Here is a 144,179-nt window from a genome sequence, read left to right as displayed (position 1 = left end):
AGGGGAAAATTAACAGATATTAATAAAAAATATGTGAAATAGTTTGTAATAGAATAAGAACAGATACATAGGATGTGAATAATGCTATTGTTCTCAAATTCTTGATTATTTTTTATATTTTAAAAAGTTTCCACAAGTATGGTGTGCAAACTGAGTTTTGCATTTGCAGTTAAGAAATCGAAATAAGCTATGAAATTGTCAGTTTTACTGATTAACTTAAATCAGTACATAACTAAATATTAACCTAAATTGTACATACCTAGATATCTGATAATACATAGAATGATTAACATACTGGTTTGCAGTAATTTGGGTAAAGTCTCAGTCTTTAAAACAAAAGGCTCATTTCCATGGTTCTGTATCTCTGGACATTGCTGGGCCTAATGCTTAGACCCTCAGGACACATCAATATTACTAAGATTATTTACTGCAATTTGTATATGTTCTTATTTGTAAGAACTGTCTTTATAAAACACTCTGTGTTATTTGTATCTTGGTCTGTCTTTTAGGGCCGTATTATTCAAATGCGGTATCCACATCTGGAAGCTTGTCAGAATTGTAGAATCTCAGGCTCTACCCCTGACCTGCTGAAGTAGAATTGTAATTTAACAAGACTTTCATATGTTCTGCATGCACATTAGAATTTGAGCAGAAGTGCTTGAGGGAGTAAAAACCTAGTATGCTAGAAGGTTTAAAGGTCCCAGGTGGTATGGAAAGAAAATTCATTCCAAAGAAATACAGCTCAAATTATATTTGACTTTACTTTTTCACATCTTGAGTTTTCTTTAGAATCTGTAAATTATAAGTGGATCATTTAAGTAAGTCAGTTTAAATGAATGGGTATAATTCAGAATTGAGTAGAAATAAGATTTTATTTGCATAGTACTCTAACTTGGAAACTTTTTTTAAATAAAAAAGTATATCAAGTAATTATTAGTGATGTATTTTTTTGGTTAATTTCCTCATGATTTTAAATAATAACTTCAATAATACTTAATATGTCATTGAACTAAATATAAAAATCCTTAAATATTCAAGTGATTGAGTATTCTACTCACTTTCTTTGCATGACTTGAAAAGATTTCCAAACCTAAAGAAGCTACAATAGAGAAACTGCACACGAGTTGGTCCTATTTTGGCAGTTCATTGAATGTGTAGGCTGGAAGGTTTTCTCTCTTCACACTGAGTCCTCTACAAACATTTACTGAATGAATGAATCAGTGTTGAGTTAGAGACAAAGACTGTTCTTTCAAGAATCTGTTGTACCAGGAAAAGATATAGGGCAGTATCCAAAAGGAAGATACATTTAGTGTTTTTGTTTGATTATTTATAAAACCAGAAAGGCAATTTATTATTTAAAGATAAGAATTACATTATCAAGAGGAAAGGATACTCATGTTTGCTGATCAGCACTTTCTCTTTCTGGTACAACTATGTGTGGGAAGCAATATTATAATCAGACAGTTACTGTGAGTCAAAGACGTTTGATGGGTGATTATAAATGCTGTTGCCATCAGCCTGAAAAACTGATACATAGTTTTTTACCATTGTTGTTCAGTCACTAAGTCCTGTTTAACTTTGCAATCCCATGGAATGCAGCACACCAGACTCCTCCATCCTCCACCATATTAAACCCACAGAATGGATATATGATTTACTGGGTTCAGGGTAAATCTTAATCTGATTACAAGAAACATTTTATTACTATTTGCTCTACATATTCTTCCTTTTCTTTTTCTTTCTTTTGGAAAAATGCTTAGAATGGAAGAAAGAATGGATTGAGGGAAGCCAATCCAGTTAGGAGCCTATTGTTCTACTGAATGTGTGCTTATGTGTGTACATGTTTATCTGTGTCCCAGTTTAGCTGGAACAAGTCTCATTTACACCTGTTTAACATATTGTCACCCTACTTATTTAACTTATATGCAGAGTACATCATGCGAAATGCCAGGTTGGATGAAGCACAAGCCGGAATCAAGATTGCCGGAAAAATATCAATAACCTCACATATGCAGATGACATCACCCTTATGGCAGAAAGTGAAGAGGAACTAAAAAGCCTCTTGATGAAAGTGAAAGAGGAGAGTGAAACAGTTGGCTTAAAGCTTAACATTCAGAAAACTAAGATCATGGCATCTGGTCCCATCACTTCATGGGCAATAGATGGGGAAACAGTGGAAACAGTGACAGACTTACTTTTTGGGGCTTCAAAATCACTGCAGATGGTGACTGCAGCCATGAAATCAAAAGACGCTTGCTCCTAAGCAAAGCCGTAACCAACCTAGACAGCATATTAAAAAACAGAGACATTACTTTGCCAACAAAGGTCCATCTAGTCAAGGCTATGGTTTTTCAAGTAGTCATGTATGGATGTGAGAGCTGGACTATAAAGAAAGCTGAGTGCCAAAGGATTGATGCTTTTGAATTGTGGTGTTGGAGAAGACTCTTGAGAGTCCCTTGGACAGCAAGGAGATCCAATCAGTACAATGCTAAAGGAAATCAGTCCTGAATATTCATTGGAAGGACTGATTCTGAAGCTGAAACTCCAATACTTTGGCCACCTGATGCAAAGAGCTAACTTATTTGAAAAGACCTTGATGCTGGGAAAGACTGAGGTCAGGAGGAGAAGGGGACAACAGAGGATGAGATGGTTGGATGGCGTCACCGACTTGATGGACATGAGTTTGAGTAAACTCTGGGAGTTGGTGATGGACAGGGAGGCCTGGCATGCTGCCGTCCATGGGGTCACAAAGAGTTGTACACAACTAAGTGATTGAGCGGAACTGAAACTGAACATTTGTCCACGATGTTTTATTTTTATTAAAGAATCAGTATTTATATGGGCTTTGCAGGTGGCAGTAGTGATAAAGACCCTGCCTGCCAGTGCAGGAGACATAAGAAATGTGGGTTTGATCCCTGGGTCGGGAAGATCCACTGTAGGAGGGCATGGTAACCCACTCCAGTATTCTTGCCTGGAGAATCCCATGGACAGAGGAGGCTGGTTGGCTACAGTCCATAGGGTCACAAAGAGTCGGACACAACTGAAGCAACTTAGCATGCTGAGTTTGTTAGATCTACTCTTTGTATCTCCAGGTCTGTCATCATCTGTCAGGAACATGGTTGTATCTTTTAAAATAAACTTTAATAACCACTGACCTTTTCCTGGGGCTTCCCTGGTGACTAAGATGCTAAAGCATCTGCCTGCAATGCAGGAGACCTGGGTTCGATCCCTGGGTTGGGAAGATCCCTGGAGAGGGAAATGGCTACCCATTCCAATATTCTTGTCTGGAGAATTCCATGGACATAGAAGTCTGGTGGGCTACAGTCCATTCAGTCACAAAGAGTCAGACTTGACTGAGTGACTAACATTTTCATGTTCTGGGCCTCAATGAACTCAAAGTAATGAAAAGCCCATTCAATGAAAACTTTTGTATTAAACATCTACTTTTCAAACAAGTGGATATAATGTGAACTTGCACAGAAAGCTTATCAATGAATACCATTCATCACAGGAGTCAGAGGTAAATTAATACTAAGCAAGAAAACACATTCTCTGAAGAAACATTGTCTACTTGAAAAGTTAATACTTATTTTAAGAAGAATGTTCCCAAAGACAACAAGTAGTACATGCAGTTAATATACTTTGTTCTAAGAAGCCTGAGTTTTCGTTTAGATCAAATGAATGTCTTTCTAAATAACTGAATTTATTTTCAATCCCAATTTTTCTTGGGCCCATATGGAAAGTGAACCAGTATCTCTGGTGTCAGTTTTATATGTGTTGTTAGATGCTTTAAATAAGATTTCATTTGAATTAATTCCAGTAATGTTTCAGGTGTTTTTCTACCAGCTCAAGGAAGCAAAGTAAAATTTTGGAGGTGATAACAGCTGACATTTACAACATTACATAAAAGTTGTAAATTCAATTGAAAGGTTCAACATGTAAGATACAATTATTTTTACACTGATTAAAATGAATGCAAATTTTGATTGGGCAAGCTTTATGGTAGAAACAATGTTGTGGCTAATTTAAGAAAACTAGTTTATCAATTAGCTATTGTCACATTAATGCTGCTTAATAAATCATCCCAAAATCCAGTGGCTTAAAAAATTACTTGTGTGAATATATAATTGTGTCAATATATGATTAGTTGTCAGTAAGAAGGCCAGCAAATAGATGAATGCAATAATCAAGAGTGAGATGATGGTGGCTCAAGCTAGGATGATAGGAGTGAGGACTCAGGGAGAGGTAGAAGTGACTGAATTTAAGTATTATACATGGTCAGCTTTGCGTCAATGACTTGGGCTATGTTAGGCTGCTACTTTATTATACGTCTCTCTCATCTTTCCTGTGGACCCAGTAGAATAGACAAGGACCTGTTCTCATGGTTATGGCAAAGGCTCTGGAGAGCAAGCAGAAATGCTGCAGACTTCTTAAAGCCTAAGGTCAGAACGAGCACACTATCAAATCTATCCATATGCCGCTGGCCAAAATAAGCCAAGGGCTGGGGAAATAGATTCTGCTCAGGATGACAAGCATATGGATGAAAAGCTTTGGGCCCATCTTTCAATCTACAAAGCCTTTTTTTTTTTTTTAAACCATGCCCTGTGGCATGCAGAATCTTAGTTCCCCTCAAGGATTGAACCCATGTTCCTTGCTTTGGGAGCATGGAGTCTTAACCACCAGACTACCAGGGAAGTCCCTCCAAACCCTTTTGAAAGCAATAAACACTTAAACAAATAAATTTGGAATTGGCTGTGGTCATACATAATTGACTGCATCACATAAAGTACAGTGCTCCATAGTCAAAACAGAGGATGTAGATGTCAAAATTTATGCTTTTTAGTATGTTCACAGAGTAATTAAACTAAAAAATTTAGGGGGATAAAACAATGTTAAATAAACATACAGGCACTTCAGCATTGAAGTATGTGGTTTTCCTTTTTCTTTTTTCTTTTTTTTTCATTTATTTTTATTAGTTGGAGGCTAATTACTTTACGATATTGTAGTGGGTTTTGTCATACATTGACATGAATCAGCCATGGATTTACATGTAATCCCCATCCCGATCCCCCCTCCCACCTCCATCTCTACCCGATCCCTCTAGGTCTTCCCAGTGCACCAGGCCCGAGCACTTGTCTCATGCATCCAACCTGGGCTGGTGATCTGTTTCACTCTTGGTAATATACATGTTTCAATGCTGTTCTCTCGAAACATCCCACCCTCGCCTTCTCCCACAGAGTCCAAGAGTCTGTTCTGTACATCTGTGTCTCTATTTCTGTTTTGCATATAGGGTTATCATTACCATCTTACTAAATTCCATATATATGTGTTAGTATGCTGTAATGTTCTTTATCTTTCTGGCTTACTTCACTCTGTATAATGGGCTCCAGTTTCATCCATCTCATTAGAACAGATTCAAATGAATTCTTTTTAATGGCTGAGTAATATTCCATGGTGTATATGTACCACAGCTTCCTTATCCATTCGTCTGCTGATGGGCATCTAGGTTGCTTCCATGTCCTGGCTATTATAAACAGTGCTGCGATGAACATTGGGGTGCACGTGTCTCTTTCAGATCTGATTTCCTCAATGTGTATGCCCAGAAGTGGGATTGCTGGGTCATATGGCAGTTCTATTTCCAGTTTTTTAAGAAATCTCCACACTGTTCTCCATAGTGGCTGTACTAGTTTACATTCCCACCAACAGTGTAAGAGGGTTCCCTTTTCTCCACACCCTCTCCAGCATTTATTGCTTGTAGACTTTTGGATAGCAGCCATCCTGACTGGCGTGTAATGGTACCTCATTGTGGCTTTGATTTGCATTTCTCTGATAATGAGTGATATTGAGCACCTTTTCATGTGTTTGTTAGCCATCTGTATGTCTTCTTTGGAGAAATGTCTGTTTAGTTCTTTGGCCCATTTTTTGCTTGGGTCATTTATTTTTCTGGAATTGAGCTTCAGGAGTTGCTTGTATATTTTTGAGATTACCCCTTTGTCTGTTTCTTCATTATTTTCTCCCAATCTGAGGGCTGTCTTTTCACCTTGCTTATAGTTTCCTTTGTTGTGCAAAAGCTTTTAAGTTTCATTAGGTCCCATTTGTTTATTTTTGCTTTTATTTCCAATATTCTGGGAGGTGGGTCATAGAGGATCCTGCTGTGATTTATGTCAGAGAGTGTTTTGCCTATGTTCTCCTCTAGGAGTTTTATAGTTTCTGGTCTTACATTTAGATCTTTAATCCATTTTGAGTTTATTTTTGTGTATGGAGTTAGAAAGTGTTCTAGTTTCATTTTTTTACAAGTGGTTGACCAGTTTTCCCAGCACCACTAGTTAAAGAGGTTGTCTTTTTTCCATTGTATATCCTTGCCTCCTTTGTCGAAGATAAGGTGTCCATAGGTTCGTGGATTTATCTCTGGGCTTTCTATTCTGTTCCATTGATCTATATTTCTGTCTTTGTGCCAGTACCATACTGTCTTGATGACTGTGGCTTTGTAGTAGAGTCTGAAGTCAGGCAGGTTGATTCCTCCAGTTCCATTCTTCTTTCTCAAGATTACTTTGGCTATTCGAGGTTTTTTGTATTTCCATACAAATTGTGAAATTATTTGTTCTAGTTCTGTGAAAAATACCGTTGGTAGCTTAATAGGGATTGCATTGAATCTATAAATTGCTTTGGGTAGTATAGCCATTTTGAAAATATTGATTCTTCCAATCCATGAACACGGTATGTTTATCCATCTGTTTGTGTCCTCTTTGATTTCTTTCATCAGTGTGTTATAGTTTTCTATGTATAGGTCTTTTGTTTCTTTAGGTAGATATACTCCTAAGTATTTTATTCTTTTTGTTGCAATGGTGAATGGTACTGTTTCCTTAATTTCTCTTTCTGTTTTCTCATTGTTAGTGTATAGGAATGCAAGGGATTTCTGTGTGTTAATTTTGTATCCTGTAACTTTACTATATTCATTGATTAGCTCTAGTAATTTTCTGGTAGAGTCTTTAGGGTTTTCTATGTAGAGGATCATGTCATCTGCAAACAGCAAGAGTTTCACTTCTTCTTTTCCTATCTGGATTCCTTTTACTTCTTTTTCTGCTCTGATTGCTGTGACCAAAACTTCCAAAAGTATGTTGAATAGTAGTGGTGAGGGTGGGCACCCTTGTCTTGTTTTTCATTTCAGGGGAAATGCTTTCAATTTTTCAACATTGAGGGTAATGCTTGCTGTGGGTTTGTCATATATTGCTTTTATTATGTTGAGGTATGTTCCTTCTATTCCTGCTTTCTGGAGAGTTTTAATCATAAGTGGGTGTTGAATTTTGTCAAAGGCTTTCTCTGCATCTATTGAGATAATCATATGGTTTTTATCTTTCAATTTGTTAATGTGGTGTATTACATTGATTGATTTGCGGATATTAAAGAATCCTTGCATTCCTGGGATAAAACCCACTTGGTCATGGTGTATGATTTTTTTAATATGTTGTTGGATTCTGTTTGCTAGAATTTTGTTAAGGATTTTTGCATCTATGTTCATCAGTGATATTGGCCTGTAGTTTTCTTTTTTTGTGGCATCTTTGTCTGGTTTTGGAATTAGGGTGATGGTGGCCTCATAGAATGAGTTTGGAAGTTGACCTTCTGCAATTTTCTGGAAGAGTTTGAGTAAGATAGGTGTTAGCTCTTCTCTAAATTTTTGGTAGAATTCAGCTGTGAAGCCATCTGGTCCTGGGCTTTTGTTTGCTGGAAGATTTCTGATTACAGTTTTGATTTCCTTGCTTGTGATGGCTCTGTTAAGATCTTCTCTTTCTTTTGGTCTCCATTTGCATGAAATATTTTTTTCCAGCCCTTCACTTTTAGTCTGTATGTGTCCCTTGTTTTGAGGTGGGTCTCTTGTAGACAGTATATATAGGGGTTTTGTTTTAGTATCCATTCAGCCAGTCTTTGTCTTTTGGTTGGGGCATTCAACCCATTTACATTTAAGGTAATTATTGATAGGTATGGTCCCACTGCCATTGACTTTGTTGTTTTGGGTTCACGTTTATATGACCTTTCTGTTTCCTGTCTAGAGAAGATCCTTTAGCATTTGTTGAAGAGCTGGTTTGGTGGTGCTGAATTCTCTCAGCTTTTGCTTGTCTGTAAAGTTTTTGAATTCTCCTTCATATCTGAATGAGATCCTTGCTGGGTACAGTAATCTAGGTTGTAGGTTATTGTCTTTCATTACTTTAAGTATGTCCTGCCATTCCCTTCTGGCCTGGAGGGTTTCTATTGATAGATCAGCTGTTATCCTTATGGGAATCCCCTTGTGTGTTATTTGTTGTTTCTCCCTTGCTGCTTTTAATATTTGTTCTTTGTGTTTGATCTTTGTTAATTTGATTAATATGTGTCTTGGGGTGTCTCGCCTTGGGTTTATCCTGTTTGGGACTCTCTGGGTTTCTTGGACTTGGGTGGCTATTTCCTTCCCCATTTTAGGGAAGTTTTCAGCTATTATCTCCTCGAGTATTTTCTCATGGCCTTTCGTTCTGTCTTCCTCTTCTGGGACTCCTATGATTCGAATTTTGGGGCGTTTCACATTGTCCCAGAGGTCCCTGAGGTTGTCCTCATTTCTTTTGATTCTTTTTTCTTTTTTCCTCTCTGCTTCATTTACTTCCACCATTTTATCTTCTACCTCACTTATCCTATCTTCTGTCTCTGTTATTCTACTCTTGGTTCCCTCCAGAGTGTTTCTGATCTCATTCATTGCATTATTCATTTTTAATTGACTCTTTTATTTCTTCTAGGTCCTTATTAAACATTTCTTGCATCTTCTCAATCTTTGTCTCCAGGCTATTTATCTGTAACTCCATTTTGTTTTTAAGATTTTGGATCATTTTTATTATCATTATTCTAAATTCTTTTCCAAGTAGATTCCCTATCTCCCCCTCTTCTGTTTGACTTGGTGGGCATTTTTCATGTTCCTTTACATGTTGGGTATTTCTCTGCCTTTTCATCTTGTTTAGATTGCTGTGTCTGGAGTGGGTTTTCTGTATTCTGGAGGTCTGTGGTTCCTTTTTATTGTGGAGGTTTCACCCAGTGGGTGGGGTTGGACGATTTGCTTGTCAAGGTTTCCTGGTTAGGGAAGCTTGCGTCAGTGTTCTGGTGCGTGGAACTGGATTTCTCTCTGGAGTGCAACGGAGTGTCCATTAATGAGTTTTGAGATGGGTCTATGTGTTAGTTGTGACTTTGGGCAGCCTGTATGTTGACACTCAGGGCTATGTTCCTGCATTGCTGGAGAATTTGCATGGTATGTCTTGCGCTGAAACTTATTGGCTCTTGGGTGGTGGTTGGTTTCAATGTAGATATGGAGGCTTTTGGATGGTCTCTTATTAGTTAATGTTCCATGTAGTCAGGAGTTTTCTGGTGTTCTCAGGTTTTGGGCTTAAGTCTCCTCCCTCTGGATTTCAGTTTTATTCTTCCAGTAGTCTCAAGACTTCTCCAACTATACAGCACTGATAATAAAACTTCTAGGTTAAGGGTGAAAAGATTCTCCACTGTGAGGGACACCCAGAGAGGTTCACAGAGTTACATGAAGAAGAGGAGAGGGAGGAGGGAGATAGAGATGAGCAGGAGGAGAAGAACGGGGACTCAAGAGGAGAGAGACAGATCTATGCAGTTGTCTGTTCCCAAAGTGTTCCCCGTAGCCCAGACACCCACAGAGATTCACAGAATTGGATTGGGAAGAGAAGGGGAAAGGAGGAAATAGAGATGTTCTGAGGTAGAAAATGGAGAGTCAAAAGTGGGAGAGAGTAATCAACACACTCCTGAATAAAAATGGGAACTGAATATTGGATTCTTAAATGTCCAAAATTTATATCACATACTGAAAAACAAAGATTAAAAATCTAGAGTAGAGGTTAGACTCTTAAAAGTACAATATTAGAAACAAAAACACAAAAAAATTTAGAAATATGTATGAAGTTTGGTTTAAAAATAGGGCTTCTCTTTTTTTTTTTTTGCAAGGTTATAGTGAAATGAAAATGAAAATTCAGGAGTAGTAGAGGAGTAATAGAGGACTTTAAAAGAAAATAAGAGAAAAAGAAAATAAAAAAAAAAACAAGAAAAAAAATTTTTTTTCCTAATTAAAAAAATCATAAAAATATATGAAAATGAAAGTTAAGGGGTAATAGGGGAGTAATAGGGAATTTTAAAAGAAAATAAAAGAGAGAAGATAGAAAAGAAAAAAAAAATTTAATTAAAAAAAAGGTAAAAATATATCTAGGAATTTCTCTGAAGCTGTTGCAGTCAGTGTGGGTTCGGTTCAGTTTCAGATAGCTCCTCGTTCCAGCTTACACTTCTCGATATCTATAGGCCCCATCCAGTGTAGTCGGTGTTATCTACAGGGATTTTAATCTGTTCCACCGGTCCCTTCTGAAGCGGTTCCCTTTGTTTTTTTGGCTTCTGTTTGCCGGTCTCTTCAGTGTCGAATTTCCACCCTGACACAAGCAGGTGGAGGTGGTCTCTTGTTCAGGTTTGCTAGTTCCGTCACGCTGTGGGGAGTGGGGGCACTGTTTTCCCCGGCCACGCTGCTCAGGCTCCCGGCTGCTCTATACGAGCGGGCCCTGCGTTGCGTGCGGTTCCAGGTTTCGGGTTCTCCACAGAAGCGCGGACTCGGTTGCGCCTGCGTTTTGTGCCTTTCCCGGCCCAAGCAGCTCAGGCAGCCAGGAGCTTGATGGGCACACTCTCCCCGGGTGCGGCACGCCTTCTCCCCTCCGCGGCCCCAGCCTCAGTTTCCGCCAGCGCTGGTCGGGTGCATGCGCCCTGTGTTTAGCTGCGACCCTCCCGGCAGATGTCGACCATCCAGCATCTCAGGAAGTCTTTGGTTAGAAACTGGAGGCCTGTTTGCAGTGTGGTAGGTGATGCCGCCTCTGGGGCCGCGTTTGCCCCTTTCCCCTCCCCCCTGCCTCCTGCTTCCGGCGGGACTGGGCTGGTCCGCAGCCGGCTAGCTCCTCTGGACTTGCTCAGACCCTATGTTCTGCGAACGCCCGGCAGTGTGTTCGAGCAGGTTAATTTTCTCTCTCTCTTTTGCTATCCCACAGTTTAAGTTGCTTTTTCACAAAAGCTCCCTGCAATTGCCCTCAGGGCACTCAGGCCCAGTCCTTACCCTAAGCAATGCCGCCGGCTCCTCTCTGTTCTGCCCCCACTTGCTGGTGGCAGATGCGGGCCTCTGGGGTACTTTTCTGCTGGGAGTTGTTTTTAGGCACGTAATCTGTGGGTTTTATTTATTTTTCCTCCCAGTTATGTTGCCCTCCGAGATTCGAAAACTTCCCCCAGACCCGCCAGTGAGAGGGTTTCCTGGTGTTTGGAAACTTCCTCTATTAAGACTCCCTTCCAGGAATGGGTCTCCATCCCTAGCTCTTTTGTCTCTCTATCTTTTATATTTTGTCCTACCTCCTTTCGAAGACAATGGGCTGCTTTTCTGGGCCCTTGATGTCCTCAGCTAGCGATCAGAAGTTGTTTTGTGAAGTTTGCTCTGCGTTCAATTGTTCTTTTGATGAATTTGTAGGGGAGAAAGTGGTCTCCCCGTCCTATTCCTCCACCATCTTGGCTCCTCCCTCCATGATTTTTCTCTTTGCTGCTCATCATCAATTTGATTTTTAAAATATCTGAGACTTGGGAGACATAATTTTTAAAACAACCTAGAAGGCCTACAGTGGAATTGAACTTCTTTAAAAAAATTAAAAGTTTCTGAATTTGAGTTGCATTTTGTTCAAAATTAAAGTTGAAAATATTTAACCAAAATGCTCTGCAAACAAAACAATGGAAAACTTCCTTTTAGTAAAGAAAAAGTATTTAAAACAATCCTAAAATCCAGAATACATTAAAATATATTTGTTTAAAAGCAAAGGAGAAACTGAATAAATTAAGGTTGAGAACTCAAACAGAGTACACAATTTAATTTTTGAAGAGTAAGGTTGCACTTTGGAATATCTCAATTACAGATGAATCTTTTGACAGAGACCTTATTATTAATGAGTAAATTTATAAATTTCTATAAAAACTGAAAAAAAGACCTACACTATGTTGAAACATCAAAACAATAGTAGAAATAACTGACAAGTTTTTTCCTATAAAATGTACATTAAAGAAAGATTTTCTGAATGGAAACAAAAAGAAAACCTGTCAAAATGTTTAGGTTAAATATTTGCATATTTGAATGGAAAAAAGTAGAGAAGAAGAACTGACAATATCCTCCAGTTAGCAAAATTTATTCTGATCTTACCAGGCATCTTAATGTCTGTAGGAGATTATATGTTTAATTAAAAATATATGGTCCACAAAGAAATATTACTATAAATTACCAATAGTCTTAAGTTTAGTAAACATAGAATACAGCTTTCGAAAAATATTGTAGGTAACTGTATAAAAACAAAATAATTAAGACATTTTTTAAGAAAACCTGCTGAAAAAATATGTTCTTAAAAATACTAGTGACATTATGTAACAAACTTATTAAAGAACATGAATATGTGGCAAGATTAATTTTTAAACTTATAATTTTTAATGTTTATATAATCAATGTATATAATTGTTGAAATTTTTGCTTTAATGAACATGGATATACACTATATTTACTTTTGAAATCTTTGTATAGTTTCTGCATTATAACAAATAATTTTGGGAATAAAGAGATAAACATTTCAAAAAACTATGTAATTTTTATATCCTTAATTATATTCCTTTTTTAAAAACAATTTATTGAAGTATAGTTGATTTACAATGCTGCATTAGTTTCAGGTATAAAGCAAAGTAATTCAATTTTATACATACACATACACATACACACACACATATATATTCATTCTCTTTCAAATTCTTTCCCATATAGTGTACTAAGTAGAGATCCCTGTGCTATACAGTATGTCCTTGTTGGCTATATACTATATACTATATTACATATATACTATACTAAATATATACTACATATATTTTATATATAGTGGTGCGTTGTATGTTAATCCCAAACTCCTGTTTTATTACTCCCTGCCATGTTTCCCATTTGGTAACCATAAGTTTGTTTTTTATATCTGTGAGTCTGTTTCTATTTTGTAAATAAGTTCATTGGTATCATTTTAAAAAATTAGAATCCACATATGAGTGATATCATATGATATTTGTCTTTCTCTATCTGACTTACTTCACTTAGTATGATCATCTCTAGGTCCATCCATATTGCTGCAAAGGCATTATTTCATTCTTTTTAATGGCTGAGTAATATTCCATCGTATATATGTACCACATCTCCTTTATCCAGTCCTCTGTCAGTGGACATTTAGGTTGCTTCCTTATCCTGGCTGTTGTAAATTGTGCTGCTATAAACATTGGGGTGCATGTATTTTTTGGATTATGGTTTTCTCTGGATAAATGCTGAGAGCTGAGGTTGTTGGATTGTATGGTAGTTTTATTCTTAGTGTTTTAGGGGACATCCATACTGTTTTCCATAGTGACTATACCAGTTTACTTTACCCCCAGCAGTGTAGGAGGGTTCTCTTTTCTCCATACCCTCTCTTGCACTTATTGTTTGTACACTTTTTGATGATGGCCATTCTGTCCAGTGTGAGGTCATACCTCATTATAGTTTTGACTTGCATTTATCTGATAATTAAGGATGTTGAGCATCTTTTCATGTGCTTTTTGGCCATCTGCATGTCTTTGAAGAAATGTATTACCTTCTGCCCATTTTTTGGTTGGATTATTTGGTTTTTTGATATAGAGCTCTATGAGCTATTTATATATTTTGTAGATCAATCCTTTGTTAGTTGCTTCATTTGTAAATATTTTCCTCCATTCAGTGGTTGTCTTTTCATTTTATAACTGTGTAATTCAATTTGATTCTTTCATTCTCCAAATTGAGTTTAAATTATCCAAAACTGAAATTTAAAATAAATGGTCAAACCTAAATTTTAGTAGTATAGGCCTGACATGATAGTAGTCTGAACTGAGCAGATGCTAGTTGTCAGACAGAAATGTGAATAGAGTTTAATTATATTTAATTAAAATTAATTGGAAGTGAAGTAGATGTATCTAGATTTTATATTTTGATTAGTGGATCTAGTTAGTATAGTTAGTTGGTTAGTGGAAGTCACCTGTTAATAGTTGGTGCTGGCCTTCATGGTATTAAAAAAGACAAGACAGAGATACAGTTTGATAGGAAACTGTTTCCAAGGAGGAGGATCAAGAAAGAGTGGGTCTTGATGGTTGGCTGAGGCCTCAGAGATGAGGTTTTGATACATTGAAGGGACAACATCATTGCTAAGTGACCATATCAAAGTCATGTCTCCTAACAAATGTACTGAGTTTTGTTCATTTGAAGCCTTTGAATGTAATTATTTTATGGGTTTTGAAACAGTATTAGAATAAATAATACACTTTCTGTATTTATGTTGGTATGACAGACTACTAACATGTTAATACACAAGAAAAATAATACTGTTGTTATATATTAATTTTTTGTGAGACCTAGTCAAATCAGTTAAGAGTGCAGTAAGGTAATATAGGGAAAGGTAATTACATATTTTCATTTACCCAGTAAACATAATGCATAATTCAACTAAAAATAAATCAATTGGAATTCAGTGCACTAAGGAAATTAAAAATTAATATATTTGCATTCTCCATTGATTTATTTGATTACTCTTTAAAAAAAGTTTTGTTATATACAAGTGGACACACAATCATATACTGAAATCACAGCCCATATACTGTACTAGTTGATAATGTACAGGTACATTAAAAAAAAGATAAACAAAAAACATAAAAATATGGAGCAGTTTGGCATTTTAGAGGGTGAAAAAGACTTTTAAATTTTAATGTGGTTAATTTTTTTCATCTGATTTATTAAGACACCAGCTGTTGCTCTAGTATGCATTAGATTTTTTATTTTTGTAATCTTGTTATCAAAGTCCATGTTTTTGTGGTTTCTGTCCTTCAGGATCTCAGATTACTTTATAGCTTATCTTATTCACTTACTTGAATATTTTAAAAGAAATTTTCATGTGTATTCGTATGTATATATTTTAGAAAATCCTGTGGAAAATATGATGTAAAACCCTCCAATGTTATAAAATATGATGTAGAATCTTCCATTAATACCACAGTAAATGGTAGTTTTAAGACATTACATCTCAGGAACTCTATTTAAACACCACTTTATTGAAGACATTTAGTCTGGCCAGGTGTCAGCAAATGTAGATAATCAAGTGCTTCCCAGATCACTAAAAATGAAACAGAAACTAGGTGAATGAAATGAAAACAGAATCAATTAGATTCTAACAAAACAATAACAATAACAAATAATTCTAATAATAATAATAATAATAAATAATAAAATAATAATAACAAATAATTCTAAAAGTTTACATTCAGTTCAGTTCAGTCGCTCAGCAGTGTCCGACTCTTTGTGACCCCATGAACCACAGCACGCCAGGCCTCCCTGTCCCTAACCAACTCCCGGAGTCTACCCAAACCCATGTCCATTGAGTCGGTGACACCATCCAACCATCTCATCCTCTGTCATCCCCTTCTCCTCCTGCCCTCAATCTTTCCCAGCATCAGGGTCTTCTCAAATGAGTCAGCTCTTCGCATCAGGTGGCCAAAGTATTGGAATTTCAGCTTCAACATCAGTCCTTCCAATGAACACCCAGGACTGATCACAGGACCTTATTTTCCTGAACCTTTAAAAATATGTGAGTCATATTACTTGATACACTCATCCTCATGTCTTGAAAAGTAACCCATTCATTATGACATCAAAGCACAACAGATGTTGTGCATCTGTTGTGAAACATCCCCTCCTTCTCCTAGAGAGAATGCCACTCCCCAATGAGTTCCCTGTTCACCCCCAGTTAGTTCACTGTTGCTCATATCATCCATTCATGAGATACTTGCCTTCCCTCTCCCACAGTCTTTAACTCTCAGCTGAGGTACACTCCACCTTATTGCTCACTGAGAAAAGTTACTGCAGGGTGGCGCCCTCATATTCCCAGAAGATAATCTATTCATTTTCTCTGCACTCCTACTTGGAGTAGGAACGGAGTGTCCAATCAAGTCTATTCTTGTAGGCACTGGCCTCCTTCCCCTCTTGGCTTATCAAGGGCTTCAGTTCCTCAGCCGTGCCTCCTCCCTACCACCTCCTCAGTCTGTTCATCTATCATCAGTCTCTTCCTCTGTACTGGCATCATTCCATTAGCATACAGATATTCTCTACTAGTTCCTTAAAAATAAAAGGCTGCATCATGAGGTTTGTAGGATCTTAGTTCCCTGACCAGGGTTTGGATCCATGCCCTCAGCAGTGAAAGCATGGAGCCCTAACCACTGGAATGCCAGGGAATTCCCTGCTATTTCCATTTTTAAATCCCTTCCCTAACCTCATAATTTCCTCCAGTTACTGTCTTTTCTATTCCTCTTCCCAGAAAATGATATTTAGTAGTGGCTTTCTGTACTCTCTCCAACTTCATTTCTCCAATTCATCCATCAAACTACACGTATATGACTTTATTCTCCCTTCCACTGACTCTTCTTTTGAAGGTCACCAGCTACCTCAGAGTTGCCAATTCCAACAGAAATTTCTCTGTATTTAACCTACGTGGCCCCTTGACAGTATATTCAACGTGACAGAAATACTGTTCTTGTGGAAGCCTTTCCTCCTGGACTCCTTGAACTAATAGTTTCAGTTTTCTTCATACATCACTATCTCCTCAAGGTCTGTTTCTGATGTGGATCTTACTAAATGCCATCCTGGTGTGCCTCCTACTCTTTATTATCTGCATCTTCGTCTCAGGTTGTCTTTTTTTTTTTTCCTCATAGCTTTAGATCGTATTCCTGCTCTCCCACATTGCAGGTCTATTTCTCCATGTCAGATATGTCCTCTAGGTCTGACTCCTGGCTCATGAAGTCTAGACTCATGTATTCACCTGCCTGTCTGACATCTCCTAGATACCTAATTGGTAGGAAATGTTCAAAAGGTAGCTGATGATTCTCTCCACTAACCTATTTCTTCCTCTATTCATAGTAGTTCCATTTTTCAAATTTTTTGAGGAACTGCCACTTTGTTTTCCACAGAGGCTGTATCATTTTATACTCCTACTTTATGCAATGACTCTGCCAGTTATTCAAGTCAAGAAAAAAAAAAACCCTAAAACTAAAAATCATACTTGATTCCTTTCTGTTTCATACCATTATCCATAAATCCAATTGATCACCGAGTCCTGTTGGTCTAATTAATTGTAAAATATGTCTTGAATTTATCTAAAAGATGTCAGTTGTCTTTCTGAACTTCATCAGTCCTAAATCATCTTCATTGTGTTGCCTAAAATATCACAAAAACTTCTTAATTACAATCCCTGCTCTTTTCTATTTTGTTGTTGTTCAGTCTCATAAGTTGTGTCCGGCTCTTAGAGACTATAACCCACCAGGATCCTCTGTCCATGGGGTTTTCCAGGCAAGAATACTGGAGTGGGTTGCCATTTCCTTCTCCAGGGGATCTTCCCGACCCAGGATTGAACCTGTGTCTCCTGCAATGACAGGCAGATTCTTTACCTGTGAGCTCTGTTTGTTTCCCAGGTGGCACTAGTGGTGAAGAACCTGCCTGTCAATTCAGGAGACATAGGAGATGTGGGTTTGATCCCTGGGTCGGGACGATCCCTGGAAAAGGAAATGGCAAACCACTCTAGTAGTCTTGCCTGGTTTAGTCTTCTCCAATTGTTCCCCATAGCATCTTTCCAAATATGATCAAGCTCCTGTTTACCTCTGCAAATACAGATCCCCTGTATTACTTCTCAGTTAACAGCCTATTCTTCAGTCAGCTGCTCTTCCAGCATCCACGTTGCCTTTCTATGGAAGGAAATGACCTTCCTTCCACTCCTAGCCTTCCACTGGTTTATTCTCATCCTTCATATTTCCACTCAAATGTCATCTGTTTTGCAGAGTCCTCTCCTCCCCCAAACCATTTACGGCAGCCTCTGCCTACCATTCTTTATTTTCTCACTCTGCTTATTTAGCCCTACACCTATCTATCACCACCTGAAAACATACACTTTGGTTTCTTTCCTCTTTTTTGGGCATATGGGATCTTAGTTCTCCCAACCAAGGATCGAACCCATCTACTTTGCGTTAGGAACATGGAGTCTTCCTTAACCACTGGACCACCAGACAAAGTGCCCTGATTTGGTTTCTTCTTCACTCTTTATCCCTTTGAATATTCATTTGAATGGAAGCTCCTGGAGAACAGGAACACTGACACTCTGGATCAGTTTCATTCTTTTTTTTTTTTTTTTAAATGCCTAGGTCAGTGTCTGCCCTGTATAGCAATCGATAGCTAACTGTTGAATAAATGTAGGATTAAATGAATAGATTATTTATAAAGTATGTTTGTTATATTAAAAAGGTCAGAGCATGAAATTGGATGACATGACAATCTAACCCAAACTCAATGGTCAATATGCTCAATTGTCTAGAAAATTCAAAAAATATAAATAATCCAAGAATATCTGGAGCAACAGCACAGCTGAAAGAATAAAAACAAAACAAATATACTAAGTTTAGAGAGACATATTTTTTCTCTTTTGGAAACTTATAATGAAATGTATATATAATTGCAGAAATCTTAGAAAAATATACAAGGAACAATAATCTAAATATACCTGCTATCCCATCAATATGTCAGAACATCAACTAATATTTTATTACATAACTTTCATATTTTTCCCAGGATATCTACATATGGTCATTGAGCACTTGAAACATGGCTAGTGCAAACAAAGAACTGAATTTTTAGTTTACTTATTTATTTATTTGTGTTGTTGTTTAGTTGCTGAGTCATGTGTGAATCTTTGCAACCCCATGAACTGCAGCATGCCAGGCTTCCCTGCCCTTCAGTATCTCCTGGAATTTTCTGACTCAAGTCCATTGAATCGGTGATGCCATCCAACCATTTCATCCTCTGTTGCCCCTTCTCCTGCCCTCAATCTTTCCCAGCATCAGGGTCTTTTCCAATGGGTCAGCTCTTCACATCAGGTAGCCAAAGTACTAGATCTTCAGCTTAAAACTGAGGCAGCATATTTTTTTTTCTCAAAAACCACTTTATTGTTTGGTGTGACTGTATTTTGCTTAATTGAAAATACAGTGTCTGAATTGAGATGTGCTGTATATATAAAATATATGCTGTTTTTTAAAGCCAACATAAAAATATTCAAAAAATCTAGTAATAACTCTTATGGATTATATGTAAAAACATTAATATTTTGGATCTAATGGATTAAGTAGAATATTTTTAATCTAATCTATTTTTATTTTTTTGGATATTTTTATTTTTTAAATTGGCTACCACAAAATTTCAATTACATTCATGGCTTATATTATACTTCTATTTAATATTACTTTATACACATACATCTATATTTATATGTATATATATATATTATATATATATATATATACATAGACGTATGTAGGGTTTTATAAAACATATTCTTCTAAAAACTACTTCCTTGAATTAGTGATATTGTACGAACATCCTCTGAAGTCAATGACTATACATCTATATTTTGCTTATTTGACTGAGTGCTTAGTATTTCACTATGTGGAATATTAGATATATTTTTTATTACTAAACATTTAGATGATTTCTAAGTTTTCACTCTTATATACAATGCTAGGGGCATAATTTAAGCAATGTTTATGCATGAGACATGGTTATAAAGACCAAATACCTTCAATGCTAAATTTTAAAGCAATTAAAGAAGGCAAGGAGAAATTTTTAGACAAATCATTGAAGTAATGAAAATAATGGAAAGCAAAAGCAATAGTGGATTATTATACCTAAGGGTGAAAGAATGGATTGAGAATCAGTCACAAGGGGTTCCAGGAGGAACACAAGTAGTGACAGGAAGTGTTTTCATGACAATGAGAACAGGAACAAAGACAAGACAGAAGTGACTAGAAGCTGGGGCATCAGGGCTGTCTGAAGACATTTGGTCCAAATGACCTTACCCAACTCCTACACATATTGTTCCAATAGAAGATGCTCCTAAGAATAATAAAAGAGTGTTTACGTTTCATACCTTCTGTTTATTAAGGCAGAAACTAAATAACATGTGGTGAAGATTTATATCAATAATAAATTATGTTTTAAAATTCTATTTAAGATGGTTCTAATTTTCTGGAAAAATATGTTATATGATGATTTCATCTCTTTGAGAACACTTTAAAAATAATTTTAGATCAATGAAGCACTGTCTTTTTATTTTTTCAAGTAATGGTAATTCTTTTTCTAATATTTATTTTTTTATTTATTTTGGCTACACTGGATCTTAGTTGTACCATGTGGGTTCTTTTTAGTTGCATGCCAAATCTTTAGCTGTGGCATGTGGGATCTAGTTCCTTGACCAGGGAATGAACCCAGGCCCCCTGCATTGAAAGCTTGGAGTCTTTAACTGGTGAACCCCCAGGAAAGCCCCTTCTATTTTAAAAACTAGAATACAAGCTCATGGATTTAAGAGGCTAGAAGCTGTGGCCTACATATGTCATTTTTGCCTGACTCTAGAAGATGCTATGAGCACCTCAGAAGACAAAGAGCCTGCATGGACAGGCACACTGAGTCAGCCCTCTGGAGAAAGTGTGTGTTATCTCTTTTCTGATAACACATCAGAATTTACCCACCTAGGGCAGCCTCAGGGTTTTGCCCCGGGGATGGATGTGGAATGGAATGGTTCTCAGACCAGCTCAAGGAGCTCTTTATCCCTTGTGCTCCAACTTGTTAGATCTGCTCCAGGTTCCATAATCAGTAACAACATTGTCTCCAGAGAACTTCTAATACACTTCACATTAAAGGAGACAAATGGAGAAGGACTGTCTTGCTTTTCCAAGAGGTTTGAGTCCACTCAACCCATATATATGTTCAGTGATTCAGTATTGTATGAATTACAAATTCCAGAGTTCTCAGGCCACTGATAGGTTCCTAGACAACAAAAGATTAAAACCTAATATAGAGAAAATTATAGACTTTTATGGTATTATATGGAAATAAAATATAATACCATATTTAGCATGGCTAGAAAAAGCCTTTTAAAATTTGAATCAGTTATGCTACTTACTCCATAAATAAAAATATAAGACTTTCTTGGTTAAGAGCAGTACAGTTACATTTTTTCAATCAGCTTATTTCAGGAAGGGTTTTGTGTCCTGTGTCCCACATTGGAATTTTATTACAATCTCACTTGACTTAAATAGATATTAAGTGAGATCTAGGCATTGTTAAGGGCTTCCCAGGTGGCTCAGTGGGTAAAGAATCCACCTGCAATGCAGGAGACACAGAAGACACAGGAGACGTGGGTTCGATCCCTGAGTCGGGAAGATGCCCTGGAGGAGAGCATGGCATCCCACTCCAGTATTCTTGCCTGGAGAATCCCATGGACAGAGCAGCCTAGAGGGCTGCAGTCCATAGGGTCACAAAGGGTTGGAAACTACTGAAGTGACTGAGCACAGCTCAGGCATTGTTAAATTTCCAACAGTTACAACTTCTATATAAACACACTGTAATTCAATTAGAAGCCCCTCCTCTCTGTATCTTTTCTGCAGTGTCACAGAAGCACCGGGAGGTCTGTCATCTCTTTCTGGCTCTGTCAGTTACTGATTATTTTACAAGGGTATGTAACTTAAACTCTGAAAGTTAATTTTCTTGTATGTGATATGAGGACAGAAAATCTTGTGCTACCTGCTTCATAGGGTTATCACAGGAATCAAATGAGGCAAAATATTTTGAAAACAAAAAAAGAGATTATTCCTGGAAGCTTAGAAAAATTTCAATAGTAATAAGTCCTCATTTTGTGAATATTTCTTTTATTAGGAATCTTTTGGTTGCAAGCAATAAAAATCAACTCAAAGAAGCTTAAGTAGGGGGCAAAACATGGAGAAAGGATTCTATTATAAGGATGCAAAATCATCTCTTGGTATATGAAACCAGGAGCATATCAAGATCTTAGGAGAAAAACAGAAGCCAGTTAACTTCTCTCTTCTCTGTCTGAAGCTTTTTAAAAAAAAAAAATTTTTTTTTTTAATCTAAAGATAGATTTCTTCTGCTTTCCCATGAATGAAAATGTGACTCCCCACAGATCCAGAGTATATATTTTACAGATCCAGCCACCTGAAGACACTGGTCTCTCTTTCATATCCAACTACAAATTCACAGGCAATCTGGTTATGCTTGGATGACGTGCCCACCCATGCCTATATTTCCATGAATGATGAAGAACAAGACAGACAAAATGGCTATTGGGTGAATTGTTCTCACTAGACTGGAAAGAGAAACATTTTTTCCTTCCCAAGGAAAGGGGTCGTCAGACAGATCCCTTGGTAGCCACTAATCCCCTTAACTTTCCAAAGCATTTTCACGTGTGAGCAAGGTGAAAAAATGTATTAAGATAATACACAAAAGACAGAATTTCTCTGAGGGATGAAACTGTTTTTGTTGAGGAGAAAAAACACTTTGGAAAACTATTTGAAAGAAATGTGAGATCTTGAGGGCATGGGTGCCTCCTGAGTCCCAGGAACAAAGGAGTGCTTGAGGGAACTGTTCCAGAAAATGAAAGGCGTCAAATTTGGCTCCTATGAGACTAGGGCAGAGAAAGACGAGAGGAGACAGAGAGGCCAAGAGACCAAGACATGCTGTGCATCAAACCTGCATGGAGTAAAGAACTTGTAAAAATCTCCTGGGTGGTAGGATAAGCCTCAGCCTCCATCTAACCCAAAAAAGTCCTTTAAGAAAAAAAAAAAAAAAAAAATAACCTAATGTGGTTTTTAATTGACTCTGTGTAATTTGGTTTATATGTCTGCTCTGTAGACATTATGTAAATGAGGTAAGAGTGTGTGTGTGTGTGTAAATTAAATATGCCTGGATGGAATCAGTAAGGAACAGAAGAAATGTGTGCAGAAGCAGAGGCAGAGCACACACTGCCTCGGATCTCCAGGGCAGGGAGGCTGCAGCTGAATCAGGGTTATAGATGTATTATTTCCTATGACCTGCCCAACACCTTGTTGAGTGATTAAAACATACCAGATGAGGAAGCTAAAAATCATTTATCCAGTGTCTTATAGCAAATTAGTCTCAAGGCAGGATTGAAGCTTGTATGTTTCTTCACTCCTAGGCTCATGTTACTGCATTGAACTTAACTGTTATGACACCAACAGAACAGGGGTGAGCATAGCTTAGTGGCAAGAATCAAGAAGACATTGCTTTTCATGTTTTTTAATGCTTTTAATGGAGTCACCAAGATTACCTCTCATTCATTTGTCTACTCATTTATATATACTGGTTGAATTCCTAATCTGTGACCAGCACTACAGTAGGTGATAGGATAGCCCTTTGCCTATGAGTAAGAATAGTTTGACAAAGTGAATCTTAAAATTTTGAAAGGAAAAGACTAAATAGTAATGGAAGACCATGCAGTTCACACTATTCTCAATTTCTTTCCCTTTTTTCTTTTTTTTTAAGTTCTCTTCGAAATTGCAGTGTCACACAAAGCCTGATTTGGTGTCAGCAGCAGAACTGAAGAGTTAAAATTTCAAAACTAACCACACCAACTGTCACACACTGCTGGCTGGAATGTAATGGTACAGGCCCTTTGGAAAACAGCTTGGCAGGTGCTCAACAAGTTAAACATAGAATTATCATATGACGTGTTAGCTGCTCAGTCATATCTGACTCTTGGCAACCCCATGGAGTGTAGCCCATCAGGCTCCTCTATCCATGGAATTCTCCAGGCAAGAATACTGGAGTGGGTAGCCATTCCCTTCTCCAGGGATCTTCCTGACCCAGGGATCAGACCCTGGTCTCCTGTACTGCAGGCAGATTCTTTAGTGTCTGAGCCACTAGGGAAGTCCAGAGTTATCATATGACCTAGCAATTCCACTCTTAGGTATATGCTGAAGATAGATGAAAACATGTATTCAAACAAATACTTATGAACAAATATTCATAGCAACAATATTCACAATAACCCCAAAGTGAAAACAACCCAAATGTCTACCAACTGCTGAATGAAAACATGATGAATGATGAAAACTGATGCATGGAAATTAAACATGACATATCCATACAATGGAATAATATTATCAACAAAAAAGGAAATGAAGATTAATACAGGCTACACCATGGATGAAACTTAAAAACATTATGCTAAATAAAAAAACCAGCCACAAAGGATCATACGTTGTATGATTCCATTTGTATGAAATGTCTAAAATATGCAAATTCAGAATCAGAAATTAGATTAGTAGTTACCAAGAGCTGGGGTTTCCCTGGTGGCTCGGTGGTAAAGAATCCACTTTCTGATGGAGGAGACACAGGAGATTAAGGGTTCAATCCCTGGTTCGAGAAGATCTGGAGGAGTGCATGGCAACACCCTCCAGTATTCTTACCTGGAAAATCCCATGGACAGAGGAGCCTGGTGGCCTGGAGTCCATGGAGTGGCAAAAGAGCCAGACACAACTTAATGACTAAATCACAACAACAAGGGCTGGGGTGGGTAGGGAATTGGGAATGACTGCTAACGGGTGTGAGGACTCTTTTTTTGGCATCATAAAAGTGTATTGAAACTAGTGGTAATGGTTGTACAGTTTTATAAATTAAAAACCATTGAATGGTACACTAAAATGGTGATTTTTATATGTAGATTATATCCCAATTAAAAAAGAAAACCAACCACATCACATTTCTAGTTGTGTATAAATAATGTGATAATAAAATCACTCTCAAAATGAACACTAACTCCACCGCGGTCACTGCTTCCGTTGTGACATTTTCCTTCTCGGTGTCTTCCTATGCTCTCCAAAATTTCCTGTCAGCTACTTTATGTTAAAAAAGGAGTCTTAATAATCTGATGAACTTCTGAAAAAGTTTTTTTTTTAAGATTTATTGGTTATAGTTTTTGGTTGGAGCGGTCTTCCTTACTTCGCGCAGGCTTTCTCTAGTTGCAGTGAGTGGGAGCTGCTCTCTGGCTGCAGGTGCGGCTCGTGGGCTCTCGACCACAGGCCTCATAGTTGTGGTGCACAGACGTAGCTGCTCCGCAGCAGGTGAGATCCTCCCAGACCAGGGATCCAACCGTGTGCCCTGCATCGCAAGGCGGAGTCTTAACCACTGGACCACCAGGAAAGCCCTGAAAAAGAAGTTTTGAATTTTACTTTCAAGGACTAAGAAATGCTTTGAAGGTGTTCCACCAACATAAACACTCTTCCTCAGCCAGGAGTTCAGAAGGAGCTGTTTAGGAAAAGAGCATTTTGGGAATCAAAACACCACTCTGCAAGCAGCTCTGCAGCCCTGGGTGTCCCAAGCAGAGCTTTGGTTAAAGGGTGAGGGTGAACTTGTGGTGGAAGCCTGAGAGCTAAGCAGCACTTCTCAGTCAACAGATATTCAATATTTGCGGGCCAACACACTTAGCTTACTTGGGCAAAACAGTGTACCCCAGGCAGACCTTGAGCCCACATACCCACCGAGAGTGCATCAAAGGACAGAGAAAAGCTTTGCTAAGGCCAGGCCTGCATCTGCCCACCCCATGAGGATTAGAAACAGGTCATACAAGGGGAGCATGGGTCCCTAGGAGGAAACCAGTGTACTAGCACTCCTGCTGTGTTCCCGAGTGATTGAATTTACCTTCCTGGGTGTTAGGGGTATAGTAACAGTGAGCTGGGAATAAAGGGGGTAAGGACAGGCCAGGCCCAGGGAGCAGTGACCAGAGATTTTCTGCCAATACATATATTTTATCCCAGTCACTATTCTCACACGAGACAAAGTCTGATCTTTAGCACTGACTAATTGACTCTATTTTACTGTGGTTGTGTGTATGGAAAACCTTGAAAATTTCATGCCTTAAAGTTCCTCATACATGTCCCCCCCCCCCAATTCAGTGACCCTGAACTCTTACAAAGAACTCATTTCTTAATATATTCATATAAATCATATTTTGTCCTTTTTAGCCCCTAATCCATACATAGCCTAATAACATGTTGGTATTCAACAAATGCTTGCTAACCTCTTTATTACTGGGATTTGAAATAATATTGCTGTTACCAGTAACTGGGACAGAAAAGCAGTCAGTGCTTCCCTGAATCCCCTTGGCCTGGCTCCTAATTCCAGTCCTGATCAACCCTTCTGTTGCAGTTCCTGCTGAGCTGAATAAGAGACACACATGCGGGTTTCACAGTTTAAATAGAGAGCTCCCGGGAAGAAAAACAGCTGAGCCAGCAGGAAGCAAGCGCTGCAGGGGAGGTGTCAGTACAACTATTTTTTTAATCCAATGTAGTAAATAAACACGTAGACTTTAATAAACCCAGGTAGCTTTCTTTGAGAAGAAGCTCGCTTATGCTTCAAGCTTGGCCCAAGGTTTGTTTTTAGAAATAGCATGTTGAAATTTTGGTCAGGTCAAACAAATAAATGTGAGGGGAAAAAAACAAAAAAAGACATGACCTCCTTCTTAGGCTTATTCTCACGAACAGAAGCATGAAATTTAAGAAGCAGTAAAAGACAAGGCAAATAGGAAGCACAAAAACCAAATCATTTAGCATTGTCCACCAAAATACAAATAGACACTATATCATGAATTTTACTATTCTGTAATTTCTTCTCTCTAGATCTTATTCAAACCCTCATCTTGGCCCTCAGCATCCTCAGTTGTTCTTTCCACCTAATCTCCTGTCTCTTCTGTTTCATATAAGAGTGAAATACTTAAATTCTTGGGTCTGACAAAGCAGAAAGAAAAAGTACAATAATTAGGAGCATATGATGTGCCAGGAACTGTGTTATCCTTGACGTTATTTAATCATCAAAACACATCTGCTGATATATCCAGTTTAGCAGAGGCTCACAAATTCCAATTTAGAATAAACTTAGAGTAAATTCTGACCACCTAAGCATGGCCTGCCCCACTCTGCAGGATCTGACCCCATCTCCCTCGCAGCCCCCATCTTTCACCACCCCCCCACCCCCTCTCACCTTCACTCTTATGGTTCAGTCAAACCAGTCTTTGGGCTCCTTGATTAGGCCAACCTCAGTTCTATCCTGGGGACTTAGTACCGGCACTTTACAATGAGACTGGAATCCTCTTCCCCCAAATCAGGTTCCCTCTTCTCCTCCAGTTCTCTGTTCAAAAGGGTCACCTCCTCAGACTGATATCCCTGAACCCTCAGTTGAAAGTAACTCCCCCTGAACTCTTGGTTGGAGGAACAATTACTTTCTGGTTGCTAGTTACAGTAGTCAGAGTAACTCCCTATTATGGCTGAGAGAGCATTACACTCGGATCCCACTTTAGGGGAGTGTAGTTGGCTGACCACCTCCAACTGCCCCATCTGTAGGTCCACTGCAGTGTTCCCATGTGAGGCTGCCCAAAGTCCATGACAGAGCAAGGTGGGGGTCCTAGACCCTGGCTGTTTCTGCCCAAGGCAGGACTTGTCTAACGAGCAGTGTTTACTGGGGATTAGGGAAAGGGAGCCCCGTAGGCCTGGTCAAGACTTTCTGAGTCACACCGAAGCCTGAGACTCTTCCTACACAATTCTTCTCTCTCTCCTTCCCCAGGTGTCAGAGTTGCAGCCCCTTTGAAAGTTCGCCCCAACTCTTCCTGTTCCCCTCTCACCTTTATCCTTCACAGGCTTTTCCCCCAATAAATCTTTTGTGCCTAACCCTGTTTTGGAGTTTGCTTCTCAGAAGACCTGAACTGGTGTATTCTCTCGTAAAACACTTTCTCTTCTTTCTCTTCAGAGCACTTACAACTATTTTTAATTGTATCGTTTAATTGCTCCGCTTACCTACATATTTAACATCTCTCTTCTACCACTGCCCCTAACCCAACATAGTAAATCTTATTTACCACTTCATTCCCAGTGCTAAGAGCATTATCTGGTTCATGACAGGTCTTTAATAGTTGAGTGAAAGAATCAATGGTTCAGAAGGTTAGATTTATACTCTAAATCCAGCTCTTCCTCTTTATTTGCTTACTATGGGAATTTATGTGCTAGTGATTGGAGATACAACAGTAAACAAATGAGATAAATTCTCTGCTCTTTTGAATTTATGTTCTAGTGAGAGAAGGCAGGGAATAAACAAGTCACAAAAATATGTGTGTGATGTGATAAGTTATAAAGAAATGGCAGTGCATAGTCAAGGAATGAAGAGTGACAGGTGGGTGGTTAAGCAATATATCTCCCTTTTAAGATGCCATTTAACTGAGACTGGACTGATGTATGAGCCAAGTAGATAGCTAGAGGAAGAGTGTTCCAGGCAGGGTGAACAGAAGTACAAAAGTCCCATGACAAGTGTGTTTGGCAGGTTCAAAAAGTAGCCTGCAGGTTAGTGAGGCTGAATCACTGAAGCTAAGGAGAGTGGTGGGAAGTAATATTGAGTGTAAAAAAGTGAGCCTGATAAACCAGCACATCTTTGTCGTCATAAGAACTTGATGTGGGATTTTTCTCTAAGTAAGGTAGAAAGTGAATGGATGGATAGTTCCATGTAAAGAATGACCATTCTGAAAGGATGACTGCTGGGTAGAAAATAGGCAGGGATAAGGGGCAGAGACAGAGGGACAAGAAAGCAGGCTATTGTGAAATTCCATCGATCTCTCAAACTGGGATATCAGTGGATGGGGATATTTGGCCAAATTCTGAATGGATATGAAGGCAGAGTATACAGGATTTCCTCAGGGGGCTGAAGGGAGGGAGGAATCAAAGATGGTGCCAGCTTTGTGGCCTGAGCAAACAGAAGGGCAGAATTGCTGATCACTCTGTTTTCCTCCAGTCAGGCTGCTGTGCAGGTACAGATACAGATAGGCTAGGAGTTGATTTAAGCAAATTTGAGGTTTTTCGGTTGAATCCAGTGGTGTGGTTTTCTGGGAGGTATCTGCAAAGCAAGGATTATCCTGGTACAAGTTGCATAAGTTGCTTAAGGAGAGAAATGATCACATGACAAGGCATAAGGGAAAAGGCATATGGGCAATGGATGGAAGGTGGGTGGATTGAAGAATTGATGGTGATGAGATTTCAGAGAGCATAAGATGGAAAAACCAGAGGTAGAGATCAGAAAGTGGGACAGCCACGTTCCTTCCTTGGGGTGGTAACAATTTCCTTTTCTACCCCTCCCTAACATTTGGGAAGAAGAGTCATGGCTTAAAGGAAACAATAGCATATCCCAAACCTACCTCTCTGTCTACCATCCCATGTGTCTACCATTCTTCATGGTTAAACATTCTGGAAAATGTCCTCATTAATTTCTGCATTCTCATCCTCCTTCTTGATTTTGCATGGTATGGCTTCCTCACTGCAGTACATCAAAGTGCTTTGGTTTCTTTGCCAACCATCTCCTGTTGAAATGATAGGCTTGTAGGAACCCAGGATTATTGCGATCTTGCTGATGATCAGATTCAACATCCTCACTTTTATAGGTAGGGATATTTCAAAGGATATTAGTTAAGGGACTTTCAAAGACAGATATGCAGTTGATAATAGAGCTTTGAATTGCTCCAAGGTTATTTGATTACCTGCTTAGAGCTTCTTCTACCATAATACTATTTCCAATTATCTTTTCTTTTATTCTTGTGCCTGGGAGTATTTTTGATGCATTTGAAATACTATATTACCTCTCTCTCTCTCTCTTTTTTTCTTAAACATCTTCCACCTTTACTTATGTACCGTTATATTCCTCAATGCCCTTGGTCTCATGGACAATGCCTCAAGATTTACCCTCTTCAGCAAGAAATTAAGTGTCCTAATCGGCATCACGTTCACATATGCTCACAAACGAGTCTGTTGGTTGAAGTCACTGCCTATTTTCTTTCATGTCTTTCCTCTTCTTTTCCGGTTCCTTTCGATCATGGCCCCTGTCTGTGAAGCTAAGTGAGGGAGACAGCATTGCCAGTGGTGCAGGGCCCATTGGCAGCACGTGAACATCCACACCCAAGTGCTGTCTCTGCGTGCTTTCAGTTCATCAGCGCGCTGGTGCCTGAGCGGTGGTATGTTCTATGCAGAGACGGTGGCCTTACATTATCATTTTCTGCCCCATCTCTGCCCCACGGTGCTGTAACTTGCAAACCACAGGGTGCTGCTTGTCTTTTAGAGTCTTTCAGTAATTATTCCATGAGCTCTCATATTTCAGTATTTGCCCAGAATCTCACATCTCTAATAAAAATGGTTTTGGTTTGGGGTTTTTCTGTCTCTAACTATAGACAGGTATGGATGCCATGCTAACCCCTCTATTCTGTGTGTATAACCTGTCCCCAAACCAGACTCTCTTCTTCTTAGCAGAACTCTCAATGTAAACAATGGAAATGTGTCCACATGTCACATCTGCTTCCAACTTAGCTAGACAAAGATACACACTGCCTTTTCTATTGTCTCTTTTTGTCTCCTCTTACCCTGGTGCCGTGTGTGTGTGTGTGTGTGTGTGTGTGTGTGTGTGTGTGTGTGTGTGTGTGTATACACATCAGGTTGTCCTGATTCTCTCCTTCTTTGGTTCCTCCATATCTTCACACTAATCCATCCACACACTAAGCCAACGTATCTCACATAAACTCTCCTTTCCCACTTTTGCTTGTGTATTGATAGCAGGATGAGTAGGAAAGAAAGTTGGAGGCTAGAAGGAGTTTCTGAATTTTAATCTCAGTTCTCACACTAATTCCACCTAACTTCTGAACGATATGGATTCTCAAGGCTGTACGGGATTTCAAAAGCATCACTCTCTAGATTTTTCCCAATACATGATCACCCAGTCTAGATTTTTTACATCTTAGTTGAGTATAAATGAGTTTCTGGGGTTCCCTATTTCCTTTTGGAAATTATCCACTTTTTTTTTTCACTTCAAAGTACAATTTATTGGCTATAGCTTTCTTCCAATAGTTCTTAAATTTACCACCTTGAATCCAGACAGAAAATGCGTTGCCTCTGATTTATGATATTTCTTCAGTCATTGATAAAGAGCTATCATGCCATTTTGTATCTTCTCATTGCTGCATTAAACATCCCCAGTTTCTTTGATCATTCCTTATGACACAGTTTGGTAAGATCTAGATGCTGTCAGCTGAAAATATCCCAATTTGTCTTTTAACATTGTCTCTAATTCTCTTAACATGTGATGGTGAGTTGTTATTCACTAGTAAAAAGAAGTATGAAGTATGAAACATGCTACAGCATGGATGAACCTTGAAAATTTTATGCTAAGTGAAAGAAGGCAGTGACGAAAGACCATGTATGTGATTCCTTTTATATAAAATGTCCAGAATGGGTAAATCTATAGAGACAGAAAGTAGATTATTGATTGCCTAGGACTGGGGGTAGGTGTGACAGCAGAAAGATTGGGGGAATAATGGCTTTAGGGCATGGGGTTTCTTTTGGGGGTTATGAAAATGTTCTATTAGAATTGATTGTTGTAATGGCCACACAACTCTACAAGTATACTAGAAGCCATTGAATTACATACTTTTAGTGATAAAATAAATGCAATGTGAATTATATGTCAGTATAGTTGTTGAAAACATGATGGCCAAAAGGTAAAACAGTACTCTGAAGTAGATTGCTTTAAACTCTGTATTTCAGTTTCACTTTCTATAAAATAAATGAGTTGCTACTATCTGTCCCACCTGCTTGACAAGGTTGTTGAATCATGTTTTTCAATGTCATAATTATGCAAATTATTAATTTGAATGATTTTTATCACCTTATATCTGGACTACTAACAAAATCCTCTTGCTGGTAACACCATTTGTTTTGTTGGGTAACATCCTTTATTTCCGTCATATACTTTGCATTCAACTCTTTTAACTGGTTATTCTTCTTAAACAAAACATACCCTGTATGAAGTGAAAGTTTGTGTCCCTGCCCCTGCCATTCATATGTTGAAGCCCTCACTCCAGTATGATGGAATTTGGAGGCAGGGTCTTTGGCAGGTAATGGCAGGGGGTGGGGGCCCAATGATGGGATTAATGTCCTTATAAGAAGAGTTAGAGAGATTAGAGCTCTTTCTCTCTATAGGTGAGAGCACAGTGGGAAGATAGCCATCTGAAAGCCAGGAGCAGAGTCCTCAACAGGAAACAAAATTGGCTGGTGCTTTGATCCTGGACTTCCCAGCCTCCAGAGCTGTGAGAAATAAATTCCTATTGTTAGCACACACTGATGTGTGCTAAGATGCTTCAGTCGAAAGACTCACAGATAATACAAAATGGTAATATGCAAACACTATGTTGAAAGCTCACTCTGTCAACTTTAATTCCAGAGTTTCTGATGAACATCAACATTTAGACTGCCAAGAAATACAAAGAGGATAAAGGTGATTCATCACCAGATGGTCAACACCAAAATCAGATTATTATATTCTTTGCAGCCAAAGATGGAGAAGCTCTATACAGTCAGCAAAAACAGGACCGGGAGCTGACTGTGGCTCTGATCATGAACTCCTTATTGTCAAATTCGGACTTAAATTGAAAAAAGTAGGGAAAACCACTAGACCATTCAGGTATGACCTAAATCAAATCCCTTATGATTATACAGTGGAAGTGAGAAATAGATTTAAGGGACTAGATCTGATAGAGTGCCTGATGAACTATGGATGGAGGTTCGTGACATTGTACAGGAGACAGGGATCAAGACCATTCCCATGGAAAAGAAATGCAAAAAAGCAAAATGGCTGTCTGAGGAGGCCTTACAAATAGTTGTGAAAAGAAGAGAAGTGAAAAGCAAAGGGGAAAGGAAAGATATTCCCATTTGAAAGCAGAGTTCCAAAGAATAGTAAGGAAAGATAAAAAAGCCTTCCTCAGGGATCAATGCAAAGAAATAGAGAAAACAACAGAATGGGAAAGACTAGAGATCTCTTCAAGAAAATTAGAGATACCAAGGGAACATTTCATGCAAAAATGGGCTCAGTAAAGGACAGAAATGGTATGGACCTAACAGAAGCAGAAGATATTAAGAAGAGGTGGCAAGAATACACAGAAGAACTGTACAAAAAAGATCTTCACGACCCAGATAATCTCAGTGGTCTGATCACTCACCTAGAGCCAGACATCCTGGAATGTGAAGTCAAGTGGGCCTTAGAAAGCATTACTATGAACAAAGCTAGTAGATGTGATGGAATTCCAGTTGAGCTATTTCAAATCCTGAAAGATGATGATGTGAAAGTGCTGCACTCAATATGCCAGTAAATTTGGAAAACTCAGCAGTGGCCACAGGACTAGAAAAGGTCAGTTTTCATTCCAATCCCAAAGAAAGGCAATCCCAAAGAATGCTCAAACTACCGCACAATTGCACTCATCTCACACACTAGTGAGGTAATGCTTAAAATTCTCCAAGCCAGGCTTCAGCAATACGTGAACCATGAACTTCCAGATGTTCAAGCTGGTTTTAGAAAAGGCAGAGGTACCAGAGATCAAATTGCCAACATCTGCTGGATCATCGAAAAAGCGAGAGAGTTCCAGAAAAACATCCATTTCTGCTTTATTGACTATGCCAAAGCCTTTGACTATGTGGATCACAGTAAACTGTGGAAAATTCGGAAAGGGATGGGAATACCAGACCACCTGAACTACTTCTTGAGAAATCTGTATGCAGGTCAGGAAGCAACAGTTAGAACTGGACATGGAACCACAGACTGATTCCAAATAGGAAAAGGAGTGTGTCAAAGCTGTATATTGTCACCCTACTTATTTAACTTATATGCAGATTACATCATGAGAAATGCTGGGCTAAAGGAAGCACAAGCTGGAATCAAGATTGTCGGGAGAAATATCAATAACCTCAGATATGCAGATGACACCACCCTTATGGCAGAAAGTGAAGAGGAACTAAAAAGCCTCTTGATGAAAGTGAAAGAGGAGAGTGTAAAAGTTGGCTTAAAGCTCAACACTCAGAAAACTAAGATCATGGCATCTGGTCCCATCACTTCATGGGCAATAGATGGGGAAACAGTGGAAACAGTGTCAGACTATTTTTTTGGGCTCCAAAATCACTGCAGATGGTGACTGCAGCCATGAAATTAAAAGACGCTTACTCCTTGGAAGGAAAGTTATGACCAACTTAGATAGCATATTAAAAAGCAGAGACATTACTTTGCCAACAAAGGTCCATCTAGTGAAGGCTGTGGTGTTTCCAGTGGTCATTTATGGATATGAGAGTTGGAACTGGAAGAAAGCTGAGTGCAGAAGAACTGATGCTTTTGAACTGTGGTGTTGGAGAAGACTCTTGAGAATCCCTTGGACTGCAAGGAGAACCAACCAGTCCATCCTAAAGGAGATCAGTCCTGGGTGTTCATTGGAAGGACTGATGCTGAAGCTGAAACTCCAGGTCTTTGGCCACCTCATGCGAAGAGTTGACTCATTGGAAAATGCCCTAATGCTGGGAGGGATTGGGGGCAGGAGGAGAAGGGGACGACAGAGGATGAGATGGCTGGATGGCATCACCGACTCGATGGACATGAGTTTGAGTAAGCTGTGGGAGTTGGTGAAGGACAGGGAAGCCTGTTGTGCTGCGATTCATGGGATCGCAAAGAGTCGGACACGACTGAGCAACTGAACTGAACTGAACTGAACTGAACTGAAAGGTGATTCATTAGAATTCAAAGCTTGCTCCTTTTTGCTGGTATCTTACAAAAGACCATAGGAAAAGTTGAGGCAGTTCCTGAAATGGCAGTTCTTGAGCCCAGCATGTTTGACTACTGCAGAACAGGAAAGGGCATGTCCAATTAGGAGGAAACTGGCAATCTTTCCCAGGCCCCAGGCCTTCCTTAGGAGACCCATCTAAGGCTATCCTTACTGTAGCATCCTTACCTTGGAAAACTCAAGCCCAGTTTTGTTTTTTTTTAACAAACTTTTTATATTTATTTTAGATGGTTGCTCTTTGGTTTCTGTTAGAGCAATTTCCTAATAATATCAAAGAAGACGTTTTTCTTTGCTACCAACCCCATATTATAATCAACCAACATTTCCTGTGATATCTGTAAGGGTAAGTGTAGTAGTACAAGTGACAGAGACCAGATCTTAAACCTATGCTCATTGATGACATGCTGGGTGAGATGTGTCTAACGCCCACAGAAGTGATTTCCCCTAGACCAGGTAAAGCTGGAAGGATGGAGGATAGTGTGGATCAACTCCATCTCATTTTATGGGTGAGGATGCCAAAGCCTGCAATAAGGAATGACATGCCCAGTGGCTTCTGATTTACTAACATGGTCATGAATATTGGTGCAGAACTTGGCTGGAAGCTTCTATGTTGCCCCAGAGGAGGTCAGTTACCGTGAGGAGCAGGTTTGTTCGGGTGTGTTGGCTCTTATTTTAAAAATATACTCTTTGATTCTTTGTCTCACATTTTCTCAGGTTTGAGGAAGTCCTTCAAAATGTTTTCTCCTTGTGGAAAGGAACGTGAAAATGGATGGTAGGAGGGAGGAGAGAAGGGAAAGAAAAAAAGGAAGAAAGTTGACCTCCTGTCCTCCCCGGACTTTTCTGTTCCGCACTTTACCTGCTCTGCTTTCTCCATGGCTCCATTCCCAGACCAGCTCGCTCCATCTCCCACCGCCATGAAAGCCAGCTGACAGGGGTTTGCATTTTGAAAACCCTCGCGCGCCCGCCCGAGCTGGGCATGCTCAAACGCCCAGGACTGGTTTTTTTTTTTCGGTTTCCAACTTTGGCAGCTCTCCCACCCGCACCCCAAGGGGCAGGTCCGCACACATCCCTGGGTGTGAGTAAACGGGAGGAAATTATCACACTCTCGAGGAGGAAGCCAGGTAGGGGAATTCCCCGAGAGGTTTGGGGCTCCGGGGGCGCTTCCCAGGGGGGCGCGCGCGCGGGTGGCCGGCCCTCGCGGACGGTGCGGCGCCAGGGTCCGCGGGCGCGCGCGCCCATCCGAGGGGGCGAGGTCCGAGGGCTCGCGCGCGAGCGCGCGCTCTGGGAGTGGTCGCGGGGCGGCGGGCGGGGCACGCAGGGGCGGGGACGCGGCGGCGCGCGGACGCCTAGCCGAGCTGGGCTCCTTAGAGGCTGCAGCGCGGCCACCAGCAGGAGGCCGCTGGCAGCTGTTCCCAGAATCTAGGAACCTGGGCTTAGGGGGCGCCTCGGGAGGCGAGGAGTAGAGCCTGGCTGTAGAAAGCAGCTGCGGAGCTGCTCGCCTTTCGGCAGAGAGCGCTGCCCTCGCTCAGTTTCGGAAGGAGGTAGGGGTGGCGTGGCCGGCGTCAGGAGGAATTCGAACGCCTGCATCCAGAAAGAAAGAATTCACCTGTGTTTCGAGGCAGCGCACCGGACTTGGAGGGAGCGGCAGCCAGCTTTCGCTCCTGGCACAATGGGCTGTACGCTGAGCGCCGAGGACAAGGCGGCGGTGGAGCGGAGTAAGATGATCGACCGGAACCTCCGCGAGGATGGCGAGAAGGCGGCGCGCGAGGTCAAGCTGCTGCTGCTCGGTAAGAGCGGCCGGGCCGGGTTGGGCGCCTGGTGGGCCTGGAACCCGGGGGTCGGGCGGCGGAGCCGGGCGCGGCTGTGCTGGGCTCTTTGGCGTTGGGAAACTGGGAGGGGACGTGCCAAAGCGGCGGGGGGCGCATCGTGTAGCGTCCGAGGATGGTTTCGGAGCGCGAGCTTGTGCGGCGCAGAGCTGAGGCGGGGGCCGCTCTCCTCGGTCCCCTTCTCTTTGCTCCCTTGCCCGCGGAGAACTCGCCGGCGGCGCGGCAAGACTTCGACTCGCGTGCCTGGTGTGAATTTCACCAGGAGCCCAGGAGCGGTTCGCGAGGAAGCCCCCTTCTTTTAAGTTAGCTCAGCTTTATGAAAATGAAAGGGCATTGGCGAAAAAGAAATAAAAGCACCCCCCGCGCTAAAACCCTGCGTACAGGGCATCGTATCGCGGTTGTGGTTTCCTCGAGGATGTCAAGAGTGCCACGTTTTGTGAATCAGTGCACCTTTTGTGGGGCCTCCTTAGGGTTGAATTGTGTCTTTCTGGTGAACTTCCTATGGCGACTCAGTAAGTGTTAAAGGCGCACTGATTACATTTACCTTGCGTAGGGGAAGTAGGCTATGCTTGGATTTTTTTAATACTGTGGGGACATGGGAACCGCCGAAGTTGGGTAACATTGGCTTCAGTAAAACCGATGTGAAAGGCGTGAGTGGGTCACACGGGACAGCAGGATTCTTCTCTGCTGCCAGGGCTTCTGATGAATGAGATCTGCCAGGTCGACGCAAGGCTTTTATTTGTTCTTAGTATTGTTCTGGTGGCGAAACGCTCTGCTTTTCCAGTTTGAAGGAAGGGAACGTGAAAAGAGTAATCCAGGATTTTGATTGAGGGATACATTTGGAAAATATTCACAGTTTAAGATTTTTGATGTGTGAGTTAGGATTTTCTTTTGTTTGCCCGCCCCCACCCCCCCCCCCCGCAAACGCACCACACCACCCTACCTATAGGTAGTGAAGTAGGTGAAAGATTTCTCAGAATCTTTATTTGCACTCCAGCGACTGCTTTTCTTTTTGTAACCGTTATAATAAAATAAATACTATTGCGGAAGCCTATTTTCAGTAAGCTTCTGTTTCATTGGTTTAATGACTGCAGGAAAAATGGGTTTTTTTTTCCTCCATTACTAGTAGGCTTAGAAGCTGCAAACTTGGCACGACTAAAAGTAATAATGATCTGAGTCATTCTACAAGTAAACTGTGAAATAACTTTGCATTTTAGAGACCTGATGGTTTTTCCGCCCCTCCCCCTACCCAGAGTAAATCTTCCTCAGTTCACAGTTTACCTAAGTTTCTACATTAATAAGAAATAGTCTTTTGAGGAAGTCAATATATTTTTAGTATCTTGAACACAGAAGGGACATACCTTGGTATGGAAACATATAGGTGCTCCTCTTTCAAATGGAACGTGCTTGAGACAAAAATGGAAAAAGGATTGAAAAGTTCTCTTCCAGCAGTTTGTGCACTCCTGCTCTGATGTATTATTTCCGTGTATTGTGTGATGCTCAGTTTGAGCCAGCCATCCACCATGTTTGTTTAAAACATTGAAAAATGAGTCCTCTGGTGTGGTTCTGTGCTTTAAGTAGATGTCTATTAGAAATGGACAAGGATAAGGGTTCAAGGAGTTGGTGTTTGCTTATATTCAGAAGAGATCAGTATTTCTCAAATTTAGCACTGGCATTTTGGATGGGTGTTTGTTTGTGCAAGCTGTGGTGTGCCTTATAGGAAGCTTAGCAGAATCTTTGGCCTCCCAATAATGTCTCAGGTAACTCCCAAACATGCCCTAGGGGCAAGTCTAATCTCAGCTGAGAGTAGCTCTTCTAGACTGAAAAATATATACTGAATATGTAGGGTAGAACCTGAATTTGGATCTCTACCATGAACTGTATGAGAGCTCTGAGAGAGGTGTAGCAGAGTTACGATTTTCAGAAGAAATTAAGGAGTTTTGTTTCTTCATATCAGTAACATTAGAAAGCTTTCAAAATGGCTTAAAATCTTTAGGTAGCTAAATTTTTTCAGCTCTCTTTTCTAGCTTTAGTCTTGTGCTGTTCCCACACCTTTTCTCTGTTGAAATCCCACCACAGGATCATATCATTGGCCCAGCATTCCTCCTCCTCTGTTTTACTCCCATCCTCCCCTCTACCCTTTTGCCCAGAGTTCCAGCATTCTAGTTTCTTTAAACAGAATGTTGGCTTATTCTTGGAATGTTTGAAAAAATATTTCTTTTTCCTAGTTTGACTGTAGCAGTGAAGTGTTGACCTTTGGTTCTTTTGGGGATTTTTTTTTTAGTTCTTAGTGTGTAAAGAGCTCAATTAAATCATTCCATGTAAAATGCAGCAACTGAATCATCTAGAAATATAAAATGGTTTCTAGGTAACCTATAACCAATGTCAATTCCATTTACATCAGATTTTCTTTCTCTTTATTTTTTTTCTCATCAAATGATTTTTTTTATTTAAGGCATAAAGCACCTAAGGTACCTTTAAGATGGTGTAGTAAATAGTCCATTATATTTCATTTTTTATTAAGGCAAGAGTTATTTTAGACATCGTGGTTGAGAGATTCAGGTATAAGACACACATAAGTAAAAAGGTTTTGGTACTGGATGTCTGTGTTATTGGGAACAAATGTATATATTTTAACTCAAAGGTATTTCACTATCCTTATTAGGAGCAGTGAATTAGGCCTTACAAAACAGAGGACCTAGTCTAATTGACCTAAAGACGATTAGGTCAGGGTTTAAGTGGTTCAACCTTTTAGATTTAGCTTTCAGGCTTTAGTATTAGAGTAGTAATCCTAAAGAAAGAAACTTATTTTGATAATGAAAATTTTCTTTTCATTATATGTGACTGTCTCAAGGGAAAATGTTATTGTTATATCTTTGAGGATGTTACAACTTACCATCTTTTTAAGGGTATATCATTAGACCTGTTTCAGTGAGACTATATTATACATATGGGTACTTATTACATATTTTATGATAATTTTCAATGATGTATGAGGCTAGAGAATATGCCAATAAAATTTTTACGAATTGTTTTTAAATTATTTGATTCTGAAACTTTGAGCTGTTATTCTCTCTCACTCCACCCATTATCCTTCCCTCCACCGGAGTCATCCCCACAAACAAACAAATACAAATCCACACGTTTTATCTGCTTCTTTAACTTCTTAAAGTGAGGTGAGGAACTGGATCTCTTTTACTTGGTGAATATTTTTCCATTCCTACCACCCACGAGCTATTTGAGAAACTATACCGTTCATCGCTTTGCTTTCTTTAAACTTTTCCCGTGACTCCTCTAGTTGAGAAATTATGGCATTGCAGAACTTTTGATTTTGCATTGCTTTAGCTGTTTCCTTAGAGTTGGCTCAGGATCTTAGATGTCAGAAAGTTCCTTGAGTGAGTGAGTGGATCTGGTATTTCAACAGAGGTTGTGAGTTTCTCTCTCCCTCACCTGCTTTGTATTAGCGGTTACTATGATAGAAGCCACAGGTGGTGTTGATGTAGGTTTTGAAAGTGCTGATATTTCTGTATCTTCTCTTTTTCATTCTCATTTTTTCTAGTTCAGGTTCTGCTCTGCCTCTGGCAGCCCAGTTGCAGTAGACTTTCCTGCATTTGCCCCGCATTCACCTCTAGCCTGCAGTAGGTATCACGCTAACTCCTTGTCCAGAAAACCATTCTTGACTTCTCCTTTGCCTGTAGAATAAAAGCTTTCTTGTAGACCTGGCTTCCCTCTGTCCTCACGCTCTTTTCCTCAGGGCGCCATTCTTCTCTAAACAGGAATGCTCGGCTTATGGTAGAGCATATTTGCACTCTGGCTTCCAGCGTGATTTCGCTTTACGCCCTGTCCGCTTCCCAAACTATCGTGAGACTTCAGGAACAGGATCTTTGCAAGTTGTCCTGACAACCCTTTTATTTTGTCAAGCCCATATTTAGTTCTTAATCATGTTAATATCTTGTGTAGGACTAGGATTCACTTAGAATATAAACCTTACACTTTGCCATTTTTAGTATTGATGGGAATGTAAACAGAAAGGAAACAGTAAAAGTAAATGACAACCAAATAAGTGCATGATATCTAAGAGCAGGTTGATTGGCTTAATAATTTTTTTTTTAATAAGAACTTTTCACAGTCATTATATTTATTTGATACGTTAGGTAAATTAAAGAAAATGACTATGGATATCTGAGGAGAGTCATTTATGTTCTTATAGTGTAGTATTATTCCTTAAAATAATTTTTTTTATTAAGCCTAGGTCTCATTTTTTATTCTTTAATTTTGGACTCAGCTATAAAGAACATGAAATTAATTTATCAATGATAGTAAATCAGTTCAGTTCAGTCACTCAGTCCTGTCTGACTCTGCGACCGCATGGACTGCAGCATGCCAGGCCTCTCTGTCCATCACCAACTCCTGGAGCCTCCTCAAACTCATGTCCATCAAGTTGGCAATACCATCCAACCATCTCATCCTCTGTTCTCTCCTTCTCCTCCCGCCCTCAATCTTTCTCAGCATCAGGGTCTTTTCAGATGAGTCAGTTCTTTGCATCAGGTGGCCAAAGTATTGGAGCTTCAGCATCAGTCCTTCCAATGAATATTCAGGACTGATTTCCTTTAGCATTGACTGGTTGGATCTCCTTGCAGTCCAAGGGACTCTCAAGAGTCTTTTCCAACACCACAGTTCAAAAGCATCAATTCTTTGGCGCTCAGCTCTCTTTAGAGTTCAGCTCTCAGATCCATACATGACTACAGGAAAAACCATAGTTTTGACTAGACGGACCTTTGTTGACAAAGTAATGTCTCTGCTTTTTAATATGCTGTCTAGGTTGGTCATAGCTTTGCTCCCAAGGAGCAAGCATCTTTTAATTTCATGGCTGCAGTCACCATCTGCAATGATTTTGAAGCCCCCCAAAATAAAGTCTGTCACTGTTTTCATTGTTTTCCCATCTTTTTGCCATGAAGTGATGGGACTGGATGCCGTGATCTTAATTTTCTGAATGTTGACTTTTAAGCCAACTATTTCACTCTCCTCTTTCACTTTCATGAAGAGGCTCTTTAGTTCTTCTTCACTTTCTGCCATAAGGGTGGAGTTATCTGCATATCTGAGGTTATTGATATTTCTCCCAGCAGACTTGATTCCAGCTTGTGCTTCATCCAGCCTGGCATTTCACATGATGTACTCTGCATATAAGTTAAATAAGCAGGGTGACAGTATACAGCCTTGACACACTCCTCTCCCTATTTGGAAAAAGTCTGTTGTTCCATGTCCAGTTCTAACTTGCTTCTTGACCTGCATACTGATTTCTCAGGAGGCAGGTCAGGTCATCTGGTACTTCCATCTCTTGAAGAATTTTTCACAGTCTGTTGTGATCCACATAGTCAAAGGCTTTGGCATAGTCGATAAAGCAGTAGATGTTTTTCTGGAACTCTCTTGCTTTTTTGATGATCCAACGCATGTTGACAAGTTGATCTCTGGTTCCTCTGCCTTTTCTAAATCCAGCTTGAACATCTTGACATTCACAGTTCACATACTGTTGAAGCCTAGCTTGAAGAATTTTGAGGATTAGTTTGTTAGCGTGTGAGATGAGTGCAATTGTGCAGTAGTTTGAACATTCTTTTGCATTGCCTTTCTTTGGGATTGGAATGAAAACTGACCTTTTCCAGTCCTGTGGCCACTGCTGAGTTTTCCAAATTTGCTGGCATATTGAGTATAACACTTTCACAGCATCATCTTATAGGATTTGAAATAGCTCAATTGGAATTTCATCGCCTCCACTAGCTTTGTTCGTAGTGATGCTTCCTAAGGCCCACTTGTCTTCACATTCTAGGATGTCTGGCTGTAGGTGAGTGATCACACCATTGTGGTTATCTGGGTCTTGAAGATCTTTTTTGTATAGTTCTGTGTATTCTTGCCACCTCTTCTTAATATCTTCTGCTTCTGTTAGGTCCATGCCATCTCTGTCCTTTATTGTGCCATCTTTGCATGAAATGTTCCCTTGGTAGCTCTAATTTTCTTGAAGAGATCTCTATAGTCTTTTGTTCTATGTTCTATTGTTCTGTATTGTTTTATATATTGTTGTATTGTATATATTAATATATTGTATTGTATAATACAATATATATTGTATTATATATTGTTCTATATTCTATTCTATATTCTTTTCTATTGAATAGTCTATATTCTATTGTTTTTCTCTGTTTCTTTGCATTGATCACTGAGGAAGGCTTTCTTATCTCTCCTTGCTATTCTTTGGAACTCTGCATTCAAATATGATACCTATGTTATAGGATATGGTGGAAGATGTTATTTAAACCTTGAAAAGAGTGCATTGATTTTTAAGACAATTGAGTGTCCAATCACAATCTTACTTTGTATTTTGTTATGCACTTCTCTCTACCTTGGAAAATTCAGTGTACCACAGATTTACATGGGAGAACCTGATGTATTTTTCATATTTCTAAGTCATGTATTTTTTGGTCACATGTTCTGGCTTGTAGTGACCCAATGTCTGACATCCTAGAGTGTGACACTGGTGAAACTGGATCCCAGATCACACTTGAGTTGAATAAGCTAAAGTCACCTGCACCTGATTTTGTAATGCTTAGGCTGCATTCTGTTATAATTTGTTAAATACTAATTAAAAACTTTAACAGAAGTGGGGCTAAAAATCCTAACAGAAATGGGACAAAAATAATTTTAAAATGAACATTCATTACCATAAACTTAGTGGCTTAAAACAATGCACAGTTTACTACCTTTACATTTCTGTAGGTCAGAGCCTTATAACAAACTCAAATCAAGATGATGTTGGGGCTGCTTTTGTTTCGGAGGTTGTAGAAGAGAATCCAACCTCTGTCTAGCGACTACCTGCTTTCATTGGCTCATGGCCTCTACTTCATCTACAAAGCCAGCAGTGGCTAGTGGAGTCTTTCTCATGGAGCATCACTCTCTTGTCTACCTCCTTCACCCATAAGGACCTTTGTGATCACTTTGGGCCTGCCCAAATAATCCAGGATAGCAGACCTATCTCAAGCTGAGTCTTGAATCACATCTGCAAAGTTCCATACTTTGTAGGATAACATGCTCATAGATTCTAGGGACTGGGGACATGGGCATCTTTGGGGACTGTTATTCTGTCTCCTATAATCTGCCCTCTGGCTCCCAAAGATTCATGTCCATCCCACGTGCAAAAAGCAGTTGTTGTTGCTCTTCAGCCACCAAGTCGTGTCCGACCCTGCACCCTCGTGAACCGCAACACACCAGGCGTTGGTGTCCCCCACTGTCTCCCGGCGTTTGCTCAAACTTATGTCCACTGAGGTGGTGATGCCATACAACCCCCTTATCCTCTGTCACCCCCTTCTCCTCCTGCCCTCAATATTTCCCAGCATGAAGGAAGGTCTTTTCCAATGAGTCGGCTCTTCACATCAGGTAACTAAACTGTTGGAGCTTCAGCTTCAGCATCAGTCCTTCCAGTGAATATTCAGGTTTGCTTTCCCTTAGGATTGACTGGTTTGATCTCCTTAAAGTCTCAGCCCCTTATGGCATGAATTCAACACCCGAAATCTCATCCAGATCTCAGACTCTACTTCGGGTATAGGTGAGAATCTTCATATAATTCATACAAGAACCAAATTTCTTTTCATCTGTGAACCTGTGAAAATAGAAAACACTCTGCTCCCAGAATATAGTAAGAATGCACAGCCTATGAAACAGGCATCAGTTCAGTTCAGTCACTCAGTCGTGTCCAGCTCTTTGCAACCCCGTCGACTACAGCACGGCAGGCTTCCCTGTCCATCACCAACTCCCAGAGCTTGCTCAAACTCATGTCCATCGAGTAGGTGATGCCATCCAACTATCTCATCCTCCGTCCCCTTCTCCTGCCCTCAATCTTTTCTAGCATCAGGGTCTTTTCCAGTGAGTCAGTTCTTCGCATCAGGTGGCCAGAGTATTGGAGCTTCAACTTTAACATCAGTCCTTCCAATGAATATTCAGGACTGATTTCCTTTAGGATTGACTGGTTTGATCTCTCTGCAGTCCAAGGGACTCTCAAGTCTTCTCCAACACCACAGTTCAAGAGTATCAGGATACCAGTAATAGTCATTCTCATTCAAAAAGGGATAAAGTGGAAAGAAAAAGTACTGCATATTTGGTCCCATATACTTTGCAAACTACTTTAGGTTCAAGGCCTATGAGCACTCTTGGTGACTCTGCTTCACTTTCTGGCCTCTGGACTCCATCCTTCAGTTTTCATCCTTTCTTTTCAAGGAAAGGTAGCACCGTTTTATCAGCCTGTTTCTTGTCTGTATGATGGTGATCTGACAGCATTCTTTCATTTTGTACTTTTTTCCTCTCCCATTTTCCTATAACCAGTAAGAAAAAAACAGGTTGCACCTTCAACAGTTTGCTTGCCAATCTCCTTGTCTAAATATCCAAGTTTATAGTTCACAAGTTCTGCTTTCCACATAACTGCAGAACATAATTCACTTATGCTTTGCCATGAAATAACAAGGATTCCCTTTCCTCTAGTTTCTAATAATAAGTTCCTCCTTTTCATCCTCAGCAGCAGCACATGTTAAGTTCACCTGTTTATTGACAGTCTGTTAGTGATGGTATTTAGTTTTCTCTACCATCTTCCTTACTTTCATCTGAGTCTCACCAAGGGAGCCATTAATATCTGTATTTTTAAAAGCATGTCCAAGGCAAATCTTGGCTTTTTGTATCCTGCTTCTCAAAATTCTTTCAGCTTCTACCCATTGCTTAATTCTAAAGCCATTTCCACATTTTTAGTATTTGTTGTGGCAACGCTCTACTTCCAGATACCCTCACTTATATCTCATGTTTAACTTTAGGGATGCATAATGTTGGTAATTTTGTAAACTTTGGCCCCTTGTAATTTACTTAACTGTTAGGGTAACAGTGAAACCACCAGTTTCTGGTGCTTCATGTTGAACTTGCGATATTTCACTTGGGACGTAGTATGAATGAGTGAGACTTCCTTTGTTTGCCTCCTCTTCAGTGAAGTTTTTCCCGACCATTTAGTCTAAATTAGTCTTCTTTCCTCTCCCTTCCAAGTTACACCATTTGGAAATCATCTTGTCCTTTTACTTTTGTGTTTGTTGCATCTCTACACCCGGATTGGTTTCATCAGGGCACAACCCTGTACGACTTATCACCTAGTGAGGTGACACATATTCGTCTTTTCATAAGTGTTAATTAAACGAGTAACTAGTTAAGTGATTCATTTTGAGTAATAGTTTTTTAAAGGGAAAAAGTCAATATATTATCCTTGTGCTTTGGGTAAATTAGTGAATTTTGGCCCATTGTGTCCCTATTTATGTTCAACACCTTGCTAGTTAAGAGTAACTAGAATTTACCATGTTATTTCTAACAGAGTTCTAAAAACATAACATAGAGGACCAAATTCTTGTTACATGATCAGAAAAATATTTTGACTCTTGGTAAGTGGTGGAGTGAAAGTGATTTTTTTATTTGTATATTCTGAATACATTTTTTTAACTTTTTATTTTATATTGGAGTATAACCAATTTACAATGTTGTGAGAGTCTCAGGTGGACAGCACAGGGACTCAGCCATACATATGCATGTATCCATTCTCCCCCAGAGTCCCCTCACATCCAGGCTGCCGTATAACATGGAGCAGAGTTCCCTGTGCTACACAGTAGGTCCTTGTTGGAAGCATCTTGTTTTTAACAGGATTGTTATGTTGCTACTTCACATACTATTGAATGCTTTGTTTGGAATGCTTTCTTGAAATGCATACAGTCATGCAACAAGACATTACATATACTCTCACAACTGTATCTGTCCTACAGGATGATGCGACTGTGGGTAACTTTGGCTTGCAGGAGCCAACAGTGTGTTCTTTATGTCTTGTTGGTCTTCGTCTGGTGAGAATTGTCATTGGTGGCATTTGTTCAGTGTGGTCCATATTTTTGGTATTTTTTCTTAGGTTTGCTAAATCCTTGGGAGAATTTACAGTCTACTTAGGGAAAGAAAATGTATATATAAAAATAATGCCTCACAATGGAAAATGGGGGAGAAGGTAGAAGAGACACCGGGGGAGGGGACTGCTTTGTTGATCTTGTGAGATGAGGGTGGATGTGGCATGCACCTCAGAAATCAAGTGGTTACAAATCTGCCGGTTGCCTTCTTGTAGTTCTGAGGGGCTTTTGGATTCTGTCAGCTGTAAGCTTTGTATTGTGCCTAAACCTACCATCTAGAAGGGACTTTGCCATCTATAGTTTACTTTTCTTACTTTTTCCAGGTATAAGGACTTTTATTCCTCCAAGTGTTTTTTGTTGTTGTTCTGTAGGAAGACTCTCCACTTGGGAAAGGTGGTTGACCCAGAACTTGGGCAGTAAAATGTTTTCTTTAAGACCTTGGGCAAGTTACCCAGTTCTGTGAGCCTCAGTTTCCTATAAATTCCAGACGATAAGTATTGCTATCCTGTAGGGTTGAGAGACAAAGTGTATCTACAGTACTTAGAGCCGTTGTTTATGGCACACACATCTTAGTAAGTATTGATATAAGCTGTTATTATAAATACTTCAGAGACTCCTTGGAGCCAGCCCTCCCTCCCTGCCTCCTTGCAGTTTGATCCATTTATGGTCACAAATATTAAATCTTTTTGTTGGCTCTTCTTAGCAAAGGGTGGGTACATCGCTGAAGAAGTATAAAATAAGTCATAATTACCAGTTTCCGATCCCACCTCAGCTTCCTCTGGGACTTGGGTTTCTGTTAACAGATTCCCCACTGGGAATAGACCAGCTAAATACCTGTGCTAGGTTAAGAATTCTGTAGAGAGTGAATTTTGAGTAAATAGAAAACTTTAAAAATGATTTAGAGGTAGTTTTCTCTCCATTTTATTACCCATTCGTAGGATAAATGCAGCAGTTTCCTGCAAAGTTTCCTTTTATCTTTCTTAAAAATAAAAAATAGCTGTTAGTATAAATTATGAAACATAATTTGAATTGACTCAAATGAATGTGCCATTTATCACGGAAGTTTATTCTTATTTACCACAAATTTTAGAACTTTTCTGCAACTTCCTGTATTGCTAACTCAAATAGATTCCTAATAAAACTCCAGAATTAAAATGAATTTACTTTTAAGAGAGAAGAAAAATTTACTTTTAAGATCTCTTGAAAAGTGATCATAACCTTGAAATAAAAACAATGAAGCATTGAATTTGTTACAGTACTTAAACGCATTTTAATAATTTTTCAAAGGAGTCCCTTGAGACTTAACCTTGAATTACCTGGAATTGTTCTGTTTACTGTGCCTATTTAACATATTTAAGGTTTCTACCAGGTTGTTTTTTTTTTTTATCCTGGTAATATGCTTGTTTAATCTACAATATATTTTTTCTTGTTTGGGCACATGCCTTTTATTTATTTAAGAAGCATGGAACCTGTAAGTAAACCATAGTTAAGATCAATATAATGTAGTAGGAGAAGAAAACTGCCTTCTGATTAGTAGTGTTGAAGTTAATCTTTTGAAGAATAACATATTTCTATGCAATTTAAAAATTTGATCCACTGAGTTTTTACAAACTAAGCACATAGTGTCCCTAACAACCAGATCAGGGCATACCTGCTAGAGATGTGTGGTGACAGTACAAATTGGTGATGTTGGTCAGTGGAGTTGCTGGAAATCATGAGATGGTGCTCCCCCAACTCAAGGCCAGTGCTCTGCACTGGCTTCAACTCCTTCATCCTGTCTTGGCATACAGGACATTCCCATCCTCTCTGATTCTGTCGTCTTCACACTTTCTTAAAGTCTCCTGTGTCCTGTTCCATAAATATTTTCAAGTCATGCCTGGCATTAAAAGTAATAAAATCCAGACAAAAATTAAAAGTAATAAAATCTGCACTCCTTTAATAATGTTTCATCCCATATTTTGTCATCTAAACTTTTCAAAATACTAGGCTATATTCCCATCATTTTCACTTTTAATTCAGTATTTAAGCTGCTTTATGTTTTAAAATTGTGGGCTTTTCTAGTGATACAGAATTATTGGGAACTTTACAAATGCTCATGGAATGCACACCAATATCTTTTTTAAAGAGATAACATCTTGTGACTTTGCTCTGTTCACTGAAGTTCGGGCTTCTCATTCTAACTTCCACATCTCTTAACCTCTCTTCTGTTTTTGTTTTTTTTTTCATCCTTTTTTGTGTGCTACTTAGATAATCTTCTAGTTTACACTCTCAATTCAGTAATAAATTAATTTATTTTGTTTTATTATTATTTAATTATTTTGTTTTATTATTATGCTTTAAAAACATAAGTGGTTTTTTTTTACTTCTAATGGTGACAATTTTATTTCTAGAAACTGTTTCTAATCTTTTTTTTTAATAGTTTATTATTGTATTGTCTTTTAAAAAATCACTTTTATTAATACTAACTTCATAGTCTCTTTGCAGCTACTTGTAGTGACTTGACTGTATCTCATGGTAAGCAGATTGTACTCTCTTGTAATTTTTTTTTTTATGAGCGTATATGAACCAATACATGGCATGTGTGAATCCTGGGCACCCTATATTGGCTGCAGTTTTCCTCTGTTTTGCGAACTGAGGGCAGAAGACAGGTTTATTTCTCGTTTACCTAACATGGTGTTCCAAAACTGGAGGCATCATCTCTCCTCCACTCACTAAACCACTTTCTTCTTCCTGTTTCCTTCTTCTTAGCTCCTGTCACCACCAATCCATCACTTTTTATTTGTTCTCACACCTAATTAGTCAAAATGACCATTGACTTTATTTTCTAAGTACTTATTTTCCTGCCTTACCTTTTTTTACTATCCAGCAACCTTGAATTTGAATATTTATGGTTCCTTTCATTTCTGTGCTTTTTTTTTTTTTTTTACTTCCCTCTGCCCTTCACTTATGCAGTCTCTGCTTAGGTTGAGAGAGAGAGAGAGTGTGTGTGGGGTCTGTGTGTGTGTGTGTGTGTGGGGGGGGGATCTGTGTGTGTGTGTGTGTGTGTGTGTGGTCTGTGTGTGTGTGTCTCTGTGTGTGTGTGTGTGTGCGCGCGCGCGCCCAGTGGGGAGGGTCTTCTGGGGATCCTCATTCACTTCCACTGTGCCTGTGACCCTGGCAGACAGCTTGTTTCCTGTCTGCTGGCACCCACTGCTGCAGTGGGGGTATCCGTGCTGGTCCATCATGTCTCATTTTAATCACAGCCGGGACCATCTGTCTCACTGCCGTGGCCGTCCTCTGTCTCTAGTGGAGCTGTGGGCCTCCTGCTCACCCCTTTCCAGACAGCCCTTTGCTGCGGAGCCAGAATGTGGTAGCCAGGCTGTGAGCGCCCTGAGAGCTCTGCCTCTCTAGTCACCTCAAGCATGCAGAAGGTTCTGTGGGGCGGTGATGCCAAGGTGCTGGAGGGAGACGAACTTGCGTGTTCTCTCTGCAGAATCACACCACCAGGCTGCCTGGATGTGTTGCTGCCTTAGGCGACTTTCTTCTCCCAGGATCCCAGATAGGCCCCTCTGCCTTTAGCAGTCTCTTCTCTGACACCCCATTCACGCCTGAAAGGCGGGCTCAAAGAGACCAGCGTAGAGATGACTCCGGGCCTCCCTTGTCCCCATGTGCCTTCTGCAGTTGCTCCCAGACCATTGAGCGCCTGGTGGCGGCCAGGATTGCAGTCTCTGCCGTGTGATAACCTGGAAAGTAGGCCATGTGCATTCACCCATTTCTGTCTTGATGACGCTAATGAACCCTTTCCTGCCTCTTTCCCGTTATTCATGTAAATATGAAAGAGAAAAAAACCACGAAAATTTTAAAATATTTCTCACATCACATTCTCTATTGTCCTTTACATTCCTGCTCTGAAGTTGGTTTTTTTCCACTACTGTCCTAATTGTGAGTTCTTGCTGCTCCATATGTGCTCACCTTTATTTTCCTAAAGCAGCTCTTCTTAAACACAAAAAGATAAGTTGGAATCTTTTAAAACACAGGTTCTAATTCAGTAGATCTGGGATGGGATCTGAGTTTTCTGCATTTCTCACAAGCTCAGAGGGGATCCCTTGGCTGCTGATCCACAGCCCAGGCCATACTTGGAGAAGCAAATTCCTTGAGTAGGTGATCCTCCTGGATTGTTTCCATTTATCCATTTGTACACATTTTGCAAGACTTTTCCTGTCTTTGCCACCTTCTTGAAGCCTCCCATAACCTCCTCAGTAAAGTATTTAAAACAGCACTTTGCTCAAAGTAAGCACTCATTTATGTTTTATGCATTCACATATACGTACATGCATGTATAATACTTGTTGTTGTTTTATTGCTAAGTCATGTCTGACTCTTTTGCAACCCCATGGACTGTAGCCCACTAGGCTCCTCTATCCATGGGATTTCCCAGGCACAAACACTGGACTGGTTGCCGTTTCCTTCGTCAGGGAATCTTTCCGACCCAGGGATCGAACCCACGTCTCTTGTGTCTCCTGCATTGGCAGTTGAATTCTTTATCTATGAGCCACTAAGGAAGTCCTGTATAATTCTTACCACTTACCATTTTATTGTCAACTTTTAATGTTAATCTGGAATCTTGTTTTAGAAGTGCATTTTGAAAAAAACTACTTGATACTGTCTTGCATGGAAGCATGCACTTCCTGGAAAGTGATCAAAAACTATAATTAGTGATAATGAATCTTCTGTGTGTTTAGCAAGACTTTTTACAGTGGATTTCTTCTTTTGATGATATAATTGTTCAGGTCAGGTTGAATGTGACCTTATAATTTTTTATGAACATTTTCTTCTGGTAAAGTTCATGATGAAATTCCTTTGTTAGAAGTAAATAAAAGATGATTATAAAGTCTGAGGAAGTTTATAGCCATTGCCACTTTTATAACCTCAGCTTTCCTAATCTATATGCACATACAACACATTTTTCCCTGCCCTTAAAGGGAGTTCTGGTCTTAGAAAACTTATCTGTCACATTAATGTTTACTGACATGCACTTACAAAATGTGATTAAATATAGCATAAGTGTTCAATGACTTCTGTTTTCATTATAGTATCGTTAGCTGGCTGGGCTTACTTTAAGTTAGCTATGACATCTGGTTCTTATGAAACATATGTAAATTCATTCAACGAATATTTATAGAATGCCAACCCTATGGCCTGCATTTAGGTATCTGGGAATGGAAAAATCTTTGGGAAGCTGGTATTAATTAGAGTAGAGAAAGCATTCTTTAAGCATTTTACCATTAGATAAGAACAATATGGTTATTTTTGGCTTGTTACAAGTTTAAGTATTAAAAACTGGGTTCTGGGTTTCTTCCACTCTGACATTTGTGTTACCCTTTGTAGTAGATCATGTTAACTTTGCTCTGGATGATTGCATTTTATATGTCAAGTTGAATTTTACTGCTTTTTGCCAAAAACGTTTTTTTTTTTTTTTTACTGCTTTTTGCCAAAAAAGTTTTTGTTCAAAAACTTTGGGAGCAGAAAATATATAATGAGCTTCACAGTAACTTATACTGTGCATGTGGCATTTCAGAACTCATTTCCAGAAAAGCTGTCAGTCTACAGATGTAGCCCATTGTAGTTCTTGCAGTCACATCCAAAGTAACTGAGGCTCTAATCTAAGAAGTAAGCAGTATGTAAAGAATGATTCTGAAAAATATGAAACTCTTAACAGACTCTTCATGGTGGCTGGCTTTTGACAGTCAGCCAGCAGGACTTAAGCTTTGTGATTCATAGACTTGTGTAGAGTTTGAATTACGTTTGGGTGCGTGTGGATGTTTTTGTTCATTAGTGGACAAATGCTATTTTAAAAAACAAAAATATTAGAAAATTCAAACATCAGAATGAGTTTGCAGGTATGCAGTTTATTTTTTCTGAATAAACATAGCCATGAGGAATTTCTAGAATGGGCTCCTATACATGGGGGAATAAGTTGAGAGTTGAACTTTGTTATTTTAAGAATCATAATATTCTAATAAAATAATTTGGCATAATGATTTTGTCTGGATTCTGAAAGTTAAGATTGTGTGTATTTGTTAGTCACTCAGTTGTGTCCAACTCTTCGTGACCCCATTGACTGTAGCCCTCCAGGCTCCCCTGTCCATGGAATTCTCCAGGCAAGAATACTGGAGTGGATTGCCATTTCCTTCTTCAGGGGAATCTTTCCGATCCAGGATTTGAACACAGGTCTCCTGCATTGCAGGCAGACTCTTTACCGGCTGAGCCACCAGGGAAGACATCTAAGTTAAGAAAATCTAAGTTAAGATTAGGTGTTTAATTTTATGATATTTCTAACTAATAAATATTATGTGGGTAAGTTTGCAATCAAGATAATTGACTTATTTGATAGAACATTTCAAATGCAAATATAGGGGTGTAATTATTTGTCATGTGTTACCCATATAGATAGTATGATTGAAGATAAGTTGGTTTTTAATTGTGTATAGGTATCATTTACATTTGTTGTGATTTAAAGCTTTAGTTTACTATAATTAAGTTTCTAATACTTGATGTGTGGCCTTAAGTTGAAGCATTTAGCCAGAGCATTTGTGTTGTTAGTCTTTTGAATACATTTCTTCTATTAATAATGGACTATATGATATAGATCCATGGTAGTTTCATACTTTAATGCAGTCTACTGTTACAGCTTCAGTAAAGAGACTTTATAAAAGACCCATTCTTCAGCTTTCTTGGGCATAACATATTCACAAAGTTTTTTCTTCCTTTCTAGCTCTCTATTTCTCTTAATTTTATATCTCAATCTCTTAAATGTAAACTGGCATCTGTGATGATAGATACAGTAAATATCTGACATGATAAGTGTGTGAAGAACATTTCTGTTGTTAGGTGGGGTTCTTTATTGGCTAGAAAAAGATACTCCTCAAGCTGGCTCCGGCAAAGAGGGCGTCATTATTACAAGAGGCTCGGAGGAAGCCGAAGGCTGAAACTCTTGAAAATGGCAGGTGGGGAATCAGGGCTGGTGCCTTTGGTTCTGGCTCGTACGGCATTCCTCCATGATTTCCGTCCAGCCTCTGGTTTCCGCATTCCATGAACTTAAAGTTCACCTTGCACCACTCATAGCCTCAAACCCTGAATTAGTTTTCTAAAATTAGACAGATCTGATCTGCCTATCACAACGTTTACCCCAAGCTCTGGAGTTACCGGTCTTTGTTAGGTGAAGATTGGGCCTCCTGTTGGTCCAGTGCTCACTCTTTTCTGGTCTAGGCAGCTGTGGTCTGAGACGAGTGCAGAGTCACTGAGCCTGCTTCTCAGTAAAGCCAAGAAGAGGGCTGTCAGACTGTTTAAAAAATATATGACGTTGCTTCTGAATCCTTTATATATATCTAGTATAAGAAAATAATTTATTTTTTGCATTTCAGACAACAAAATAGCTTTCTGTTAAACTTTTCTATCAGTCCTATTCATTGTCTCCTATGTTCTGAGCTGTTCAGTCTTGAGATTGATACAATTCAGTTCAGCGCTCAGTGGTGTCAGACTCTGCGACCCCACGAACTGCAGCACGCCAGGCCTCCCTGTCCTGCACCATCTCTCAGAACTTGCTCTTCCCTTGTGGCTCAGCTGGTAAAGAATCCTCCTGCAGTCTGGGAGACCTGGGTTCGATCCCTGGGTTGGGAAGATCCCCTGGAGAAGGAAAAGGCTACTCACTCCAGTATTGTGGCCTGGAGGGTTCTGTGGACTGTATAGTCCCTGGGGTCTCAAAGAGTCGGACACGACTGAGCCACTTTTGCTTTCAGCCTTCTTTATGGTTTAGAATTGTTTAAATTGTTAGACCATGTAACTATGATTTAATATTTTTATATTCACTTAGTTATGTATGCCTTCAGGATACACAGCTTAAGAACTTTTAACAGAAGTAGAGAAGGCTTTCTTAAACAAGAAAAAGTGTTGCAAACTGTAGTAGGCAAGATTGATCAATTCATTCATAGTAACATTGATGACATATGCACTCTAAACAAAGTGGGGGGAAAACATAGCATACGTTTCATGGGAGTGCAAACTAAAATGAGACGCCATTTCACACTTATTGGAATCAGACAACACCAAATATTGATCTGGACAACTTTCATGCACTGTTGGTGGAAGCATCAGGGCAGAACCATTTGGGGTAATGTTTTGTGCATATCTAGTAAAGATATACATCCCTCACACCAGGGAATCCCACTCCTAGGTTTGGACTCCAGAGAAAGTGTTAACACTTAACACCAAGAAAAATATTTCCTGCAATATTGTTAGTAGTAAAAGCAAAATTTGGAAATACTAAAATTATTCATATTCAGGAATAAATGAGCAGGAATAAATAAATAAGAGTATTATTAAAAATGAAGTACTATAAACAACTCTATGAATGAAATACTCAAAGAGAAAGGGGGTATATGGTAAATCTCAGTGACAATGTTAAGTTACCTATGCAGTTTGTCAATGATATGCTCTGTGACCACTCAGGGCTTCCCCGGTGGCTCAGATGGTAAAGAATCCACCTGCAGTGCGGGAGACCTGGGTTCGATCCCTGGGTTGGGAAGATCCCCTGGAGAATGGAACGGCTACCCACTCCAGTATTCTGGCCTGGAGGGTTCTGTGGACTGTAAAAGTCTTTGGAGTTGCAAAGAGTCGGACACAATTGAGCAACTTTCTATTCTATGGCACAATCAAGTAAAGTTAAAAAAAATCTTAAGAACTATACCATATGTTTATAGGTACAAATGTATATAACAAAAGTATAAAGAAATGCATGGAGAAGATAAACATCAAATTCAAAGTGCCGGTGATTCCTGAGAAGAGAGAGAGGGAATGAATGAGGGAGGGCTATCCAGGGTGCTATAGTGCTTTATGTCTCAAGCGGTGTGCTGGATACACCACACAGGTGTTGATTCTCTTATTTTCCAGATATTTCTGTTTGACTGAAATATTACGTAAGAACACAGAAATATTGTTACTCTTGGCTAATTCTTGTCAGTTTTGGCATCCTCTTTTTTTGGTGTGTGTTTTCACATCTGTTACTTCCCAAGCCTTGTTTGCTAATAATTTCCATTGTCTTGTTCATCATCCTTTTTTTTTTTTTTTTCCATTTTCATGTTAAGTTGAACTGTAGTAATTTTTTCCTGCCAGGACTTCCTACTTACACACTTTCTGCCCTTCATTCTAAATTAATGCTTCTTAGTGATAGCCTTGATCTCTTAGCAGTAGCTACTCAGAAGTATGTAATAGTTGTGATTACTTACAGAAAATTACCTTGTTTATCACTTTTGTAATTAAGAACCTCTGTGGTTTGGCGTCTGCCCTGCCTTTCCATATTTCCCATGATGATCCCTTGTCTCTCTCTGCACACTGCACATGCTTCCCCATAGATACCCTTCCTCATACTGTTCCTCTTTCTAGGAACACCCTTCCATCCTTCCCGATTTCCAGTCCTGCCCATGTAAGTTGATGAGTAGAGAGAGTTTGGAACAACCTTCATCCAAATTGAATAATATCTGAAAGAGAAAACAATTCTTACAGATTCCTAATACTGTTTGAAATGTATTGCAATATCACTTAATTATATACAGTTGTGCAAACATGTAATTAGGTTTAAAAAAGTCATACATTTCTTACCCCTAATCAGCTAGAAACCCAAAAATATTACAAACAAAACTACATATACAATTCCCGTTAACGTTTCTTCTGTGCTGGTAGTGGTATGAGTCAGGTGTACATTGCCTTTGCTTTTGGCATGCCTGTGCTACTAGGCAAAATGCCCCAATTCTCTCCTCCACTTTCTCTAATTGAGTTATTCAACCCCCTCATTCCTATGGTCTCACTATCATTGGAATAAATGCCCATTGAGGCATCATCTGTGATAACATGAATCATAAGGCTCAGTACTATACCCACCAAGTAACCTGAATTTGTATGTGGGGGAAACAAGGTATATTTGGAGGTAAATGCAGATTCACTAATAAATATTAAATTGACTACCATAGCAGATGCCACACACATCAGACATGGATCTTACTCTCAGGAGTTTCAATTCACTTGCTCAGTCGTGTCCGACTCTTTGCAACCCCATGGACTGCAACATGCCAGGCTTCCCTGTCCATCACCAACTCCCGGACCTTGCGGAAACTCATGTCCATTGAGTCGATAATGGCATCCACCCATCTCATCCTCTGTTGCCCACTTCTCTTCCTGCTTTTGATCTTTCCCAACATCAATGTCTTTTCCAGTGACTCGGTTCTTCACATCAGGTGGCCAGAGTATTGGAGCTTCAGCTTCATCATTCCTTCCAATGAATATTCAGGATTGATTTGCTTTAGGATTGACTTGTTTGATCTCCTTGCATCCGAGGGACTCTCCAATAGTCTTCTCCAACACCACAGTTCAAAAGCATCAAAACTTAAGGAGTTTAGTGGTAACATAAAGCAAAAGGAAACATTACAGGAGGGATAAATGCTGGAGGTGGTATTTGAACATGTACAAGGAGGCACCAGGATTTCAAATTCGGAGCTGTTCCCTATTCAGTCTTTAAGCTATTAAAGGATACAAGCAAAAAAAAAAAAAAAAAAAAATTAGGTCGATGCGTTTCATTTTGAATTTATTTCTCTAGTTTCGTATTTATTTTCTTCATTCTTCTTCCATTGCTGCTGCTGCTGCTAAGTCGCTTCAGTCGTGTCCAACTCTGTGCAGCTCCATAGACGGCAGCCCACCAGGCTCGTCTGTCCACAGGATTCTCCAGGCAAGAGAACTGGAGTGGGTTGCCATTTCCTTCTCCCATTGGAAGGTTTAAGAGTATCTAAAATTTAAATATTAAATCTTTCACAGAAACTTTTTTTTTTTACATGAAAGGTACTTCCATTGCCTCTCTTCTTTTTCACAGACCTATTTCCTTCAGTTTTCTAAAACTAAGGAAGGTGATGATCATGTCATGTTACAAAGTAGGAAATGGAGGCTTAGACTCATACGTAATTTGCCCAAGGATATACGGCTGCTGAGTGGCCAGGCTGGGTCTTTTATATACATCTCTTGATCAAATTCCGGGTTCTTAACAGTCTTGGTATACTGCCTATCAGTACTTTCTTAAGCTTAAATCTGAAGTAATCTACTTTTCTGTTGTTTCCTGTAGGTTTTTTTTGCATTTGTGAAATTAAAGGGTGTATTAGGGTGAAAGGGCCGGGTACAGAATAGACATTTCCTAAATATTGGTTGAATAAATTAACAGTTGTGTCTTATGTGGAAAGAGCAATAATTTAAAACACCAATATTAACTGATATGCATAATGAGATGTTTTAGCTAGATGTTTTTTAAAGGGAATACTGAATGATACATGTACATTAAAATAGTTCAATGTTAGGTTTGAGAAATAAACCTCAGAATCTAATCTGATTGAGGTTAAATGTATATTTAGTACCATGTCTTCCATCTTCAGATCTAGGGCTGAAGTATTTAAAATGAGACATGAAATTTATTGTTTAAAAAAGAGTAAAATTGAATATCCTGAATCTTTGAAGAAAGAGTTAATTATACTTACTACACTATATCTGGCCCTCAATGTGGCTCAGATGGTAAAGCGTCTGCCTGCAATGCGGGAGACCCAGGTTCGATTCCTGGGTTGGGAAGATCCCCTGGAGAAGGAAATGGCAACCTACTCCAGTACTCTCGCCTGGAAAATCCCATGGATGGAGGAGCCTGGTAGGCTACAGTCCATGGGGTTGCAACAAGTCGGACACAACTGAACGACTTCACTTTACATTATATTTACCATTGGAAAAAATTACAGACTATTGGATTTTAAAACAACTGTTTTCTATATCAGTGACTTTCCCATTAGCCAAGGTAACTAAAATACTACATTTCAGAGATAATGCCACAGTGTAAAAATAACCCTCTCAATGACAAACTGATAATGATGGAAACTGAGGGCAGATTAAATTAATCATGCTTGTCAGGTCTAATATACACTTCAACAAGAATCAAAATATTTACTTTAACTTTGAATTCTTTTTTCTTTGGCATAGGCATAATAACACAGTTTTATATATTTGTTTTAAGGGTTTGGTTATAAAATATATGTCTTAAAATTGGTAAGCATAATTAATGCTTATATTTTTCTAACTTTGTAAGTATATTTAAACACTGGTATGTCTAATTATCAAATTGGAATTAAAACATTTCCATTTCTACAGGTTAATAAGGAATATATTGGGGGTGTTTTTGCTCTGATTCACCATAGGAAAAAAGTGAGATTAGTAAGTCAGAGATTAGTAAGTTATCCTATTAATAAGATAGGATGCTTATTCCTTCAAGAATGCTAAAATATTGTCAATATATAGAGAAGTGTTTCTGGTGAACTTATTTGAGGGGTCACATTAATTGTCTGAAATATGGCCGTTGATACTTTACTCAGTTTGGTTCAGTTCAGTTGCTCAGTCGTGTCCAACTCTTTGCGATCCCATGAACCACAGCACACCAGGCCTCCCTATCCATCACCAACTCCCGGAGTTCACCCAAACTCATGTCCATTGAGTCAGTGATGCCATCCAGCCATCTCATCCTCTGTCGTCCCCTTCTCCTCCTGCCCTCAATCTTTCCCAACATCAGGGTCTTTTCCAGTATGTCAGCTCTTTGCATCAGGTGGCCAAAGTATTGGAGTTTCAGCTTCAACATCAGTCCTTCCAATGAACACCCAGAACTGATCTCCTTTAGGATGGACTGCTTGGATCTCCTTGCAGTCCAAGGGACTCTCAAGAGTCTTCTCCAACACCACAGTTCAAAAGCATCAATTCTTCAGTGCTCAGCTTTCTTTATAGTCCAACTTTCACATCCATACATGACCACTGGAAAAACCACAGCCTTGACTAGATGGACCTTTGTTGGCAAAGTAATGTCTCTGCTTTTTAATATGCTGTCTAGGTTGGTCATAACTTTCCTTCCAAGGAGTAAGTGTCTTTTAATTTCATGGCTGCAGTCACCATCTGCAGTGATTTTGGAGCCCCCCAAAATAAAGTCATCTCCACTGTTTCCATTGTTTCCCCATCTATTTGCCATGAAGTGATGGGACTGGATGCCATGATCTTAGTTTTCTGAGTGTTGAGCTTTAAGCCAACTTTTACACTCTCCTCTTTCACTTTCACCAAGAGGCTCTTTAGTTCTTCTTCACTATCTGCCATAAGGGTGGTGCTGTCTGCATATCTGAGGTTACTGATATTTCTCCCGGCAATCTTGATTCCAGCTTGTGCTTCTTTCAGTCCAGCATTTCTCATGATGTACTCTGCATATAAGTTAAATAAACAGGGTGACAATATACAGCCTTGACTTACTCCTTTTCCTATTTGGAACCGGTCTGTTGTTCCATGTCCATTTCTAACTGTTGCTTCCTGACCTGCGTATAGGTTTCTCAAGAGGCAGGTCAGGTGGTCTGGTATTCCCATCTCTTTCAGAATTTTCCAGTTTATTGTGATCCACACAGTCGAAGGCTTTGGCATAGTGAATAAAGCAGAAATAGATATTTTTCTGGAACTCACTTGCTTTTTTGATGATCCAGCGGATGTTGGCAAGTTGATCACTGGTTCCTCTGCCTTTTTCTAAAACCACCTTGAACATCTGGAATTTCACATTTCACGTATTGCTGAAGCCTGGCTTAGAGAGTTTTAAGCATTACTTTACTAGCGTGTGAGATGAGTACAGTTGTGCGGTAGTTTGAGCATTCTTTGGGATTGCCTTTCTTTGGGATTGGAATGAAAACTGACCTTTTCTAGTCTTGTGGCCACCGCTGAATTTTCCAAATTTGCTGGCATATTGAGTGCAGCACATTTACAGCATCATCTTTACTCAGTAACCATCAAAAAAGAGATACATCCTTTGTTTCATGGTTGAGAAGATGAAAAAAATTTTAATGCACTGAAAATAGTACTTTGTTTTTCCTTTGCATTTAGAAGTTTGTCTAGTTTTCTTACTCTTAATCTGCTGTCACTTCTGTTTTGTTTCCTTTAGTGTAATTCCTAGAAATATTTCAGAGAGCCAGTTACCAAAGTCTCTTTCGTAATCAGGTTTATAATACTGAACTGATTTTTAAGAGAAAATGGAGAGGTGCTCCTTTATTTTAATTGTTATTTTTATGGCTCTAATGACTTGTGTTTAGCTGAGTTCTGGGTTGTAAATGTTTTGTTAAGGTTATACTTTAAAGCCTCTTTGTGACCATGATTAATTTTGTATTTTGTGCAATTATGGTAAACTAGGATTGCACTCAGTGCACAGGGATTTAAGAAATAAAGCCTTAACCTTCCCCAGATTCTTGAGTTTGCCCTGAAAGAGTGGCAGGGATGGCTAGAAAAAATCTGGTTCTGTGAACTCTTTTGTGTACATTAATTTCCAGACTGAATATATATGAGCTTTCAGTTTTTTAGGTGGGTACTTCTTAGATAAACAAGCTTGTACCATAATTTATTTTCCTTTACCAGAATAACTTTCTTTAGGTTCATGGTTGACAACACATTTCAATTATATAATTTTGAAGGTTGTTTTCTTTGTTATAGTAAAGCAAATGATTGGTACATTTTATATTTAAGAGAAAACTATAAAATATCTCTTGAAAATGGTGTTTTCTGCAAGTTGGAAGAACTTAGAAAGATTTCAATTATTGTAACTAGAACTTTGGCTTCCGGAATAGCTTTCCAGGCTGTGTTCCAAAATTATATGTGGAGTCTAATTGTGAAAGACTTGGACTTATTTATTAGGTTACAGATACAATATTTTTAAAGTAGATTATTATTATAAAATATTGTATCATCTTTAATTAGATATACTGCTATAGAAGAAATACCTATTATATATTATCGGGAAAATTAAATATGCTGGTTATTCTTTAGTTTGTCTTAACCTGCGTTTGAATTCATTTTTAAGTGCATTGTCTATAAATGTTGTATTTCTAACTAAAGTGCAGAGATTTTTTAAAATTCCTGACTCAGTGGGATTATACAACTTTTGTTTTATTGAGCTTTTCTTAGTAAAAGGAAAAGTTTAATGTTTTTAATAGAATCTCATTAACTTGAATAAGGACAAATGATTCTCAAGAGTTGATATTAAACGAATACATGGGTTGTTTTCTGTTTTTAATATTTTAATCATAATTGAATTGCTTTTTCCTGCGTAAAAAAGGAAATAAAACTTTCTTTGCTAGTATTGTGAATTTCAGATAATTCCTAATTCTATATTTCTATCAGATAATACATGTATAATGCATAAGGATTTTTTTTGGTATATACCAGATCTTTAATAGTTAGACTTCATTGATTTCAGAATGTATTTTTTGGTGTGTTATTTTTGTTCTGAAATCAAATGATTTTGTCAAGGTTAAACAAAAACTCGTATGTGCTTACCTTCCTTAAATATATTTTATGTAGTCTAGTTTTCAAGACTTTGCACTCTTAGTCATTAAGGTGTCAAAGTCAGTGAGTAGGCTGGTGTCTTTATTATTAAAGATCAGTGATTATAATTGAGGTTTTGAAATTTTAAGTAGCAATGGCATTCCAGAACGAATGATAACACAGTTATTCAGCTAGATGTTTAAGAGAATGAAATCCAATGTGTCACTGAGCAGACTATTAGAAAGTGAATGTACAGATGGGCAGGCAAGTTTGCCTGTCTTCCCGATGACATTAAGATCAGAGCTGATGGAGCAGGCCTGAGTTGTGGAGGGCACCATGCTTCTTTGCATAATTCTTCCGAACACTTTCCCACTATCTTAAATAAATATGCTCTATTCACTAAGCATTTACTGTGGGCTTATCGTATGCCATGCATCCTGTTGGATGCATGTTGGAAGAAATAAAAGAAAATAAGGCAAGAGAAGGCTCTTGTACCCTGGATCTAGTGGTAAGAGATTTAAGATTGGATCTAGAGGTGAGAGATTTAAGATACCCTTTTAGGTGAAACAAACCGCCAAGTATAAGTATACTTTTTTTATTTTTATTTTTTTATTTTTTTTCCCACTTCCTTTATTTTTTTAATTAATTAATTTATTTATTTTTTCAGTGGGTTTTGTCATACATTGACATGAATCAGCCATAGAGTTACACGTATTCCCCATCCCGATCCCCCCTCCCACCTCCCTCTCCACCCGATCCCTCTGGGTCTTCCCAGTGCACCAGGCCCGAGCACTTGTCTCATGCATCCCACCTGGGCTGGTGATCTGTTTCACCATAGATAATATACATGCTGTTCTTTCGCAACATCCCACCCTCACCTTCTCCCACAGAGTTCAAAAGTCTGTTCTGTACTTCTGTGTCTCTTTTTCTGTTTTGCCTATAGGGTTGTCGTTACCATCTTTCTAAATTCCATATAGTATACTTTTTTTAAAGAAGGGCTTTTGAGTACAGAAATGAAATCATTTCTTTCAAATGGCAAAGCTTTTAATGAGGTTCACATGCTGAATAAGCATACTAATACTTAACAGTGTTTCTAGATATTTCATTAAACTTTTCTTTCCCAAAGAGCGACCTTCAGATAAAAAGTCACAGTGCAAAGGGCAAAGCCCTGTATTCTCAGGAGGTTCCAAGCTACTCTTGCCAGCCTCAGGATATCCATACTTTTCAAATTCTGCCAAGTGCACCCTGAGATTTGTGAGGGAGACTCAGATCCCTCGTGTCTTTTTTCTTGGCTTCTGCATGAACTCCGCTGTTTTCCAGTGCTCTGGCTGCAGCTCACAGTGGTGATGTCTTCTAAGGCTGCCGAGATCAGAGGTATCTTTCACCGTGTCTCATTGCCCACACAGACGCACGGGGACTCGGTGCCCCGGCTTGAGTTTGCTGTGTGTCTCGTGGTCTCTCCAGGTCTCTTGTGGTGGTTCCCGTGTCAGATGAGAGCTCTGTCCTTGGCCCCAGCTGCTGGCACGGGTTCCTGAGCATTGTGCTCTCACAGCCCCGTGGAGACTTTTGTGAAACAGTTCTGTTTGGGTTTGACTTGCTTGTTGATTGCAGTGCCCTTGTACCGGCATAGCTGCCTGACATCATGCTAAGAACCATAGCTCTGAGGCTCCATCGTTCTTTGTTCTTGAGCCAGTCTGTGTGGATTGACTCCTCACCACCCCCACCCCCCAATTTCTTTTGATATAGTGTCTTCTAGTGTCTAGAAAAGCCTTAAATCTTAGATGACCGCAGCTCAAGTTCAAGAAATACACTCGGTGGGTGGTTCTTAGCAGACACTTTGAGATGTTTCTATTTACTGTCTTCTTTTTCAGCAAACTGTTTTCACATTTTGAATCACGCTTTGCTTTTGGGTGGCGGAGAATCTTTAGCTGTAGTTGTCTCCAGGTCGATTATTTCCACTTCACTTTTCTATGCTGAAAGATCCTAATTTTCAAGCAGGCAGAATTCAATGTCCATCTTCACTTCAACACTTTAACTGGTGGGGTGACCATGATGCATTTCTACATTTCTGAGAAGCTTAATCTCCTCATCTGTGAATTTGTAAGAAAATATCTGTTTTATAGGGTTTGTTGTGAAGATTAGATATATATCAGGGGCTGCGCACATGCTGAATGCTTATTATGTGGTAGGTGATGTTGACCTTCCTGGGTTGGCTGGATCACTCATTAACCATCAGTAAATAAGTGAATCTTTCCTGTTACTTTGCTTCATAGAGCTGAGCTTAACAGGCAGCTCTACTGGAAATCAGTTCTCTGCAGCTTCTCTGGAAAATGACTGCTGCTTTTTTAAATGATCCCACCAATCACCCCAGAATTGACTTTTATATATTGTTTATTGGTAGCTCACTGCAGACAGTTTAAATGTGAAGGGAAACATTGAAACTGTTTGCACATGATGTAAGCATGTGACAGTCAGCAGAGTCTAGATTAAAACTCAACAGCTCATAGAGCCTGGCGTTTCTGCAGTTCTCTGGACCACAGTTTGGTTATTTTTACAGATGGGAGGAAGCAGCCAGGTGATCTTTGAAGAGCTTCTCCATGTTAAAAAAAAAAAAAAAAAATCTGTTACTCTCCAAGACAAGATCTTTTATGCTCAACTTTGTATTTTAGGCTAGAGGTTTCCACATAAGTAAGATGTATTCTGATATTCCCATACTGGAATAAGTAAATATCCAGGATAAACCTAATACAAGTCAGAGTTTGGAAATTGATCCAACAGCTTCCAGCCCTTTTGGTTGTGGCCTTTGATGATTTTCATTAAGTTTAAAAAATAAGTAGTACTTATGATATCCACTTGCAAATCAGAGACTTAATTTCAAGTTATTTGCTAATGTATTATTTGGAGTGATTTTACCAGTTAAAGAAGAATATTACCTTGAATTGTTAATAGCATATTATATTCTTGAGAGCAGTGTGAAAATCTGTTAAAGAGGATATTTTGGTAAAACAATTTGAATGTTTTCTAAGGAAGGCAGTAATTAATATTTTTTATATTCCTTCCATTTTGTTGTTGTTTATTTGCCAAGTCATTTCCAACTCTGCCACCCATGGACTACAGCGCACCAGGCTTCCCTGTCCCTCACCTTCTCCCGGGGTTCGCCCAAGTTCATATCTCCTTCCATTTTAGCTAACATCATAGTTGATATTGTATGGCTTATTTTGCAACAGTTTTCTGAATTTCCATAAATCAAGTAGAATGGTTTCTTAGTTCTCATTACCTCTAAGAAGTACTGAGTTAAAGTTAAATGTAGGACACTTCTTAGTCTTTAATATGCTTATGTTCACTGTGTATATCCTTAAAGTAGGTATGGTAAGCACCTTATTATACTATACAGCTTGGTATTCACAGAACACCTATTGGCATTCTTCATATTAGTGTTCCAAGGATAGTTTGTGAGAAACTCAGTCGTATATAATTCTCAGCAGTTTATGAAGTACTGTTGCATTATTACCTCCTTTGATTTTCACGACTCTGTTAAGTATTGTTTCACTAGTCAGATGTGTGAGTATTGGAGAAACTATGGCTATGTCACAAAGGCACATGTTTACTTAGCTGGAGATTTATATTGAGAAGGAAATTTGATCTTAACTCAGCAATGGTATGTTGTTTTAAGAAGTATTTGAGAAGTTAATTCAGTACAGCTTTGATGATTAAAGGGAAATATATTAGAAGACATTGATTTAGGGAATGAGAGTTTAAGAATGTCAACTATTTACTACTGAGCGTGCGAGTGAAATTTTCCACTCCTTAATTATGTTTGTGTCAATAAGAAAGAACTTCTTTAAATGTTGTATGTTTTTAAAAGTACGTCATCCCTGATGCTGGGAAAGATTGAAGGCAAGAGGAGAAGGGGATGACAGAAGATGAGATGGTTGGATGGCATAACCAATTCAGTGGACGTGAACTTGGGCAAACTCTGGGAGATGGTGAAGGTCAGGGAAGCCTGGCATGCTGCAGACCATGTGATCGCAAAGCATCAGACATGACTTAGCAACTGAACAACAACAGTGGCTCTATAATATAAACTCCTTGGATTCTTATTAACTTAAAATTTAAAGTACATGTTAATCTATAATGTTATTGTTTGCTGAGGCAGCCTGTATTTGTTTCTAAAGTGGAAGCCCCACAATCGAAACCATTGGGTCATAGATTGATAGGAAGTTGTGTTGAACATGATTTTTGGTGTCCCTTAGTCCATCCTCTTCTAAAAGCTGAAATTATCCCTGCAACATTCCTACTGGATCATGGAATTGTATAGCATGATTGATAATCACTGGAAAGATGCTTAGTTTTATTTATTAGAAGATGCTTATATATTGCTTAGCATTTTCCAGACAGTGTCCCAAGGGATCTATAAATATTGGCTTATTTCAGTAATTGTTACAGAGTGTCTGCTAATATGCCAGGTACTTTGCTTGGTTTTTTTGAGTTATTTTATTAAATCCTACAGCAGCTGACTGTGGAAGTTTGTATTATTATACACATTTTATAGATGAGATATATACTCTTCTCATGCATCTCAAACTGAGACTACACACCTGAATACCAAGGTTAATACCAAAGGCAGGAAAAGAACTCTGCTACCTCTTCTGGAATTGGCTTTTTTGATACCAAGCAGAATCAGCAGAATTCTCTTCAGTTTCATGTTTTCAAGAAGGTTTTGCTCTTGGAGCTCCCATGTCAGTAGCAACAGCAAATCTCTCCTTTTGAAAAGAAACCCTTCTTGGGTTGAAGGGATGCTTTGAACAGTTCCTTGAGTTTAGGGGAGAGATGTTTAAGATGCCTGGGAGAAATAATAAATGGTCCTTGTTCAGCCACAGACTCATTAGGTGTGGCTGTGCATGATGGCTGGGTTTTGAGAACCCATGTGAGAGGAGAATGGAAGAGGGTCGGGGTGACTTCCAGTGAGGAGAAACAGAGGAAGGGAGAATGGGTGTGTGTGGGCAATATTGTTAGGTTCTGGAATACATTGTATGATACAGATTTTATCCCTTGTCTCCCCACAGGATCTTTATTCAACGGTTTAAAAATCATGTGTGGACCTGGGTTTGTTTTTTAGTCCAAGTGCTAACTGCACTTTCGTGGGGAGACTCAGAGCTGACTTGCCGAGATGACCCCGGGGAGGCTGACACAGCTAGGTTCCATGCGTGTTTGTGTCCCTGTATTTATTTCCCTCTGGCGGTATCTGTGTCACTTCTCCTTTATGTAGCATCTGAAAGGGTTTTAGATGATTAGAGAAAAGAATGGCCCCTTCCCTGAAACCTCTCACTCTTTTGTATAAGTTAAATAATTTAAGTTCTGTAATCATTCTGTAAGCATTACTCTCAGACACCTTAGCATCAGTAGCCCTGCTGTAGGTCAGCTCACACCTGTTTGCAAACTCCACATATATTTACACCACAGCAAGGACTTGGACACTGCTTGATCTCTGCACGTCCTCTAGTAGTATGTTCTGTTTAGAGTAGATTCTCCGTCACTCTGTTTGATGTTTAGCAAACTGCTCTTTACTGTTGGCATGTTAATTATATCCCACTGAAATTCATTACGTAACTACTTAGCTCAAACCAGTAACCTACATTTGAAAATTTGAAATTTTGAGTCTAAGTTCTGTTTCCTACATCCATTTTAACATATGTGAAGACAATTTGTCCTTTCCCTTTATTACTGAATTTTGAGATACTATGAGATGCTGGTGTTCCTTCTATTTTTTCCTCCTACCTCATGATTAAAGAATAAGTTTTATAACTAATTATTCACAAATAGTAATTCATTAATCCCATTATTTAAATAGATACCGGATACACACCCACCTAACCTAGAGTTTAGCATTGTATTCTTGTATTGAGCACAAGGATATTATGGGGTATCTGTTAAAGCCTTTCTGAAACTAAGCTACTTTTGGGCTCAAGTGTAGGCATGCCTTTTTCTCTGTCTAATAATCTCATCGAAATAGTACTGACCTTTTTTAGTGAACCTGTAGCTACTTCCTCATGCCAGGGATTTCTGTTCTAAGTGCTTACAATTTACTTTTTGTAAGTTGTCTTCAAAGTTGTCAGCAGTTTATTCCAGGCTTACCTAATTTCTCCACTCCTCTTTGTCTGTTTCTTTTCTTCTCTAGCCTTCATGATGTCTCAACTTTCATTTGATGACTTTACAAAGATACTAGCAATTGGAGAAGCAAGAATGATGGCTTAATAACAGTGGGTTGACATTTTAGAGCATGAGAAACCACCTACTTCCTCCCTTGGCCTTTTAAGAGGAATGGAGAGAGATCAGAGAGAAGGATTTATAACAGATTAGAAAACAAAGCCTAATGAGAAAAAGCTAAAGATGGCATATTTGTGTCCCTCCCACCCCACCCCAAAAGAGAAAGCTAAAGACTTCACATGTAGTGTGATGGCCAGCAGTTTTGCACATTCCACGAAGACCATACGAAAGGAAATGGACTTAAGCAGGATTATTCAAGGATTTATATTGAGTATAAATAGAGGTTTGACTCTAAATATTGTTCATCTCTGAGGTGACTTTTTAAAGGAAGTAGGATATTTTCCCTCTCTTCTAATGTCTAAAAATAACAGATTTTCATCTCTTAGTAATGGTGTAGCCTTGTAGTGCTCCCCAAGACCTAACAGAGATACTAGGTGACCTTTACAAATCCTTTCTGGCCCAGTGATTCTGTCTTTTCACAAATCTCACCTCACATCTACAGATCAGATGCCTTAGAGTCACTCCAGTTCTTTCTCTTTCTGTCATTTAAAATGCTGTGAACATTCCTTCGTGAAGCTGCTAATGGAAAAGTGACTGGACAGTTTAGTGTGCTGTTCTGTATAAAAATAAAACTCAATATGTTTATGTAAAATATAAATGCTTCCTATAATGTTTTGGTAATTTAAATGTCAGGTGATATGATTAATTGTTTTTAATGATGGTCTTTACTTTTCAGTTAGTTCACCCTAAGAGTTTTGGCTGAAGATTTTTTTTGCCTGTCGTGAAACTGAATATGCTAGCATTTATTTTTACTTGATATTTCAGATATTTCATTAGTAGGTAGTTTCTTTTAGCTAAACTATTTTATAACTGGGGGTGTTTTTCACTGTAGTACTTCTTAGAAACTAGATTACTCTTAAGCTGGTCATGTTATCTATTTCAGAAGAACAAATGCTGTTTGGGAACATCAGTTCTTAATTTTCTCTGTTTTGGAAATAAAGTTAATTATAGATATAATCAAAATAACAAAGTTCAATCTGTAAGGTATTTCCATAACAATTACTGCATCCTTTTTACAGAAGGTGTCATCCTGTTTGACCTTCATTACTTTGTCCTTCATTGAGAATTAAAGGCAGAGAAGGTTGTGGTTCAGTCGCTCAGTCATGTTGAAGCCTTTGTGACCCCATGAACTGCAGCACGCCAGGCTCTGCTGTCCTTCACCATCTCCTGGAGCTTGCTCAGGCTCAGAGTTGGTGATGCCATCCAACCATCTTGTCCTCTGTTGTCCTTTTCTCCTCCTGCCCTCAATCTTTCCCAGCATCAGGGTCTTTTCCAGTGAGTCAGTTCTTCACATCAGGTTGCCAAAGTATGGGAGCTTCAGCTTCAGCATCAGTCCTTCCAATGAATATTCAGGGTTGATTTCCTTTAGGATTGACTGGTTTGATCTTGCTGTCCAAGGGACTCTCAAGAGTCTTTTCCAACACCACAGTTTGAAAGTATCATTTTTTCAGTGCTCAGCCTTCTTTATGTTCCAACTCTCACCTCCATACATAACTACTGGAAAAACCATAGCTTTGACCATACGGACCTTTGTCAGCAGAGTGATGTCTCTGTTTTTTAATATGCTGTCTTGGTTTATCATAGCAGAGAAGGTAGTTAATATAGAACCTTTGACTTTTGGATCTCTACTTGCAAGGGGTGTGACCTTGGGTAATTAGAGTAATCTTTGTTAAGCTTCAGTTTTAGTATTTATAATATAATATAGTAATGCCTTATAGTAATGGCAATGCTTATTAAGACTGATGAAAAAAAAAGACTGATGAAAAATTAATGCAAAGTGCTTAATATAGTGCTTATCACCTAGCATCAATTATAAAGGTAGCTATTTTCATACATTAACAGAAACAAATGCAGTTTGCTTACTGCTGTTCACTAGGCATTATGCTGGGTACTGAACAGGTAAGAATGAAAATATTTTTAAAAGGTGCTATTTAGATCATTTTCCTGTGTGCAAAATAAGATTGATACGTTGCTGTTATAAATAATCATAAAGTTAGTAGTAGTAATACATTTGGCATTTGCTTGACTCTAAGTGATTGCTTGTAGAGCACTGTTGGAGGAAGTGAAATCTCACAGTTAATTCTGTTGTGAATATTTGCATATTGATATTAATTTAGAATTCTAAGTTGTCTTTATGATTACTTGGATCAAGTGCCCGTTTTAATATTGTTGCTTTAACTATTATAATTTAGTTTTAGTCTTTTCAAACTATATGGGGGTTTTGAATGATGATATATATTTATAAAATTATTTTCAGTCTCATTTTTCCTCCCCCTGTTTTTAATGTCAGTGGTTGGGGATAGAAATGGATCTTCTTCTACACATAGTGGTCTGTAAAATATACACCTGTGGTTTTTAAAAGTGATTTGGTACAGTTGTCATCATTGAGGTCTATCACCTGGGGCATTATGTTGCCTGTGAAAGCCTTTCTTGGACATGTGGTCCTATTTAAAACATCCATGAGCGTATTTGGCTCATGCCAAGTAGTTTTGGACAGGGCCAAGTTATCAAGGACGTTTTGGTGTGGATAAAATACCTAATGGACATTTTAGACAGGACCAGATGTCTGCTAGTCCTGAGAGCTTGACGAGGTGGTTGGTTAACATCATTTCAACAACCATTGAGAACGAGGGGGTTAGTGACTTGCTGTTTCCTGGGGTTTGGTAACTTAAACTCACCTTAGCACTATTGATAGTTTCATAGACTTTTTGAAGTTAGAAAGAAACTTGGAGTTAACTGGAGTTGTCCAGCCTTCAGCTAATATAAGAATGACCTGTATCCTTCTACATCCCTGACTGATGGGCATCCTGCCTTTGAGCACTCCTCCTGGATGGATGGAGCAAAAGAAGAAGGTCTTTCTTGCAGTGCTTGGTGTTCTGTAGAAAACAGACATTTACAATGTCAATAATGGACAGCAAGAGTCATGTGGACTTAGCTTTTCTTTTCTGTACTTTGGAATGGAGGTTAGTGTTCTGAACTGAAGTGAAAGTGTCTGAGAAAGGAAAAGTGGTCCATATTTTACTTGTTCTAGATCAATAGTTCTCATCCGTATCAGGCTCACTGCCCCCTTTTGTAGAAGAAAAAATTTTAATGTGACCCATAATATTTTGAATCAAGATTGGTAGATAATAATAACCTATAATTATATATATATATATATAAAAGTAATCAGTATAACACTTTGGGATTCCCTTGTGATTCAGCTGGTAAAGAATCCACCTGCAATGCAGGAGACCTGGGTTGATCCCTGGTTGGGAAGATCCCTTGGAGAAGGGAATGGCTATCCACTCCAGGATTCTGACCTGGAGAATTCCATGGACTGTATAGTCCATGGTGTCGCAAAGAGTCAGACATGACTGAGCGACTTTCACAGTATAACAGTTTAACTACAATGTATTATGAGAAAGTAATTTATGTTTTTCAGTTTATGACTCAGCCACAACTATAGGTCATTATAAAACTCAGATGCTTGTTCTGTGTATGGAATCTATGTAGTTTGCTACACATGCAGACTACAGTATGTGTGCTACTGACAATGTGATTGTCAGAAATGGAGCTCAGCTTTCCTAAAATTTCTAAATGATAAGAACATATTTTCCCCATTTATGCAGCAGTTGCATTCCCGGAAAATCCAGCATATACTAAAACTGTGCAAAAAGGCCTTTGTGTTTATATGAGAAATGGGGTTAGGTTCTAGACTCAGATCATGAATGTTTTGTTTTTTTTTTTTTTGAATGGTAGGGATGGCCAAAGGATCACTTGAAAATTGTACAGAACACAAGACCAGTGCCTCATTGATAGGATTGTTTTGTATATTGCAATAAAACACCCAACCACTCCAACAACCAAAAATGCTCTCATAAATTTCCTTTACACTGCCCATGAGGCTGTACCATCCCTTTTGAGAATCACTGCCCTGTGCTGATTCCAGTAGAACTTTACCAGCACCTTGAAGCCCAGGGAACTTCCTTAGGTCAAAAATTTATATAAACCTGTGCATGTGAAATGTCTTGTAGAAATCTTTAGTCACATATTTAACCCCTTTTCACTAACTTGCTAGATTTTATTTTTAAATTACTGTGAAATTTATTATAAACAAGCCCCCCGCCCCCCTATGCATACTAAAGCCATACCTAGAACATCATCAGTTCAGTTCAGTTCAGTCACTCAGTCATGTCCAACTCTTTGTGACCCCATGGACTGCAGCATGCCAGGCCTCCCTGTCTATCACCAACTCCCGGAGTTTACCCAAACTCATGTCCGTTGAGTCGGTGAAGCCATCCAACCATCTCATCCTCTGTCGTCCCCTTCTCCTCCTGCCCTCAATCTTTCCCAGCATCAGGGTCTTTTAAAATGAGTCAGCTCTTCACATCAGGTGGGCAAAGTATTGGAGTTTCAGCTTCAACATCAGTCCTTCCAGTGAATATTGAAGACTGATTTCCTTTAGGATAGACTGGTTGGATCTCCTTGCAGTCCAAGGGACTCTCAAGAGTCTTCTCCAACACCAGATTTCAAAAGCATCAATTCTTCAGCTCTTAGCTTTCTTTTCTTTTTTTACTCCATCCCAAGCTGACACTCTGTGCTTATTAAACAATAGCTCCACATTCTTAGCCCTTAGCAATCATTGTTCTGCTTTCCATCTCTATGAGTTTTGACTATTCTGTATACCTTGTATAATGGAATCATGGAATGGTTGTATTTTCTTTCTGGCTTATGATAATGCCATCAAAGTCTACCTACTTTGTTGCACACATCAAAATTTCCTTCCTTTTTAAGACTGAATAATATTCCATTTTTTGTATATACTACAGTTTATTCATTCATTAATACACATTTCAGCTGTTGATGCCTTTTAACTATTGTAAATAATACTGCTGTGAACATGTGTGTATAAATGTCTCTTTGAGTTGCTACTTATAATTCTTTTGGGTATATACTCAGAAGTGGAATTGCTGGATCATATGGTAACTCTGTTTTTTTTAATTTTCATTTTTTAGAATAAGAAATTCTGTTTTTAAAGTTTCAACTGCCATACCATTTTCCATAGTGGCTACACCATTTCACATTACCATCGACTGTGTTCAAGAGTTCTGAGTTCCCCACATCCTTCCCAAAGCTTGTTATTTATAGGTTTTTGTTTTTGTTTTTTGACAAGTAGTCTCCTGATGGGTGGTATCTTATAGCTGTTTTATTTGCCTTTTCCTAAAGATTAGTGAAGTTGAGTGTGTTTTCATGTGCTTTTTGGCTATTTATATATCTTCTTTGGAGAAAAGTCTATTCAAGTCCTTTTCCATTTTTTAATTGGGTTATTAACAAGATAAATATCTTGTTAAGTCGTAGGAGTTTTCTGTATGTATTCTGGATGTTCATCATTTATCACATATTTAATTTGAAAATATTTTTTTCTCCTATTCTGGGAGTTGCCTTTTCATTTTCTTTTTAGTGTCTTCTAATGCACAAATTTTAAAGTTTGATGAAGTCCCATTTAGTTGTTTCTTCTTTTGTTACTTGAACTTTTGGTGTCATATCCAAGAAATCATTGTCAAATCCAGTATAGTGAAGTTTTCTCCTATGTTTTGTTCCAAGAGTTTTATGGTTTTATCCCTTATGTTTAGACCTTTTGTCCATTTTGCGTTAATTTTTTTGTATGGTGCAGGGTAAGGATCCAACTTCATTCTTTTACATGTGGGCATCTAATTTACTAGATTTTCAACTTTTCAGTTTCAAAATTGTTGTTTATAGTCTTAGCTGTCTTACCATTATACAATCTTAATCTTCTTTCACATAAAACTTTTTTGCATTTTTGAAAACAATCTGTTTATTTTCCAATTTATGTTATACAGTTATTTTTATTCTTAAATATGAGCATGTTTTGTTTCTTCAGTTTTTGAAATTATTTAGCTTTGTCCTCTTTTTCAATCTTTATTATTTTTAACCCTGATATGCCTTAATCTCTTTTTTTGCACTTGCCTGCTTGATACATTACTTATATGGTTTGAATGCTATTTTCCCATTTTTATTATAAAGTGATATTTGATTATTAGAAAATAATTTATGAAAATATATAAATTAGAAAATGAAAAGACATTTCATTTCATATCCTAGCCTCAAGGATTAATAACAATTTCATGTGTATTCTTCTAGATACTGATTGTGTATGTGTATATTCCAACACACATATTTAATCTATCCATACACTCTTGTAGCCTGTTTTTTCCCACATAACATATCCTGAACATTTTTCTATGTTGACTCATATAAAACTATCACATTTTAGTGCTTTTATAAAAGTACTTTTGTATGTCTATCATGATTTGTTAAATCAGCTTCCTATTACCGGACGCTTAGGTTGACTCTACTCTTCTGTTGTTAAAAAATGTATAAATATGTTTACGATGGATTTCTAAAAAGGATTGTATGGTTTGGACTAGGGTATTTATTAAGGCTTTTGAAATGTATTATCTGTTGCCCTCTGAAAGGTGGTAACCATTCTACTTTCAGGAATAGTATGAGAATGTACTCACTTGCACACCATTTCTTATACCACATTGATTTAGCTAAAAATATTTCATTACTTTTCTTTTTAGTGATCAGTGAGGTTGGCTGTCTTTTATGTTTATAGGGCTTGTATATTTCCTCTGTTGCCAGTTTTTGTGCTTTATTTTTTGTTTTTCTTGTTGCTTACTTTGTATTAGTTTATTGGTTTCATCTTGCCTAGTTTAAGTATTTTAAATAGTGGTTTTCTTATTGCCCTTTTTCTGTAGTTCTTTTCCTGATTCTTATAGTTTTGACTATTTTGTCTGTCAGAATTTTTTAAATTATGATTTTTCCTCTTTTTAAGTATTCCTGGATTTAAAAGAAGGAGCAAGAATCATGACTTAACAATGGCAATTTTAGGACAATTCCACATCCCTGGCCTTAAACAACCACTCATCTGCTTTTGTCTCTATAGATTTGATGTTTCTGGGCATTTAATATGAATAGAATCATACACTGTGTGGTCTTTTTGTTGACCTCTATCACTTCACATGATGTTTGTAGCATCTATCAGTACTTTATTGCTTAAATGGCCAAATAATATTCCATTGTATAGATAAGCCACGTTTTGTTGATCTCTTCAGTAGTTGATGGATATTTGGGTTGTTTCCATTTGGGGGCTATTACGAATAATGCTGCTTTGACCACTGATTACAACTTTTTGCGTGGACATGTTTCATTTCTCTTGGTTAAGTACTTAGGAGTGGAAATATTGAATCAAATGGTAACTTCCATTTAACTTTTTGAACTTCTGAGGATTCCAATTTATTCACACGCTTAGCAACACTTGTTACTATCTGACCTTTTGGTTCTAGCCTTCCTGGTATATGTGAAGTAGTATCGTCTTATGCTTTTGATTTGCATTTCCCAGATGACTACTGATGTTGAGTATCTTTTCATGTTTATTAACTCCTATTTAACTTTTAAAATTTAAATATACTAAATCCCTAATGGAAACTCTAATCTGGCATTTACTCCATTAGAGAGAATGAATCAAGACATGTATTTCATTAATTATATGATACACGTATTTTGGAAGATTGCTGGAGAAGGGAGAGGCTACCCACTCCAGTATTCTTGGGCTTCCCTTGTGGCTCAGCTGGTAAAGAATATGCCTGCAGTGCGGGAGACCTGGGTTCAATCCCTGGGCTGGGGAGATCCCCTGGAGAAGGGAAAGGCTACCCACTCCAGTATTCTGCCCTGGAGAATTCCATGGACTGTATAGACAATAGGGTCACAAAGAGTTGGACATGACTGAGCGACTTTCACTTCACACATTTTTCACATTTAACATACTGAAATCAGCACAGGTGCACATCTTACAGTAAGTATAATATGGCTTATAGTAAAGACAACTTGAAAAAGAAAACCCAGTTGGCATTTAAGAAGTTTACTGTTTCTGGTACCATAGTCCTAGAGCAACTGATTCATCTAAAAATTAAAGAGTTCTCAGATTAGGACTTAGTACTGATAATTCCTTCTCTTACAGATCACCAGACTAAGTTTTTAAGTAACTTGTGATGTGAGGTTTCTTTTCCTCCACAAGTCTTTTCTGGTTGGTTCACTGATACTTGCCAACCTATTTTATCATGTCCCACCAACCATGAGGGATTTGATGCATTATTTATCCTCATTTTTAATAGATTTTTTTCCTTATTTCCTTATAAAATTATTGGATATTTAATGAAGAATTTTTGTTTATTACTTATAAATTTAAGTCTCTGTGTTTCAGTTTGCATGGGGTGCAGGAATTTAGTTAAAGCTGTTTCATCGCTGATCAGTTTTAGATTCACTTTTGTTTAGTGAAGAGAGCTGATGAGAAAAAGTCAAGGCTTGTGTTTTACTGATCCCTTTAGAACTTTGACCCTGAACAGAAACTGGCTATGGCCAGAATGCATGAATTCAGCATAGTTGTTTTTTTTTTTTTTTTTTTATTGTTTGTATGCAACCTACAGTTTAACATGACAAGTAGTTTTAATGATTTCTAGTAGTGTTTTGTAGAGTTCTGTACCGCCCCATTCCTTACCACCCCTTTTATTGTGGTAAGAATACCTAAAATGAGATCTGCTGTCTTAACAAAATGTTAAGTGTACAGTATTGTTAAGCATGGAAAGTCGGGGAATTGCCTCATTTCTTTTTAACGTAACTTAATGACGTAAAATGACGTCTAACAAAACTATATATATATGACTCCTGCTAAAATGAACTACCTCATAGCTCAGTCGATAATCTGCCTGCAATGCAGGAGATGCAGGTTGGATCTCTGGGTCAGGAAGATCCCCCGAAGAAGGAAATGGCAACCCACTCCAGTATTCTTGCCTGGAAAATCCCACGAAGAAAGGAGCCTGGAGGGCTACAGTCCATGGGGTCGCAAGAGTCAGACACAACTTAATGACTAAACCATAGCGTAAAGAACTGAGGAGAATAACAATCTTATTGACAGATAATGTGTTTTTATAGATTCTGGCTTCAGTTTGTTAATAGCTTACTCCTTTTACTGAGGTTTCCTTCTGTGTAATTTCAGTTATTGATCCTAGTTCAGCCTTCTTGAGTGTCACACAGTGTAACTTCTCTTCCCATGTAGGGTCTTAAGCTGTTTATCACACACCCTGTTTTCTCCTAGTCTTTTTTCTAAACATTCCTCCCTCCCTCAGCCTTTCTGCAAATGAAGTATAGTCATCTATACATCCTCTCTGGACATAATTCTGTTTTATCTGTGTTTTTCCCTAAAACTGTGGCTAGAAAGGATATTTTAGACATTATTGGACCAGTGAAAAGTATATTAGGGTTGTAGTTCTTAGGAATTATATTCTCGTACATGTTTTGTTTTATAGTAGCTTTCTGTAACTTTCTACTATCATTTTCTTCCTCTCATTAATTTAGTTCTTCCACTGACTTACTAGGTACATTAGCTTGTTAAGATCTATTAGTAGCAGTTATATTTTAAGTAAACCATCTGCGTGTATTTATTAATCACTGCTGTAAGTAGCCCTTCCTCCCCACACGATCTGAAGTGTTTCCTGCCACCTGTTCTTCCCCTTCATGTGATGACATGCAACTCTTATTCCCAGTCATTCTGTTCTCAATACCCAGAGTTGTACCTGCCACACAGCAAGAACTTCATACTTTTTGAATGAAAGAAAGTATGTTAAAATTGTTTATTTTCTTGACTGTCTCCTTTGATTCTAGATAAAACTTTTATAGTCAGGACCTGTGATTTATTCAACTTTGACTTGGTTATGTAATGTGATCCTTGACACACAGATGCTGGAATTCTGGCTGAGTATATTAGATAGATTATTTTGAAGACTTCCATGGCTAGAGAATGATTGGAGTTATATGAAAGAGGTGAGGCTGGAATACCTGTGGGTCCAGATCCTAGCATCCTTGGAATGTCATGCTCAGAAGTTTGTGTTAAAGAACTGATACACATTTAAACAGTTTAGAAAAATGGTTGTGGGAGGATTATAAAAATTGGAAGATAAAGGTAATTAAGTTCTGAATTTGTTGACATGCAGGGGGAAATTTCCTTTGTAGAAGTTCTCTGTACTGATAGGATCAGAATTTAACAGTCTTAAGGGTAAATTCTAAAAATATATATATACTTTTGTAAATATAACTTGAAGTATTCTGCTTTAGTTGAAAACATAAGTATAGTTCTGTTTAGCAATCTTTTGATGTACAATTTTGATCCCTTTTGGTGGGGGTAGGATTCACTAATTATATAGTTCACAGTTGTCTTTTTTGCATAGTTAGAATGAACCCCTTACTTCCATTTTCTTTCTTTCTTTTTTTTTTCAACTAAAGATACTTGCAAAGGAATCTGAGTGAAGAATCCTCTTAGATTTTTTTTCTCCTCTCTGTTGAAGAGTTTCTCACGTTGATCTAATTCAGTGGCCATTTTTAGCAGCTTGCTTTATTGCACTTTTCCAAGGCACCCAACTTAGTTTTTAGGAGGAAACCAAAGCAGATAAAAAAACAAAACACAAACCCTTTTATTTTGTATATTAATATATTGACTGGCATAATGTTTCGTTAAAAAAATTTTTTTTTTTAATTCAAACATGAAACAAACAGCACAGGAAAGAAAAGAATAGGCCTATGGGATAAGTAAAAATTTCTGGTTGTTCTCCTTTAGCCACTGTCCCTTGATAGGACACATTGCCACACAGATAGTGACTCTGTTTCCCAGCTTTACTAGCGTGAAACTAGGAAGATAAATTCTGCTCATGGGGATATGAAGGGAAATAAGCTACAACTTTGGGGTTGTCCCCTTAAAGCACATTGCCTCCACCTCCTCTACTTGTGGTCACCCCCAGTGACTGCAAGTTCGTGTACCAGTGAGCTCCTGGACAGATGCCTGTACCCGAGTAGGGAGCCTTGTCATGGGGTGGCAGAGCAGTAAGGTGGAGGGTGCTCGGGCCTCAGGGCAGGCCTTGGAAGACTCACGTGTGTACTGCTGAGTGAGAGAGCGATGGCATTCTTTCTGTCTTCTTTAAACCACGTCCATTGCCTGAACCAGAATCCTCATTAAAACTTTAAGGTACGTGTGTACATGCCCAAAGCTTGGTGCCCCATGGAATTGAGCTAATCTGAGTCGATAAAAGTAGAAAAGGTAGTATGTGCATTGGATTATGTACTGAAGGGAAGTGTTTGAAGTGGTGAAAGGATGGAGTCAGTTCACATCAGATATGAGACATGTCATCCTAGTCAGATTTATGATTCCTCTGAACAGGCTATGAAGATACTGTATAAAATTTGGGATGTTTGATAGGGGAAAGTATAACATCCATGTCTTTAAAAAAATATGATTGAAGGTTATTGCCTATAAATTGAGTAACAATTCACAGTATTTTATTTTAATCTAAAATCAACTTACTTCCTTCTGATTAGTAGAGAAAATAATAAAATGTTCGATGTTGCTTAAGCTTTAGTCCAATCTGATTACTTGAACAATCATTTATGTAGTGTTCAGATAAAAATGTTTCATCCTTTGCCATCCTTCCTGCTGTTTTCCTTCATTGGTAGGGGGGCAGTGAGTGGGATGGGCGGGAAGAGTGACTTCCTTGGACTCACTGAAGTGGGGACAGGGTTCTGGTCCCTTAGATTTAATATGCTCTGCTTTGCTTCCTTTGGTCACGGAGGTGACAGTTTTCACCTTGGTGCTCCTGGCGTCATAATTGAAGTCTCTGGTGCTATAACTCAGCCTGCCTAGAGCCTGCCTGCTCTGAATGCCTCAGTGCAGCCCTCAGAATCTCTCTCCTGGGTCTTTGTAGAGCCGTGGTCTGGCTGGTTTTCTTGCCTGCCGTATGGGGCCATGGAGCAGGCCTGGCGTATCTCCACTCAGTTTTCACACTCCCTGGGAATTAGCTGTGTTTTGGTTGGAGAAGTTCAACCCCAGTTGCTCCTTGCCTAAATATGGTGTGGTCCTTTTTATTGCCGATGTTAATAAGGGGCTCCACTTGGGAGAAAGTCTGGGGGGGTAATGGAGCAGGCATGATCAGGAAACTTTTGGAAGTGAAAGTGATTTGCTGTGATTAAAATGTGAGATTTATGTGCATGAGTGATGAGATTGGAACGTGAGTTGAAGCAGAGGAGACTAAAGACGATGATGTTATTCAGCTTTAATCATAGAGATATGACCACATTTTTCTAAATAAATTGCATCATTTTGATTGTCTTACAGTGTAAAAAAATTGGAATTATACAGATGTTTGAGGCATAAAATTGCATTATTCAGATACAAACACTTTTCAGTATATTTCTTTCAAGGTACTTTTTTTTTTGGTGAGCATGCTCAGTTGTGTCTGACTCTTTGTGACCCCGTGGACTGTAGCCCACCAGGCTCCTCTATCAGTGAAATTTTCCAGGCAAGAATACCAAAGTGGGTTGCCTTTTCCTTCTTTGTTTGGTATGAATATATGTATATCTGGAGTTTAAAACCACTATATTTGTTTGTTTTCTCTCTGTAAGTTGTGTTTGTGTCCTTTGCTGTTTAGAATATTGGTATTTTTCTTGTCATTTAATGTTAATCTATTATGAATTTTAAAAATATACAGTTTCTTTTTCTCTGATGTCTTTGCTATCATGGTGATAGTGGCCTCATAGAATGAGTTCAGAAATGCTCCTTCATCTGCAGTTTTTGGAATAGTCTCAGAAGGATAACTGTTAACTCTTCACTAAATATTTGGTAGAATTCACCTGTTAAGCCATCTGGTCCTGGATTTTTGTTTATTGGGAGTTTTAAAATTACTGATTCGATTTCAGTTATGGTAATTGTCCTGTTCATATTTTCTGTTTCTTCCTGGTTTGGTTTTCAATTTCAGAGAAATTGAACCTTTCTAAGAATTTGTCCATTCCTTCTGGGTTGTCCATTTTATTAGCATATAGTTGCCCACATGGTGGTATTAGTCACTCAGTCATGTCCAACTCTTTGTGACCCCAGAGATTGTAGCCCACCAGGCTCCTCTGTCCATGGGATTCTCCAGGCAAGAATACTGAGATGGGTTTCCATTCCCTTCTCCAGAAGATGTTCCGGCCCAGGGATTGAACCCAGGTCTCCTGCATTGCAGGCAGATTCTTTACTGTATGAGCTACAGGGAAGTAGTCTCTTACTTCTGTGTGTCATTTGTAAGTTTTCCTTTTTCATTTCTTATTTCATTTGGGCCCTCTCTCTTTTTTCTTGATGATTCCAGCTAAAGGTTTATTGATTTTGTTAATTTTTTCAAATAACCAACTGTTAGCTTCATTGACCTTTCTACTGTTTTTGTAGTCTCTATTTCATTTATTTTTGCTCTGATCATTATGATTTCTCTCTTATTAACTTCAGATTTTTTTTTTTATAGTTCTTTCCTTGATAGCTTTAGGTGTAAGGTTGGGTTGCTTATTTGAGATTTTTCTTGTTCCCTGAGGGTAAGCTTGTATGGTGTAAATTTCTTCTTAGAACTGCTTTTCCTCCATCCTATAGGTTTTGAATTATTGTGATTTCATTTTCATTTGTCTGTAGGTATTTTTTATTTTCTCTTTGAGTGTTTCAGTGGCTCATTGCTTGTTTAGTAACATATTGTTTAATCTCCATGTGTTTGTACTTTTGCAGTGGTTTTTTTTTTCCCTTGTAGTTGGTTTTTAGCCTCATAGTATTATGCTCAGAAAAGATACTTCATATGATTCCAGTATTCTTATATTGGGTTGGCCAAAAAGTTTGTTCAAGTTTTTCTGTAAAATGTTTCCCAGATGAACTTTTTCATCGACCCAGTATTTACCAAGGTTTGGTTTGTGGCCAGGCATGTGGTCTGTCCTGTGGGATGTTCCATGTGCACGTGAAAGGAATGTGGATTCTGCTGCTTTTAGATGAGATGCTCTATAAGTATCAATTAAGTCCATCTGATGTAATTTGTCATTTAAGGTATGTGTTTTTCCTTATTGATTTTCTATCTGGTGATCTGTCCATTAATGTAAGTGGAGAGTGTTGAAGTCCCCTACTACTATGGTATTACTGTTAATTTCTCATTTTATGTCTATTAACATTTACCTTATATATTGAGGTTTCTCCTTTGTTGGATTGGAAATACACACACAAACACACAATTGTTATATTTTCTCTTTGGTTGATCCTTTGATTATTAAATAGTGTCCTTCTTTGTCTCTTTTTTAAAAAAATTAATTTATTTTAATTGGAGGCTAATTACTTTACAATATTGTGGTGGTTTTGCCATACACTGACATGAATCAGCCGCAGGTGTACATGTGTCCCCCATCCCAAACCCCCTGCCACCTCCCTCCCCATCCCATCCCTCTGGTTCTTCCAGCACACCGACCTGGAGTGCCCTCTTTCCTGCATCAAACTTGGATTGGTGATCTTTTACACATATGGTAATATACATGTTTCAATGCTATTCTCTAAAATCATCCCACCCTCGCCTTGTCCCACAGGTCCAAAAGTCTGTTCATTATATCTGTGTGTCTCTTTTGCTGTCTCGCATATAGGCTCATCATTACCATCTTTCTAAATTCCATATATATGCGTTAATATACTGTATTGGTGTTTTTTTCTTTCTGACTTACTTCACTCTGTTTAATAGGCTCCAGTTTCATCCACCTCGTTAGAACCGATTCAGATGCATTCTTTTTAATAGCTGAATAATATTCCATCATGTATGTGTACCGTAACTTTCTTTGTCTCTTTTGACAGTCTTTTTTTTAAAGTCTGTATTGTCTGATACTAAGTATTTCTACTCTGACTTTCTTTTGATTTTCCTGTGTGTGGAATACGTTTTTCCACCCCCGATTTCAGTTTGCGTGTGTCTCTAGATCTGAAGTGGGTTGCTTGTAGGCAGCAGGTATACAGGTCCTGTTTTTTTGTATCAGATTGTACTGCAAAGTTACAGTAATTAAAGCAGTGTGGTACTGGCACAAAAACAGTATATAGATCAGTGGAATAGGATAGAAAGCCCAGAAATAAACCCATGCATTTATGATCAATTAATCTATGATAAATTAGGAAAGAATTTATCAATACAGTGGAGGAAAGAGAGTCTTCTCAGTAAGTTGTGTTGGACAAGCTACACACTAGTCATAATAGGCATCAGTCTACAAACAGTAAAGGCTTGAGAAGGTGTGGAGAAAAAGGAACCCTCCTACACTGTTGGTAGGAATGTAAATTGGTATAACTGCTATGGAAAACAATTCAAAAGGATACGTGCACCCCAGTGTTCATAGTAACACTATGTGTAACAGCCAAAAAATGAAAGCAACATAAATGTCCATTGATAGATGAATAAAAGATAACAGTGTTATTACTCAGTCATAAAAAAGAATGAAATGATGCCATTTACAGCAACATGGATGGACCCAGAGATTATCATGTTAAGTGAAGTAAGTCAGAGGAATACAGATATCATATGATATCACTTATATGTGAAATCTAAAAGAGTATATATGAACTTATTAGCAAAGTAGTAATAGACTCAGACATAGAAAACAAACTTATGGTTACCAGAAAATAACCAAAGGGGGGATAGTGTGGGGAGAGGGAGAGAAGGGGCTAAATTGGTAGTTTGGGGTTAACATATACAAACTACTATGTAGATAACAGATAAATAACAAGGACCTACTTATTGTATAGCATAGGGAACTATATTCAATATCTGTAATAACCTATAATGGAAAAGAATATGAAAAAGAATGTCTTGGGACTTCCCTTGTGGTCCATTGATTAAGACTCCAAGCTCTCAATGCAGGGGATGTGGGTCCAATCCTTAATCAGGGAACTAAGATCCAGTATGCCACATGATGTGGTCAAAAAAAAAGTTCAATTAAAAAAATTTTGTGTGTGTGTTTGTGTGGCTGAATCATTTTGCTTTGTATCTGGGAGGAAAAAAAGAAATCTACATTTTGATATTCATTAATTACTGATAGTTTTCCCTGTTTTATAGTTTGCCTCTTAATTTATGGTAATTTTTTTAAACATTTATAGGTTTTGGGACTTTTTGGTTTGTTTATATAGCTATATATTAACATATATATATGATATATGTGTTTGTATATATATATTTGCTTGTATATTTATACCTAGACAGCTTTTAAAAATTAGCATAAAAGTCTGTCTCAGAATCAGAGAAACCTAACCTGACCATGGCCTAAAGAAGATAGCTCTTTAGTTCTCTCATATAATGGGATCTAAGGTTAAGTAGTGCTGGGGTGCTCTGCCTAGCATGACAATTCAGGGACCCACATTCCTGCCTTCTTATTGCCCTACTGTCCTTGGACATTGTCTTAATTCACCCGGTTGGAACAAGACCACAGGAACACCTATTTTCTGGCTTATACGTAGGAACAGGAATGATAGAGTCCAAGCCTGCATTTTCCTTTTAGACACATGGTGATTTGATGAGAAATGTGGGGATATGGCTACACCCAGCAGCAAGTAAGGATGAGCAAGACAGTCTCTAGCTGCCATGCTCTCAGCCACTACTCTTATTGTAATAAAAGAAGAAGAGAACCTGCTTTTTTTCCCTTTATGAACCTGTTTTTAATGGTCAGTCACAGGCTTCCACTCATTTCTTTATTTGGTCTTCCAACAGAATTCTGTTCTCCCTTTCCATGGTTCATATAAATATTCAGTTATATTTTCTTATGCTTTCTTCATGTTATGTATTCTTCTTCCCTTCTCTCTACTCCCTCCCTTTCTGTCATCCAGCCAGTGAATAAATGTGTTCCTGCTATTAGGGATGTCATGGTGACAAAAACCAAGTCCTCCCTTCCCTCATAGCTCACCGTCCAACGGGTGAGAAAGACGTTAAATCTGTGGTTTTAGGAGGGATCAGTGGACTCTGGAGGCCCCTGAGACCATTTTCATAATGCTAAGATATTATTTGCCTTTTCTATTGTGTCATTTGCTCTGATGGTACCAAAGTAATAATCAGTCAAACTGCTGAATCACGTCAGTAGCACTGGGTTGTACCAATGGTCATTGTATTCTTCACTACTATGCACTTGTAATTAAAAAATGTTGAAGTCATAAACATTATTTTTATTAAATCTTGACCATTGAGTAAATACCTCTTTAATATTCTGTGTGACCAAATGGGAAGTACTTCCAGACTGCTGTTGCACTTGTTGTCTTGAGAAAGAGCAGTTGTGTGATTGCTTGAGTTGTGAATTGAACTAGATACTGTTTTCCTGGAATACCATTCCATTTTCGTTTGAAAGTCAGAAAAATTATGGTTAATCTGACTTGGGATTTGGCAGTTAGTCAGATGTCACTTCTAGGAAAACAGCAAACAGTATTTGTTGGCAATAATAAAATGTGAGCTTTCAAACAAAAATAAATAAATAAATAAATAGAAATTTTATAACCTTGTCCCTACCACTGGGAGCTTGATACCATTTCACCTAAAGCTTTTTCTGGTGAAATTCTGTGTAATATTACAGTAAAGGCAATGTAAACATAAATGCTTTTTTAAAAATATTGAAAATATGTAGACATTCAGTTCTCTGTAAGTTAGTGAACTAATATCCACATCAGACATAGATAAAAGATCCATTCCAAGTACAAGATTGATTACAATATGTATTGTAATCAAACTTAAAGCTACTCTTTTCAAATTTTGCTATAGAATCAATGAAAACTATCCATAGTTATCTGCAAATGCTATTAAAATGCTCTTTTGTTTTCTAACTACATTATTATGTGAGAATGTTTTGGCCAAGCCCTGATGCTTGTAGGATCTTAGTTCCACTACCAAGGATGGAACACAGGCTCTTGGCAGCCCTAAGCACTGGACCATCAGAAAATTCCCACCTCAGTTTCATGGTTACTGGCAGAAGACATAAGAGCCTTGGTTCAGAGACAAAAATGACTGTATTACAGCAATTGAAGTTGCCATTATGGCAATTTACCAAGCCCTGATTCCCTAAGGCAACAAGAAGAGAGCCATGGCTACACAGTCTGTGAGTTATGTTGCAATAGAGGAGCCCCGAAATTAGGGCTCCTCAATGTTTTTTTCATGATGTGCAGTGCCTGGGAATTTGTCCCAGAGGATATGTTATCTTTATTATACTGGACAGCAAAGAGACCTGCCCTTGGTTCCAGAGGAGAGCCTTATCTCTGACTTCAGACTGTTCTCTACATAAACATCCTTGAAAAGATGGTTGAGGACAAAGGCAGTTGCTGCCTCTGCTCATGTACGTTCAGAAATGTGAGAGAGACCCATGGAAAGTTGTACGGCAACATGGGAAGAGTTGCGAGTTTGTGTATTACATTACTCAATGGTCCTTACTAGTAAACAGCTAAGCAAAAACCTGAGAGCAATTAGACTTGAGTTTTAGAAAATGCCATGTATGACTCCCTGATAAAGGAAACCTTCCCCTCCTGTGTGGTACCAAATCATTTTCACAAATGTGTGTAACTGTCATTGGGAACAAAGTTCTCATGCTTTACAGGTCTTCTATGAACTATAAAATCAAACAGTTTTTATAAAATGTATATGCACATTTAAAAGGTAAATATGAATTTAGTTAGACAAATAGTGATACATTAGTCACAGTAAATTGCACTTACAATGTGGCTCTTGGATTAAGGCATACCTCTTCTACAGTGGGCTATGTGATGACTAATTTTCCCACATCTTTTCTCTGTCTAAACTTCTGTAACTTTTCTTTTTTAAAGGATCCAGTAATTATCATTTGACCTTTACTTGCTGCAAATGCATCATTAACCTCCTTTGTTTTCCCCTCATTAGCTAAAGATAATTAAAGTAATGCTGTTTGGCACAGGGTTAGCCCAAAACTCTTTTCAGGTCCTTGTGACAGAACGCAAACTCATAACTGACTCATAGTTTGGAAACTGAGTTGAAATTGTCTTCAGTTCTGACTGGAGTGGTGTCTTTCCTCCTCCTTCCAGGTCAGTCCTGGTTTGTGCTTCTGCCTCCTTTAGCTCTCAGCAGTGCCCCACTTCCTATGGTCATTTGTAATGTGATTCCCTAAGTGTGATAAAGGCTCAGGGGTGCTTCAGGCTTTTCTCACCCTAGCTCTCTCTTAGTGCTGCTTCCCTCTGTTCTGGCCCCATCCTTTCATTGTGTCTTCCATGATATGATCATGGAAAATGACTTCTATGGACCAGATTTCACATTATCCTTTCCTGTGATTTCTTTCTTTAACTTTCACATAAAAGGCCAGGGAAGATCTCCAACACCTAGATCTCATTCCTTCCTTGGAGGAGGGGGGGAAAAAAGCACTGCATCCAAACTGATTTTTTTGTTAAGCTTTTAGTATATATTATGTATATAATATATGGATATATTTACATATATTTCTAAAATTTTTTAATTGTTTATAAAAGATCTATAAGAATAGGGAGTTTTGCTCTCAGACACAACTGTGATTAGAATGCTGGAAACACATGGTCCTTTCTTTGGATAAGGGGGTCTAGTGATTGACAGCCAGACCAGATAGAGTCATGCGTAGACACCTTCTCAAGCAAGGTACAATGTTTGGCACTTGCTTGAGTATCTTAAGACCTATAAACACAAACTCAAATACAGATCCTGAAATTTAGCCATATAGAGGCATTCAAATGACTCAAGATTTCTTAAAATATTCTTGTTACACAAAAACAAAACAAAATACTGAATTAATTCTTGCAGAAAACTTGTAAACTCTCAGGAGTTTGCTTGTAGCACCGGTCCTTTATCCTTCCTCACCCTCACCTTGGATTCTGCAGACTTGACTCTCCGAAACATTGATTCCTCAGTTCAGTTAGCTACTTTTGTGGTCTCTTTGACTAGGCTGCCAGGAAAAAGTTTCCTGTGTTGCCCACAATTCTCCTTTCTTTTGTCCTCCTTTCTAGGGTAGCCTTGCATGTGTAATCATTCTTGCTCAGTGTTACAGTGTGATCCCTATTTCAGACATGAATGTCTTGGGGAATGATTTTATAGGGAATTAATATTTAGAGAAAGAGGATCATTTGGGGGAATCTATAGATTCTGGTGTCTACAGTCACTATTTTTATATCCCAGAATGTCAGGTAATCTCATAAAATGTATGTATTCATATAAATGTAAGTCCAGCTTACAGCTAAATAAAAAAGGTTTCTAGATTATTATCTATGTTGGGGACTTATAATTAAAAACAAAGTCTTCTCTCAACCCAGAAATCATCTTCACAATGGTAGTGGAGAAAGAAAACTTTTTTTTTTAATTGAATGGATTGCATCACAGGCAGTCCATTGAGAGACAGAGACAGAAAGGTATCTTACCCTCTTACGTAGCCAAGCTGATACAACCTATTACATACATGTTTTCAAGATAAACAACTAGTTCCTAAATGACAGGCTTTACAACACCTTATGTAATACATGGTTCATCATAACTTTACTGGGTAATTGAAATAATCATCATTTAGCTAATTGACCTTGTCCAGAAGAGACACAAGCTTATCTTGTGATGAGGTAGTTTTGTAACTTGGAGCAGGATATTCAACCAAGTTAAACTTCTGCCCACCTGCAGAAACGGGCAGTTAGGGGTACTCTCTCCCTGATGTTTACCTTTCAAAGAGATGATTCTCAGGTCCTTGAGAAAGACATTCTCCATCATAAAGCTGACAAAAAAGGCCTATTTAGTTTTCCAAAGGGAATACAGTTGTTCTTGGGTATCTACAGGTGATTAGTTCTAGGATCTGCCACAGATTCAACCAGCCTAAGAGTCTGTGTGTAGTACTATGTGAATTTACTGGGGAAAAAAAAAATCCATGTATAAGTGAACCCATTCAATTCAAACCCAGGTTGCTCAAGGGTCAACTATACATACATTTCAAAGCGAGGGGAAAGTTTTACTTACTTTTATTTTATTTATTTATTTATTTTACTTACATTTAAAACTATTCTAAGTAAATGTCCTAAGAAGAAGGGAGAGAAATTTTCCTTTACTTCCATCAGGGATAATTTAAACCTCTTTAATTTATATTTGCCCTTTGCTGTTGTTCAGTTGCTAAGTTGTGTCCAACTCTTTGCAGTGTGGCAAGCTTCATGATCTCCCAGAGTTTACTCAAACTCATGTCCATTGAGTCAATGATGCCATCCACCCATCTCATCCGTTATCACTCCTTTCTCCTCTTGCCTTCAATATTTCCAGGCATCAGGGTCTTTTTCAGTGAGTCAGCTCTTTGCATCAGGTGGCCAAAGTATTGGAGCTTCAGCTTCCACATCAGTCCTTCCAGTGAATAATACTGGATTGATTTCCTTTAGGATTGACTGGTTTGATCTCCTTGAAGTCCAAGGGACTCTGAAGAGTCTTCTCCAACACCACAGTTCGAAAGTATCAATTCTTCGGTACTCAGTCTTCTTTATGGTTCAATTCTCACATCCGTACATGACTACTGAAAAAACCATAGCTTTAACTGTATGGCCCTTTGTTGGCAAAGTAATGCATGCTTTTTAATACACTGTCTAGATTTGTCATATTTGCCCTTGCATCCTCTATATTTGCTTCTATCTTAAAAATAAGGACCTTGATCTTATTAATCTTACAGTAGCTTTATGATTAAACAGAAGTTATTTTAAATGCACTTGTAAATTTGATTTTATTACAGTTTAAATTATTATTTAGTTTTATTCAGTATAAAAATGGTTTAATTAGGGTTTTTTTTAAGTGGAATAGAGTTGTTATCATAGACTCTGAAATACAGTACTTGGATGCAATCTCAAAAACAACAGAATGATCTCTGTTCATTTCCAAGGCAAACCATTCAATATCACAGTAATCCAGGTCTATGCCCTGACCAGCAATGCTGAAGAAGCTGAAGTTGAATGGTTCTATGAAGACCTTCTACAACTAATACCCCCAAAAGATGTCCTTTTCATTATAGGGGAGTGGAATGCAAAAGTAGGAAGTCAAGAAATACCTGGAGTAACAGGCAGATTTGGCCTTGGAGTACAGAATGAAGCAGGGCAAAGACTAATAGCGTTTTACCAACAGAACACACTGGTCATAGAAAACACCCTCTTCCAACAACACAAGATAAGACTACATATGGACATCACCAAATGGTCAATACCAAAATCAGATTAATTATATTCCTGGCAGCCAAAGATGGAGAAGTTCTATACAGTCAGCAAAAACAGGACCGGGAGCTGACTATCGCTCTGATCTTGAACTCCTTATTGCCAAATTCAGACTTAAATTGAAGAAAGTAGGGAAAACCACTAGACCATTCAGGTATGACCTAAATCAAATGCCTTACAATTACACAGTGAAAGTGAGAAATAGATTCAAGGGATTAGATCTGTTAGAGTGCCTGAAGAACTATGAAGGAAGGTTCGTGACATTGTACAGGAGGCAGGAATTAAGACCATCCCCAAGTTAAAAAAAAAGCAAAAAGGCAAAATGGCTGTCTGAGGAGGCCTTACAAATAGCTGTGAAAAGAAGAGAAGTGAAAGGCAAAGGAGAAAAGGGAAGATATACCCATTTGAATGCAGAGTTCCAAAGAATAGTAAAGAGAGATGAGAAAGCCTTCCTCAATGATCAGTGCAAAGAAATAGAGGAAAACAATAGAAAGGGAAAGACTGGAGATCTCTTGAAGAAAATTAGAGATACCAAGGGAACATTTCATGCAAAGATGAGTTCGACAAAGGACAGAAATGGTATGGCCCTAACAGAAGCAGAAGATATTAAGAGGTGGCAAAAATACACAAAAGAACTATATAAAAAAGATCTTCATTACCCAGATAATGATGATGGTGTGATCACTCACCTAGAGGCAGACATCCTGGAATGCAAAGTCAAGTGGGCCTTAGGAAGCATCACTACAAAGAAAGCTAGTGGAGGTGATGGAATTCCAGTTGAGCTATTTCAAATCCTAAAAGATGATGCTGTGAAAGTGTTGCACTCAATATGCCAGCAAATTTGGAAAACTCAGCAGTGACCATAGGACTGGAAAACTGTTTCATTCCAATCCCAAAGAAAGGCAATGCCGAGGAATGTTCAAACTACCCACTCAATTGCACTTATCTCACACGCTACCATAGGAATGCTCAAAATTCTCCACGCCAGGCTTCAACAGTACGTGAACTGTGAACTTTCAGGTGTTCCAGCTGGATTTAGAAAAGGTAGAGGAACCAGAGATCAAATTGCCAACATCCGCTAGATCATCAAAAAAGCAAGAGAATTCCAGAAAAACATCTACTTCTGCTTTCTTGACTATGCCAAAGCCTTTGACTGTGTGGATCACAATAAACTGTGGAAAATTCTTCAAGAGATGGGAATACCAGACCACCTGACCTGCCTCTTGAGAAATCTGTGTGCAGGTCAGGAAGCAACAGTTAGAACTGGACATGGAACAACAGACTGGTTCCAAATAGGAAAAGGAATAAGTCAAGGCTGTATATTGTCACCCTGTTTATTTAACTTATATGCAGAGTACATCATGAGAAACACTGGGCTGGATGAAGCACAAGCTGGAATCAAGATTGCCAGGAGAAATATCAGTAACCTCAGATATGCAGACAGCACCACCCTTATGGCAGAAAGTGAAGAAGAACTAAAGAGCCTCTTGATGAAAGTGAAACAGGAGAGTTAAAAAGTTGACTTAAAACTCAACATTCAGAAAACTAAGATCATGGCATCTGGTCCCATCACTTCATGGGAAATAGATGGGGAAACAGTGGAAACAGTGACAGACTTTATTTTTTGGGCTCCAAAATCACTGCAGATGGTGGCTGCAGCCATGAAATTAAAAGACTCTTACTCCTTGGAAGAAAAGTTAAGACCAACCTAGGTAGCATATTAAAAAATAGAGACATTACTTTGTCAACAAAGGTCCATCTAGTCAAAGCTATGGTTTTTCCAGTAGTCATGTGTGGATGTGAGAGTTGGACTATAAAGAAAGCTGAGTGCCGAAGAATTGGTGCTTTTGAACTGTGGTGTTGGAGAAGACTCTTGAGAGTCCCTTGGACTGCAAGGAGATCCAGCCAGTCCATCCTAAAGGAAATCGGTCCTGAATATTCATTGGAAGGACTGCTGCTGAAGCTGAAACTCCAATCCTTTGGCCACCTGATGGGAAGAACTGACTCATTTGACAAGACCCTGATGCTGGGAAAGATAGAAGGCGGAGGAGAAGGGGACGACAGCGGATGAGATGGCTGGATGGCATCACCGAGTCTGTGGACATGAGTTTGAGTAAACTTCGGGAGTTGGTGATGGACAGGGAGGCCTGGCATGCTGCAGTCCATGGGGTCGCAAAGAGTTGGACATAACTGTGCTACTGAACTGAGTTTGTCAGGAGCTCAGCGTAAGGTGACTTTGGCTAAATCAGTATTTTCATGCTCAACAGCCTGTGATGTTGGGTACCTGAAACTGTTAAGTTATATAAATGTGCACCCAAGCAGAGAATCAGACAAAGAACTGTTGGTTTGTTGCTAAGTCATGTCTGCTTCTTTTGCGATCCCATGACTGTAGCCTGCCAGGATCCTCTGTCCATGGGATTCCTAGGCCAAAATATGGAGTGGCTTACCATTTCTTTCTCCAGGGGATCTTCCCAACCCAGGGACAGAACCCGCATCTTTTCATGGGCAGGCAATTCTTTACCACTCAGCCACCAGGGATGTCCTGGACAAAGAATACTGGGAAAAAGACAAGTTTGTGTTTTCTGAGTTTGGAGGTCTTTTTTCTTTTACACTTCACTGCAGTTAAAATTCCGAATTTCCCTAGACAGCCCCTCAACAAACATCGGGAGTAGGCACTATTTGCTGATCATTTTTATAACTGTAACTTATATAATTCTATTCATGGGCTTAGAATCTAGCCAAGGGTGACTTGACTTCGACCTTTATGTGATTTTGTCTTTCCCCTCCTCCTCCCTCTGCTTGTCAGCACGTGGCCGTGCCCGCAGGCGAGTCCCTGTCCGCGTCTCTGGTGGTGAGCCCCGACTCTGCCATCATCTGTGTGGTGTGTTACCAGATGCCGAGCTCCACTGCCCGCAGCTGCTGGGTGCATGTTTGCTCACAGACTTGCAGTTTTCCATCTGCCACTTCCTCTTTAAAGAGAGGCCTGGGGGATCCCCCTCAGCGGCCTTGTGGTTCCTGTGGCCACGTTGCACACATTCTTGCCCACCACCCTGAAGTCTCTCATTTCACACCGACCAGCTTGTCGAGAGTTGCTTTAGAGGCCACCTAGTCACCTTGACTGGGTCAGCTTTGTGACTGCAGGGGTCTGTGACTAGGATCTCTCCTGACGACAGGTGTCACATATTCCTTGTTTCTTCTTGAAAGAAGGCTTCTCTCACTCTTAACCTCACCTATGGATTGAATCGAAAAGCGATAGCTGCCTCGCTGAGTTCGGCTAGGAAAATTTACCCTTTTCTCCTTTATCCTGCCTCCATGACCTCTGAGGTTTTTGGTTTTTTTGTTTGTTTGTTTCTTTAATATATAAATAATTGCTTCCTGTCAGTCTCTCAAACAAGACCGTGCTGAGATTTGTAGAGAACTAGTCTCCTGTATGCTGTATGGAAAGAATAGCAGTGTTTAGAATGTTGGAACCATAACAAGGCAGCGTTTCTGATTTTCCTATTAAGAGTCTGTGTGGAACTAAGAATTGAAAGCTAATTACATAAATCTTTAAATTTTGATAGATCCCCCACCCCCTAGTGTTTCTGCCTCTGGGATATCTATTCCACAGAGGGTACCTTGTATCTAGCAAAAAAAAATCAGTTAAACATTCAACCAATGACACTGCCACCCCTCACTCTTAAATGTTAAACATCTTTCAGGATTTTTTTGAACCGCAAACCATTGACTAGATTCTCTATTGCTCATACAATAATCGGTGACATGGGAAGTGAATCTGAATTTAAAAATAATGTCTAACATTAGGAAAACTTGCTTTTTTCTCATTAAGATTTTAAAATTTTCATCTGTATACACATAGTTTAGCTAGTAGCTTTTCTGTTCTTTACTGTTTCTGATTTTTCCACCTTGTGTGGTTCTCAGACCTCATGGACGTGTGTCATGTAAGCCTTTCTCTGAGCCTCTGGGTTGTTTCACTGACAGAATGGGGGTGTCACCATACCACGCCTGCTGCTGAGTCAAGGAGCAGGGCCCTGGAAGCACAGAGGTCCCTTGGAGATAGCTCTGCTGGAAACTGTTGAGGGCGTGTGACTTGGGGAGACCTCTCCTGAATTAGAGAAATGTGTGAGCCATGATGCCTACAATTGTGCTTTTCATAGAGCCAAGTATACTGTTGCTGATTAATAAATAATGGGTTGTTTATCTTGGAGTTGTTTGTATTGGCAGATGCCCTCTAAGATTCAAAGGCTGTCTGTAAACGAATAATGCCCTCATTGTTTATTCAGCGCCTGCTTTTCTATTTAATATGCAGCTATCTGGGAGAAATTTCTTGAATATCAAATCACAAGTAAAATGTAAGCAGTTTTTTTCCCCCAGATTTCCAAATAGGCCATTTAACTGTGGCTCATTCTCAGATGTTCTAATGATCTGGTTGTGTGTGAGGGAGAAGGGCAAGGGAGTGAGGCCCAGAAGTTTGCCATCTACCAGATCCATCACAGATAGCTTAAATAAATTCAGGTACATTTCTGGCTGATGGTGTGTCTAGCACAGGTTAGCTGCTGGGCTTTCAAGCGGAAAATGTGCAAAGGGACGGGCAGCGGGGATCACAGTGGGAGCAGGTCGGGAAAGGCTGATGAAGGAGGTGGGTCTGGTGGTTGACACAGCATCACTGGTGTGGCACCAGGAACAGAGCAAATTACACTCGGCAGGGGAAACGGTATGTTTGAAGACTTGTGGCGTCATCAGCAGTAGGCGTTCTGGGAACTGTAAGTTCAGTGATTCTGGAGCATAAAGCACTGTAGGAGTGGCCCTGGGAAAATGGGAATATGAGGCCCAGATGATGAAAATCCCGAACCCCGTCTCTCTCGCAGGAGTGACGGCTCCATGATGTGTAGCTCTGGCCGAAGACAGCGTGAAGCTGTCACCCCTTCCTTGTTCTGTGTGCTATGCTCAGATGTTCTCAGTATCTAGAGGGCTCTGATTTTATAAAGGGCCACTGTGTGATTAATATTTTCATGTTGCAATGGCATAATTCTAGAGACTCAAATGGTGAGGAGATCGTGCATGAGCACAGAGGGTCAGGGAGAGTTTTGTTTTTTTTTTTAGGGATAGTTTTGAAACTGGGTTTATGCCTCAGGTGGTAGTGATATAGAAAAACATGGGCGGAGATATTTCCTTCTGCATACCTTTGCATCCTCAGTGCTGGCAAAGTGTGTTGGCTCTGTCGGTTGTTTAATAATGGTGATCAACTATATATAATGCATGAGACATTGTTATTTTAACATATTTAAAAATAATTTTCATGGTTTCTTGGTACTGCCGGCTATCTGATTCACAAGAGGCAAAGGTTAAAATTATGATAATTGGCCAAACAGTTAAATGTCTTCCAGTGAGGGGCAAAATCTTGAATAAAATTAATTTATATTGCTTCAGTGTAAGCCATAACAGAAGGAATTTTTTTTAAGTGCTTTAGGGAATACATAAAAACAACGATGAAAGCATTTTTTTTCAGTTGAGTTTTAAGTATTATGATGTAATAAATATTTGGGACTTATTTTTAAGAAATTTTCAGTATTTTGGAAACCAATAAAGATCATTTTGATATAAAATAAAATTTAGTCACAGATGTTAGAAAAAATGGTTACCAGTGTAAAAGGGGGTAGACTGGGATATATATATATACACACTACTCTATATATAATACATAACTGATAAGGGCCTACTATATAGCACAGGAAACTATACTCAATACTCTGTAATGACCGTATATGGGAAAATATATTTTTCATGTATGTGTGTGTATAATTGATTTACTTTGCTCTACAGCAGAAAGTAATACAGCAATGTAAATGAACTATACTCCAATTTAAAATAATGTTTTAAAAAATTCAACTGTGAGAGAGAATGTGTGTGTTTGGGAGTTGGATATACATAAGTGATAAAATTAGAAATCCCTTAATTACTTTATTTCACATTTTTTAGGTGCTGGTGAATCTGGGAAAAGTACAATTGTGAAGCAAATGAAGTAAGTAGATTTAAAACATTAATTTTTTTTTTATGTTGTTTAAGTGTACCGTTCCCTCAAAGGAAGTAAGTATTCTTTTTTTCCTTTTGTCTCAGAATTATCCACGAAGCTGGTTATTCAGAAGAGGAATGTAAGCAGTACAAAGCAGTGGTCTACAGTAACACCATCCAGTCAATTATCGCTATCATTAGGGCCATGGGGAGATTGAAGATTGACTTCAGTGACTCGGCCCGGGCGGTAAGTTACTAAAGTCCTTGGAGCAGACCAGAAGAGTTAAAAAAAAAAAAACAAAGCTTGCATGATAACACCATACTGTATTTATCAGCTGTCTCAGGACCAGAAGAATAGTAGTGAGTGAAGAAGGTCAGAAGCTTTAGATGTGAGTAGAGTAAGAATACACAGATTTGCATAATCTTCCCATTAGAGCCAGAATGCTTTCCTTATCCATCAGATGGTTTGGCCCACTCAGTAACCATTTTCTATATAACATAGTATACTGACTACCTCTGACTCTCCATAATGGTTTTGAGTAGATACTACCGGGTTCAGTAAACTGCCTACACTGGCATTCTTCAGAATTTGTTTACATGATTTGGAATGCTGAAATGATCTAAATATTTGTGTTCATGCCCAGACTAAAAAGCAGTCTAGTCTCAGATGATGAAAACAGTATACAGTTTGCTTATCTTTGGAATCAGAAAATACTGGCTATTAGAAAACATCTTTCAGAATTTCAAAGCTAGAAGGACAAGGACCTTAGGAGACAGGCTAGTTCCACCGCTTTGTTTTAGCAGTAAAGAAACTGGAACCCAGGACATTACATGATAAGAAAGATGGCAGTGTGCTGTGCTTCCTTCTGTGACCCAGTGTGTAACTTGTTTTCAGTTTGATTGGAAACAGCCTCAGCCTGGCCCATATATTACATTTTCCTCTTTTCTCCGCAGTCCTGGGTTGCTTAATCTGTTTCAAATTTTTTTTTATTTGTGTATGGTTTATTCTTCACTGATTCTTTTTTTTTAAATAACATGGTAAAACTTGATGTTTCTGGAAACCTTTAAGTGAATCTCTAGATTAGTTTTTAATATTTTGGTACAAAGTAGATGTACATTATTACTACTGTTACTACTACTACCCCCTTTTATAGTTCCTTTTTATTTTTATGTGTTCAATATGTGTGTGATCTCCCTAATAATACTATAAATACTTTTTTGTATAGAGACCATAACTTTTTGTCTTCTTAGGTCTGCCAGGTTTTTGATTTTATATATAGGCTCAATTTGTACTTAATAGGAAAAAAAAGTGAATGAAAGCAGCATTAGAAAACATACATTGGGGAAATCTGTAATAATTTGCTTATTTTGTATAATAAGTCACTAAAATTTCTTTATAAGTTGTGGGACATATTAACTTACTAAGCTTTTTTTTTTAAATAAGGATTAAAAAGCTTCATGTAATGAATTAAAATTTTCAAAGACTTCAGGATCATTTTTAATAATAATTCATAGCATTATTCTAACTTATCTTTTCTGAAACAGCATTTGATCATATCCAGACAATTTTTGCCTTATCTCCTATCCATTCAGGCTGTAACTTATTCATTTATCGTTATTCATTCAGGAAATGTTTTTGAGCTCTTAGTCATACACAAGAGAGCTACCCTACGATAAAGAATTGAATAAATTGTACTTTACATTAATTCCAATTCATGTGTACGTATTATGCCTTCAGATCTTACATGTGATTATTAAAGAGAAAGGTTTTGTAGCCTCCATTGTGTGAGGTAATGAAGGGTCAAGGCAAGCTGCCTTTTTATGAGGTCTTTTTATTTTCATATTTTTCTCAAGAAATATTTTCATTTTGTGTCCTTTAGAGGCAGATTTGGGCTTAATTTCAGGACTGACTGGGCTTCCCTGGTGGCTCAGCTGGTAAAGAACCCACCTGCAATGAGGTAGACCTGGGTTCGATCCCTGGGTTGGGAAGATCCGGGAAGGGCTTCCCAATCCACTATTCTGGCCTGGAGAATTCAATGGACTATATATATAGTCCATGGGGTGGCAAAGAGTTGGACACGACTGAGCAACTTTCAGAGACTTTGTTTCAGGACTGACTGGGAATAACTGCTCTCACACCGGTGTTTTTTTTTTTTTTTTTTTAACTCGTTTTCTGATGCTTTTGGAATCTACACGGGGGCCTGCTCTGGTCAGGTTTGCTTCATCCGTGCTAGTTTCTCCCACTCTTTCTAGACTGTCTAGCTGTATCCTAGTAACTTATTTTCTTCCTTCCTTATGACTGTTACCTCTGCTAATGTTAGCCATTGTTACTGTTTCACACAGATGTCTTCAGGCTGTTTAATCAGTTTTGATTGGTCTATTCCATGTCTTTGCAGCCTTGCTTCTATGCAAATTTTAAAAGACTATGAGGCTCTGGAAATGGTGCTCAGGAATACAAAGATGAATTAAAGACAGCTTGGTCTTTGAGCTTGATAATTGGAGCATGTGTTAAGAGTTGTCTAGACCAAAACAAGGGAAAAAAGCATTCTAGAAAGAAGAAACTGTATAGTGAAAGGCTGAATATATTTCTTTTTCTAAGGTATCAATTCTTGGAAGTGTTAGACTTAAGTTGAAGGATAACCAGATATTTAAGTGTGAAGGTACTATAGTTTTTTCTGTTCTCAGAAAAAACACAAAGTGAATAATCTCTTCTAGCAACTGTGTGCATCAGTGTCAACTCAGTCTCATTAACTTAGATACGTCAACATTTGAGTTATTTAATACCTTTTTTTGTAAGTTTATTTGGCTTTACTGGATTTTTCGTTGTAGCATGTGGGATCTAGCTCCCTGACTCGGGATCAAGTGCAAGCCCCCTCCTTTAGGAGCAAGGAAGCTTAGCCACTGGGCTGACCACCAAGGATTGTCCTGAACGTGTTAATATCTTAGTGAAAAATTACTCTTTTTTTCTCTACTAGCTTTTATTTTCTTGATTTTTGCTGAGGTTGAGAATCTTTTTATATCTCTTCTTAGTATTGAACTTAGTATTTAGACTCCTCTTAGTAGTCTTTACTTAGTTCTGTTTAATACCTTGTCATTTTTCACATTGAGTCTCAGAATATTAGGGATATTGCTTCTTTATACTTTGCAAATATTTTTATTCAGGATATTTCTTTTATTGTTTTAAAACAGTATTTTTCTTATGTTAGAAATCCTCATTTTCTTTAGTCAATTCTGACTTCTGTGTTTTGTGCCTTTAGATATTCTTCATCTTAAAATTGTTTTTAAAAACATATCTTCTTTTTCTAGAATAACGTGTCCACTCACCTGGAAATGTTATGTGTGTCTCCTGCTAGGTGGAATCTAAGTATGTTTTATAGTTTGATCATCTCTTGCCTTACAAACCATGTATTAAGTACTCCATTCCTGAGTGACTTGAAAATGCTACCCTTAGCATTATATTGAGTGTTTTTAGACTCCAGTTTTTTGTTTTTTTTTTTTCTCACTGATGCATTCTTTTTTCCCCAACTCAGTCACTTATTTTCATCATAAGATGGAAATAATAACAACATCTACCTTTTAGAGTTGTGAGGGATAATGACAAGACTTTACCGCATGTCTTGGTCATAAGAGATTTCAATAAATATTTATTACTGCTGCTGTCATTTATAATGACTACACTACTGTTATAATTTTTGTCAGAGTAACATTTAGTTTCTCTTGATTCATAGGGCATTGGTATCTGCTAGGGTAAGTGCATCCATTCCACTATCCTTATTTAACCAAAATATCAAGGCTACTAGCCATTTCTCTTCCAGATGAACTCAGGAATCATTGTAATTCCCCACATCCCTATTGAAACGAAAAAAACGAAAAAGCCTGTCAGTATCTTAACTGGAATTATATTTTAATATGTAGGCTAACTGGGTGAGTGAGAACTGATGACAAAATGTATTTTAAATTTTAAGAGATGGTGACTAATTTGCTGTGGTTTGCTTCATATTTGGCAGCTAGTGAATTTGCAAAGCACATTACACATTAGTTATTTAAAATGAAAGGGAGCAAAATTATTTTCAAGGCTGGCATAGAGCAATCAAATTTTGTGCCTAATATACTTTCAGAACTCTCATAATGAGTGTAGTCAATCTGTGGATGACAATACTGATAAATTATATTACTTTGTTTTTAATAATGTGCAGTTAGGGAAGCCTTGAATTGGGGCCTATAAACATGTCTTAGGCACTGCACATAAGCATGTACACAGGTGAGCACAGAGGGGAAGTAATTAGACAGACTTGCAGCAATTGACATAGTAATTTATATGTTAACTCATATTATATGTTAACTCTTATATTATATGTTAAGTGAAGTCGCTCAATCATGTCTGACTCTCTGCGACCCCATGGACTGTAGCCCACCAGGCTCCTCGGTCCATGGGATTTTCCAGGCGTGAATACTGGAGTGGGTTGCCGTTTCCTTCTCCAGGGGATCTTCCCGACTCGGGGATCGAACCCGGGTCTCCCGCATTGTAGGCAGATGCTTTACCGTCTGAGCTACCTTAATTTCCAATAGTATTAGTATTAAAAGATTAGAAACAAAAGAAGATAAAACACAGGGCTGATCTTTCATCCAAGAAGGCTTGAGAAGTACTTCCTTAGAATACTCTGGGCTGTAAGGAACAGAAAACCTTGCCTTGAATTGACTTAAGCTCCCTTGCTCCCCCAAACCTCAGTATGCTGCTGCTGCTGCTAAGATGGAACTCTGTGCGACCCCACAGACGGCAGCCCACCAGGCTCCTCTGTCCCTGGGATTCTCCAGGCAAGAACGCTGGAGTGGGCTCCTGCACTGTGGCCACTTTTCTCTTCCTCTGGTTTTTGCATTTATTTCATTAGTTAGTTACATTACATCTGTCTGCCAGATATGCCAGATTGCTTCTGAGAAAGGCTGTACTTTCCTAGCCGCAGCACTGTTTCTCAGCTGTCTCAGTAGCCAAAATCTTGCAGTCTTAAATTTTAAAAATATTGGCTAGTTTAAGTCTTACTTCAATTTAATTTGCATTTTCAGTTTTTTCATACAACTCTGCATTTTTCCTTGTCTTCATTGACTCTCTTTCTCTACGTTTGTCACCTGTTTTATCCTGTATTCACTTATTGATTAGAATCTTGGTGTTTTGATTAATCTCTTTGCTTGTTTGTATATATATGGGCTTCCCAGGTGGCTCATTGGTAAAGACTCTGCCCTGCCAAGCAGGAGACATGAGTTCAGACCCTGGGTCTATATGGTTCCATGGATAAGGAAATGGCAACCTACTGCAATATTCTTGTCTGGGAAATCCCATGAACAGAGGGGCCTGGCGGGCTACAGTCCATGAGGTCACAAAGAATGGACACAACTTAGCCAGTAAACAACAACAAATGTACAAGTATAGTAACTCTTTGTCCACTAATGCATAGGTTCTCTCACATTTGGCTTACTGCCTTTCATCTTAGGTTTTCATAAAAAAAAAAATTCCCCTATTATTTATTCCATTATGTTTAAATTTAGATAGTCTTCTCTCAACCAAAGATTTACTGAATATTTATGATATTTTATGAGTTTTTTTAGGGAGTGAATTTCAGCGTTGTTTCTATGCTAGATCCTCAAACCCCTCTGACACTTTGCTGTATGCATGGAATAAGGATCTACACTATTTTTTTCCTCTTCAGATGGCTATCTAAATATTCACAAGTGTTTTTTAAGTAATTGCATTCTTTCCTGATTTATCTTGCCACCTTTATAAGGTCAGATTTGGGGCTCCCCACCCCCATTGATCTTAATACCAGATGTTTTACATGTTGTAGACTTTTAATATCTGATCATTTTAGCCCTCTGCCCCCAGTATTCTTTTTCAAAATGTTTCTAGTTATTTCTACTTGTTATTTTCCCAGATCAGTGTTTGAATTATTTATAGTAGTAGTCTGGTTTATATTTGAGAACTAAGATGAAGAAGTTATGTTGTTTTTGATTCTGAGAAATAATGATTTGTATATGTGGAAAGTGATACTAACCTTAATTTGAAATATATTATGTCCCTCCAGCAATGCTTTACTCAATTCATGTATTATTCATTACATATTTATCTATGTCTTTTGACAATAGTTTCTATTGTCCATACAAAGAACACTTAAATATTTATTTTATTGATTTGATATTTTAAAATACATACATTTATAAGATTAATACATACATGTTATATTTATGTAATATATTGTAATTTCTCTTTTTGACATAATGAAGCTCACACTTACTGCAATTTAGTCAAGTTTTGCCTCTGCAGTTTAAAATTAGATTATTTTATTTTTAGCACCCCCCCATTTCCTTGTCTCAGTCATTTTTACTTTAGCTATATTTCTGTTTTTAGAGAAAAAAAGTTTTATGTTTATTTTTTAATGAAAGTATTTCTTTAATGTCTGGGATTAGCACCAGGAGCTGTGGAGAGGTGACTTCACTAACATTCTCAGTATTTCCTATTGAGTACACTAACTTTGGTAAAAGCTGTATAGTCGTCTTAAATTTATAGGAGTGATTGTATGCTATAGAAATGTGGTAGATTAAATATAGGAGAATTTCTCGTTGTATGTGGTGTTCAGTATTGTCAACTAATGTTATTAATGAAAATAATTATTCAAAACCATTGAAACAAAGGATTTCTATGTATATATCAATCATGACATCAATATATTGATATTTTCCCTGCAGCCAAAAATTTGGTGTCACAATTTTTTAACACTCCTTGAGCATATTATTTAGCTTCTGTTGGAAGGGCTTTCTGATGATTTCTATTTTTTTTTTTTTTTCTTCTGATCATTTCTATTTAAACTCTTCATCTGATTCATAAATTCTGTCTGCTAGATCACCATAAATAATGATGTAGCCTTTGCTTAAAATTTCAGTCTCTCACTCTCCCTCCTTTTTTTGTTTTTTAGGTGGCTTTGGTTGTTAAAAAGTGTTTTTATTGAATTGAAATCTGCTCTCTTTTGCCCTAAGAATTCTTTTTCTGCTCTGTGTCTAAGCACAGTCTACTCCTTCTTCCTTTTAATGACCCTTGATATATCAGAAATCAGAAGACAGCCGTCATCAGCCTCAAAGTACTTTCTCATAATCCTCATGAAGTAGGAGAAAGCTTCAAATAAAATGTATTTGTCACTGAGTAACAGGTGCTCCCTCATCGTCATTGTGGGAAAAGAGGTTATTATGTGTCTCTTGATATGGTAGCAGATAACATTTCTTACCTCTTTTCTGAGTTCCCCAAATGCCCAGTTTGTATGAGCTAGAATTTCCATTCTTCAGACCATCTTATTTTCCTTCAGTTCTTAGTCATTTAAAAACATACTAACTTGGCTACATTGACAGATTTTTTTCTTGATACTTGCAAGTAATTGCCTGATAAGTAAATTTCTTCTTAAGGTCACAAATGAGAGTTCTTGTAAGCTGTTTCACTTACCTATAGCCCTTTAGTAACACCTGTCAATTTTCTGCACTGTGTCACTGTTTTGGTACGCTTAAGTTTTTCTTTCTTAAATGTTCATAGTAGTAGTAGTGTCTAGTTGTGTCCGACTCTTTGCAACACTGTGGACTGTAGCCCTCCAGGCTCCTCTGTCCATGGAATTCTCCAGGAAAGAATACTGGAGTGGGTGGCCATGCCTTTCTCCAGGGGATCTTCCTTATCTGGGGATTGAACCTGGTCTCCTGCATTGCAGGAGATTCTTTACCATCTGAGCTACAGGGAAGCCGTAAATGTTCTTAAATAACATTTTACATGAATCTTGAAAAGACTTCAGTTCATGATAAGATAGGACTATTGTCATCATCCTGCAATTTTCAAATTTGTCTTGTCTTAGGCAGTGGCTACTTGGTAACTATTGACTAATATGTGTGATTGGGTGAGGTGACTAATTACCTGTGGAACTCCAAATAAATTGCACAATCTTTTTGTGCATCAGATTCTTTTTATATAAAACCTAAAGTTAGGTAGAATAATTTTAAAAGTACCTTCCAGCTTATATTTATTTCTTAAAGCTCATCTGTAGACATCTGAATATGCTCCTAATGGCGTGGGAGTATTCCAATTTATTTATTAAGGAAAAGAGGCTTCTTAACATTTTTGTGAAGAGGAGACATTTTTGAATGCTACAGAGAGGATACAGTTTATAAATAGAGTTTCCACAGTTTCCCAAGTCTTTTCTTCAGGCTTCTTGCCTGGTAAGTTTGAAGAGAATGTGATCTTATGACCCATACCAGTGGGCATTAGTCTTTTCTGTCAAAAAATTTAATGGAAATTGAATAAATACATCATAATGGAAGCTCACTTAAGTGAAAAGCACTTTTCTAAAATGGATAGAGAAAAGTATGTTTGATGTCACTTAGTTAAAAATAAAAATGACCAAATTTAGAAATTTCTTATATGTAAGTCATTATTTGGAAAACTGAGTAAATATTTACTGGAATAAGGTAAGTGGTGCTAAGAATGACTTGAAATCGTGTTTTGTTGGAGTTTATTAAGGATCTTGTACACGTGTTACTTGCTTGCATGCATTTCTCTTGTGATTTACTAAAAAGGGAAACATATGCTTGAATAATATGTTCCCATGCTGAGTGACTTAATTATTTCTCATGATGGGTTCTGTCTGAAAAGAAAATGTTTCACAAATTGGCAGTAGAATGAATTTACATTGTCAGCTGGTACCCGCTGCTAGCCTGTGTCACCAAATGCTTCCCTTCTGTACACCGTATCCTGAGATGTGCCATCAGTTCGTAAAGAGCTACTACACTAGGCTGGAAAGATGCCCCTAGAGAAAAGTTAGGAATGGTCTACCCAGTTAACATAAGCTGCAAATCCCAGCCCAAGAAAGAATCTTTGTGACGATGGTGACCTCACATCTCCCTTATTTTGTATTAACCATGTTATTACCGGAAGACTAGAGTTGTGTTTTAGAGCACTGTTGCTACTACCTGTATGTGGCTATTGAGTACGTGAAATGTGCCTGATCAGAACTGGGGTGTGCTGTCTGTATAAAAGAAATGCCAAGTTTCAAAGACTAAATATCTAAGTTTATATTGGTTAAATGTTGAAATATATTGTATATACAGGTGATATAAAATACTGTGAAAGTGAATTTTACTTTTTTTTTTTTTTTACACTTTTTAAAACGTGCTGTTGGAAAATTTAGAATTCCATCAGTGGCTTAAATCTCTTGGACAACACTGACTTAGTGGGTTTTATTACCTATAGATCAGAATAACTGTAACTATTGTAGATTCTGGGCTTCCCAGGTGGTACTAGTGGTAGAGAACCCGCCTGTCAATGTAGATGAGAGATGGGGGTTTGACCCCTGGGTTGGGAAGATCCCCTGGAGGAGGGCATGGCCACCCACTCCAGTGTTCTTGCCTGGAGAATCCCATGGACAGAGGAGCCTGGTGGGCTACGGTCCATGGAGTCGCAGAGTTGGACACAACTAAGGCGACTTAGCACACATGCATTGTAGGCTCAACACTTGAGCAGAATTTAATTTTGTGTGCAGTATTCCTCCATTTAAAAACTTTTGCATGCTATCTTCTATATGCATCATGAGTTATTTCTGCTTCAGAGCTGTGTTTTTTTCCTATGCTTGGATTAGCAAACACCTATCCCCACTTCTGGACCCACTGATGTTAATGTATATATACTTTAAGGTCTTCTGAAACCTCAGACTATTCTGTGGAACTATTCTTGCTTTATTCCACATTGACTTCTTCCTTATCTGAGTTTATTATGCCTCTACAAAGTGTATCACAGAGCTGACAATTCAATTCTGAAAATAACTTTTAATGGTGTGAATGTGTTTTTTAAATAAGAAAACATTTTGGTGATGGGAGGCAAAGAATACAATCTTCTGTTTGGTTACAAGTGATCATCTTCCATGCACAGCTGACTGTCAGTGGGTAGTTGGTTAATATAATCCCTCATGAGCTGTCTCGTCATTGTTTCAGCTTTCTGGTGCCTTGATTGCTGTTACTAATATCACAAAACTGGACTCATGACTTAAGATTGTGTTTTTTTTTTTTGATTAAGCCAATTTTTAAAGTGGTATTTTAGGGAAATCCAAGTTATGACACCAATAGACAGCATAAAGGAAATTCAGAATTGTACCTTTTGTAATCGATAATGTATTTTATCTGTAGTGTCTTTTTACTTTTTAAATAAAAATGGCCTTTGAATGTTCAGGATGATGCCCGCCAACTCTTTGTGCTTGCTGGTGCTGCAGAGGAAGGTTTTATGACTGCAGAACTTGCTGGAGTTATAAAGAGACTGTGGAAAGACAGTGGTGTACAAGCCTGCTTCAACAGATCCCGAGAGTACCAGCTTAATGATTCTGCAGCATAGTAAGTAATCATAACTTCATGATCATGAATAGTTACTTGCAAGTCAAATATACCTCCAAGTCAGTTTTAATGCAGAATTGGCTGACACATTCTTATACAACTCAAGGTATTCAGGATGACAATATTTGAACACTTTTTCTGTCTTTGTGTGTGTGTGTTTGCAGGTAGCAAGGCTCGTATTTCTTTTGTGTTCAAAAATTGTCTCAGGGGACACATGCTTCTGTAACTCTAATCATGCAGCATGGAACTGTTTCCAGTATACTTCCAAGAAAGTATTTGGGATTTCCCAAAGTTTACTCTGAATTTGGGTGGACCTCTGGTTTGTCTGGGACCAGCCAAAGGGGAGGGTAACTAATGTGAGTGCTCTTCATTTACTTACGTTCCTGAGAAGTCACTTGTCTGGGGACAGGCACCTTGAGTCCCAGGCACCCTGTTTGAAGGGGTATACAGTGATACCATCAAGATATTCTCATTGATGAAAATAAAGGAGCTGTAAATGTGACAATTTTCAAGTATATGTGCTGTGTTGCATTAGACATTGTTTAAATTAATAGATATCGAACTGCAGTTTTTAGAAGAAAAATTTGCCCCAGTTTTCTAGGTGGTGGCCTCAGAAAGTCTATAAAGTAAGTTTTGATAAAACCTAGTTAGGGAGTTTTCTATTTGGTGATCTGCATAGGAAAAAAAATATCAAGAATTTATTTCCATTATTTGGCACACATGCTCAGCAGTGTCAAAGATGATACTCTGAGTAGAAACAAGTGCCTTACGCTTATTTTATTTTCCAAAGTTAGTTTTCTTGATAGAGCTCTTGGCTCTCAGGGATACAAGTGAGGATTAAATAGAAGATGCCAAATATTAGAAGGTCTGGGTAAACACACATACTTTGCCACAGTGAAAAAACAAATGGGTGTGGCTGCTGAGAACCTAATTATAGTAATGTCATGCGTTGCGCGTCAGTGTACTCGGCATTACGTTAATGATTTAGTGTGAGTGAAGAAGTAATACAAGATATTGTGTAACCTGTCATAATTTTTATAATGCTATATTTTTTAACATATATTTTTAGTGTTTTACAAGTGTATAAGCCATATGTATTATTACATGTATATAACATCTTATTGACATGTAGCTCATCTCTCCATCTGGTGTCCTTACTTTTTACAAGGAAATATTCTTTGACTTAGTGGGTAGGCCATTGTCTCTGTGTTGTGTACTTATGATCTGAGGTGTTTTTTTTCTCTAGCACTCACAGATTTACATGTATTTTGAGGTAATATTATTTATACTTAACATTGAGGACTATTTGATTCTTTTTTTAAAATCCCTGCCACTAAACTGTAAACTCAGTAAGGTCTGTTTTTGCCCAGTGTTCTATCTCCATTACCTGATACATGGTCATCACACAATATGCCCTTATATTAATAAACCAAACTTTCCAGAAGCTAGAAGAAAAAAGTAGAAAAAAATTTTCTTAGTGCAAAACACAACTCTTGGTCCACAATACTTGCTTTGGCACCACCAGAACCTGCAGAAAGATCAAAGCGGAAATTACTTATGGTGAGTAACTTGCTCTGAGCTGAGCCCAGCAAGAGGAGCTATTTGAATAATTACAGGGTGCTTCTCAGGGACAGTAGATTAAAGTTCATTTCCCCCTATCTTCCTGGATGGACACCCCACTTCCCACGAAGTATATTTGCCCAGACCCCTTGTCCTATGCACAGTGCTTGGAGTCACTTTGGCTCTCTGTTATTTCATTACTAATCTTAAGATGGCAAAAATGGAGCCACTTTTCAAGAATGAAAGAAGTCATGAAACTCATTATTCTCCTTGGTAGTTATGAGGCATCTTGATTTCTGAATTCTTGACCGGAGATAGAGGGTGCTGCCCAGTTGCCCAGTAAGACCATCTAACCATCAATCTATGAAAAATTTATGATCTTTTAAAACAATTGGAGTTTTTCACAGTGCCCGTTTTTCTTTTTTGTCTTGTTGAAATATAAATGTGCATTATTTTTAGAGGCTAATAGAACTATAGTAGTTTTAAGCAAATAAATGTTTATATGAGTAATCAGAACATATTTTAAATAAGAACAGCTCATTATTTCAAAGGGACAGTTAGTAAACTCTTGTCATGGCCTGTTTTAAGTTAGATTTTATTACAGTAAAGTGAGCTTTAATATATGTGGAACTAAAAAAAGATAAAATAGTAGGAGATTATCAACAATGTAGTAATACATTATTTTAAAATACAGATAAACTATCATCTCTGTGTATTCTAGTATCAACATCACATACATATACTTGTCTATAACATTTTGATTACTAATTCAGCAGATGGCTTTCCAATTCCATCTCCACAAATCATATATTTATTGAACTCCTTTTATGGATAAGACCCCATTCTAAATGGCTAAAGAACACTTTGAGAGGGCAGCATCAAAGTTGCAAAAGTTGGGTGCTTCTCTAATGAACCCTGATGTATTTGCTAAATTATCTTGAACTGCTCCACTCTAGTATTAGGAAACACTGCAGTCGTGCTCCCCACATTCAGGTGACCTTAGGATTAATTCCATAGCCTACTAGTGGATTTATGTTCTAAGATACAAGATGTGACTGTTCCTACCTCCTTACTACGCTTTTTCTGATGTGAGAAACATTCCCTTTTATCCATGCACCTTTCAGATTTGTTACACTCCTCGCCTCACTCTCCAGTAAGCCCTCTTCTTAACCACTCAGGTTCACCATAATCTCTCTATACCTGTACTGTGTGTAACCTTACTGATTCTACTACATAATTGGGCACAAAAGCATTGCATAGTATGATACCACTACATTTTTATAGCACAACATATTTTGCATTATTGGCAGAGAGAGTTGAATGAGTGGCTACAATCAGAAATAAAATATGAATGTTGATTCATAGAGCCAGTAAAATGTAGAGTACAGGAGCATGTGTAGTGTTTTTGTGTGTATAACTTAAGGCTAGGTGAAAAGGAACAATCCTGAATTCAGCCTTTGGCCAGGGGTTTCCTCACTACTTTCTCAAAAAGGAAGGCTTTCTGCAATAACTCCTCAACAAAAAAGAAATGTCTAGAAAATAAACATAGTGCTACATAATAAAGAGTTTTTAGAGACAAATTCATGGCTTGCAGTGAGTCAGGTGCTTATGGAGTTTTGTGGCTGGAGAAGTATAAACATTTTCATTTCAGAGAGAGTTGTGTAAGATACAGATTTAAACTGGTCAAATTACATCATTACACAGAAATGTAAAAACTTGCAGTAAAAAAATGCAGTACTGCATTTATCAAAATGTTCTACTCTTTGATTTGATGATCTTTATTGATAACGTTAACTATTAGCATATTGTTTATTTTTCAGCTATTTGAATGATTTGGACAGAATTGCACAACCAAATTATATTCCAACTCAACAAGATGTTCTCAGAACTCGCGTGAAAACCACAGGAATTGTTGAGACCCATTTTACTTTCAAAGATCTTCATTTTAAGTGAGTAGCTTCAAAGCATATAATATATGAATTCAGATATAGAATACAAAATACAATGTTTAAGGGAAAAATGTATAAAAAAGTTTAAAATTTTTTAGGTTTGGAAATTATGAAAAAATGTTTTTCAGGTCCAAAGGGGGATATTTTTATTTAAGAAAAAGTAACCATGCAGATTTCTTTTGCCTGTATTTTTCACAGTGGCTTAAATAAAAATAGATTTGGTTTTTATTTTTAAATAGAAACTACTGCTCTAATACTGTATATTTTGGAAAAGTATTGCCATCTATTTTTAGGTTTTACTAATAGAATATATGCTGATTTGTGGAAATGTTTTTAAAAGCTACCTTTTTAAAATTTTTCACAAAGATTTTTACTCACACTTACATTTCTACTATTTCATGATGAAAAATGTTCATTTAATTTACAGTGTACTATAACTTATTGAGGTCTGAACAGAGAAGTATTGAATGGTAGCCTATAGAATGAAAGGGATCCTGAAGTTCATTTTGTCTTGTTGGCTCATTTTGTAATGAACCAAGTTCAGGGAAGTTCAGGATTGAACTTTGAAAATTGTTACTTAGTAAAAAAAGAAAAACAAAATGTGAGAAAAACTGCTGAATTTTGCTCCAGTTAATTTCAGTGCTCTGAAACAGTATGATAATAAATTAGAATTTCTGAAACTATCATAAAAAGAGGTTTCTAGTCAAAGATAAAAACAAATATTCGTCAGTTCACCTCAAAGAACCTCAGTATTACACACTGTGGGGACCACAGCTAAGTTTGCAACTATAGCTCTGAGTCTCTCCATAAGTATTTTAAATATAATACATCTCTTACTAGCATTCATCACTACATTATCCCACATTCAGTGATTCATGTAATTGAGTTTTCCAGGAAATTAAAATTTAATTTCAGTTTTCCATGGCAGCTTCCCTCTCAGAAACAAACACTGCCTTGCTTTCTTAAACAGAGATACAGATCATAATTAGTTTATCTGAGCATGTAACTTTTGGTACTATAGTATGGTACTGTTTTGCATTTGCTTGTAATTTTTTTTCTGCTCTCCCTGCTGATATTATCTCTTATTTACTGAAATCATTTGCCTTCTTTTAGTTTGCTTACTATTTGTAGAATATTATATAACCAAACTCAGGAATATTAAAATAGCATTATTTTAAATCATCTGATTTGTCTTACTTGATTACTATTGCTGGATTTATTTAAAAATTATGAAATGATTTTAAGTATAAGGAAATTCAGTGTTTGGCTTGTAAGGTTTATTGCATTTTTTTTTTTTTAACCTTACTTTACGACCATATTTGGTAGCAATCTGAAATTATGTTCAGATCATCACTTTGTTCTAACCGTGAAATCTGAGGAAAAAGTGCTTGGGGTTAAGGTTACCAAATAAGGATTCTGTACCTGCCCTTGTTAGGTAAGGGCAAACGTGTTTTAAGATTCTTAATTGATGTTCCAATCTTGCCCAGTGTCAGAGGTTTGTACATAAAATGGGTTATTATCTGTAGAAGGAAACAAGCTCTGTAATGATGGGAAATGGCAAAGGTAAATATTACATCAATTATTTGGTGCTTCAGGCAATCTGTGTCAAATTCAGTCACGTTCTTGGGTAGATGCACTATAAATATTTACTTCCAGATCATACGCATCACTTCCAGCCTAGATTTCCCGAAGTTGTCATTTCAACATCAGGTAGGTTGTCTGTTATCATGATCCTTCCAGGAAGTCCACTTACCTTGCTCTGTTTATTTTTCTTGGGTGACGTAAAGTTTGGCAGGATGTTTTTAGTTACTGTTTTCACTTGCTGACTTAAACATAGGGCTGTCAGGAACTTAAACAAACTTTGTCTTATTTTGGATTTGAATTGTTAAATTACTATCATTGCTAACATATGGTTCCAAGTATGCTTTTTATATATTTAAGAGAGTCTCAGAAAAATGAAGACAAAAATGTGCTTAGAACAATTCTACTGGATACTCCTGAGTGTGTTTTATTGTTTTGAGTGTTGTGTGGTATAAATTCATTGTCCAATTTTTTAACTGCTGATACAAAATTTTAGTTTCACTTGTTTTGTGGTATGGGAATTAACAAATTTAAAATGAGGCAACAAAGCATTATAACTTAGGAATATACACTGTCACCACTGTGACCAGGCATTTATGGACAGTGTCTAGAGAATTATTTTGCTTTAAAGAATCAACAGTTTTATATTGGTATTTTGTTATATTTTTGCTGAAAATAGAATTTTCTAATAGAAGGGATGCTTTATCATTGTAATATGTTTCTATTCCTTTTCTATAGTAATGTAAATGTGCAGTTGGTTTTGGGGTGGAAAGTCATTTATGGGGTAGTATTCATGTATAGTCAATTAGCATTGTCCCAGTCTTGGTCACAGTGATATCAGAAAACAGTCTTGAGAGTAAGTCAGCACAGTTCAGGATCTTCAATACATTCCCTTCCATCTTCTCTCCCTGCCTCTGCTCCCCTAAAGAAAGAAATCTAAGAAAGCTCAATTTCACTCCCTGTTTAATACTAGTCAACAGTCTCTTCATGTGAAGAACATATTATAATCTTTGTTTTGGATTAAATAGAAATTCAGAATTTGAAGATAATTTTAATATATGTGTAAAACAATGAATAATGCTCTGTGTACAGTCTGATCCTTTGTTGTATTGGTTCTTAGTCATTTTTGCTCCTTGAGTTAGGCCAGTGATTCTCAAAGTCCGGTCTGCAAATCAGCAGCATCAACATCACACATAATGTCTGAGAAGCACCAGCTTAAAGGTTCTTTGTTTATGCTAGGCTTCACTGGTGGCTCAGATGGTAAAGAATCCACCTGCAATGCAGGGGATCCAGGTTTGATCCCTGGGTTGGGAAGATCCTCTGGGGAATGGAATGTCTATCCACTTCAGAATCCTTGCCTGGAGAATCCCATGGACAGAGAAGTCTGACAGGCTATAGTCCATAGGGTCACTTATGATCAATAATGAATGACCGTCATTCATTCATAAATTAAATTGAAGAGATTGTTTCTGTATTCATACTACTTATCAACTTAAAGCTCTTTTATATTTAACATTCCCAGAGCATAACTGGAAGGTCTGTCTCTTTAACATGGTAAAACTAGTCTATTATTGATCCATTTTGAGTTTAATTTTGTATATGATATTAGAGAATGCTCTAATTTCACTCTTTTTACATGTAGCTGTCCAGTTTTCCCAGCGCCACTTTCTCCATTGTATTTTCTTGCCTCCTTCGTCTTAGATTAACTGACTGTAGGTGTTTGAGTTTATTGCTGGGCTTTCTGACCTAGTCCCTTGATCTGTATTTCTGTTCTTGTGCCAGTATCATTCTATCATGGTATTTTGATTACTGAAGCTTTGTAGTATAGTCTGAAGTCAGGAACTCTGACTCCTCCAGCCTCATTTTTCTTTCTCAAGGTTTCTTTGGCTATTTGGGATCTTTTGTGTTTCCATATAAATTTTAAGGTTTTTTAGCTCTAGTTCTGTGAAAAATAGCATTGGTAAAAACTAGTCTATTACTGCTTAAAAGTGTTTTAAAATACTCTGTAGACACAGTTCATTATTTCATTCAACAAATACTTATGCAGTACATTTGTTTGTCCAGTGGAGGCCAAAACAAAGTCTTTGTCTTTACATCATTGTAGGGTTGGGGGACGAGAGGAAATGAAATACATATTTAGTATTCAGGGGGTGGTAACTGCTATGATAAGAAAAGCAAGATAGCATATGCTAGCTAGCTCCCTAAAGCTTCTGTAACAAATGACCACAAATTTGTGGCATAAAACAACAGAAATTTATTCTCTGATAGTACTTGAAGCTAGAAGTTAAAAATTAGTTTGTTAGTAGGATTATGCTCTTCCTGAAGGCTAAAAAAGAAAAATCTAATTCTCATCAAAATCACTTTTAATATCTGTATTTCTAACCAACCGCATTTCAAGGTATTCTGGACTTTTTCTGTCAAATTATTCAAAATTCTTCCAACCTTTCTCTACTACCCACTTCCAAAGCCACATCCACAGGAGTATTTGTTTTACTGCATTACCCAAATCTGGGTACTAAAGACGTGTCAAGGTTCTCAGAGGAAACAACCTGTAGGGTCTGTTTATTTCAAGGAGCCGGCTTACCTGACAGTGGGTGTTGGTTTGCAGTGCAGGACAGCGGGCTCAGGTAGACATTCATTTTGCAGTATTGAGGCAGATTGTTTTCTTCTGAGAAACTTCAGCTTTTGACCTTAAGGCCTTTCAACTCAATAGATGAGGTCTGCCCACATTATCAAGGATAAATTCCTTTAGTGAAAATCAACTGATTGTAGATACTAACCATAACAATAAAATACCTTCACAGCAGCACCCAAATTAGTGTTTGATTAAGTAACTGCATATGATAGCCTAGCCAAATTGATACATAAACCAACCATCAACAGAGGGAAAATATGGGAGAGGGAGGGTTCTGTTGTTATTTCACATGGAGTGATATATGACATGTGATCAGAGAAGTTAGCTAAAATATATTATCTTTTTGGTAACGCAGTCTTCAAATTGTGTTCCTTGGCAATTTAGCAGATGGGTAATCATTTTAATTTCTTTTATTTTGTTTGATCGTCATTACCAGCTGTCCTTTTCACATCTTACCCATTTTAATTTAGTGTGTAGTAGAATCATTTTGTTATATAGCATACTTAAACTTAATGAACAATTTACTAGCTAGACTAATAGAAAAATACCATTTAAATGATGATAAAAGTAACTAGTATTGTTACTTTTATATTGAGTACAAATCTGATGCACTTGGATTTGGTTTATAGGCCAATGCTACTCTACTGGGAAAATTCGTTTTGCCTGAGAATTAAATAGGGACTATTTTAATTAGTGCAGTATCTAGATAAATGGACTCTTTTAAAATGTACCAGTTCGCACAGTGTTTCCATTATGTAAGCAGCTATTTCTAGATTGCATAACATAATCTATGTGAATTTCAACTTCTGCTTAACTTATACTCTTAGAGGAAAAAGCAGAAAACATCATTATATTGTTTGTGTTACTACCTTGTACAGCAACTTTGAATGGTCTCCTATTGCATATCATGTAAAAACTAGTAGTAGTTTTTTCACTCCTAGTATTCACACTATTCAATAGGCCACCCATTTATCTCATCTCTCTTTTTTTCTGTACCATGGTTTTATTTTTTTATTTAGGCAGCCTGTTTGCCCCTATTTAAATATGACTTGCTTTGAGTATGACACCTTTCTTACCTCTAATGGTTTCTCCTTTACATTTAAGTCCTGCTATATTGCTTCACAGAGAAAACATTTTGTAGTTGGACAAGGGGACCATGTTCTCTGCCTCTAATGTTCTGTGACTCTAGTGAATTGAATATATTCTATTATCTCTGCATTCTCTAGATGCTTCCTGTGACTTCTCTGTTCACACATAGTTCAGCCCCTTCATTTGTGTGTTTTAATGTTCTTGTTCTAATGTGGTCTCATATGTTAAAAAAAAAATACCCAAATTCATTAAGGTATTTTGGTTTTATTGTGAGAGACCTTCCCTTCTAGCAGACTTTTTCTCCCTTAAAGTCCTTTTCTCCTTACCTTCCATCCCACATTCTCCATGCGATTTGGAGCTTTTTTGTTGATTTTTTTTATAGAACTCCTTGCTGTGTCTGAGCATTCAGGGTGATGTCAAACTCATTTCTCCTCTTACAGAATGTTTGATGTGGGGGGACAGAGATCTGAGCGGAAGAAATGGATTCACTGCTTCGAAGGAGTGACCGCCATCATCTTCTGTGTGGCGCTGAGTGACTATGACCTGGTTCTAGCTGAAGATGAAGAAATGGCAAGTAGAACCTCTTTTAAAGATTGAACATGGAATAAGAAGAGTTCGAATTGTTGCCAAGAATTTTTCTAAGAAAAAGTCTTGAGAAATTCTTGCTAATGCCTGAATAATGTGAAAGTTCAGGCACTTTTCTCTAACTTTTCTATTTGGTACATTTCCCTCTTAGTATGCAAAGAAGCATACTTTTTATGATGGATCCTCATAAAAAGGAGAAGACAAAGAGTTCATCTCACTTCAACCCTAGATGTTTAGGCATTTCTGTGATCTGGTATCTACATACTGATTAAAAATAATGTTAGCTCCATATAGTCCAAGGCTTATATTTCTTACTTCTGCCTGCTTAGTAATCCCTGAGCTATATTATACTTTGCTGCTGTCATGTAATTGTCACATGTGTTTCAGTGTACCATTAATCTGGGGGAAATATTTTTAAATGGAAGAGCTATAAATGTCAGTTTCTTTTTTTTTTTTTTTTTAAGATAAGCTGTATACAGTTACTGTTCAGTAGGTGTAACATACAACATTCATTTCTGTCCTCCTGGCATTCTATAATATATCAGTGCCCTTTTTGAAACCACAAATACCAGAAGGGCAGGAAACAGGAATTGGAGGTTTCCTTGCCTCATACACTATTATAAAGGGTATTGGTCTAATTGTGTTTCAGCTTTTTCAGTTCATTAATCTTTAAAAACCTCTACTTACCTTTTAATGGAAACTTCAGTTCACTCTGTAATGATGAGGTCCCCTCTGAGATGTCTGCACTTGGGATTTCTAGATCACAAGCTCCTGCAGTACAGTGGCACGCTGCGGGCACTCAGCGAGTGCTGGATGGACGCAAAAGGGTGATGAGTGATGCGGATATTCATCTCGCCTAAGATCATCACGTGTGCTTGTTCTTAAATGGCAGAAGTGCATTTTTGTGATAGGTTATCTATTTTTCGGCTGTCTAAGCTCTATTATACTGCCACACCTTTTTCCCCCACACACTCATTATTTTTTAAAAGTAATATTTCTCAGAATCTTTGCCCTTCTGACACACTGGCTGTATTCTATTACAGAACCGAATGCATGAAAGCATGAAGTTATTCGACAGCATATGTAACAACAAATGGTTTACAGATACATCTATTATACTTTTTCTGAACAAGAAGGATCTCTTTGAAGAAAAAATCAAGAAGAGCCCTCTCACTATATGCTATCCAGAATATGCAGGTATTTTACTTTCTCTGTCAACTCATAGATTTCTAAGTGAAAGTTCCCCTAAGCCAAGATTTCAGTTGTTGATTTGAATCTCTTGGCTTAGTAGTTCTTAACCTGTAAGCAAAATTATTTAGCAAACTGCATTCAAGCCCAGGTAGCTCCTTGAGGTGTGGATGATTAAAAATAACATTCATTTTATGGAAAAGCTGTTAGATAATTTTCTGTGGTGACCCCAAGTCTTTGTAAATGTAAGATACTGATTTGTTCATGCAGTTAACAGATCTTAGGTCAGGTATTGTGTGATGCACAATAAATAAGATATGTCTCTGTTCACTGACTAATCTCTAAGACAGAGGTACTCCTAAGGAAACATGATACAACAACAGTGCAGCATGTGACTACAGAGGAAAATGAACAGTAAGTAATTGTAAGGGGGGGAAGATTAGAAAGGAGTCTGAGTTAGCTAACTGCTCAGGGGAACGGGGGAAGGGTTCACAAGAAATCCAGGCTTTGGTAATGAGACCTTAATGCTACTTCAATTTTACTGCTGTGGAAAACGGTCTTGAGAAAAGGAAACCTGAGATTCAGTCCTGGCTTTCCCATAATTTGCTCTTTGATCTTGAATGAGGCAGTTAATTTTCCTAAGTCTCAGTACTCCATCTGTGAAATCAAAAGTTGGGCAAAAACACTGCTTTAGTTCTTTGGAACACTTCCCTGCTACTGCTGGAAGTGGGCACAAGGAGCACAGATACTCACCCCTCGCCCCCCTCCACAAAGAGTCGAACGTGACAGAATAGTAACAACCCTTAATCCATCCTAATTATCTTAAGAACTTTTTTCTTACAGACAAAATTTTAGTTTTGTATTGAGTAATTGTATGAATATTTACTGTCTTTCCACGGGCAGTGTTAAAACAGCCGTGTGCAATGGATGCTTTTGTATCCCACTAACAGGTGAGAGCACTGGGAGGAGTGAAGCAAGAGTCCCAATCCAGACCCAGGTCCACTGCCCCTGCTGCATCCAGAACATTAACAGCCAGAATACATTTAATTATATTCTTTTTTTTTTAATTTATTTTTATTAGTTGGAGGCTAATTACTTTACAATATTGTAGTGGGTTTTGTCATACACTAACATGAATCAGCCATGGAGTTACATGTATTCCCCATCCCGATCCCCCCTCCCACCTCTCTCTCTACCCAATCCCTCTGGGTCTTCCCAGTGGACCAGGCCCAAGCACTTGTCTCATGCATCCAACCTGGGCTGGTGATCTGTTTTACCATAGATAATATACATGTTTCAATGCTGTTCTCTCAAAACATCCCACCCTCACCTTCTCCCACAGAGTCCAAAAGTCTGTTCTGTACATCTGTGTCTCTTTTTCTGTTTTGCATATAGAGTTATCATTACCATCTTTCTAAATTCCATATATATGTGTTAGTATGCTGTAATGTTCTTTATCTTTCTGGCTTACTTCACTCTGTATAATGGGCTCCAGTTTCATCCATCTCATTAGAACTGGTTCAAATGAATTCTTTTTAATGGCTGAGTAATATTCCATGGTGTATATGTACCACAGCTTCCTTATCCATTCGTCTGCTGATGGACATCTAGGTTGTTTCCATGTCCTGGCTATTATAAACAGTGCTGCGATGAACATTGGGGTGCACGTGTCTCTTTCAGATCTGGTTTCCTCAGTGTGTATGCCCAGAAGTGGGATTGCTGGGTCATATGGCAGTTCTATTTCCAGTTTTTTAAGAAATCTCCACACTGTTCTCCATAGTGGCTGTACTAGTTTGCATTCCCACCAACAGTGTAAGAGGGTTCCCTTTTCTCCACACCCTTTCCAGCATTTTTTGCTTGTAGACTTTTGGATAGCAGCCATTCTGACTGGTGTGTAATGGTACCTCATTGTGGTTTTGATTTGCATTTCTCTGATGATGAGTGATGTTGAGCATCTTTTCATGTGTTTGTTAGCCATCTGTATGTCTTCTTTGGAGAAATGTCTGTTAAGTTCTTTGGCCCATTTTTTGCTTGGGTCATTTATTTTTCTGGAATTGAGCTTCAGGAGTTGCTTGTATATTTTTGAGATTAATCCTTTGTCTGTTGCTTCGTTTGCTATTATTTTCTCCCAATCTGAGGGCTGTCTTTTCACCTTGCTTAGAGTTTCCTTTGTTGTGCAAAAGCTTTTAAGTTTCATTAGATCCCATTTGTTTAGTTTTGCTTTCCAGTATTCTGGGAGGTGGATCATAGAGGATCCTGCTATGAATTATGTTGGAGAGTGTTTTGCCTATGTTCTCCTCTAGGAGTTTTATAGTTTCTGGTCTTACATTTAGATCTTTAATCCATTTTGAGTTTATTTTTGTGTATGGTGTTAGAAAGTGTTCTAGTTTCATTCTTTTACAAGTGGTTGACCAGTTTTCCCAGCACCACTAGTTAAAGAGGTTGTCTTTTTTCCATTGTATATCCTTGCCTCCTTTGTCGAAGATAAGGTGTCCATAGGTTCGTGGATTTATCTCTGGGCTTTCTATTCTGTTCCATTGATCTATATTTCTGTCTTTGTGCCAGTACCACACTGTCTTGATGACTGTGGCTTTGTAGTAGAGTCTGAAGTCAGGCAGGTTGATTCCTCCAGTTCCATTCTTCTTTCTCAAGATTACTTTGGCTATTCGAGGTTTTTTCTATTTCCATACAAATTGTGAAATTATTTGTTCTAGTTCTGTGAAAAATACCGTTGGTAGCTTGATAGGGATTGCATTGAATCTATAGATTGCTTTGGGTAGAATAGCCATTTTGAAAATATTGATTCTTCCAATCCATGAACACGGTATGTTTCTCCATCTGTTTGTGTCCTCTTTGATTTCTTTCATCAGTGTTTTATAGTTTTCTATGTATAGGTCTTTTGTTTCTTTAGGTAGATATACTCCTAAGTATTTTATTCTTTTTGTTGCAATGGTGAATGGTATTGTTTCCTTAATTTCTCTTTCTGTTTTCTCATTGTTAGTATATAGGAATGCAAGGGATTTCTGTGTGTTAATTTTATATCCTGCAACTTTACTATATTCGTTGATTAGTTCTAGTTAATTTTCTGGTAGAGTCTTTAGGGTTTTCTATGTAGAGGATCATGTCATCTGCAAACAGCGAGAGTTTCACTTCTTCTTTTCCTATCTGGATTCCTCCTACTTCTTTTTCTGCTCTGATTGCTGTGGCCAAAACTTCCAAAACTATGTTGAATAGTAGTGGTGAGAGTGGGCACCCTTGTCTTGTTCCTGATTTCAGGGGAAATGCTTTCAATTTTTCACCATTGAGGGTAATGCTTGCTGTGGGTTTGTCATATACAGCTTTTATTGTGTTGAGGTATGTTCCTTCTATTCCTGCTTTCTGGAGAGTTTTAATCATAAGTGGGTGTTGAATTTTGTCAAAGGCTTTCTCTGCATCTATTGAGATAATCATATGGTTTTTATCTTTCAATTTTTTAATGTGGTGTATTACATTGATTGATTTGCAGATATTAAAGAATCCTTGCATTCCTGTGATAAAGCCCACTTGGTCATGATGTATGATTTTTTAAATACGTTGTTGGATTCTGTTTGCTAGAATTTTTTTAAGGACTTTTGCATCTATGTTCACGAGTGATATTGGCCTGTAGATTTCTTTTTTTGTGGCATCTTTGTCTGGTTTTGGAATTAGGGTGATGGTGGCCTCATAGAATGAGTTTGGAAGTTGATCATCTTCTGCAATTTTCTGGAAGAGTTTGAGTAAGATAGGTGTTAGCTCTTCTCTAAATTTTTGGTAGAATTCAGCTGTGAAGCCATCTGGTCCTGGGTTTTTGTTTGCTGGAAGATTTTTGATTACAGTTTCGATTTCCTTGCTTGTGATGGGTCTGTTAAGATCCTCTATTTCTTTATGGTTCAGTTTTGGAAAGTTATACTTTTCTAAGAATTTTTCCAGTTCTTCCAAGCTGTTCATTTTATTGGCATAGAGCTGCTGGTAGTAGTCTCTTATGATCCTTTGTATTTCAGTGTTGTCTGTTGTGATCTCTCCATTTTCATTTCTAATTTTGTTAATTTGGTTCTTCTCCCTTTGTTTCTTAATGAGTCTTGCTAAGGTTTCTCAATTTTGTTTATTTTTTCAAGAAACCAGCTTTTAGCTTTGTTGATTTTTGCTATGGTCTCTTTAGTTTCTTTTGCATTTATTTCTGCCCTAATTTTTAAGATTTCTTTCCTTCTACTAACCTTGGGGTTCTTCATTTCTTCCTTCTCTAGTTGCTTTAGGTGTAGAGTTAGGTTATTTATTTGACTTTTTTCTTGTTTCTTGATGTAAGCCTGTAATGCTGTGAACCTTCCCCTTAGCACTGCTTTTACAGTGTCCCATAGGTTTTGGGTTGTTGTGTTTTCATTTTCATTCATTTCTATACATATTTTGATTTCTTTTTTGATTTCTTCTATGATTTGTTGATTATTCAGAAGCGTGTTATTTAGCTTCCATATGTTTGAATTTTTAACAATTTTTTTCCTGTAATTGAGATCTAATCTTACTGCACTGTGGTCAGAAAAGATGACTGGAATGATTTCAATATTTTTGAATTTACCAAGACTAGATTTATGGCCCAGGATGTGATCTATTCTTGAGAAGGTTCCATGTGCACTTGAGAAAAAGGTGAAGTTGATTGCTTTGGGGTGAAATGTCCTATAGATATCAATTAGGTCTAGCTGGTCCATTGTGTCATTTAAGGTTTGTGTTTCCTTGTTAATTTTCTGTTTAGTTGATCTATCCATAGTTGTGAGTGGGGTATTAAAGTCTCCCACTATTATTGTGTTACTATTAATTTCCTCTTTCATACTCGTTAGTGTTTGCCGTACATATTGCGGTGCTCCTATGTTGGGTGCATATATATTTATAATTGTTATATCTTCTTCTTGGATTGATACTTTGATCATTATGTACTGTCCTTCTTTGTCTCTTTTCACATCCTTTATTTGAAAGTCTATTTTATCTGATATGAGTATTGCGCCTCCTGTTTTCTTTTGGTCTCCGTTTGTGTGAAATATTTTTTTCCAGCCCTTCACTTTTAGTCTGTATGTGTCCCTTGTTTTGAGGTGGGTCTCTTGTAGACAGCATATATAGGGGTCTTGGTTTTTGTATCCATTCAGCCAATCTTTGTCTTTTGGTTGGGGCATTCAACCCATTTACATTTAGGGTAATTATTGATAGGTGTGGTCCCGTTGCCATTTACTTTGTTGTTTTGGGTTCACGTTTATACAGCCTTTCTGCATTTCCTGTCTAGAGAAGATCCTTTAGCATTTGTTGAAGAGCTGGTTTGGTGGTGCTGAATTCTCTCAGCTTTTGCTTATCTGTAAAGCTTTTGAATTCTCCTTCATATCTGAATGAGATCCTTGCTGGATACAGTAATCTAGGTTGTAGGTTATTCTCTTTCATTACTTTCAGTATGTCCTGCCATTCCCTTCTGGCCTGGAGGGTTTCTATTGATAGATCAGCTGTTATCCTTATGGGAATCCCCTTGTGTGTTATTTGTTGTTTTTCCCTTGCTGCTTTTAATATTTGTTCTTTGTGTTTGATCTTTGTTAATTTGATTAATATGTGTCTTGGGGTGTTTTGGCTTGGGTTTATCCTGTTTGGGACTCTCTGGGTTTCTTGGTCTTGGGTGGCTATTTCCTTCCCCATTTTAGGGAAGTTTTCAGCTATTATCTCCTCGAGTATCTTCTCATGGCCTTTCGTTCTGTCTTCTTCTTCCGGGACTCCTATGATTCGAATGTTGGGGCATTTCACATTGTCCCAGAGGTGCCTGAGTTTGTCCTCATTTCTTTTGATTCTTTTTTCTTTTTTCCTCTCTGCTTCATTTATTTCCACCATTTTATCTTCTACCTCACTTATCCTATTTTCTGTCTCCATTATTCTACTCTTGGTTCCCTCCAGAGTGTTTTTGATCTCATTTATTGCATTACTCATTTTTAATTGACTCTTTTTTATTTCTTCTAGGTCCTTCTTAAACATTTCTTGCATCTTCTCAATCTGTCTCCAGGCTATTTATCTGTAATTCTATCTTGTTTTCAAGATTTTGGATCATTTTTATTATCATTATTCTAAATTCTTTTTCAGGTAGATTCCCTATTTCCTCCTCTTTTGCTTGACTTGGTGGGCATTTTTCATGTTCCTTTACCTGTTGGGTGTTTCTCTGCCTTTTCATCTTGTTTAGATTGCTGTATCTGGAGTGGGCTTTCTGTATTCTGGAGGTCTGTGGTTCCTTTTTATTGTGGAGGTTTCACCCACTGGGTGGGGTTGGACGATTTGCTTGTCAAGGTTTCCCGGTTAGGGAAGCTTGCGTCGGTGTTCTGGTGCGTGGAACTGGATTTCTTCTCTCTGGAGTGAATGGAGTGCCCAGTAATGAGTTTTGAGATGGGTCTGTGTGTTAGGTGTAACTTTGGGCAGCCTGTATGTTGACGCTCAGGGCTATGTTCCTGCGTTGCTGAAGAATTTGCATGGTATGTCTTGCTCTGAAACTTACTGGCTCTTGGGTGGTGGTTGGTTTCAGCGTAGGTATGGAGGCTTTTGGATGGTCTCTTATTAGTTAATGTTCCATGTAGTCAGGAGTTTTCTGGTGTTCTCAGGTTTTGGGCTTAAGTCTCCTGCCCCTGGAATTCAGTTTTATTCTTCCAGTAGTCTCAAGACTTCTCCAACTATACAGCACTGATAATAAAACTTCTAGGTTAAGGGTGAAAAGATTCTCCACTGTGAGGGACACCCAGAGAGGTTCACAGAGTTACATGAAGAAGAGGAGAGGGAGGAGGGAGATAGAGGTGAGCAGGAGGAGGAAAAGGGGACTCAAGAGGAGAGAGACAGATCTACGCAGTTGTCTGTTCCCAAAGTGTTCTCCGTGGCCCAGACACCCACAAAGATTCACAGAATTGGATTGGGAAGAGAAGGGGAAAGGAGGAAATAGAGGTGTTCTGAGGTAGAAAATGGAGAGTCAAAAGTGGGAGAGAGTAATCAACACACTCCTGAATAAAAATGGGAACTGAATATTAGATTCTTAAATGTCCAAAATTTATATCACATATTGAAAAACAAAGGTTAAAAATCTAGAGTAGAGGTTAGACTCTTAAAAATACAATATTGAAAACAAAAACAAAAAATTTTAGAAATATATATGAAGTTCAGTTAAAACATAAGGCTTCTTTTTTTTTTTGCAAGGTTATAGTGAAATGAAAATGAAAATTAAGGAGTAGTAGAGAAGTAATAGAGGACTTTAAAGGAAAATAAGAGAAAAAGAAAAAGAAGAAAAAAAAACAAGAAAAAAAATTTTTTTCCTAATTAAAAAAATCGTAAAAATATATGAAATGAAAGTTAAGGAGTAATGGGGGGGTAATAGGGAATTTTAAAAGAAAATAAAAGAGAAAAAATACAAAAGAAAAAAATTTTTAATTAGAAAAAAAAAAGGTAAAAATATATCTAGGAATTTCTCTGGAGCTGTTGCGGTCAGTGTGGGTTTGGTTCAGTTTCAGATAGCTCCTCTTTCCAGCTTACACTTCTCAATATCTATATGGCCCTTCCGGTGTAGTTGGTGTTATCTACAGGGATTTTAATCTGTTGCACCGGTCCCTTCTGCAGTGGTTCCCTTTGTTTATTTGGCTTCTGATTGCCGGTCTCTTCAGTGCCTAATTTCCGCTCTGACACAGGTGGGTGGAGGTGGTCTCTTGTTCAGGTTCACTAGTTCCGTCGCTCTGCGGGGAGGGAGGGGCGCTGCAGACAGATATCTGTGTGTGGGGAGCACTCACCATATTCCGGCCACACTGGGTTTGCCCCGCTCACGGGTGTGTGTGCTTTTCCCATCTACGCTGCTCAGGCTCCCAGCTGCTCTATATGGAGCAGGCCCTGCGTTGCGTGCGGTTCCTGTTTTCAGGTACTCCACAGAAGCGCGGACTCGGTTGCACCTGCGTTTTGTGCCTTCCCCAGCCGAGCAGCTCAGGCAGCCAGGAGCTTGATGGGCGCACTCTCCCCGGGTGCGGCACGCCTTCTCCCCTCAGCGGCCCCAGCCTGTTTCTGCCCGCGCAGTCGGGTGCGTGCACCTTGTGTTTAGCCATGCCCCTCCCAGCGGATGTCAACCATCCAGAATCTCAGGAAGTCTTTGGTTAGAAACTGGAGGCCTGTTTGCAGTGTGGTAGGGGGTGCCGTCTTTGGGGCCGAGTTTGCCCCTTTCCCCTCCCCCCTGCCTCCTGCCTCTGGCGGGGCTGGGCCAGTCCGCAGCCTGCTAGCTCTTCTCTGGACTTGCTCAGACCCTTTGTTCTGTGAACGGCCAGCAGTGTGTTCCGGCAGGTTAATTTTCTCTCTCTCTTTTGCTATCCCACAGTTTAAGTTGGTAACTCACAAAAGCTCCCTCAGATTGCCCTCAGGGCACTCAGGCCAGGTCCTTACCTTAAGCAATGCCGCCGGCTCCTCTCTGTTCCGCCCCCACTTGCTGGTGGCGGATGCGGGCATCTGGGGTACTTTTCTGCTGGGAGTTGCTTTTAGGCACGTAATCTGTGGGTTTTATTTATTTTTCCTCCCAGTTAGGTTGCCCTCCGATATTTGAAAACTTCCCCCAGACCCGCCAGTGCGAGGGTTTCCTGGTGTTTGGAAACTTCCTCCATTAAGACTCCCCTCCCAGGACGGGTCTCCGTCCCTAGCTCTTTTGTCTTTCTTTATATCTTTTATATTTTGTCCTACCTCCTTTTGAAGACAATGGGCTGCTTTTCTGGGTGCCTGATGTCCTCAGCTAGCTATCAGAAGTTGTTTTGTGAAGTTTGCTCTGCGTTCAATTGTTCTTTCGATGAATTTATAGGGGAGAAAGTGGTCTCCCCGTCCTATTCCTCCGCCATCTTGGCTCCTCCCCCATTTAATTATATTCTCACTGGAGGCAAAGCAGAGGGTTCTTCAGTCAGTGTGATCCTACTGCTTTTTACTACAGCCCTTTTTGTGGATCATAGAGTTATCACTTTAGTCACTCAGTCATGTCTGACCCTTTGCGACCCCATGGACTGCGGCACACCAGCCTCCCTGTCCATCACCAATTCCCAGAGTTTACTCAAACTCATGTCCATTGAGTTGGTGAAGACATCCAACCACCATCAGGGTCTTTTCAACTGAGTCAGTTCTTTGCATCAGGTGGCCAAAGTATTGGAGCTTCAGCATCAGTCCTTCCAATGAATATTCAGGACTGATTTCCTTTAGGATTGACTGGTTGGATCTCCTTGCACTCCAGGGGACTCTCAAGAGTCTTTTCCAACACCACCACAGTTCAAAAGCATCAATTCTTCCGCGCTCAGCTTTCTTTATAGTTCAACTCTCACATCCATACATGACCACTGGAAAAACCATAGCCTTGACTAGATGGACCTTTGTTGGCAAAATAATGTCTCTGTTTTTTAATATGCTGTCTAGGTTGGTCATAACTTTTCTTCCAAGGAGTAAGCATCTTTTGATTTCATGGCTGCAGTCACCATCTGCAGTGATTTTGGAAGCCCCCAAAATAAAGTTGGTCACTGTTTCCACTGTATCCCCATCTGTTTGCCGTGAAGTGATGGGACCGAATGCCATAATCTTAGTTTTCTGAATGTTGAGTTTTAAGTCAACTTTTTCACTCTCCTGTTTCCCTTTCATCAAGAGGCTCTTTAGTTCTTCTTCGCTTTCTGCCATAAGGGTGGTGTCATCTGCATATCTGAGGTTACTGATATTTCTCCCGGAAATCTTGATTCCAGCTTGTACTTCTTCCAGCCCAGCGTTTCTCATGATGTACTCTGCATATAAGTTAAATAAGCAGGGTGACAATATATAGCCTTGACTTAATCCTTTTCCTATTTGGAACCAGTCTGTTGTTCCATGTCCAGTTCTAACTGTTGCTTCCTGACATGCATACAGATTTCTCAAGATGCAGGGTAGCCTTTCCCTTCTCCAGGGGATCTTCCCAACCCAGGGATTGAATGCCAAGTTTCCCACATTGCAGGTGGATTCTTTACCAGCTAAGCCACAAGGAAAGCCCACAGAGTTATACTTAAATTCAAAATAATTTCACAGAATTGACTTGACTTTAGTTTAATTTTTGAAAGTCTTAGTATCCTAAGTCACCTTACTCAAATATTTTTAGTGCTTTATTGGGGATAGAATTATTAATAGTTCTGATTCCAAGATTGAAGATCTAGAATCAAGGCAATTCAGTTTTGCCTTTACTTTATCTTTAAGGTCATTGTCATTTTCTTTAGTGAAGTAAGGGCTTCCCTGGTGGCTCAGCAGTAAAGAATCTGCCTGCAAATCCAGGAGATGTGGATTTGATCCCTGGGTTGGGAAGATCCCCCGGAGAGGAAGTGGCAACCCACTCCAGTATTCTCGCCTGGGAGATCCTGCGGACAGAGGAGTCTGGAAGGTTACAGTCCATGGGGTTGCGAGAGTCAGACACGACTTACAGACTAAACAGCAGCATTGTAAAGTAGCCCTTTTGTGTTAATGTCAGAGGACCCAAGTGATAAAGTAAAAGTGTTAACTCGGTTGTGTCTCTTGTGTGATCCCATGGACTATAGCCCACCAGGCTCCTCTGTCCATGGGATTCTCCAGACAAGAATACTGGAGTGGGTAGTCATTCCCTTCTCCAGGGGATCTTCCTGACCCAGAGGTTGAACTGTGTCTCCTACATCACAGGCAGATTCTTTACTGTCTTAGCCACTAGGGAAAGTCCCAGAGAACCCAAATCACTCCTCAAATATTACATACCTACAGAGATTTTAGAGCCAGCAAGAACATACTTGTTAGCTCCCTTTTTTTTTTTTTTTGGCCAGGTATACATTTTTTTAAAGTTAGTAGTAATCACAGATCTAAGATTCTTTTAGCAAAGAGAGTATTATAGAATTCTTGATTCACCTGATTCAGATTCTCTGATGCACCTTCAATTCTTAATTCCTGTTCTATACTGTTTGCTATAGAAGAAGACATGTAGCCTGCAAACTCACTTGGTTTATCTCCTACCTCTCTCTGCTCCTGTCTTCTCCTCTTTTTATCTGTATGTTGGCATTTCACCAAATTCCCTCTGCAGTCTTATAATCTTCCAGCATTCTCTTCTTTCATAGGCATATTTATTCTCAGCATGATAAATTCTGTTGTCAACTCTAATTTCTCTGTGGAGACTCAGACTTGCATTTCTAACTGCTTACTGAGCATATCTGTGTTTTTTAGCACCTGAGACTCAAATTGAACTCATGCTATCTTTTTTTTTTTTCAAATCACCTTTATCTCCCTTTGAATTATATCATCAGCCTCCCATTCTCAAGTGTTGAGCCAGGTTATATCATCTGTAACAAACCTTTATTCAAGACAATTATATTACGTTAGAAACTAATGTCATCTTCCACCACTCCTTCCCTCAGTCATTCTTTGCCAAAACTTAAAATCAGGTTTAATACTGTACTTACCAGTTCATTCATGTATCTTGTAGTTCTGGGGATTAAGTAATGTAACTAGTTACCTGGAATATGTACAGCAGATTGAGGAATGCACACAGGGCAAGCTATTTTCTCAAAACATATTTTTAATTTAGAGGTTGCGTTAGCTTCTGTGAGTCAACAGGACATTGTTTATTCCTTTATATTTCAGTGTACCAACCTTATTATGATTTAATAAACTAAAATTTAACTTGTAGAGTATATGGCTGTCTGCTATTGACTTGAGATAAAATGTAAACTTATTTTGACAACCTAGAGGAAATTTCCTATGAACAGTCAACCAAGTTTGAATCATTAAGAAATAGAAAATCTGAATAGACTGATTAGTAAAGAGTTCAATCAGTAATCAAAAACCTCCCAGTAAACAAAAGTTCATAACCAGATGGCCTTACTGGTGAATTCTACCAAACACTCTGAGAAGCACTGCTAATAATTCTTCTCTAACTCTTCCAAAATTGGAAGCATTCTCTCCTCTTCCATCACTCATTTTACCAGGCCAGCATTTCCTGTTACCTAAACCAGGCAAATAATTCACAAGAAAATTCAGTTCAGTTGCTGTCATGTCCGACTCTTGCAACCCCATGGACCACAGTACGCCAGGCCTCCCTATCCATCACCAACTCCCGTAGTCTGCTCAGACTCACCTCAGTTGAGTCAGTGATGCCATCCGACCATCTCATCCTCTGTCATCCCCTTCTCCTCCTGCCTTTAATCTCTCCCAGCATCAGGGTCTTTTCCAATGAGTCAGCTCTTCACCTCAGGTGGCCAAAGTATTGGAGTTTCAGCTTTAACATCAGTCCTTACAATGAACACTCAGGACTGATTTCCTTTAGGATGGACTGATTGGATCTCCTTGCAGTCCAAGGGGCTCTCAAGAGTCTTCTCCAATACCACAGTTCAAAAGCATCAATTCTTTGGCGCTCAGCCTTCTTTACAGTCCAACTCTCACATCCATACATGACTACTAGAAAAACCATAGCCTTGATTAGATGGACCTTTGCTGACAAACTAATGTCTCTGCTTTTTAATATGCTGTCTAGGTTGGTCATAACTTTCCTTCCAAGGAGTAAGCGTCTTTTAATTTCATGGCTGCAGTCACCATCTGCAGTGATTTTGGAGCCCCCAAAAATAGTCATCCATTGTTTCCACTGTTTCTCCTAGCCATTTGCAATGAAGTGATGGGACCAGATGCCATGATCTCAGTTTTCTGAATGTTGAACTTTTTAAGCCAACTTTTTCACTTTCCTCTTTCACTTTCATCAAGAGGCTCTTTAGTTCTTCACTTTCTGCCATAAGGGTGGTGTCATCTGCATATCTGAGGTTATTGATATTTCTCCTGGCAATCATGATTCCAGCTTGTGCTTCTTCCAGCCAAGCGTTTCTCATGATGTACTCTGCTTATATGTTAAGTAAGCAACATGACAATATACAGCCTTGACGTACTCCTTTTCCTGTTTGGAACCAGTCTGTTGTTCCATGTCCAATTCTAACTGTTGCTTCCTGACCTGCATACAGATTTCTCATGAGGTAGGTCAGGTGGTCTGGTATTCCCATCTCTTCCAGAATTTTCCACAGTTTATTGTGATCCACACAGTCGAAGGCTTTTTCATAGTCAATAAAGCAGAAGTAGATGTTTTTCTGGAACTCTTGCTTTTTCAATTACAGGCCAAATATCTCTGATAAACATAAATGTAAAAATCTTCTACAAAATATTAGCAAACTGAATTGGGCAGTACATTAAAGAGATTTACACCATTAGTGCATGGGATTTATTCCTGGAATGCAATGATAGTTCAATACCTGCAAATCAGTTAATGTGACACCACCTAAGAAATAATCAACAGATCCAATGACAATAACCAAAAAAGCATCTTTAAATTCAACGTCCATTTAGGGGATAAAAACTCAACAAAAAGTTGCAGGGGGAATGTACCTCAATGCAATAAAGGCCATGTGACAATTCTATAGCTAATACCATACTCAACTGTGAAAAGCTGAAAGCTTTTTTTCTAAGATAGGGAGTAAGACAAGGTTTCCCACCATCACCACTTTTGTTCAACATAGTATTACAAGTCCTAGAGAAGGAAATGGCAATCCACTCCAGTACTCGTCTGGAAAGTCCAATGGTCGGAGGAGCCTGGTAGGCTATAGTCCATAGCGTCACAAAGAGTTGGACACAACTGAGCGACTTCACATACACACACACACACACACACAAGCAAAAAAATAAAGGCATCCAAATCAGAAACCAAGAAGAACTATAAGTATTCACAGAAGACATAGTATTAAATATAGAAAATCTTACAGGACTCACAAGAAAACTGTTAAGAATCATAGTCAATGAATTTAGTGAAACTGCAGGATACAAATCAGTACATAAAAATCTTAGTAGTAGTGAACTATAAGAAAAATTAAAAGTCAGATTTATAGTTGCATTAAAAACAAAATTTCTAGGAATAAATTTAACCAAGGAGGTTAAAGACGTGTACGCTGAAAACTAAAACACAGATGAAAGAAATTGAAGAAGATAACAAATAAATGGGAAGACATTCCACGCCCGATTAGAAGAATACTGTTGGAACAGTCCATGCTACCTGCAGTTGTCTAAAACACTCAATGTAATCCATATCAAAATTCTAATTGCAGTTTTCACAGAAAGAATAATCCTAATATTTTTAAGTCATAAAATATACCAAAAACTAAAGCAGTCTTTAAAAGGAACAACAAAGGTGGAAGCACTCTTCTCCCTGGTTTCCAACAGCTAGAGTAATAAAAACAAGTGTGGTGTTGGCATTAAAAACAGATCTAAGGAACAGAATAGAGAGCCCAGAAGTAAACCATGAATACATGATCAAGTAATTTATGACAGAACTCAAGAATATACAATGGGGAAAGAGCAGTCTCTTCAATAAATGTTAGCATGTGGCTGCTCAGTTTTCCTAAGAATGAAACTGGACTGCTTTCTCTACCATACACAAAGATAAACCCAAATAGATTAAAGATTTGAGCATAAGAAATGATCGAACTCCTAGAAGAAAACATAGGCAGTAAGCTGGGCATCCGTCTTGCCTAATTTTTAGGTTTGACACCAAAAGCAAAAATAGACAAGTGGGACTACATCAAACTAAAAAGCTTCTGCATGGCAAAGAAAATCATCAACAAAATAAAACTGCAGCCAAAGGAATGGGAGAAAATATTTGCAAATCATTTATCTGTTTAGGGGTTAACATTCAAAATGTCCTTTATTGAGCCCATCTTTGCGTGAAATGTTCCCTTGGTATCTCTAATTTTCTTGAAGAGATCTCTAGTCTTTCCATTCTGTTGTTTTCCTTGATTTCTTTGCACTGATCACTGAGGAAGGCTTTCTTATCTTTCCTGGCTATTCTTTGGAACTGCATTCAGATGGGTATATCTTCCCTTTCTCCTTTGCTTTTCACTTCTCTTCTTTTCAGTTATTTGTAAGGACTCCTCAGATAGCCATTTTGCTTTTTTGCATTTCTTTTTCCTGGGAGTAATCTTGATCACTGACTCCTGTACAATGTCACAAACTTCCATCCATACTTCATCAGGCACTCTATCAGATCTAGTCCCTTAAATCTATTTCTCACTGTATAATTGTACAAGATTTGATTTAGGTCATATTTGAATGGTCTAGTGGTTTTCCCTACTTTCTTCAATTTAAGTCTGAATTTGTCACTAAGGAGTTCATGATCTGAACCACAGTTAGCTCCTGGTATTGTTTTTGCTGACTGTATAGAGCTTCTCCACCTTTGGCTGTAAAGAATATAATCAATCTGATTTCAGTGTTGACCATCTGGTGATGTCCATGGTAAAGTCTTCTCTTGTGTTGTTGGAAGAGGGTGTTTGCTATGACCAGTGCATTCTTTTGGCAAAAGTCTATTAGCCTTTGCCCTGCTTCGTTCTGTACTTGAAGGCCAAATCTGCCTGTTACTCCAGGTATTTCTTGACTTCCTACTTTTGCATTCCAGTCCCCTAGAATGAAAAGGACACCTTTTTTTGGTGTGTTAGTTCTAAAAGGTTTTGTAGGTCTTCATAGAACTGTTTAGCTTCTTCAGCATTACTGGTCGGGGCACAGACTTGAATTACCGTGATATTGAATGGTTTGCCTTGGAAACGAACAGAGATCATTTTGTCGTTTTTGAGATTCCATCTAAGTACTGCGTTGCGGAGTCTTTTGTTGACTATGAGGGCTACTCCATTTCTTCTAAGGGATTCTTGCCCACAGTAGTGGATATAATGGTCATCTGAGTTAAATTCACCCATTCCAGTCCATGTTAGTTTGCTAATTCCTGAAATGTCGACGATCACTCTTGCCATCTCCTGTTTGACCACTTCCAATTTGCCTTGATTTATGGACCTAACATTCCAGGTTCCTATGCAATATTACTCTTTACAGCATTGGACCTTACTTTCATCACCAGCCAAATCCACAACTGGGTGTTGTTTTTGCTTTGGCTCTGTTGTCTTCATTTTTTCTTCATTCTAGCTGGAGTTATTTCTCCACTGATCTCCAGTAGCATACTGGGCACCTACCAACCTGGGGAGATCATCTTTCAGTGTCCTGTCTTTTTGCCTTTTCATACTGTTCATGGGGTTCTCAAGGCAAGAATACTGAAGTGGGTTGCCATTCCCTTCTCCAGTGGACCACATTTTGTTAGAGCTCTCCACTGTGACCCCTCTGTTTTGGGTGACCCTACATGGTATGGCTCATATGTTCATTGAGTTAGACAAGGCTGTGGTCCATGTGATTAGATTGGTTAATTTTCTGTGATTGTGGTTTTCAGTCTGTCTGTCCTCTGATGGAGAAGGATTAGAGGCTTATGGAAGCTTCCTGGTGGGAGAGGATAACTGAGGGGGAAACTGGGTCTTGTTCTGGTGGGCGGGGCCATGCTCAGTAAACCTTTAATCCAATTTTCTGTTGATGCATGGTGCTATGTTCCCTTCCTGCTGTTTACCTGGGGCCAAACTATGTTGGAGGTAATGAAGATAATGGTCAGTTCAGCTCAGTTGTGTCCGACTCTTTGACCCCATAAATCGCAGAACGCGAAGCCTCCCTGTCCATCACCAACTCCCGGAGTTTACTCAAACTCATATCCATAGAGTCGGTGATGCCATCCAGGCATCTCGTCCTCTGTCGTCCCCTTCTCCTCCTGCCCCCAATCCGTCCCAGCATCAGGGACTTTTCCAATGAGTCAGCTCTTTGCATGAGTTGGCCAAAGTATTGGAGTTTAAGCTTCAACATCAGTCCTTCCAACGAACACCCAGGACTGATCTCCTTCAGGATGGACTGGTTGGATCTCCTTGCAGTCCAAGGGACTCTCAAGAGTCTTCTCCAACACCACAGTTCAAAAGCATCAATTCTTTGGCACTCAGCTTTCTTCACAGTCCAACTCTCACATCCATACATGACCACTGGAAAAACCATAGCCTTGACTAGATGGACCTTTGTTGGCAAAGTAATGTCTCTGCTTTTTAATATGCTATCTAGGTTGGTCATAGTTTTCCTTCCAAGGAGTAAGTGTCTTTTAATTTCATGGCTGCAGTCATCATCTGCAGTGATTTTGGAGCCCCAAAAATATAAAGTTGGACACTGTTTCCCCATCTATTTCCCATGAAGTGATGGGACCAGATGCCATGATCTTAGTTTTCTGAATATTGAGCTTTAAGCCAACTTTTTCACTCTTCTCTTTCACTTTCATCAAGAGGTTCTTTAGTTCTTCTTCACTTTCTGCCATAAGGGTGGTGTCATCTGCCTATCTGAGGTTATTGGTATTTCTCCCAGCAATCTTGATTCCAGCTTGTGCTTCTTCCAGCCCAGTGTTTCTCATGATGTACTCTGCATATAAGTTAAATAAGCAGGGTGACAATATACAGTCTTGTATATTGTCTTGTATATGGACATACTCCTTTCCCTATTTAGAACCAGTCTGTTGTTCCGTGTCCAGTTCTAACTGTTGCTTCTTGACGTGCATATAGGTTTCTCAAGAGTCAGGTCAGGTGGTCTGGTATTCCCATCTCTTTAAGAATTTTCCACAGTTTATTGTGATCCACACAGTCAAAGGCTTTGGCATAGTCAATAAACCAGAAATGGATGTTTTTCTGGAACTCTCTTGCTTTTTCAATGATCCAGCAGATGTTGGCAATTTGATCTCTGGTTCCTCTGCCTTTTCTAAAACCAGCTTGGACATCTGGAAGTTCATGGTTAATGTATTGCTGAAGCCTGGCTTGGAGAATTTTGAGCATTACTTTACTAGCATGTGAGATGAGTGGAACTGGGCGGTAGTTTGAGTATTCTTTGGCATTGCCTTTCTTTGGGATTGGAATGAAAACTGACCTTTCCCAGTCCTGTGGCCACTGATGAGTTTTCCAAATTTGCTGGCATATTGAGTGCAGCACTTTCACAGCATCATCTCTCAGGATTTGAAATAGCTCAGCTGGAATTCCATCATCCACACTAGCTTTGTTTGTAGTGATGCTTTCTAAGGCCCACTTGACTTCACATTCCAGGCTGTCTGGCTCTAGGTGAGTGATCACACCATCATGATTATCTGAGTCGTGACCATCTTTTTTGTACAGTTCTGTGTATTCTTGCCACCTCTTCTTAATCTCTTCTGCTTCTGTTAGGTCCATACCATTTCTGTCCTTTAGCAAACCCATCTTTGCATGAAATGTTCCCTTGGTATCTCTAATTTTCTTGAAGAGATCTCTAGTCTTTCCCATTCTGTTGTTTTCCTCTATTTCTTTGCATTGATCTCTGAGGAAGGCTTTCTTATCTCTCCTTGCTGTTCTTTGGAACTCTGCATTCAAATGGGAATATCTTTCCTTTTCTCTTTTGCTTTTCACTTCTCTTCTTTTCACAGCTATTTGTAAGATAATGGTAACCTCCTTCAAAAGATCCCATGCATGTACTGCTACACTCACTGCCCCCAACCCTGCAGCAGGCCACCACCGACCTACACCTCCACTGGAGACTCCTGGACACTCCCAGGCAAGTCTGGGTCAGTCTCTTGTGGGGTCACTGCTCCTTTCTCTTGAGTCCTGGTGCACAAGGTTCTGTTTGTGCCCTCCAAGTGTCTATTTCCCAGTCCTGTGTAAGTTCTGGCAGCTCTATGGTGGGGTTAATGGCAATCTCCTCCATAAGGGTTATGCCGTACCCAAGTCTGCTGCTCCCAGAGCCCCTGTCCCTATGGCAGTCCACTGCTGACCCGTCCCTCCACAGGAGACACTCAAACACAGTTCTGTCTCAGTCTGTGGGGTTCCTGGGTCCCTGGGTCCTGGTGCACACAAGGTTTGTTTGAGCCCTCTTAGTATCTCTGGTGGGAATTGGGTTTGATTCTAAATGTGAATTCGCCCCTCCTACCATCTTGCTGGGTCTTCTCCTTTGCCCTTGAACGTGGGGTATCTCCTCATGGCTGCTCCAGCAAAGCGCAGCCACCACTTCTGACCTTGGATGTGGGTATCTCCTCTCGGCCTCTCTCCACTCCAGCGTGGTGCTGCCATTTCTATAGCACATCTTATGCATTTCTATAAAGGACAGAAATGGTATGGACCTAACAGAAGCAGAAGATATTAAGAAATGGTGGCAAGAATACAGAGGAGAACTGTACAAAAAAGATCTTCACGACCCAGATAATCACAATGGTATGATCACTCACCTAGAGCCAGACATCCTAGAATGTGTAGTCAAGTGGGCCTTAGGAAGCATCAGTACGAACAAAGCTAGTGTGGATGATGGAATTCCAGTTAAGCTATTTCAAATCCTCAAAGATGATGCTGTGAAAGTGCTGCATTCAACATGCCAGCAAATTTGGAAAACTTTGCAGTGGTGACTGGACTGGAAAAGGTCAGTTTTCATTCCAATCCAAAAGAAAGGCAATGCCAAAGATTGCTCAAACTACCGCCCAGTTCCACTCATCTCACACTACCATAGTAATGCTCAAAATTCTCTAAGCCAGGCTTCAACAATATGTGAACCGTGAACTTCCCGATGTCCAAGCTGGTTTTGGAAAAGGCAGAGGAATCAGAGATCAAATTGCCAACATCCACTGGATCACTGAAAAAGCAAGAGAGTTCCAGAAAAACATCTATTTCTGGTTTATTGACTATGCCAAAGCCTTCGACTGTGTGGATCACAATAAACTGTGGAAAATTCTTAAAGAGATGGGAATACCAGACCACCTGACCTGACTCTTGAGAAACCTATATGCAGGTCAAGAAGCAACAGTTAGAGCTGGACATGGAACAACAGACTGGTTCTAAATAGGAAAAGGAGTATGTCAAGGCTGCATATTGTCACCCTGCTTATTTAACTTATATGCAGAGTACATCATGAGAAATGCTGGACTGGATGAATCACAAGCTGGAATCAAGATTGCCAGGAGAAATATCAATAACTTCAGATACGCAGATGCTACCATCCTTATGGCAAAAAGCAAAGAGGAACTAAAGATCCTCTTGATGAGTAAGACAAGAATGAAAAAGTTGGCTTAAAGCTCAACATTCAGATCATGGCATCCAGTCCCTTCAGTTCATGGCAAATAAGATGGGGAAAAAGTGGCAGACTTTATTTTTTTGGGCTCCAAAATCACTGCAGCCATGAAATTAAAAGACGCTTGATCCTTGGAAGGAAAGTTATGACCAACCTAGGTAGCATATTAAAAAGCAGAGACATTACTTTGCCAACAAAGTCCTTCTAGTCAAGGCTGTGGTTTTTCCAGTGGTCGTGTATGGATGTGAGAGTTGGACTGTGAAGAAAGATGAGCGCCAAAGAATTGATGCTTTTGAACTGTGGTGTTGGAGAAGTCTCTTGAGAGTCCCTTGGACTGCAAGGAGATCCAAACAGTCCATCCTAAAGGAGATCAGCCCTGAGTGTTCATTGAAACTCCAATGGATTAAAACTCCAATCCTTTGGCCACCTGATGCGAAGCACTAACTCATTGGAAAAGACCCTGATGTTGGGAAAGATTGAGGGCAGGAGGAGAAGGGGACGACCGAGGATGAGATGGTTGGATGGCATTACCAACTCAACAGACATAAATTTGGGTAACCTCTGGGAGTTGGTGATGGACAAGGATGCCTGGCATGCTACAGTCCATGGGGTTGCAAAGAGTTGGACATGACTGAGTGACTGAACTGATTCAAAATGTGTAGTTATCCCTCAGTACCCATAGGATACCACTACACTAGTTTGGTATACAGTAGTGGTATACCATGCATACCACTATACTAGTTTGGGATACCAAAACAATAGTTTGAGGACCTACCATAGGTAACAGAAAACTGTGGATGCTTCCACCTTTGTTGTTCCTTTTCAAGACTGCTTTAGCTTTTGTAGTCTTTTATGATTCAAAATTGTTAGGATTATTTATTCTTTCTGTGAATAAAGTCTCTTGCATAGAATGGCATGGTGTAGCTTGTCCTCCATTTGCTGGTTACAAATCCACAGGGCCAGCTGTATAAAGAACTACAACTCAGTAACAAAAACACACAATTTGACTTTTAAAATGGGCAGAGGATCTGAATAGACATTTTTCCAAAGACATACCAGTGGCCAACATGTCCATGAAAAGGTGCTCAACATCACTGATCATCAGGGAAATCAAATCAGAACCACAGTTTGCTCTTACCACACACCTGTTAGAATGGCTATTCCCATAAAGAAAAGAAATGCTAAATGTTGGTAACGATGGGGAGAAAGAGGAACCCTTGTAACCTGTTGCTGAGATTGTAAATTGGTGCTGCCACCATGGAAAACAACATGAATTTCCCAAAAAACTAGAAGTAGATCTGCCATATAATTCAGCATTTCCACTTCTAGGTATGTGAAGAAAATGACAACACTTTTTGGAAATGATGTATGTACCCCTCTGTTCACTGCAGTATTACTTATGGTAGCCAAGTTACAAAAACCAGCAGTGAAGTTCAGGGGAGGGGAAGCACTATGGTAATGCAGTGGCACTTTAAATATAAATTTCCTCCAGATATGGAGTGAGCCTCAGATGTGGACAGAGAGTTTCAGAATGGCTTTCCCAAGCAGGCTGGGTAACAAAGGACCTTGAAGGCCAGGCACATAATTTTGTGTTATTACTGCAGGTTTTTTTTCAAGTGAACATTTTATTGAAGTTTAACTTAAGTACACAAACAGTACATAAATAAATTATACACACTTAGCACAAATATGAAACTTACTGAATGTTAAAAAGTGAAAATACTGATACATGTGATACTCAGGTCAAGAAATAGAACATTTCCAGGTCCCCAGAAACTGTCATCCCCCTTTCCAGTCTTAAGTGATCGAATTCCACCCACACACACACAGAGTGATCATTATCATGACTTCCATCTTCATTGATTAATTTTTAGTCTTTTCAAGCTTCTTTGTTTTCTCAACATCAGTTGTTCGTAGTATACTGTTTTGTGTCTGCCTTCATTTGTTCAGTGGTATGTTTTTGAAACTCATCTGTAGTATTGTGTGCAGCAGTATTTTTATTCTCATTTCTCTGTGGCAGCTCATTGTATGAGTATGTTGGAATTTATCAGCCAATCTACAATGGCTGGTTTTTGGGTTGCTTCCTAAAGTAGAAGTTCTGCTATTAACAGTCTTTATATGTCTTCTGGTGAATATATTCACCAGACTTTATATATACATATAAAGGTACATTCTGTCAGAGACACACCTAAAACCTGAACTTTTGGGTCACAGAGTACACGTGTGATTATTTTTAGTTGCCAAGTATCAAAATGTTGCACTCAGGAGTCTCCAGTCATCTGATGAAAGCAGCAGTCATTCTGTCATTGACTTTTTTGTAACTTCATAGCCATATACCACATTGTAGACCATTGTAATGTTTTTGAATAAAAAACTGAGAGATAAATGCTAGTTTATGTATTGAATATATATAGGAAGTTGAATAAAAATGGCTTCCTTTGTGGCTCAGACAGTAAAGAATCCACCTGCAATGTGGGAGACCTGGGTTCAATCCCTGGGATGGGAAAATCTCCTGGAAAAGGAAATGGAAACCCACTCCAATATTTTTGCCTGGAGAATTCTATGGACAGAGAGGAGCCTGGCAGGCTACAGTCCTTGGGGTCGCAAGGAGTCGGACAAGACTGAGTGACTAACACAACACTTTGAATAAAAATATACCAGTCAGTACTCAGCCAGCATTTCTTGATCAGCCACTATAGGCTAGAAGTGTTATAGCAAGCCACATCAGTTATTTGTATAAGTTGTTTCCATGTTAGGATGTAGAGTGTAAGGGGTAAGAGCAAAAAGAGGCTCTGACACTTGGAGATTGAGGCAGGAACAAAGATCATGGGGAATGTGGAATACCATGCTTTTGGTTTTTGGTTTTTTTTCTTTAAATGTAACTTACAGTCATTAAAGGATGATTAACATTGGGTATTTTTCGCTTAAAGTTTATCTTGTTCTCAAAGGGCAAAGACAAGTATGATGGAATCTACATATTTCATACATATGAAACCTATTTCTGTATTTTAAGGTCCATGTTGCTTAGCAGTATACTCCTTTTAACTTCACCTTACTTTTCTTTCCATTTCCCTTCTCAGGCTCAAACACATATGAAGAGGCAGCTGCATATATCCAGTGTCAGTTTGAAGACCTCAATAAGAGAAAGGACACAAAGGAAATATACACCCACTTCACATGTGCCACGGATACCAAGAATGTGCAGTTTGTCTTTGATGCCGTAACAGATGTCATCATAAAAAATAATCTAAAAGATTGTGGTCTCTTCTGAGTTTTGGCAGTAAATGGTAAAATGCATTTTCAAACCAAATGAGTACTTACATGTGGATCTCTCTAGACTAGAGTCTTGCAGCAACACAGAATGTAGTTAGTATATAGCAAGTGCATCTGGGACCTGACCAAAGCTGTTCTATTTTGTTTTTTTAACTAAAAGTAATGGAAAGACCTTTCTTAAATGTGAGAGGTGGCCCTGCATTGTGAAACTAAGGGCAGTGTTAAAGCTGGGCTCTAGTGTACTGATGACTTCTACATACGTGTAAATATGCAAATGTATGTATACATGTATTTATGACTTTAGTTTTCCACATTACTTCTAGGTATTTAGTAAGCGGCAACTTATAATTTTAGTGTGATGGCTTTGGAAATAACAGAAATATTAAGTACTTTGTACTGAATGACAGACTATAGTCATGTTTGCCAGTTCTAAACAGCTTTATTTATGTTCCTGTCCTGTAAATTTTTAAGTACGATGATTAATATTAGGACACATTGCAGCTCTTGTCTTGATTATATGTATACTTGTAATCATAAATGTTATTTGTACAAACATTGCACAGACTATTTTAATAACATGATTTGTTCTTTAAATTTATGTGTTTTATTGAACTGTTCTTGAAGAAGATGACTATACCTGCCTTTGAATCAGTTAAACATTGTATGCGTTTCAGTTTTTCTTTTTTAAGAGTGCATGCTGATCTGATTCTACATTAGATTTGGTTTAAAAACTGTAAAATTGCAGGTTTCTGAGGATATACGTTTAGACTTATAAACAATTTTTATTCAGTTGGTTTGTTTTCACTTTGAATTTTAATATTTGGATGGTTTTCATGCATTGCCTTAAAGGTGATGCCAAATTAATTTTTATACACTTCAAATAACTACATTTTTATTTATAACTAAGTTTAGGTGGGTGAGAGAGCATTTTTGTGGGTAAAAAATAAGTCAGCATAATGAATTTTGAGACATTCATCTGTGTATTTCCTTTGGGAAATCCCTTGTACGTACCATACATGACAGCTCCTTGTTCGGAAGGTAACAGGAAAGACCTCTGAAGATTCTGCTGCTGATAAAATGCAAGCTTTAAAATCACATGTGTAAGTAACTAGTTTCAAATTTAATTATCACACTATATTAAAATTACTTTTTTCCCTGAGATTATTCAAGTTTCCTCCACTTGCTTGAGTTTGTATTATTTCTTTAAACTGTGCTGTTATCTCTGAGAATGAAATGGGCAATTACACTTAGAAAAATGAGTAATCGTATTTAATTAAGTCAGCAATTGTATGTATTCTCAAGTAAGTATTACATTTTCGCTAGATATTAAACTTTTGATAGTCCCTTTTGTTTTAATTATTCACAGTATCTATGACCTTGTTTTCAGCGAAGTGAACAGCATTCCATACCCTACTTCTCTTTTTTACTCATCTTGAAAAAGTTATTTAGTGTTTCAGTAAGCTTTGTGGGTAAGTAGTTTCTAAGTTTAGTTGTGTGTTATCATTTTGTTGAGGTCTATTTGTTGCAGTGTGTGTGTTTGTGTGTGTGTATGTAACCAGAAACTACATTTACATCTGTTTCATTTGGGGGGGGGGGTTTCTTTTTTGTAATGTAAAGAAATTCAAAGTTATCAAAATTCTTTAAATAAATGTGTTAGTTTAGATTCTTTATGTGCCTTTCATGAAAGATATGTTTTCATTAATTTTATGGATGGAAGACCTGTTGTATTCATCTTATGAAGCTATGTATGAAATTCAACTGTCCTGTGAATCGATTTGAATCATGAGAAATAACAGTTTAAAAAGCCACAAAAGAAGCACATATTGGTGACCACCATTGATGAATTCCTGACTTTATTCTGTGTAATTGTGTTACTAATAAAATCTAATAAATTCGAATTTTTAAAATTTTACAAACCTGTTGGCTAAATACCTGTTTTTGTATTAGCATTTATCAGTCTGTAGTTCATTTCTTCTTTGCCTTTGTGTTTGCAATTTAATCTATTCCTGAAGCTTGAGTTTTCCCTGCCCTAAATTTTCTCATGAGATGTGGTGCCACATTTGGAATTTCCTGCTCCAACTCAGTACGCCCAAACCAAATTCATCATCATTTTCCCTGTCAACCAGTTCTCACCCTCTTTCTTGGCCACTGAACCGCCATTCACGTAATCCCTCAGTGGGGAATTTGTCAGCCATTAGGAACTCTTCTTAGCCCTCATCTCCATTTCTGATAAGCCACTATTTGAGTACAAGTCTCCTTCCCAGTGCCTTACATGTGGTTTTTGTTTTATTTCTCTTTCCCATTCCCACTGCCATCTACTGAATTCAGGTCTTTGTTTAACTTCCAATTAAAATGGCTTATTAATTAAATTCCCCACTTACTTCCAGTTTCTCTTTTCTTCAGAGCTGGTTACTTATCCTAATCTAGAACTGTGCCTGTGTTACTTTCTGTGCATTAGCTCTGACTTGTCAGTAAAATGAAATCTACTTAGCCTTCCATTCATGCTCTTCATCAAATGAGCCCACTTCACTACGTCCCCTCCCCCTGCCACCTTCCACACATTCTAACAGCGCTTTGTGCATAGCCCGGGCTTTCCTTCAAGCACTGTACTACATCCTACCTGCAAGTGCTTAAAACAATGCCTGGGACACAGGACATGTTCCTTTATGTCTGTTAATGTTATTTTTATTTATTAGCACTTTTTTTGGTGGTCTCTTTTTTAGACCAACTGGCATCTTGTCTTCCATCTGCCCTACTTGAAACTGCATGGTTCTCATAGGGCTGCCAATCGCAGTTCTCACCTCCCTGGCCAGAGGCTCAGGTCTGATCAGCCCTCATCCCCGTCACTGGGAAGCAGCTCAACTGAGCCAGTCATAGTGCCAGTTCTCATTTCTCAATTTCCTAAAGCTCTTCTGGCTTCTAAAGTCCCTTTCATTTCATTTAGTTCAGTATCCTTTTAAAAAACAACACTCTGTTTCATTCATTCAGGTTCAGACTTTTACCCCCCAAAAAAATGCTTAGTAAAATACACATGGTCTTACTAAATGGCAGCAGTAACTGCGATAGATCAAAAGTCTCAGAGAGGTTAATCAACAACCAAGACCAACATTTCAAACCTGTGACTTCTGACTTCACTTCTGTTTAATGCTATCTTATATCCAGAAAATGTATAAGTATTCTTTTAACCACCCCCATTGTCACCTTCTGAGTTTATCTGAATCATATTTTTAGACTAAAAGTACATAAGATAGAGATTATGGAGCATGAGGTATCCCGCTTTGTTCTAACTATACTAGAAAGCTATAGTAGAGCAGTGTTCTATTGGCATAAAAACGTGCACATAGATCTGAGAAAAAGAATAGAGAGCCTAAAAATAAACCCAGACATATATGGTCAATTTATGAGAATAGAGCCAAGAATATACAACAGAGAAAGAACATCTTCAATAAATGATGTTGGGAGAACTGGACAATATGCAAGAGAATGGAACTGGATAATTATCTTATACCACACACACAAAAAAAACCCAAAATGGATTAAGGGCCTCGGTGGATTAAGACCTGAAACCATGAAACTCCCAGAAGACAGAGGCAGTAATAAGCTCCTCGACACTGGTCTTGGTGATAATCTTTTAGATTTGACAGAAGGCGACAGAAAAAGTGGGACTACATCAAACTAAGCTGCTTCTGCA

General features: G+C 38.5%; 1 protein-coding gene across 1 annotated transcript; it reads left to right on the top strand.

Moving 5' to 3' along the window:
* The first annotated feature begins 35,653 nt into the window (after positions 1 to 35,653).
* GNAI1 (G protein subunit alpha i1) lies at positions 35,654 to 142,400 on the top strand. The gene is made up of 9 exons (XM_043872425.1): positions 35,654 to 35,755; positions 36,253 to 36,421; positions 96,206 to 96,248; positions 96,344 to 96,485; positions 106,479 to 106,636; positions 110,017 to 110,145; positions 115,891 to 116,020; positions 117,079 to 117,232; positions 140,296 to 142,400. Exons 2-9 carry the CDS (start codon positions 36,304 to 36,306, stop codon positions 140,484 to 140,486), a joined length of 1,065 nt encoding a protein of 354 aa, XP_043728360.1. The 5' UTR covers positions 35,654 to 35,755; positions 36,253 to 36,303; the 3' UTR covers positions 140,487 to 142,400.
* The last annotated feature ends 1,779 nt before the right edge of the window (positions 142,401 to 144,179 follow it).

This window comes from Cervus elaphus, chromosome 18 (assembly GCF_910594005.1).
Source record: "Cervus elaphus chromosome 18, mCerEla1.1, whole genome shotgun sequence".
NCBI classification, from domain to species: domain Eukaryota; kingdom Metazoa; phylum Chordata; class Mammalia; order Artiodactyla; family Cervidae; genus Cervus; species Cervus elaphus.
The sequence above is the reverse complement of the archived record's forward strand: the minus strand, read 5'-3'. Positions and strand labels throughout refer to the sequence as shown.

Coding starts and splice junctions, on each gene's coding strand:
- GNAI1 (XM_043872425.1), top strand. CDS start 36,304: ATGGGCTGTACGCTGAGCGCCGAGGACAAGGCGGCGGTGGAGCGGAGT. Junction 110,146..115,890: donor TTCAAAGATCTTCATTTTAA/GTGAGTAGCTTC, acceptor CTCCTCTTACAG/AATGTTTGATGTGGGGGGAC. Junction 117,233..140,295: donor ATGCTATCCAGAATATGCAG/GTATTTTACTTT, acceptor TTCCCTTCTCAG/GCTCAAACACATATGAAGAG.